The 125,337-nt window shown below is 43.6% G+C and overlaps 8 protein-coding genes and 1 non-coding gene across 16 annotated transcripts; 6 read left to right on the forward strand and 3 right to left on the reverse strand.

Annotated features, from left to right (window-relative positions):
* Window positions 1–2,477: 2,477 nt before the first annotated feature.
* On the reverse strand, window positions 2,478–21,744 carry SNX5 (sorting nexin 5). 3 transcript variants are annotated; one of them, XM_027664593.1, is made up of 13 exons: window positions 21,611–21,744; window positions 13,516–13,620; window positions 12,918–13,028; window positions 12,216–12,337; window positions 11,771–11,894; window positions 8,274–8,369; window positions 7,323–7,428; window positions 7,169–7,244; window positions 6,301–6,340; window positions 6,120–6,206; window positions 4,884–5,043; window positions 4,045–4,130; window positions 2,478–3,040 (listed from the first exon to the last, which is right to left on the reverse strand). In XM_027664593.1, the coding sequence occupies exons 1-13, from the start codon at window positions 21,641–21,643 to the stop codon at window positions 2,993–2,995; spliced, it is 1,194 nt and encodes a 397-aa protein (XP_027520394.1). In that variant the 5' UTR covers window positions 21,644–21,744; the 3' UTR covers window positions 2,478–2,992. The 3 variants fall into 3 exon arrangements, with proteins under 3 accessions (XP_027520394.1, XP_027520396.1, XP_027520395.1); XM_027664595.1 differs by lacking the exon at window positions 21,611–21,744 and adding an exon at window positions 20,729–20,749; XM_027664594.1 differs by lacking the exon at window positions 21,611–21,744 and adding an exon at window positions 19,900–19,999.
* A 258-nt stretch (window positions 21,745–22,002) lies between these two features.
* MGME1 (mitochondrial genome maintenance exonuclease 1) lies at window positions 22,003–31,906 on the forward strand. 3 transcript variants are annotated; one of them, XM_027664596.1, is made up of 8 exons: window positions 22,003–22,082; window positions 22,959–23,010; window positions 23,196–23,359; window positions 24,789–24,835; window positions 26,698–27,298; window positions 28,452–28,674; window positions 29,121–29,253; window positions 30,462–31,906. In XM_027664596.1, the coding sequence occupies exons 5-8, from the start codon at window positions 26,776–26,778 to the stop codon at window positions 30,594–30,596; spliced, it is 1,014 nt and encodes a 337-aa protein (XP_027520397.1). In that variant the 5' UTR covers window positions 22,003–22,082; window positions 22,959–23,010; window positions 23,196–23,359; window positions 24,789–24,835; window positions 26,698–26,775; the 3' UTR covers window positions 30,597–31,906. The 3 variants fall into 3 exon arrangements, with proteins under 3 accessions (XP_027520397.1, XP_027520398.1, XP_027520399.1); XM_027664597.1 differs by lacking the exon at window positions 26,698–27,298 and having other exon boundaries at window positions 22,005–22,082; XM_027664598.1 differs by lacking the exons at window positions 24,789–24,835; window positions 26,698–27,298 and having other exon boundaries at window positions 22,006–22,082.
* A 2,112-nt stretch (window positions 31,907–34,018) lies between these two features.
* OVOL2 (ovo like zinc finger 2) lies at window positions 34,019–42,542 on the reverse strand. Its single transcript, XM_027664623.1, has 4 exons — window positions 42,428–42,542; window positions 41,586–41,776; window positions 39,223–39,412; window positions 34,019–35,535 (listed from the first exon to the last, which is right to left on the reverse strand). The coding sequence occupies exons 1-4, from the start codon at window positions 42,525–42,527 to the stop codon at window positions 35,225–35,227; spliced, it is 792 nt and encodes a 263-aa protein (XP_027520424.1). The 5' UTR covers window positions 42,528–42,542; the 3' UTR covers window positions 34,019–35,224.
* A 12,236-nt stretch (window positions 42,543–54,778) lies between these two features.
* Window positions 54,779–59,324, forward strand: PET117 (PET117 homolog). Its single transcript, XM_027664540.1, has 2 exons — window positions 54,779–54,891; window positions 59,152–59,324. The coding sequence occupies exons 1-2, from the start codon at window positions 54,796–54,798 to the stop codon at window positions 59,299–59,301; spliced, it is 246 nt and encodes an 81-aa protein (XP_027520341.1). The 5' UTR covers window positions 54,779–54,795; the 3' UTR covers window positions 59,302–59,324.
* KAT14 (lysine acetyltransferase 14) lies at window positions 59,272–78,150 on the forward strand. Of its 2 annotated transcripts, none has more exons than XM_027664535.1 (10): window positions 59,272–59,813; window positions 62,161–62,279; window positions 64,332–64,453; window positions 66,167–66,348; window positions 66,901–67,320; window positions 68,219–68,790; window positions 69,330–69,466; window positions 69,988–70,163; window positions 73,513–73,703; window positions 76,338–78,150. In XM_027664535.1, the coding sequence occupies exons 1-10, from the start codon at window positions 59,558–59,560 to the stop codon at window positions 76,509–76,511; spliced, it is 2,349 nt and encodes a 782-aa protein (XP_027520336.1). In that variant the 5' UTR covers window positions 59,272–59,557; the 3' UTR covers window positions 76,512–78,150. The 2 variants fall into 2 exon arrangements, with proteins under 2 accessions (XP_027520336.1, XP_027520337.1); XM_027664536.1 differs by having other exon boundaries at window positions 59,527–59,813; window positions 66,904–67,320.
* On the forward strand, window positions 73,163–73,320 carry LOC113957326. Its single transcript, XR_003531130.1, has one exon. It is a non-coding gene; the product is annotated as a U1 spliceosomal RNA (small nuclear RNA).
* Window positions 78,151–80,061: 1,911 nt separating the features above from the next.
* On the forward strand, window positions 80,062–81,395 carry BIRC5 (baculoviral IAP repeat containing 5). Its single transcript, XM_027664538.1, has 4 exons — window positions 80,062–80,524; window positions 80,609–80,718; window positions 80,896–81,013; window positions 81,298–81,395. The coding sequence occupies exons 1-4, from the start codon at window positions 80,402–80,404 to the stop codon at window positions 81,376–81,378; spliced, it is 432 nt and encodes a 143-aa protein (XP_027520339.1). The 5' UTR covers window positions 80,062–80,401; the 3' UTR covers window positions 81,379–81,395.
* A 985-nt stretch (window positions 81,396–82,380) lies between these two features.
* On the reverse strand, window positions 82,381–110,682 carry DZANK1 (double zinc ribbon and ankyrin repeat domains 1). The gene is made up of 21 exons (XM_027664537.1): window positions 110,635–110,682; window positions 109,841–109,965; window positions 109,033–109,186; window positions 107,882–107,999; window positions 107,455–107,551; window positions 106,593–106,705; window positions 105,965–106,050; window positions 105,157–105,274; window positions 104,112–104,225; window positions 98,404–98,496; window positions 96,410–96,532; window positions 95,253–95,417; window positions 94,411–94,639; window positions 90,912–91,015; window positions 88,756–88,830; window positions 87,744–87,840; window positions 86,472–86,560; window positions 83,975–84,055; window positions 83,288–83,415; window positions 82,839–82,913; window positions 82,381–82,588 (listed from the first exon to the last, which is right to left on the reverse strand). The coding sequence occupies exons 2-21, from the start codon at window positions 109,947–109,949 to the stop codon at window positions 82,468–82,470; spliced, it is 2,289 nt and encodes a 762-aa protein (XP_027520338.1). The 5' UTR covers window positions 109,950–109,965; window positions 110,635–110,682; the 3' UTR covers window positions 82,381–82,467.
* Window positions 110,683–110,721: 39 nt separating this feature from the next.
* POLR3F (RNA polymerase III subunit F) lies at window positions 110,722–121,408 on the forward strand. 3 transcript variants are annotated; one of them, XM_027664543.1, is made up of 9 exons: window positions 110,722–110,772; window positions 111,588–111,705; window positions 113,806–113,873; window positions 115,553–115,620; window positions 116,397–116,509; window positions 118,291–118,434; window positions 119,175–119,282; window positions 120,002–120,193; window positions 120,757–121,408. In XM_027664543.1, exons 2-9 carry the CDS (start codon window positions 111,649–111,651, stop codon window positions 120,832–120,834), a joined length of 828 nt encoding a protein of 275 aa, XP_027520344.1. In that variant the 5' UTR covers window positions 110,722–110,772; window positions 111,588–111,648; the 3' UTR covers window positions 120,835–121,408. The 3 variants fall into 3 exon arrangements, with proteins under 3 accessions (XP_027520344.1, XP_027520342.1, XP_027520343.1); XM_027664541.1 differs by having other exon boundaries at window positions 110,729–110,813; XM_027664542.1 differs by lacking the exon at window positions 110,722–110,772 and adding an exon at window positions 110,788–110,868.
* Window positions 121,409–125,337: the final 3,929 nt, after the last annotated feature.

Genomic DNA, 125,337 nt, shown 5'->3' on the forward strand with positions numbered 1-125,337 from the left:
CACCAACATCACTGATGGATGTCAAACAAACCTTAGTAACCTAGACCAAACAGTAGATTTTCTTCTGACCTCATTCAAACAGAGGAAGAAGAATTGACATCTGTGGTGTGTGGCTCTTCACATCAGTTACCAACAGAGCAGCAAGGCTTATGCCTGTTCTCACAAGCCAATTTGCAACCCATAAATTAGAGCAACAAGCTTGTAAAGGTATGCTGCTTTAGAGATGGGATCAGTAAATGTACACTAGTCAGCCTTTGTTTGGGACATCTATGAAACTCTGCTCTCATCCACCCCAACCAGCCTTTTAAATTAAGTCTCAGCAACATTTCTAAAAAAACTTACTTTCATATTGATGATAATCTGTCTTATCACACTGATCTGCCCATGCTGATTTTTGTTCTGCTAAGGCTTTATTCAAGGCCCTGCTATAAGAAAAGTCAGGTCCAGTGATATTACATTAAAGGAAGATTTCTGTCCTTTCCTATGAGCAGACTGCCCACACAGGCAGCTAATTTCTCTTATGTATCAACATATGTCCATCTACCAGGTAAGAAACACGTATGCAGCACCCTTTCCAGGACTTCCTTACAACTCGGTCTGAGGGTAAATGTCAAGAGTAGGTTACCAGTGACTGTTGCAGCCTGCCACCCACTGGCCTCCAGAAGCGTGATCTGTGCTGACTTATTTTCCAAATCAACACACTGAAGGTCACTGCAATGCACTCTGCTAGCAATAGCTGACACATAACAGCTTCCTTCAGAGCAACAGTAGTATTGTCACAGACTGCTTTATAGCTACCGTTTCTTGCAGTTATTGTAAATTACCTATAACTACAATAACTACAAAATCAGTATAAAGCCATAATTACATCCACTCAAAGTATTTTACATATTTTCAATCTGTTCAGACTAATGCTCTAATTGAGATATGTCAAGAATTTAGAGTGTAAACCACACAAAAACAAACATCTCATGAAAAAGCTCTAAAAGGATATTTGAAAGAGAAAAAGGGTGTCTCAGCTTCAAACACAGTTAATGGCAGTGCATGAAGCCCAACATAACCTGGACTGCTTCTGGAGTAAGGACAAAGTATTGCTTGCCATGTCAAAACCAGCTGCAGCCTTTCTCTGGGAGAAGTAAGAAAAGCCTTTGAACCAAGTTGAAGTAGTTTAGGATAAACTAAGAGCTCAGCTTCTTAAGCTGAAGACAGGTGCATAGGCTACTGACTGATTCACAAAGATCACCCAGCTACTGGAGCTGGTTCAGAAAGACCCAGTATAGACCAATATTTTACTGAAAAACAGCATAAGCAAGGTGCTACTTCTCCCATGTAATAGGCAGTAAATACAAGAGGACATGAAGCAACCATGACTCCAAACAGTTACAGCATGCTAGGAGAAATTTATCCTGGCACAGCTGGAGCATAGGGTGAAGCAGTCAGAAGTGAGAGTGTGAGGCACAGCATGCCTCTTTAGGAAAGCCAAAGTTTTGCCAGCATAAATCATTCAGTTTGGGTCCAGTAATTGCCCCAAGACAAGTGGCTAGGAGCTTATAAGAGATCTGTCAGCTATCAGCTATATAGAGGTCACATATGCACAAGCAATGTGTTTATGGCAAGCAACCACAAGTTGAAACTGTTCCTGCCAAACAAAGGTAAAAGGAGACATTTCAGACATTTTCAGCTAGACCTCTGCAGGATGGTGTGGGTGGTAAGAGCTGCTCAGTTTTCATGGGATACCAAGAAGAAAAAGCAATAGGTCAGAGGAAAGTAAACTATTGAACAAACCTTAGATACTGCCACTGAGGTGCCCATTCTCAGAGCTTCTCTGGTTGAAGCTGCTTCAGGCAGTCTGCCCAGAGCACAAGTACAGAGCCTACTTTCACATGAAACTAAGCAAGGCTGAGACACTCATGTAACTCAAAAAGTTGCCTTTAGAAGGATATGACTCACTGACTTATATCCACATATGCAAATGATAGTAAACTGTCAAAAGACGACCCCGGGGCTTACAGCCTGAGCTGCCTCTGCTATGGCACTGTGCACCCATTTGGCCATGCAACATTTCAAGAGATTTATCTTATGGAGGACTGTCTAAGGCTGTGCTTCCAGAAGCCCTGAAGTTTTAAACAGCCTCCTGGTGCTAGCAGGAGGTGTAAAGACTACTATACGATACTTCATCTTTTGTCAATGTGAAGGAGTTCAAGCTATCTATATGTATCAGTGCTTCTAAAAGGCTTGGTTTCCTCACGTGCAGCATACTGGAAGTAAAAGCTACAGACACCCACTCAAACAGCAACATTACTGGAAGTCCACACATTTCATGTCAACATTCATTCTAAGAACAATCCTATTGTGTCAAATATTTATCTCTAGTTATCTGAAGAGCTCCAATGGATGAGCAATTTCCGGTAGTTCTGTGTCTGAAGCCTGTTTTGTCATTTTAGATCCCACACAAATTCTTGCCATATAACAACAGCTTGTTGTATCAGACGTCTTTATTTGCTGTATTACCCAAGTGTACAAATAGTGAATGCAGTTATAGAAATTCAAAATATATTGTAGTAGAAATCTGTCTGGGAAGTGGAATGTTAAGATATTTACTTTATAAAATTACTACACTTAAGTCACTTCCATTTGCAAGTTTCAAATATATCAGGGCCATGAAGAGGCAGATAATGACCCAAAACAAACAAACAAAAAAGTTCACAGTACACTTTTTCTGCTAGATGAAGTCAGTCAACAGCAAATTAATTTCTTATATTTGACTCATTTTGAGTTATCAGCCAACAGGATGTTAGCTACATCCAGACAATTCATACATAATTCAGCTCTCATTTATAAAGTCAATGTATTGCTATCAACATATTTAAGTATTAGTCAAACAGAATCTCAGTGACAATATTTATTTTAAGCTAATGAAATCAAGTCAATAAGTTGCCCCTGGCCATTGAGTGCAATTGATGCTTTTGTCACATTTTCAGAATAAGGCGCCTTAGCTCTTGAACAAGTCAATACAGCTTTGCAGGAGAGAAACATTATTCTGAAAAGGAAGAGAATTAGTTTCAGATGAGTAAAATTAATAATTTAAATCCTGCCTTTCACAATGAAGATGCTTCCAAAATAGCAGGTCCATCACAGGATTCTGTAGCCTGTGCCAATGCTAAAGATCTTCTACTGCAAAGACAAGTGTTCAAGTAGTAAAAAAATCAAAACCAGATGATAGTTTGCAATCTACCTCTTCCTGCAGGCCTTCAACCATGACTCAGTTTGAGATAAGGAGAGGGGTGAGAGGCAGCAGTAAGCTTTTAAAGTGGGCCAAACTGAGCAGTAACGTCAAGTCGTTGGTGTCACATTCCAGTTCAGCACTGAAGTAGCTACCTGCGGTAAAGTCCAGTACTCTTAGGGAGTGAGACATTAGACTTTCGTTCTTCAAAAGAAGCTGAGGATGCACAGTTACCTCTTCCTGCTTTGTTCCCTACACTAAGTTAACAAACCCCATAACTTGTATATACTTTCCTAGATTAAGCTGTGGTCCCTGCAGCAACCTTCAAGCCTGCTCAGTGAAGCTTAACAGAGACTACTACAAAGCCAGTGTCCTCTTTCAGTGACAAGCCAAAGTGAGAATGATTGACAGCTGGATCACAAGCTACAGGATGTGCTCTCACAGCGCTCAGGAGCACTGGAAGCAGCAGCTGCCTCCAGACACAGTCAAACCCACAGAGGTTGCCTGATGGGAAGTCAGGTGACCTGTTGTGTACTATCAGCAAAACTGAGACTTCTCACTTACTGCGGTAGGCTAGTGTCCTAGGAGTGACAGCTTGAATGCAGACTTTCTGCATGGGACAGATAAAACTGTCAGCGTTTGTTCTTTCTATGCACTTTGTACACACTATGCCTACAGCTTCTCCTCTTAAGATCTCAGCTGAAGAGCCTAGCTGTTCTATTTCACAATTCTTAGCTTTAAAGGGAACCCAGCAAATCGTCCAAGTTATGCAGTACTTACTTCTCTGAACCTATGCCTGTTAAATTCCAAATAGAACACACCTTTGCATGTTTTATTTCCAGTTCTGCCATTTCAATTAAGTTTTTGCGGAATGCTGCTATTCTCTTCTGCTTGAAGCTCATCAGTTCTGTAGAGAAGAACATAGGTAAGACATATACAAAATGTGACAAGTTTCAGTAATGCCCCTTATGTTTCATGAGTTCTGTTATGCAGCTCTAGTTACAGTATTTGACAAAAGAAAAAAGAGGTTCAAGAGTTAGTCCTGCTGTTTTCTAGACAGAGATTCATTCATCACATGACACCAACATCTTGGTGAGGAAACAGGCAGCCTAAGAGAGAAAAGCTTTGCAGGAAGACAACTGGAGTAAAACAGTAATAAGCCACACAAGCTCTGTGAGAACACAGAGCATTTAAAAGCCAAATACACTGAAGGAAGAGTATGTGTGCCATGAAAGCACGCTTCCTCTGCTTTACATTGTCCATATATATATATATTCTTCTGCGAAGAACCAATGTTTGAAACTCTGTATAAGTCAGTTATACTGGAACAGAGCAAAAGCCTGTTTGCACAGTTCTGACTGAGACAATTAGAAGCCTGAGTAGTTACCTTCAGGTGGAGGCCGAGATCAGGAGTTCAACCTAGAAAGCAAATACTAGGGGCTTATAAATAAGGCTGGTCTAGTACTGACACTGCTCTGCTAAAGAGAATGGTTTTAAAAAATGTTTAGCTGTTTTAGTTTTACAGGCATCTATACTGCCCTGCAAGGTACTACTTGTTTCAGGAGAGTGTTCAGAAGCCTGCAGCAGTTGAAGGTCAGATGGAGACCCAGACTGCACTAAGATCTCCTTTTAAGCGTAAATACAGCAACGCCTGTTTTACCTTGTTTTGCAGATTCTGAAATCCTTTCAAACTTCTGACAACAATCCTGTTGATGTGCCTCGGCCAGCCCGACATCCTTGCTCTTTAGTCTGGCTTTATCTAGAGCTTTGTTCGAGTTTTCATAGTCAACAAGAGCCCTTGTTCGTCTGTACAGAAGATCCTGAATGTAGACAGAAATAGCACACCAAAGCCTTAAGAGGAATACTTCCCAAACTAAGGTTACAACTACCTTAGCGGCAAGAGGTTTCATTTCTTTCAGCACGAGATTCTGCTTCCTTCAATAAGTTATTACAGCCTGCCACACTCTTGGCATAGCAATAGGTGCCTTTCACCAGTGTAGTGCTAAATTTTCAGGACAGCCACTTATGCCTTAGTCAAGGAATTCTGATGGCTACTGTAGGCATAGTTTTTTCCCTTAAAGTAGTTTATCTTGCTACAAGGTGAGTTACCCCACTAAGGAGGAACAGCATTTTCTGAATTCCCTCAGTCTACTTCCGGTAGACATTTAATTTGTTGGAGATCTGACAGTTTGACTGAAGCACTATACTAACCTAGACATGAGATGTAGTACAGGTCTGAGTCAATTCCTTTCTAATCTAGCAGCAGTGTAGTCTTGATATCTAAATAACAATACACCACACGGTGGGAGCCTGTAGTGAATGTTCTAGGATTTCTGACATTAAAGGTAAGACACTAGATGAAGAAGCCCAATAAGTTATACCTGGATAACTTTTTTCAGCATAGACACCCCCATGTCAAATGAAGTACTGATTAGAAAAGAGTTGCTGGCAAGGCTTTTGCAGTTAATCAATCTACCAAAGCGCTCTTGGAAGTCCAGGTTCCAACAGCCTTCACATGTTACAGCATATTTGTGCTAAGGTACTTTAAAAATCCTGAAGCACATCCCAAGTACTAATTAGTCATCACTGATTTCATGACAAGACCATGAGTATTCAGGCAGGGGATGGGAAAGAACGCTGCTGCAGACTTAAATTCAGTTTGCTCTAACTTACAGAAATTTAAGAGTTCTTCCACTACAAAAACTGGGCCAAGATCTCCTGTAAGTGGTTGGACTCCAGATAATATATAGTTTCTATATTCTGCTGTGGTTCAAGAGTGTCAGGTTTCTTAGGCAAAACAATGGCTCGTCTTCCTGTCTTCTTAAAGCACATAGAATATCATGCGTGAGTCATGATGCCTATAACAAAACAGCTTCAAAAAGAAAACTGTTCTCACCTTAGCAGCTTCTATATTGAGCATGTAGTATCTCAATAGTTCAGAAAGCTTTAAGTCTTCATCAGATGAAACTCTGCTCTCTACCTTCTGCAGAAGAAATAAAAATAGTTGGTATGGAACAGGTAACAGCAACATACATATTCTTTCCCCCTACCCCACCCCCTGCCAAAGTTTTCCTTACCCTGAGTTTCTCAAAGAGCTCTGCAACTTTCAACAAGTACCTAAGTGGGGGAAGGGAAAAAAAAAAAAGCATAAGTAAGGCTTAGATACTTCTTAGTCTGAAAAATACCAGGATCAATTGTCAGGAGACCAAAAAGCTGAAGGCTGGAGTTTTCTCCTGCATACAGATCCAGACAAGTGTTTGAAAAGAATTTAGGTCTAGGCAAAGACCTGGACAAAAGGTTCAATGTGCTGGATTCCAGCCTAACAGCTGAGCAGCTAGACATCATTTAAAGTAACAATGCTAATCTTCAGAGCATAAAGGTCTTGTGGAGAATTTCCTTGCTGCTATCCTCCAAGAGAGATGAACCAGCTTGTTTCTTCAGCTATACGCTCTGTTTTAAACAAGGTCTTGGTAAATTGACGGCAAAGTTGAAAGGTGGAATTCACCTCAGAAAAGGTAACTAGGTTTCTACAGCTTAAAAATATCCCTACTATGCTGGAACTGCAAAGGTCTAGAAGATAGTACAGACTTAGTGTAAGCTGTGGTTATATTTAACAGCACATCAGAACACACATGCATAAACCCTTTCTCCAATAGTCTCTGGGAGTTTATGACCTGAAAAAATGGAAGGAAATTTCTGCTAAGAAGAAGCTTTGACAACCAGCACAATTCCGCTCCAGGGCACAACTGGCAAGAGATCAACTAGTTAAGTTGCAATTGATAACATTAGGTCTGCCACACCAGGAGTGCTAGAGGAAAGTTTTAATGCTGCTTGCCTGCAATTCAAGAAATTCAAACCAGTTATGACTCAATCCTCTGGATTTTACGGAAGAAACTTGGTATTCCCAGACTCAGGATATGTTTATGAACAGTTTGAATTACTTACTTTTTGATAGCTGTAGGTTCTTCCAATGCCAGGCTGTTCAAGCAAGCTGAAGTATAAATATAATCATCTGCAACATCTGCAAGAACAAGACAAGGTTTTCAGGCTGAAATCAGCAAAACTGCATGATTTCTCAAAGATCTTTGAAAAAATTCACTTTTATGAGATCTTGTCATCTTATCTGCTTTTGCACATGCGTCCTTGATTCTGTTGTAGTAGTTCACAAGAAAAGTCTTCTCTTGCTCAAAAAAATCTTCTACTTCCTGAAAAAGAGTATGACCTGTTAAGTTAGTTCCTGCAGAATACAAACTCTTCCCTATTTTGGGAAGGGCCAAAGAAACAACCATAGCCTGGACCTGAGCATAGGCCCACCAAATGGCTATTGAAAAACTGAGTTCAAGGTAAGATCCTGAGAAAAGGGTTTAACACACCAAGCCATTTGGCAAGTTTCTTTTACACTGTGTGGTGAAAATGAAGTTGACACTCAAGTATTCACTGATGCAGACTGTCTGAAGCAACCAGTAAGTTACTATCAGACAGCCCTCAGGGCTACCAACAGTTGGAATTTTATTTCCTAGGCCTGCTGCAACACAGCAGCTCAGGAGTAAACAGTTTACAAGCTTGCTTCACATCCACATCAAATATGATACATATTGTAACATTTCGTGACATTGTGTTTAGGACAGCAAGCCTATCGGGAAGAGCTACCATGGCAATGTGACAGAATAAGCTGAACCTGGACCAGTTTTTAGTATTTGATCTTGTCTAGTGCAAGCAGAAACCAATTCAGAGCTCCAAAGCAGACAAAAGCCACAAGCATGTTTGCTGAAGGTGTAATTCCTTCCTCCCCACCTGAATCAAGTGTTAAGGCAACTCTTTTGCATCCACCAGAAACCTGAAGTATACACTGAAATTTAACAGCCTGTAGCTCTAATGTCCTATTTTTACAGAAGTCAAAATTAATACAGGCTAGGACAGCAGTAACAGGGCAGGCTGACATTAGTAACTGAGCCTCATGCGCATCAAGCCTGAAGCAGACACGAGTAACTTCCCTGGAGCAGAAAGCACAAAACAATCAAGACTGGAAGAGGTTAACCAACAACCTTACCTTGACTCCAGAGAAAAGGACCTCATCAGCACTCTTTACTACACTTTTTAAAAAGCCACCAAACATCTCTTTAGTGTTTTTCCTCCGAACACTCAGCTGCAACAGAGAGGCAAAAACATCTTTAAAGTCATCCCCAGTGGTGAAAAAGTGACTATTTTGACTCTTGAAATGTAATAACATCATTTACACTTAGTATATATCAGAGCAGATTGATTTCCAAGTCCTCCACAGTAACAGCATAACGAATGTAACAGGTAACAAACAGATTGGCTAGAAGAAGTTCAATTATCCTGTGCCACAGATTTGTTCTCATTCCCAAAAACAGCTCGGTTCCTCCTTACATACTGTGCTGGTTTTAAAAACCAGCTAGAAAATTAAATCCCAGTCAAGTTGCTCCTTTTCTGCCCCCCAATACCTCTCCTGGTGAGAGGGAGATAAAAACCAGAGATTTTTTGAGTTGAGATAGGACAAATTTACTTGAAAAGCAGCAGTGAAATAACAAATAGTAACAGTAACTATATTAATAACAAAAGATACACAAAAAGATTTATATACAAACAAGATGCCCCCTGACTGAGGCTCCGCATGGCCCAAGACAGACAGAAATGGTCACAGACCCTCCACACGGCCCCCTTTTTCTACCAACCCCAAGCCAATGCCCCTTTTTCCACAAAAGTGAGAATCCCTTACTTTCACCCCCCAGCAATGATATGGGTGGTATAGAATACAACCTAGGTGCCCCATGCAGGCCTCCCCCAGCCCAGCCCCTTCCCTGCTCTTCCCCACTGCTACCACAAGAAAATTAACTCTGTCCTAGTGTAAACCAGGACATTATCCACCCCTTATTCTATACATCTATGTCATGCCCAGATCTGACACCTTCCAACTACATACATATATATAAACATAGTCAAGCACAAATATTATTCCCATAGTCAATGGCCATCCCCACAAAATGTCTGTTGAGTTCATTTAGTCCATGACTGTGGGTTCTATCTATCCTATTTGTCTTCCAGGTCAGGAGAGCTGGTGTGTTGTCATCTGGTTGTAAGCTGCATCATGAGCTCCCAACTGGTGTACTGGGGGCAGTCCATCCTCATTGTCCATGGTAGGTAATGGCACACAGTGGCACTGTTATTCAGTAACCAATATAACATATACAATTCAACATTACAGGTGGTTCTTCCACAAAAATCAAATCCCCTTGAGGTACACATAGTGTTTCCCTGTCTCTCCGCATTATCCACCAAGTGCATCCAAGTCCTTGAGCAAATACAAGCCCTTGCTTGAGGCAGGACTAATCCAAGCTGTCTTCCCTAACACATTTCTCATATGCACCACAAGGACTTTATCTCTTGATACAGTACACAGCAGTTCTGATTGGGCAGAGCCAGCTTGACCGGTGGAGCCTCAGGTGCTAACTAACCAGGTGGCCCCTGCTAAATGTAGATCCCAATGTTTGAAGGTTCTACCACCCATCGCTTTCAATGTGGTTTTTAACAGTCCACTGTACCCTTCAACTTTCCCAGAGGCTAGTGTATGATAGGGAATATGATATACCCACTCAATATCATGTTCTCTGTCCCAAGTATCTATGAGGCTGTTTTTGAAATGAGTCCCATTGTCTGACTATATTCTTTCCGGGGTGCCATGCTGCCACAGGACTTGCTTTTCAAGGCTGGAGATGGTGTTACAGGCAGTGGTGTAAGGCACAGGGTCAGTCTCCAACAATCCAGTGGCTGTTTCCACCATTGTAAGAACATAGCACTTGCCTTGGCAGGTTTGCGGGAGAGTAATGTAATTGATCTGCCAGGCCTTCCCATATTTATATTTCAACCATTGTCCCCCATACCACAGGGGCTTGACCCGCTTGATGGCAGCACATGTTTCACAGGTATGGATAACCTAGGAGGTAGCGTCCATGGTTAAGTCCACCCCTCAATCATGAGCACATCTGTATGCTGCATCTCTCCCTTGATGACCTGAGGCAACACAGGTCCACTGCACCAGAAATAATTCACCCTCATGTTGCTAGTCCAGATCTACCTGAGACACTTTAATCTTGGCAGCTTGATCTACCTGACCATTATTGCAATGCTCCTCAGCAACCTGACTCTCAGGTATATGTGCATCTATGTGATGGACTTTCACAGTCAACTTCGCTACCCAGGCAGCAAAGTCTTGTCGCAATTCAGCAGCCCAGATGGATTTACCTCTGTTCTGCCAATTGGTCTTTTTCCATTGGTCTAGCCATTCCCCGAGAGCATTTGCTACCATCCATGAGTCAGTGTAGAGTGTTGGCCATTTCTCTCCTTCAGCGATATCTAAAGCTAGCTGGACGCCTTTCAGCTCTGCAACCTGACTCGATCCACCGTGTCCCTTGATAGCTTCTGCAACTCACTGCATAGGACTCCATATGGTAGCTTTCCATTTTCAATTTGTCCCTACAATACGGCAGGAACCATCAGTGAAGAGAGCATGTCACTTTTCATTTTTGGGTAGCTGATTATATGGTGGGGCCTCCTCAGCAAGTGTCACCTGCTTCTCTTCCTCTTCTGATGACAGTCTGAAATTTTCACCTTCAGGTCAATTTCTGATGATCACCAAGATCATCATTACAATGTTAATAACAAAAGGTATGCAAAAAGAGGGTAATTTACATACAAACAAGATGTTCACTGACCAAGGCCCTGCGAGGCCCAAGACAGATGAAAATGGCCATGGACCCTCCACATGGCCCTTTTTGCTACCAGCCGCAAGCGAATGCCCCCTTTTTTCACAGAAGCGAGAATCCTTTACACTTTCACCCCCCAGTAATGATGTGGGTGGTATGGAATACAACCTAGGTGCCCCACATGGAACCTCCCCCAGCCCAGCCCCTTTCTTGCTCTCCCTCACTGCTACCACAAGAAAATTAGGACTACATTTAGCAGGGGTCACCTGGTTAGTTAGCACCTGAGGCTCTACCGGTCGAGCTGGCTCTGCCCAATCAGAACTGCTATGTACTGTATCAAGAGATAAAGTCCTTGTGGTGCATATGAGAAATGTGTTAGGGAAGACAGCTTGGATTAGTCCTTTTTTGTCCTAGCCAAAACCAGGACATACATCTTGGATCAGCATCCAGCACTCATAATTAGGTGTGATAAAACAGATGTCAGGACTAACTTTAATATACCTCCATTCTTCAGTTTTAGGACTATGCAGCACAGCACAGGTACACCTGAACCTGCTGGTTGTTCCCAAGATAAAGGCATGCAAAGTTGGCTTCCTAACCAATTTGACAAGGATTTATAAACACTGAGATTTATAACAGAAAAAAGTCTAAAGGTCAGGCTTTCATCCTTTCATCTCACAGAAGTAGATATCTTACAATATCTACTTGTTGATGCTGCATATAGTTTCACAAAACATTCTGACCGTGCCCAGAAAAAACCAACAGCACTCCTAACAATTTTTCTCACTTGGAAAGCAGAGAGGAAAAAATAAAGAAGTCTTACATCCTGGTCATACTCCAGGAAAACATGAAAATTGCGATCTTTGCTGAGCACAGGATGAGAAGAAATCCGCTGAAGGAAAATTTCATGTGACGATACAGTCTTCTTGAAGACAGCAAGGTATTCACTGAAAGGAAAGAACAGATTGAGATCCTCTCTTGTACTGCCTTCTTCAATATACAAAGAATTACTTTAAGTTATCCAGTGAAAATATTTGACAGCAGGCTTCTGAAATAGCTAGCTAGTGATAGTGAAGCTATTTTCAATCTCTTTAGCCAGGAAGTTTTCTAGTTTGAAAGAAACTTTTGTCAGGTCCTCAGCTCCAGGATTTTCAAGACACTCTTCAAATCAGTCACACTCAAGATCAGTTATTACCAAATAAAATAAAGTCGCTCTCCTAGGAGGCTTCTCTAAGTGCAGCTTTTGGCAGTAGAGTCATTTTACTTACGCTTCTAGTTCTTGCTTCATTTTGGCAAATTCTTCTTTTGTCATAGACACTTCTCCTTCTCCTAGCTTCTGCATCTTCTCTCTGGGACCATCAAAGTCAGGCTTTGAAGGTGCTGGAGGTATCTAGCCAAGGAAATGGTTAGTGATAGATACTAGCAAATACAGTTTTCCAAAATTACTTCTAGCCTTCTCTGGAAGGAGGTTCTTTTGCCTCATCATGGAAAAGTGTGGTAAAGAGCGCATGAACCAGGAATTCTAGAGCGTGTTGACAGCCTGTTTGCCCCTCCCAGTTCTGTGCTATCCCTGCCCCAGGAGGGAAACCAACCCAGAAGAACAGCCTCTATAATCCACCCCATAGCCATCTTCTGTGGCCCACATGGCCTCCTAAAGAATCATGATAGGAAGGACAGATCATATTTAATAGATTATTTCACTGTCATCTTCAGGCAGATATTAATACCACCATGGAGCCAGGGACTCTTGGAGCATCAAGTCTTTTTTGCTGCTCCAAGCTATATGCAAAGTTAACATAAATGCCACACCACTCAAGTTGTTTGGGAATTAAGGCAACAGGAAGCATAGGGAATACCCAGGCCATGACACACTACTAGCATTGATAAAACATATTTCACACCTTTACTAGTATGCACTTTAGATTGCTATAGTTTTTCAGTTAGAATTACATTTTTTAGGAAGTACTTACAATGAGACCTGCATACTCTTCAGTTTCAGTGAGCGTATCATGCAACCACACAAAGTCTTCATGCTGCCGTGTAACTGAAAACTCAGGGCTTTGAAAAGCTGGCAGTATAGTCTGGAAGAGAAGATAGACAAGCCCCTACTGTTTTGTAAATCAGTGCTTTTAGAAACAGCTCTGTCCATTTCCAAAAGGAAGCTATTCTGCCTAGTAAGAGCCTTGCCCAATTCCTTTTAGCTGAGTTGGCACTCATTCGAGAGCAAAGAGCCGTACCACTAAGCAGACTGTTAGATAAAAGGCACTGTTGTGGAACAGCATTAATGCAGTTTATTTTGTGATATTTCCCAGTAGCTGCTTTCTTATCCACAGCCTTCTGGTGTCTAGCTAGGATTCCTTAGCAAAGCCAACTTAATAATCAGCTAACCTTGTCTCTGTTTAGAGCGTTCAAGTCTTAGGGAATCTGAAGTTTTATATATACACCTTCAAGCCACCTTTAAGTGGAAAATCTCCATCTAATTAGATTTCCTTCATTGCCATCTTTACAGGTAGGTGCACTGCAAATACACATATTACTTGCATAACCTCTTTTTCCCCACGACCTTACCTTAGTATGCACAGTGAACTTCACTCTGTCCTTTTCACTTAGGGCATCAGGGATATCAATTTGGAGAGAAGGATCAATATTCAGGTCTACAGATACAGACCTCAGCTGCAACAGAATTCACAGTATAAGCCTTGGTCAAGCATCAGGTAGGCTTAATGAAGCTAGACTGATCATCAGCTGTCAATGAGAACCACTCTGCACTACACCACTGCCTTCAGAAACAGCACATATGGCCAAGCATGACAGACTTGACACTACCTGCACATCACTGTAACAAGCCTTCCCTTCCAAGCACAGGAAAGAAAAGGGCTTGTTCACCTTAAGTCTGAAGAAATGATTATTGGAGTTCACACTAGAGGTATTTGGGAAGTCTCTTCTTGAAAACAACATCCTCCTTCCAGTACTTCTCCAACTTGTTTACTTGGAGCCCACCAAGCCAAAGCCTATTATGTCATTCAAAAGACAGCAACAACCCTAATAGTTCTCTTCATTATCCTGTGCCTCCACAGGATTGTAGAAAATTAGCTCTTAAGAGTGTAGCCTTATGATCTCTTTCCTCACCCTTAAATCAGAGAGCTATTGAGGTTTCTGAGCCTGCCATGTGAGGCACCATTTACAGGAGACCTCAGAGCCCACCTGGTTCAATAAAGATCTGACTTGCCTTCCCAGTGCTTCGAACAGGCCTTAAACTGAGCCAGCATCTTCCTTTGGGGGTTTATTTCTTCATTCCAACAGCCTAGACCCAGAACATAATTTCAATTATACTGAAACTTCCAGAGCAGTGGAATAGCCTTTTCAGTTGAGGATCCTCTAGCTTACATATGAAGCCTGTCTTCTAAGAGGCCCTCCCTTAAAGGCTGCAGCCTAACAAATCATTCTTGTTTTCTGCATAAGGGAGAAACAACCAGAGATCAAGGTCACAACACAGGAAGCTTGCTGAAGAGTGCCTGTCAGAGTCAGGATAAATCCTGAGGTTATCCTTTGGAGACAATTCTGAGGGCCTTCCCAGAAAAGCAAGCTGGAGAACTGGACCATGACTGATGTTGTTGCACCACTCTGCAGCACACTAGTGCACACAACACCAAAGCCCACAAACAAATGGCAGACAGCATCTGAGCAATCCTGTCATATCACAGATTGCTTGAATGTTGCCTTAAGCCTCTGTAAAGCTGCTAAGAACTGTTGATAGGTTGCCCTTTATAAGGTAAAGCTTTGCTTCCAAAAGGCTCTGGAAACTCCCTCCCCGCCTAGGCTGGCCATCTGCAGCCCAGATCTGGTAGATAACAATTCTCTCTGGCTGCCTGCAGAGGACACAGCTGCTAGGCCAGCATGCATTTGCCTCTATCCAGCCTGCCCCGATGGTTACTGCTACTCTCTATGATCAGACTGCCATGTGTAAATGAGGGATATCCCAGTCACTGTACCCTCATCCGCTCAGCCACATTAGAAAGACTTATCTGTTGCATCCCCACTGTTAGCCAGAATTAGATGAGATAAACCTCTTAAACCTTGTGACTATGGAATGACTTTGTATGCAGCACATTTCCATTCTGACTTCTGTAGGACAGGAGACTTTTAGCCCATCCTGGGTACTGTCTTGGCAAGAAGCATGCTTACAGAACATGCCCTGGAACACAGTTCCTAGCAGTCCCAAGCACTGCTCACATCCAAATGGACATGGTGGGACTCCAAACTCTACAGGGATTCCAACAGTACAGTCACACCGTGTGACGGACTATTATGTTCCCATACAGGCATGCAATTCTAAAACTTTCTAGAAAGGCACAGGCCAAACAGCACACTGGTTTGGGCAGAAGCCACCCCGTTAAAGCACTACAAGAAAGACAGGTAGTCAGGCATTAATTTCACTGGGAGCACAGTTCACTGTGTGTTGCCAAATGAATGAAAGGCAAGCTGGTCAGTGTTTCCCAGCCAGATAACCCCAGCAGGCAAAGCAGCGACATACAGATCTCAGTGTTTTACATTCTGCTTACTTATCTTTAGTGTCCGAATAGGATCAGCAGCGCTAACAATATGAACTGCTGAGTTTGGAAAGTATTATAAGCCAAAGGAAACGGTTTCCTCTCAGTTAAACTAAGGAAAGGATTACATAAATCAGCCAGTCCTGAATTTGCAAGCTTTCTTATTGTCTTGTGGAGAAGGCAACCTGTGATTAGATGCTGTCTGCACACCCTTCCATGCCTAGTAGTTGCCTACACAAGAGATGGACAGGTATGGACACAAGGTGGTACTGCTTTGTCAGATTAAAGCAGCTCACATGTCATGGGCATGTCTCCCCATCATTCTGCACAAGCTGCAGAGACAATGGGCCAAGAACACATAATCTGCAGCTTCAACAATTCCCAGGAATAATACTTCAGGTGAGTTTAAGCTCACAGCAGGGCCTTATTTACACAGAATCAACTGGGAGTCAGCAGCAGTGTTCAGCTATGCACTCCAGAGCAATATGTACTACACATGGGGCCCAAAGTGAGAGACCAGCTCAAATACAGGACAAGGGTCAAGAACACCCCTATATACATTGGTGGGATTCTGCCCCTCAGAACAGCATGAAGCCACTTGCTAAAAAAATCTTGTACTTCTACTGCCTTAAACATCTGCAGTAAATGTACACAACCCAGGCTTAAAGGCCACTGCAGTCTGAAATATATGAAGATGGTACAGGATTATTGACCTCTACCCTTCAGGAGTTGGTCTTCAGTAAATAACCCGGAGCTATGTGAAGTTGAGGATCATAAGACCACTGGTCTACTCTAGTCCTGTGAAGGTCCTGTGAGCTCCTAATTCCAGGCCAGAGACCTTTAGGATTACACAATCACGGCAGAAAGGCTCAGACTACAAAGGAACCGTTCACACTGCCTGACTTCAGGAGGAGTAAGTGCTTGTTTCCCTACAAAAAGTGCTGGAGTAGCACTTCTGCACTGAACAGAAAGCAAGAGGCCACTCTCCTGTCACCACAGCTCTAACTCAGTGAGCACCTAAAGCAGATGTTCCACACCAACCCTTGATCAATGTAAACATCAACTTCTGCAGCATTAACAGCTTTGCATTCAGGACCTTTCCTGCCATCATCTATCCTACACCCATCCTACCAGTAGGAATGAGAACCAATTTGCTTATGGTCACGTGAAGGCTATGCAGAGAATTAAACTGTCATCTACAGGCCCCAGGCTTGTTTTTTTACCACAAGGCCTTTACAGGATATCACTCCACCTTAGCTCTCTAGCCTACCATGTTTGGCAGGTCCTTTGTATCCAGAGGCGTCACTGTAGGACGTCACTGCTTCCTCCCTGCACTCCAGGCAGTGGGCAAGAGAACTGAAGTTTCCTCACCCCAGCTACCAGAAACCAGTCTGTCACTTCACACTCTCTGGGGGCTATAATTATAATCCAAGCTCAGCAACTGGGAAGGGGTTATTCCTTACTTGCAGCACATGACCAAAGAGGTACAGAGAACACACAGAGGGGAAACAGCTGTGCTGGACTGCAAACAAACATTCACCCAAACCCAGCACAGTATTCCCACTTTCATTTCGCTTTCTCAGAAACCACTTCTGGTTTGTAGTGACTACAGAAGTCAACATCTCCCACTACTAGGCTCAGTCTTGTTAGCAACCTGTTTCAGGATCCCTGGGCTTTCTTGAGGATTCAAGAAAAACTTTCCATGTTCAGTACAGATACTGTCCACCACAACTGTCTAACCTGGAAATTAAAACAAGACATCAAGCAGAGCCCTCCAGAAGAACATACAGTCACCATACTGATTATTAACATTTCTAGGTTTCAGGACCAGAAGACTAAATCTAGATATTATGGTACTAATTAGGACATAGGGATCAACATGTGATCTAGAAGTCCAGGAAACAGCAGAGAGCATTACTTGCCCAATCCAGAGAGAGTTTTAAAGCACTTACTTTTTTTCTATTGGTTAGAGATGCTAGGGAGGGGGAAACAAAACAAAACAAAAAAACCCAACGCCCAAACAAATAAAACCACACAAAAACCCAACCAAAAAACAAACAACCCCCCAAAACCAACCAAACAAAAAAGACTTGCATCATTTAAGTACAACTCAGAGAGGATCATCAGCTACCCAGGTTTCTACTTGACAGACATTTAGTTTCTGATCAGGCCTCACCCAAATGCAAACACATCTTGATGCCTGCAGGCATCCCTGGAAGGAAATGCCCTCAGCCACTGAAGCCACTTAGTTCTGTTGAGTGGCCTGAACTGCTGCTTTTCAAATTACACCCTTTGCAGTTTTAGCATGGATGCAGTTTTAGCTCTGGATGACTCGATGTTACTTCTGCATTCTAACAAAAGAATCTGCCGCTGCAAGCAACTGTGTACAACATCTGACTGTTAGTGAAATAAGAATATGTGTTTGTTCTCAAAGACAGGTGAACCCAGGGATTTTCCACATAGCCAGGCTCTTGGAAAGAGCAAGGAACCCTTCCACAAGGGCTCCCACGTCAGAGCTTTCTGCTTGTCAGATAGCTTACAAAAACCCTCTCCCCTTACTGATCACCTCCTGCTATCATTCAAGCAATAGCCCACAAACAAGACTTCAGTAGTAATTACATCTGCCACTACCCAGAATTCATTACTTTTTACAGAACAGTCTTTTTAATTAATCGAGTTTAAGTGCTCTCCAGAGAGCACTAAGAGATCATGATGTTTTCTGGCAGTTTATACAGAGCAATCAGTTCCAGAGGGCCTTTTTCAACACGCAGGAGTTAACCAGCAGACTTGCAGAGTATCTGGCCAGCAGATATTAGCAGCATCAGTTGCTGGAACTACATTTCAGTCATATTCAGCACACGTACCTCAAGTTTCCTTTCAGTCAAGATACTAAAAAGACATCTGCACACATGCAGTGTAAAGAGCCAACACAACACTTCACAGTGTATGTGAAGTTTTGATTTTGCAGCCTTCATGACAGGCTTGCTCTTATCTCTGACATTGAGCTGAACAGTCCTGAAGTAGTCTGGGTTGCAAACAGCCAGGAAAAATTGAACCAGTCTTCATGTTGCTACTTATGCTATAAAAAATGCTTTTCCACATTGTGACTTTGGACTGCAGAACTCCAGTAACAGAAAGGTTTTCATTATTTTGCTTAAAGCACCAATAAATGGGGAACAACAGTTCAATTTAGTCACACTGAAATGGCATTCCTCACCAAGTACAATGCTTGTCAAGTAAGCAGAAGGCAGCCTCTGCAGGCAGAGCACCTGTTGCCTCTGGCTGTGCAATAATCAGGCTGTGCCTGATCACTTAGCTCTTCTGTCAGCAGGATCCCTGCCTCACTCTCTACAGAAACCAAATGGTCATACACCTCCTTACAGAAGGAAGAGCACAAAGGGAGTAATGTTAATAAAACTTCAAGGACCACATATTCCAAGCAAAAGCCTTACTAGCTCACCCTGATCCACCCAGCAGCACGTAGGACACCTCCACCCAACACACTGATTCCTCAGCTTGAGGGTTCAAGCAACAGCTTTGGCCATGCAGGCCAAATCCACCCTGCTGCAGTAGTGTGCCTGTAGAGCATGGCCTGTGGCTGAGCACTCTTAGCCCATATGCCATCTGTAACACAAAGCACACTAGACTAAAATGGAAATGGTGCAAAGGCAGCAAACTCCTAAGCCACAGTCAGCATCCACAAGATTGTTTTGCTGCGCTCCAGCAGTGAGGCCAGAGCTGGCCTTCAGGAGCCTCAGAAATACTGCCTCACCACACTGGCTTCACCTTCCACGGACTTGAACTTGTGTCATTAGCCCAAACCGCTGGGCCAGCTTCACGGAGGCTGTATGTCTTTGACAGTACATTATCCTTATCCAGTAACTTTCACCTTGCTAGCAGTTAATTTCCCTATTTGATTTTGGGCCCAGCAGCATGCAGAAGCAGTTGTTTTGCTAAGCATAGGCAAGACCTAGTATGCCCTTATTCCTTCAGACTATGTAGCAGAATTTGTTCAGCACAGAGAATCACCATTTTTGTGAGTTATAACAGCAAGTCTCAGGCTATGACACAACATTTTGTCTTCACTGACTGCTTTGAGAAGGAGGGCTTACAATACTTGCTCTCAGTATTTTGATCTAGAACATTTTAACTGCAGACCGAAGCCTTAAAATACTATCAAGCCACCAATGTTAGGAAATACCAGGGTATTTACTCAAGCTTATCTTGGCAGTCCCACTACTTGTTTCACATTCTGAAGTGCCTTTTCCTCCCCCATGACAGATTACACCTTCTTTCCCACCGCACTTCCAATCACCCTTATCCTACCCTGCCTTTCTCTTCCTACATATCCTGATCCTCTGCTGCTTTGCCACCTCAGGGTCAGTTTTTAGTTTATACTTACCAGTGGTTCCTATTCAAGGTTAATACCTAACGAAGCTTTCTTTACAGGCACAGGCTTTATCTACTGGCCACATACCAGTTCCCTGTTCCTGTTTCTTTACCTGAACAGGAACAGACAGGACAGGAGTATTTCTATCCTCCCCCGTGCTGCTAGAATCCCAAGACAGCCCTAAAACCTGAAAGAAACTAGTTAATATATGTTCATTGAACATCAGAGTTTAAAGCTACTCCAACCCTCACCATGGGAACATTTTCCCCTCCCCCAATATTCCTGCCTGCTAAGTTAAAAAGGCACATAAACACTCAAAAGTTACCAGTTGCTGCAAGAGAGTTGATATTTGACCTTCCCCTCCACCCCATCACCTGCAGATCTTACAAGACTATAAAGACTCACACTCACTATTCTCAAAGTGCAGACATTTTAATACAAATAGTTTCACATGCAGCAGAAAACAGTTAAAGCACTGGCCAGCTCACAGCAAACTACTAGAAAATACTTGCTCTATAAACTTTTGCCTGTTCTACTGTGTCAGGATTGTTTCAAAGTGAGATTCATATGGAAGGGAAAGACGTGAAAAGAAAGTATCTATAGGAAGTTACTAAACTGATAAACAAGCCTGGTGTATTTCTAACCCTCAAGTCAGCTAATATATATGTTCCAACAAGCTGGAGAAAACACAGACCGAAGAGACTTAAGCACACCTAACAGTCTGAAACAAAGTCATCTTCCTGAAAGTGAATTAAGCTTAATCACAATGCAAAACTACATTAAGATACAACAACATGAAAGGCAAATAGGCAATTCACTGACTGTTACAGGGCTGCCTTACCTTCTATTCAAGGTGTGTTGAGGATAGTTATTAAATCAGGTAGTTTAGGTAGATTAAGCCAGGTAGCTTGTCCAGTAGGAGAAATAATTTCAATCACTGTCTACATTACATACACATTAATTCACAAAGTTTCTGTTTTAGCATTTAACTTGTATTTCCTCTGAGAAGCTGAGAGTCTTAGAACATTAGGTAACACCCCACACTGCTTTAAAGGCTCCTTGGCACTTAAAGGTTCGAACACTACTACACAGAAAGGAAAACTAAGTTGCTGATGTGACAGCCAAGGGAAAGAGGCACCGCAGCTGATGTGACAGCTGACCTAGAGCACATAACCAGGAAGGCTGGTCACAGACACACTAGGTAGCTGACCCATTGAGAAAGAGCAAGTTGAACCCTCGGCAGCACAATTGCCTACAGCACTTCGCCGCTAGTGCCCAGAGACAGGTCCTCATGAGCAGGTCCTGCTCCTGTATTCCTTGCCAGGCCCCGTTCCTGCAGCTCCAGGGCCCTGGCTGTCATCCTGCTCCTGCCACAGCCCAGGAGTGCAGCCCGCACCGCCTCACGGCAGCTGCACAACCCTTCCCTCCATCCTCCTCCTTCCCACTCCGGCTTTAAGCCTGCCCCACCCCCTTATCTCCCCTGGGCCTCTTCCTGCAGGAGCTACACCCCACGTTCACCCGGGGCACCCTGACCACCTGCCCTCAGGAGAGCTTAGTGCGACTAAGGTAACTAATATTTAAAAAACAAACTCTAAACGGAGCAGAAATAAAAACCTGTCACTGTCCCAGCGCTGTCGGGGGCAAAGGGAGCGGGGAGCTCCCTCTCACCCCGCGGGGCCAGCCCGGCTGCGCCCCCGCCGCCTGCCCCAGCCGGGCCGCCTACCTTGTCCTGCGCGTCCCCGCCGTGCAGAGCCATGTCTCCGATCACGAACAAGCACTGCCCGTCCTCCTCCCCGCCGCCGCTTCGTCATATACCCCGAGGCGGAGCCGCCACCGCCTCCCGCCGCCGCCGCCACACCCCCCGCGGGGCGGCCGCCATCTGGGGTGAGGGCAGGGTGCTGCTTGCCTTCATCCAAGATGGCGGCAAAACGCTATATTTTTTCCTTGCATTTAGAGATCTGGGTTGTTTTCCTCAGAGCCTTTCAAATAACACCCAAAGAGAGCGAGACAGAGCAGGCATGCCTCTCTCGCAGTTTTCGAGGTGCTCCAGAGAAAGGGAAGGGGCCGGGGGCGCAGGAGAACTACAATTCCCATGAGGCGGAGGGCGGCGCAGTGCGCCGTGAGCGCGGCGGCGGCGTCGGGCGGAGCGCGCCTGCGTGCTGCTTCCCGCGGCGGTGGCGGGAAGTGTGTCTGAGGTAACGCGGGGCCGTGGGTCGTGAGCGCCTTGGGGCTGGGCCGGGGGGTCATGAGAGCGAGTAAAAGGAAGGCGAGCCGGGCCCACCCTGCACCCCTGGCGGGTGAACCCTGCTCGCCCTGCCTCCGGGTCTGTCACCGAGGGGCCCGCATGGCCGGGCTGCCGTGGCTAGGTGGGTATGCCCGCGTTCAGCGGGAATTCTTGTCCAGAGAGAAGAAGCCCTGCACAAGAGTGGGCTATCCGGCCCTGTCGCGTTTCCGGACGCCTGGTGCCCATGTAGAAACGTTGTCTGTCTACTAGAGAGTACTTGGTGGTCACCGGTGTTAGCCCAGCTCTCACAGATCGCCAAAAACGCTGACGTCGTGTTACAGCCCTGTTTCCCACTAATTCCATTCCCAATGCTGAGCGGGGAATGAAGCTTGAACTTTTTTCAGGGTAGCTCTGTGGGCTTGTGCTTTAAACTGGGTTGCTAAATTTTCTCTCTCCGTGCTTTAAACGTCCCAAAAGAGGGAGGTGTATTTTTAACCTGGATAGGTTCAATAACTTAGTTTACGAACTGCAGGGAACCAAGGAGGAGAGGTTGGGGGCAGGAACTGGGCAAGCGTGTAAGGTTCTAAAAGTGATACAGCTGTCAAAGCCCTGCCTTATTAAGTTGTAGCCAGAAAAAAAGAGAAAGAGAATGTAGGGTACTGCTGCCTTTCTACATGACTTAGTAATACTTCTTCAAGAGAAAAGCCTGCGATGTTAAAGTTATACTTTCATCAGTGCATTTGTTCTCCTGGAGTTAGGGACACAGGGCAACAGATCTGTAGCTGCGTTTAGTGGGGCTCTTTCTTATTATGTCTGAAGTAAGCTAGTACTTTTGTTTGCTGGACAGGTGGCTGTGGAGAAAAAGCCATGGTGGTTATTTTCTGAAACCATAATTAGAGGTAGGTTTTTATAGATGTGAAATTTTTCTTAAGTAATCTTTTTTATTTTCTTCTGTTAAGCCACTCATTCCTATCCGGGAAAAAATTTCCTCAGTTTTGTTAGCTCAGTTATTGTTGGAGCTGCAAACTCAACTTGCTTGGGAAAGTTAAGTCCTGCTTTTTTTTTCCTCTTTTCTTTCCTCCAGTGTGGCTCATCATGCAACACTTGAAGTAATTCTGCCAGGCTTCAACCACAAACCCTTTCAGAGAGAAGGGAGACACTTCCCCAGAGGGAAATATCAATTAAATTCTGTTCTTCAGGGGCGAGAGTAGATCCAAACCACTCCAACTCCATTTCTTTCTTGTAAATGTAAGTTATTTGCACAGAAATGCCACTGTGGTTTATTGAAAAGCACATGATTTTTTATTTAGCTGGACACAAGTGTTCCTTATTTCTTAGCAATCCTAGAACCTCTTTCTTTTTCTAAAACAGGACAGCAGCGGACAGACTCTCCTGGTGGTTCAGTTCATAGAGTGCACAAACACTTCCACAGGTATTACTCCAGTGTAATATATGCTGTTAAATCAAAGTTTGTACTAATCACTGAGGCACTGCAGCAGTGTTGCAGTTAATTAGCTGTAGAGGTCATAATATTCCATATTTCAATAGCCCCATGGTTCAGAACACTGAGCTGGTATAAATTTATTCCTTAAAAAATGTTGAGGGGGCAGCTTACTGCAAATGAACTTTATGCTAAATCAGGTATCATCTTGCTTCCTGCAGCTGACAAAAAGCCAGAATAAAGTTTTTCTTTTGTGCTGTGGCTGATGTAACAAATACACAGTCATTGGCCCAACATGTGTTCTGTTCTGATTAATGCACATACACAATGACCATTAATGCACATGTTAATGGTCTTCAAACAATAGCCCAAGAAACTACAAGCTTGGACACTATTACATTGGAAAAAGAGTATATTTTTCCTGGTTTATTTTAAATCACAGCTTTACTTAGAGGTAAATCTCCGGAGAGGAGAGATTAATTTTTTTGCACTGCTTTTTATGATTAAAAAATACAGTGAAGCAATATTCTTACAGTATTAAAGCCTCACCTTTATGTATCTCTTTGCTGCTTCTACTGTTTTTTGTTACCTCCTACAGCAAACTGACACCTGTTGAAATGTGATACCTTCATTCATTATTTCTTTTTTTAGCAAACGGCACATTCTGCCAGGTAACCAATCCCATTCCAACACTGAAAAATCTATTAAAAATGTGATAGTCTCTGAGAAGAATGAGTTGCTGCAAATCCTGGTGTAGCAGGTTTGCAGAAGAGAGCTGCTTCATGATATTGAAATGACAAAACATGGGGAGCTTCTTATATTTATTGAATCAATTGGCAGTAATAGTGAAGACACACAGAATTCACTGACTGAAAAGCCAGGGTGAACTGAAGAATTGAGACATGTATAATGTAAAAACTACCCCTTTATGCTGTTACAAATTTCTAGCAAGCTGAGCTGTAGAAACAGCTTATGACATCATTTAAGAAATTACAGGAAACATAACATTTGGTTACGTTTCACAAAAATTTGTAAAACTTCCTCACATGTCCATAAAATGAAGCAGGGCAGGACTTCAGTTACAAAACACACAGTCCAATTTCTTGCTGCTATGTAAACTGTCTAAAGCAGGTGGTTCTATTTTTTGGCAGAACTTGCATACTTTTGTGGCAATAAAATGGTTTTGTTTGGTTTGTCCTTTCATAGTGCACCTAACTATGCTTTTCTGTTGTGCAGGCAGGAGAGTAGTTTTTACAGGAATCTGAAGGTCAGAGGATGCTCAGGTGATCATATCCATTCTTGCTGTTGAATATTGAAAAATGAGAGAACAAGTACAACTCCACCCAGCCCAGTTCTGCTGGATAAGGAAAGCAGTTTTAGAATTTCTTTGATATTAAATATAATGTAGTTATTAAAAAAGGGAAGTGACATATTCAAAGTATCTTAACTGGTAAGGTTTCCCTTGTGAGGTGGCTTGCTTTATGCCTAATCAGACTGTAAAAAATCAGTAGCAGAACTAACTAGTTGGTACTTTCATTATTTTCCTCTATTATTCTCTTATGGACCTTGACGCAGTTTTAAAATCATTAACTGTTTTGATTGATATGCATCGTAATTACAGGAAGCCCTTACTAAAGACTGAGTGAGACCGTTTGACAACAGGATGGCAAATTTGGCTGCAGGGCACCTGGTACTGGGTCACAAATGCTAGGGCTACGTGAGACAAAGTTCTTATTGTGTTTTCCTGGTTTGGATTTGCTTTTGAGAGGTTACTTTTGTATCAGGTTGCATGCCATCAGGTTACAGAACAGTTTTGATTTGCCTAGATCATACAAAGTCAGTGTGAAAATGTAAAGCCAGTGAAGAAAAAGAGCAGTGTATCTGCCTACTCCTGATTAAATTTGTACAGCTGGATGGTTTTGTCCTTTACAGATGAACAACAATATTTATGGAACCCAAGTCCAAGGTCTCAGCCTCTTGCTATGAGATGCTTTGATCTAATCAGCTGCAGCCAGTACAAACCCATTTTTGGAAACTGTTCTGTGTGACAGATGCCTGCACCCCCACAGCAGTTGTGCATGAGCATGGGATCTGTCCATACAAAATAACTCCCCATAGTACATTTTTGTTTCCTGTGGCATGCACAGCTCGGGCAGTGTGTGAAGTGCTGTTTAAGGAGTGTGGGGAAGGTAAAGAATAATATGAAAGTATTGTCTGGAACAGAATGCTGATGGTAGCTGGCAGATTCTTTCTTTGCAGTGGGTGGAGGGAACTTTCTAATGGTAAGCAGATAACTTTCAGTAGGAGAGTAGGGCCTCAATTCTGCATATATTTAATGTTGAGTAAAATGCCACTTTGCAGGTGTTATATTTTATCCATGTGCAAAAACTTTCCTAGGACTTAGCACTGCAGTTACCATGCAGTACAGTATTGCTGGTATACTGTTCTTGCCTTTAAATTTCCTAAGTGTCTCAAAACACAACTATGTTTGAAACTCACTTTAGAAAAATACTTTTGTATTTTATTCTGAACTTTGAAAGATTTCTTTGAGTCTGAAGATATTTGAAGTACATATGGTTTCTCTTTTGGCTTTCTTAGTCTCAGGTCTCACAATTGTATGTACTGCTGCTGTCTGCTTTCTCCTACAAAAGAAAAACATGGTTTTATTCTCCATAAGGTACCTTGTCCCCACAGTCCCCTTAAGCTGGGCATTCACTATAAACTTAAAAGTTTTTAAACCTCATAGCAATAGGTTTGCTTCATTCTCTTCTGTGTAGCTTTTTTTTTAATTTCACTCTCCCTCTTTTGAGGGGTTGTTTGTGGCAGATCTGGTTTTTGTATTTACTGTCATGGCAGTTATGATACGGTTCCTGTAGGAATGTACTCTGCTGCAGCTTTTGCTACTTGCAACATCCTTATGTGCTTGCCCCGTTTCAGATTTTGCAGACCAGCACCTGTTCTTTTCAGGACTGTTTCCTCTTTTCATTGCTTATTGGTTCTTTCTCTTATTTATCTGAAGATGTTTTGGTGGCATGAAGTATATGAGGACACTTTGACTGTAGCAATTCTTTGTTTGGCCAAGGGCAAAAATAAGATGGTGGTAAAGTTTTATGATTCTGGAAATCACATATGTCTTTTTCTACAGGAGGAAAATATTGTAACCTCCAGATGTTCCTAACAGAAGAAAGAAAACTCTAACCATTCACAAACACTTCTTGTCAGAATGCAATTCCTACAGATACTGTCCAGGAAACCGGGGAAACTGGAAATGCTTTTTCAAATACCATTTTGTCAAAAGCAATTCCCATATTCATGTCTGTCTACTTCTGCATGTATTTATAGTAAAAAGAAAAAAGCAAACAGTTATGAACAAGTTGATCAAGAAAAGTACAAAAACTTGGTCTACTCTGTTACATCTTACAAAACCAGCACCCAAACACCAGAGACAATATTTGAAGAAGACAATTTGTTATATGGGCCACTGGATAAACACAGACCTCCAGCTAAAGCTGGGACAAAGACTCCCAAGAACTGGGTTCCTTTAATAAACCCCAACAAGAGAATTTCCCCTCTCAACAGTGATTCAAACCTCCCCAGGAAAATCATGTTACAAAAAACGAAAATGCCCAGTGTTACCCATATTCTTCAACAAACTCTCTCTCCACAGCAAGTCTTTTATCTAGAAAGATGGAAGCAGAAAATGATAGTGGAACTTGGAAAAGATGGTTTTGAAAAGTATACCAAAAGTAAGTTTAACCACAGTGCCATTGCAAAGTAGAAGCAGTAGAATTTAACTGGCAGGTATATTCTAACATAGTGGCAGTATCGGGCCCTACAGGTCAAGCATTTTGGAAATTCTTTAAGTTGTTTCCATTTCATGAGAGCATGTTGTGAGTGTACCTGTTATCAATGAGCCTAAGCTCTGATCTTTGTTCTAGAACCATTAAAATGGATTTAGAAATCTGTGGGAAATGCGTATTAGACTGTAGACATCCGTTATTCAATCCTGTCTGCCTCTGTTTCTCTATTTGCCAATACCTATTTACAAGCAGATATTTTCCAGCTGATGTTACTGAGCCTCTTTGCAGATACAAAGCTACTTTGTAACAAGATGGAAATAGGCATTTTGAAATCATATCTTGAGTGTTTAAAAACCAATATATCCTGCTATTTATGGTGAAGTTTTTCAGTACCTGTTTAGTTTATCCAGTGTGTGCAGCCTCTTCCATGAAATTGCCATGCATTTAGAGGTTTTCATTTCATAAGACATAGAAAGGTGATTTCCTCCAAGCTGCAGGACTGAAAGAGATCTGGGAGGACCTAGGGGATAGTAAGTAGCGAGGTCGATAAATACCCAAGCGCTCCTTACATGAATTATTATGCTTTTTGCTTTTTAAACCTAATATCCTGTGATTATGCTTTTTTAATTACTAAGCACGTCAATGGATAAGGTGGCATAACAAACCTTATATAACAGTTGAAAATTTATCTTTCTTGGAATCATTTCTGAGATAAGCCCTTACTCCTAGAACTGTGCCCATTCGTTTCATGCGATCAGTTCCATTCAAATGAACTGATACAGCAGAATAAGTAAGTGCAGCAAAAGCAGCCAAGAATAATGTTTTTAATTCCTAGAAACTCACAAATGCTTTTGTATACAATAAATTAAAACTCGTATTTTGTTTCTGAGTAATTAGTGAGACTAAAAAAGTAAAGTAAAGTAATATTAATATGAGATACTAATTTCACTGTTGACAATTTATTTTCTGTCTTCCTTCTCCCCACATCCTCCAGCTTTCAGTACAAAAAACAGGACTGATTTAAGAGCTACATTGTATAAATATGTAGAATATGAATCTAAAGTAGTGTCTAAAATGTGTTTTTTCCTATTTTTCTCAGATCTTTTCCTCCAAGGAGAGCTCTTTCATTCAGCTTTGGAATCTATATTCCTGTCTGAAGAGATGGCAGTTAAGGAGAAGGGCGAAGATGGTGTTATTTCTGGTTACTTATCAAGTGTGGAACATGTCTTAGAAGATATCAGTGAAGTGAAAGCTCTGGAAAGTGGAGTTCATCACGAGGCCCTTCATTATCTGGGCCTGGTAGACTGCGTGGCGAAGTATCGGTGAGGTTCCTCTACCCTAAGGCACCTGTAATGTCTGTGGTGTATGGGAAGCCATGTCCTGGGCTGCAGCTGGTATGTTGTTGAGTGGCTGGGGGGAAGCTGGGCAGATCTCCAGGACCAGCAAAGCAGATTAACTCCCCTGGATGAACCTGGTGCCAGAAGTGCTGGTTTTTTTCTTATGGAGAGTTCCTTACTGGAGCAGGGTGTGAGTGGGACAGGGTTAATTGTCAGCATTTGCCAGGAACTGCAGCAGGTATTAGTAAGTGTTAGTTTTTGAGATCTAAACTGCCAGTGTGAAGAGAAATATTTAGACATAAGAATGAGCAACATGACATCAGGGTGAAACAGGGTGAGTGTGATAGGTCTTTATGTGCTGTCTCATCCCACATTTCTTACTTGTGACTACTTAAGTTTAAAACATTGTCCTATCTTGTTCTCTTATGCAGAGGCCAATTGTGTGTGATTGACTGGAAAACTTCAGAGAAACCAAAGCCATTTCTGAAGAATACTTATGACAACCCATTACAGGTTGCAGCATATATTGGAGCCATAAATCATGATGCCAACTATGACTTCCAGGTCAGTAGGCCTGATACCTCCCAAGACAAGTAGCAGCACCGACGTCATCTTCATTTCTCCCTGCCTACTGCCTTTAGAACCTGCTGTCCATCATGGAATTGTTGGTAGGATTTGTGACAAAGGAGCCCAGTCTTAGATCAGGTTAAGCTGACATACTGTGAAATAATTCAGCTACTCCTGCTAATCCTGCTGCCTTTGGCTGTTGGCAGTATATTTTCAGTGATTTTAAGGACCTGCTCGGTGGGACCAAGGGAAGCTCAGGGTCTTAAGAGGTCAGATGAACTCACAGTGACTTGGCATGTGGGCAGTCCCCTGTGCTTTGTTCTGTGTGGTTTTTACTTGTGTCAAGAGTAGGAAGGGGCAGAAGTAATAAAGCAAAAGAGCCTGCAAACAGGAAAATTGTGTGGGAGGGCCTTGCTTGCATCATGTGTTGCTATATCACACTAACAAATGAGGGACTAAATGATAGATTTGGTCTTTGGAAGCTGTACTGTGTTTCATCTGGGGAGAGCAGTGTGTTGTGAATCACTTAATCAGAAGACAGTGGAATAATGTTTTTAAAGACTCCAAATGCAATTCTAGCCTGCTTGGCCTGAAGGAATTTTAGTTCAATACAAACATTGAAGGGGGAAAATATGAAGCAGAAGAGAGCAGGTTAATTCATAGGTTGTGCAAAAGACTTTTTAGAATAGTGTAGAGGTCAGTAAACACAAGCAATTAACAGACATCATCCTTACAGAGGGAAATGTGGGTAGTAATTCTGGAATTCTACTATTAGCCTCCTGCCCCCCCACTAGCACTGGCTGTTTGGGATTGATTTGGGATTTTGGATTTGTCAGGTATGAAGAATGTCTGAACAAACCTAAGTACCTGTTTCCATTCAGACTGATGCTGGAGGCTGCATCAGTCTGACTATGAGTGATATTTAAACCTTGTAGATGGTGGTAAAATCCCCAGTGACTGATGAGGTTTTGCCTGGGGCTATATAACCAAAGTTCATGTCCTCTGGTCAGAGCTTTGGTCTCTGGGTTTTTGGAGCATTTGACTGTTAGTCTCCAAGTATTTTATGGTGAATTATTGCCCTTTTTTATTCCCCATTTCTTATTTAAGAAACATATGTATGTGTTGTTATGTTTTGTAGTTAGGTTTAGTTCTTAGAATTTTATCTGAATGTTGAATTTCTGACAGCGCTCTGTTTTTGAATGTAGGTTCACTGTGGACTCATCGTGGTTGCCTATAAGAATGGCTCCCCTGCGCATCCACATTTCATGGATCCTGATCTGTGCTCGCAGTACTGGAATAAGTGGCTTTTGCGCCTTGAAGAGTACATGGACAGAAACTGAGAAGAAATGAAGAAGCAGCAAGTGCTCTGAGCACAGAGACAAAACAAGACTCTTTTGTTTATGTATACCACTTTTATTCTTTTTTTAATAACTTTGGCTAATTTCTTACTATCAGGGGTATTTTTTCCACAGTAAAGAAAACCAAAAACCAAAAAAAATCCACATGTGAATTTTTAATGGAGAATATGTATTTGCTTATATTGTAGGTGACTTCAATGGTCCGTGCAGGACAAAGTCAACTTCTTTAGCCTGTGTTTCCCCCCCCCCCCCCCAGTTTATACAACCTAAGGTTTATAGAAAAGTTTTTATTATCAAGTAAAACTGTTCAATGAAGTCATCCTTCTTTGGTAATTTTTGAGAAAAAAATTGTTGCAGAACTAAGACTTTGAAAAGTGTTGGTGAACTAAAGCAAAAGAACATCTGCATTGTCTGAGCTGAGGGAAATGCAAATGATAAAGAAATTGATATAGTAGACTGGGTTTCAGTCAGTTTAGTTCTTGCTTATGTCAAAGGTCTCTATTAACAGGCTTGTTACTATTTGTGGATTTTCTTACAACAACAACTGGAAGACCTGTGCTAAGAATTATAATGAAAGTTCTCATTAAGTCTTGTTTAAGATACTACAGCAAAGTGATAATTTAACACAAGTGGCTCAGTAAGAGAGGAGCAGAATTGTAAACAATACTCTTAGAAATTTTTCAGCAAGTTTTCTGAAAAGTGGGGAGTTTGGCTACTCATAGTGCCTCCTCCTGCAGGTTTCTTAACGCACAGCCTGTGCAGCCCACAGAAGAGCACTGAGAAATGGGCTCTGTACTTAGGCTTGTGAGCTCTGTGCAGGCCGAGGCTGCAACTGCCTTGAGCTCTCCTGACTTGGTGTGGGTCTGAGCCGACAATGAGCCTACCCACGTGGAAGGATCTCCCGTGTCAAGTGAGTGTGTACGCCAGTGCAGGTGAGTTTTTGTATAAAAGCAGGCTTGTGGCTGTGAAGCCAAGCATTCTGAGGGATAAAGAGCTGCTGGTTGGTTTTGGGGGGGTAGTTTTTTTGTGGGTTTGTGTTTGTTGTTTTGTTGTTTTTTTTTTCAAATAAGTTTCTGAATAAATGTTTTGAAACAGAAGTAAATTTTTAAGCTTATAAAATCAAGTCTGTAAGACATAGAGTAAGCCTTGATGATGTCAGGCAGTATTGCTTTGTGTGTTGCACACCTGGAAAGCTTTTTCCCTCATTCTCATTGTTTTATCCAAATTGTATGTATGAGTTTTCACAATACCACTGCAGATTACAAATAAAAATATGACCAACCCATAAGCTTAAAAAAAAATCAGCCAGAATGATACCTAAAAAAAAAATGGACAGGCTTGCTGCTGAAGAAACTTAAATAGCTATAGCTATCTGGTGCTCCTCCATACTACTGATCCAGGGAAATGTGTCAATGAAACTTAGTTATAGTGGTACTTACTTATTCAAACCTGGTCTAGTGATGTTATGATTACTCTGTGCTTAATTAGATTTCTATCTAAAAAGTCAAACCATGGGGATGGAAAAACTGGGTTCAGAGATGACTAACCAGGAAGACACAGCACAAGCTCTCAGAAGTTCTACCTGTTTTACAAGTGTCTTCCCACATCACAGAATTTTAGCAAGTGGATGGTTCAGTGTCAGTGAACACTGCCAGTTTTCTGTGAAGGATAGCTCCATGGATACAAAGAGGGTGGGTGTAAGCAAGATATAAGATCCCTCGGCAGTAGCAGGAGGTGATAAAATGGGCCGAAATCCCTGTGTTGATTGAGATTTGATAGATCAGGCTAGTAGGGAACAGTTGGGCAATGTTTGGGTGGGATTGCTTTCTCCGTCAGTGCGCCATACAGCCATTAGATGTCTCTGAACCATGTAAATGTTCAAACTCATCCTGCGCCCTAACAAATAAGAACAAGTCTGGAGCCTGGGCAGCGTGGGCACCTGTCGGCTTCGTCTGTGTTTGTTTGTTTAACAAAAGCCTTGTCTGTGGAAGGCTGCCAGCGGTGTTGGTTTGTAAACCTATCAAGTCTTGGCTGAGTCTATACCCTCAGAGAGCCAGGAGAAGGCAGACAGCCTTTAAAGACAGCAGTGGTGGAAGTCACTCGTGTCAGGCACTTCTGAAAGCGTGGCTGCCTCAGGCATCCCTGGGTAAGCTCTGGAGCATTTCTGTAGTGGCACAGGCTAGCACTAGTTTGTCCTGTAACAGAACTGGCAGTGGCCATTGCCAGTGTCACACAAACCCAAACCCACTTTGTGATCAGTTTAAACTGACTTGCCAGAGTGTTAAATTGATGTGCACAGGGCATTATCCTCTGCAGAAAAACTTGCCAGGCAATCAGGGCAGTTACCTCAGCTACAACATGCAGCTTCTCAGAGCTTTGCTCTCCATCCAGAGAGGGTTTTTTCACTTTTTTAACTTCTCCCTTTCTCTGTTACTGTGAGTGCTTTCTGTGACCACCTCAATGTGCATGTGGTTCTTTCCACAGGGATATGCTCTGGCAGTGATACAGGAGGGAGACCAAAACCAGTATGTGCTACAGGAGGGGTTAAAAAACAGCCCATGCACACACGTACACACACAAAATGTGTCTCTAGTTGCAGAGGGAGGGTTTCAGCCCTGGCTTCACTGCACCAGTGTAAGGACTGAGGTTTCAGCAGAGCTGAGCACACAAATCCTGTGCAGTTAGGTGAATACTAGTCTCTTTGCTCAGAGGGACTGTCCTAAACAGTCCCGCCCTGGAGCAGAACTCAGCAGTTTCATGACTGAGGCCTCATTGAGCAGGTTATGGAGGAGTCTCACCAGCACAACTGGCTGAACTAGCTGTTAATGCTTTCCTTAGCCCAGCAGTTTTGTGACTATTTGCCATCAAGCAAGCTTTGTTCAGAGCGAGCAACCTTCTCTTTGTACTGTTCAGTTGTAATGGCATGATATCCAAAGAACTGGGGATCAGTGCATAAGCTTTTTGCAAAGTCAGGATCTTCTACTTTACCTCAGATGCTTTTTTTCCCAGCAACTTCCCATTTATTATTCTGTGAACTTTCCTGCTACATAGAATGACAAGTTTGTTCTTAACACAGTAGCATCACTTTATTATCCTTGCTTTCAAGGTCCCAGGCACCAACAGTTGTGCTGAATAAAGTGTTAATATCATTAGGAATGCTTTAAAACCCTTAGAATCTTTTCCCCACAAAAACCTAAGCAGATGCCTTAGAAAACTGAAGCAAATGGAAAAGCTTTTTAAAATTCTTGCAGAATTGCTAAGAATCTCTCATTTTAGCAGTAATGACTATGAAAGTCCTGGCTATGCTGGACTCTGTATTTTAGGTGGCTTAATTTCAGCTGTTGTTTCAACATATACAGAATACAGCATATCCTCCTCAAATGTACAGCTTTATTTTAAAAAAAAAATCTCTAAATTCACACTCAGTAGTCCCCACAGGCTACCCTCTTAACTGTCCTGGGTCAATAGGAGCTGGAGTGGGACTACAGAAATCCAAAAGCACAGAGAGGTAGTACCAGTCCCTCATCATCATCATATCCTTCCCCGGTAGCATCAGTCTCACTAGGACCCTTCTAAACTGACAGTGGATACAGATGAGCAGCCAGATTCGTGCCTGCAGTTTTGCACTGATCTCGTGAAGCAGAGACAGGCTAAGTTCCCCTTTTCACTGCATTGCACTGCTCTGTTGTATTAGTGAAGAAGCATTTAATTATAAAACAAAAAAAAATCCCCAAACATCCCTCCCACACACACACAAAATACAGACAAAACTATTTCATCATGACAGAAAATACTTATCTTCAAGTTTTCTTTGGGTTTCTGGGTTGATATTGATGTATGTTAAAAGGATGTGGTAATAATCCTCAAAGCATGACAAGTCCAGGAACATCAGAGTTAAGGTTCCACTTGCATCTAAACATAAGAGTAAGTTCATGGCTTAAAATACCTAAATCAAAACCAGAAGTCTGCCCTGGAATAATGTAATTTGCCAGTAGAGAAAGTTTGGGAGGAAAAGTTCTCCATCCTTTCAGAAGAGTTTCAACTCACCTTGGATCACCCTTCCATAAATTGTTAGCTACTGCACAGGGGGCAGAGTTAAGGTTATTTGCACATTTTAACTTATTTACCAATACAATGTACTCCTGTTCTTAAGACACTTTAATTTGCATAGAACAATGTACTAGTAGCTGTTCTTACCTGGCACTTTTCACTCAAATCTCTCAAAAGTAATTGGTACAGGAGGTAACAGAAATTAACTTTACAAAATACACTGGGGAAAGGTGAACTTAGTGGCAGCTGATGTGTGGTAGAGCTGAAACGGAAGACAGATTGCCCAAATGTCAGTTCAGTAAATACTCCATCTGAGAGGTGACAGCCTCTTCCAAGCTTTCCATTTTTATTGGCCAGATAAAAAAATTTTGATATTTCCATCATAAATGGGAATATTTCTTTCCAGTTGAGGTTCTACCAGCAACAAGAGAGTCGCATTAACTAAAGCATCCCTTTAATTGCAGGTACTTTTTTCAAAATTGTTTTTAAAAAAATAATATATATATATATATCATCCTACATGTAAACTTCATTCCTGTAGACCACTGTAATCCACTGCATTACTCATCTTTGTCATCATCCTTGGAGTTCCTCTGCAGGACAGGGCTCAGTTTGTTTTGCAAAACTGCTGCAAGTTTTTTTGAGGTTTTTTTCAGGAAAGCACTTCCAGGATGAACGTTACTAACGTGCAGGTATAGGTCCTCTTGCGTGGGACCTGTGTAGCCGCAGTCTTCGCACACGTAAAGTTTATCTCGCCTCTGTTTGTAGGCATATTGCTGCTGCACACCGTGAATCTTCTTGAGGTGGGACTCCAGGGAACAGCGCTGGGTGAAGGCTTTGTTGCAAACCTCACATTTGTAAGGACGAATTCCTGCGACAGTAAAAGATTGTTCTGATTTACGTTTCTTAAAGCTGGCTTAGGAGCAAGGCTCTGGCAGCTACTGAGCACATATCTAGCAGTGGGGAGCTACTAGCCCAAGGAACTACCTATCTAAATAAAACATCCTACTTTCAGGCTAAGATTTTCAGGAATGGGTTGACATATTTAGGCATAGAAAACCTAGAAATGTTTTGAAAAGGTGTAGGCAGATGCTGATGATAACAGGGGCCCAACTGTGCTTTGGTCCTAAGGACGCCATTACAGCTCTTGCAAAACTTACTCTTAGACCTCTTGACTTTTTGAAGTCCTGTGATTAGGTTAAAATTTCAGCTAACCTGTTATTTTGGGTTTTATAATGAATGAAAACTTCTATCTCGGTAAGATTTTGATTTTTCTCTTTTAGTGAGCAAAACTTACTGAGGCTTCAGTGAATGGCAGCCTAGTGTGAATGCCCAGCTATTCATGCAGTGCTTCAAAGGAGCGAGAGCACTTTTGTACAATAAGTACAATGACTGAGACTACAAGCTCAAATTCTAGAAGAGAAACTCAGTAAGTTGAAAGAAGGGTTGGACTCAATCATCCTTGTGGGTCCCTTCCAACTCAGCATGTTCTGCGAAATAAATCGGTGAAATAAATCTGTGTGTGTCCAGAGGAGGCAGAAGGAGTTGGGTTGTGATTTGAATGCCTGGGCAATTTCGTTCAGTACAAACAACCAACATTACAGAAATACTGAGCAGTAAAGGACATCCATTTTACCACCAATCAACACTGATTTAACAACAACCCTCCAGTACTTAAATAGCTGAGGATTAAGCAACACTTGAAAGAACCTAAACCAGTTGGAATTTTACTTAGTAGACTAGATCAGTAAGTTTTCAAGCAAAGACTAGCCTTAAAACTGATATAAGGAGTTACCTAACCTCCTTTTTTCCCCATGGAAAAATGACAATCTGGAAGATCAGACCTATAGTGAGCCAGGCAGAAATGGGCAAAGCACGTGTGTCCATTCAGACAGATGTAACTTTGTGATTGCACTGTGTTACCGCTCAGTCGCTGATGCTTCTACCAAAAATCCAAGCTAAAGAGAAGTTCCAATAAAAGCACCATCTCAACTGCGTTTTTGCAAGTCTTGTAAAAAGAGGTTATCCCAGTGCACCGGATTTAACTATTAACACTGAAGTTTCCTAATGCCTACTGCTGTGAGACTGCTTCAGTTACATTAAACTGCAATTGGAGAGAAAGCCCAAACCTTCATTAGGATTCACACACAAAAATGTATTTTTTACAAACAGTAGTCTGGGTGCAGTTTTATGCTCCTCTGAAGGCAATTAGGTTTAAATTGCAGGCACCATCCTTGGTGCCTGCTCCAGTGCTCTACAGGCATGCATACAAGCACAAAAAAGATAGTGCCAGGATGCCACAGCCCATCGGGGCAGTGGGAACCTCTTCATCAATTAGGAATAATTTTAAAATTTTCTTTTACTGTGTATCTTAGATGCTTTTTAATGTTTAAGTCTGCTCATACCCTGAAACTAGACTGGGATGCCTTTACTCTCTCTGACACTACTGTTGCAGTTTCATTTCAAACGCTGCATGACAGTTTCCACTGAAACACCCACACCCAGTAAAGCACATGTAGATGATCACCTGTAGCTACGCAATAAAGCCCACACTACCACTTCCAGCCCATTTGCCTTTTTTTTAATATTCAAATATAGCCCAGCTTTCCTGAACAACAACCAACTTTGATATGAAGAAGGTCACTGCTTTCAGAGATGCCGTATCTCAGCCTGGAAAAGATACACATTGGTACCACTACTGCAGCCAGCCCTCACCCCTGCCATCACCCAAGGAACCAAGCAAATACGGTGTATGTGTGCGTTCATCCTAGTTTTAAGATGGAGAGGAGAAATAGTGACAGCAGATTTCTTCTAGTAAATTTGGGGACAATCTAACTATAAGATTCACATTTCCAGGGTTTTCACTCCTGTCCAGTAAAAGGATCTTTCTCCCCTTCCAGTGTTTCACAAAATTGGTTCCAATCCTGCAAAGAGATTTCAACTTTACCTGCCACAGCTTCTGAACAGAGACTGTCTTGGATTAAGTTTCTTAGCCTCAAAGGATGAGGATACAGATCAAAAAATCACTTCTTTTAGAAGCACTGACTCCCCACTTCAGCCATATCCCAGTGGTAGCTCCCTGCTCACACCCAGCAGCTTTACTTTCCAAATGAAAGCTTTGCAAACAAACCAAAACATTCCAAAACATTGGCTTCTAGCCAACGCCTTCCCATTGAAATGGGCATCATTTTTATGAGTTTTATTGTTCTACTGCTAAGAAACAGCTCCTACCTACTAATTATACTTGTGTTCCCTCTAGCAGTTTGCCTGGTTAATGGTGTCTAAGCCAAAGAAAGGGCACTGCAGAGCAAACCCACATAGTCTCCAGCTCCCATTGGGTAACCACACATCTGGAAAGATGGAATGTGCCTGTGAGATGTGGTGGATGCATCTTCTGGGTGCCCAACAGTGCAAAGTAAGCCTGCTGAGCACAGCCAACCTGACCTGCCAGAAAGCATCGCCCTTGGTGAGGATGGGGGTTGACATTTATTTAAGCCATTGCTTCCACCAAGAAAAAGGAAGCAAATCAAAATGGCAGCCTTCTCCCTGCTCCAGGCTGGGATAAGCACTTCTGTAGCAGTGAGCTGGATTTGAGGCAACAGATCTGGTTCAAAGAAACACAACCACCACTATTTGGGATGGACTCGGGAGCTCAATCCACAGCAGAGTGGCCACAGGAAAGCATATCCCTCCAGCCTGAGAGAGCAATACAAGAGCAAGAGCAGGAACCGCTGTCAGGTGATTTTCAACCCACTGCTCCTGATTTTTAATGCATGCTGTGACCCCACATGACAAGTGAATAAAAATGGTTTAGGCCAGTGGTCAATGTGATCTGGACAGCATGACATGCAGAAGGAAACAGCTCCAAAAGGGAGTTGGAGGAGCTGGTAGCCCAAATCAGGAAGGGATGCAGCATGTAGGGTTAGCAGAAGTCAGGTGTGTTGCCTAGTTTCCCTAAAGAAGCTGCAGGCACAGCATGAACAACACTCTGGTTTCTCCAGACAGCGCCAAAAGCAAGCCACAACCCCATCCTGTGGAATAGCCAGTGGGGAAAGTTCTCAACAGCAAAAAAAAAAAACAACAGGAAACTGCTGCTCGCTGCCTCTAGAGGGCAAAGCACTTTCATCCACCTCTTGCCTCTGCTTGTCTTTGTGCACTGGTCTCACAATAATGTGTGGAGATTTGCTATCCCAGGTGGGTTATACCAGGCAGGTTATCCTCAGTGGGTTATCCCAATCTTGCTGACCCAGGCATTGCAGCATGTGGCTGTGTCTGCATTGAGTCTGGATGTCAGGCGTACACCCGCACTACTTCACAAAGATTTCACTAGTTGTTCTCAGATTTCATCATTCCCAGGATTTTTCTCTGTCCACACTCATGTCTTCCCCTTTCCTCCACTGCAACTCCACTATTTTTTGCAAACGTTGTTAACCTGGGCTTTGTATCATGGTCTTGATAGCTTACCCTCACCCTCTCCTTGTCCTTATTCCACCTCACCCCTCCTCCCACCTCCTACTCCTCAGAGCCTCCCGTGAGTCCCCAGGGAATGCATTCTCACCAGTATGGGTCCGGACATGTCTTTTCAGATCAAAGGTGTCATTGAAGCCTTTTCCACAGAAGGTGCACAAGTGTCTCTTCACTTGGCTGTGGCACTTGATGTGACGGTTGAGCATTCGCTGCAAGCGAAAGCCTTTGCCACACAGCTCGCAGCTATGCAGTGCAGCATCATTACAGGTGCCAGTGGTAAACTGAGGAATGGAAGATGACTGGGTGAGTGGGCATCGAGATGAACAACAGAAGACCAGCAGAAGAAAAAAACCAAAATAAGGAGGGATGGCTTGTTGTGGCATTAAAAAAAATCTTGGGATATATTAAAAATGAAAAGCGAAAGCATTCAGGAGATTCCTGCTGGGTGAAACATTCATATTTTACTTGCAATCAAGTGGGGTATTTAATGTGCAGTGGGACTGATGCAACGCTCACCAGCTTGGAATCCGTGATTAAAACAAAGCCTATGTAGTGGGCTTCCAGAAGCAACAACCTTTGTCCAGTCACATCCATAAGCACAAGGGCTTAGGCTACAAGCACCTTCCCGTGGGGCCGCCTGTATGTTTGCTCCTGCACTCAGCTAATATCCTGGATGGAGATGGGAAGTCCTCCAAGGTATGAGAAAGTTGTATTATGCGATGCCTTTGCTAATCATGCTTCCAGCTGCTATGGGTCCCAGCAGTGATAAAAAGAGTGGGTTGGAGATATAAACCTAAGGCACCTTGTGCTAACTCAATAGAGACTGAAACAATGGCACTAATTTCCTTCCATTGGTCTCCCTGGCTCGTTAATTAACAGCAGAGTGACATTAAGGGGTAATCTCATTCCCACTCCTAGCACCAAAAGTATTTTGCCAACACCATGACCTAACTTGACGAAGGGAGACATTGATGATTCAGCTCTGGGGAAGACCTTTCCTCAGAGGGAAAGCTCAATTTCTGGAAGTTGCAAATACTTCACTGCTAGTTTACCCATTCATGGGAGAACATAGAGACATGCTCACTGATAGACACTCGGGATGTGAGAAAGCCAGCAGAGCAGGCAGCACCATGCACACACATCCATCAGCCGTCATGGTGCTTTTGGGGAGTTTCTGTGAAACTCTGAGAAAAACCCAACTCTGCTGAAATGGGTTGAATGCTGTGACAGTTACTAGTAGCCCAAGTTAAATTATACAGAGTAGGTTAAAATCAAACAGCAGCAGGGCAAGCTCTTCACGAAGACAGGAATACATTTTTTTGTTTTTTTTTTCCTGAAGAGCCAATTATTTTTCCTAGTCCTCCTCCTTTGCTTACTACTGAAGCAGCGCTACTTGAAATTGTAAAAAACGCAGCTGTGAAACCATGAGGTGTGAAACTAGAGGAGGAGCCATCTGGGAAGAATCTGTTGGGCAACAGGGGTATAACTCCTCCTCAAGCAGCTGCACATAACCAGGGTGAAAACCTAATGTTAATCATGAGAATATGATGATTGAAAGTCTGTCATCCCACAGAGACAATGGGAATTTTTACAGCTCTGTCCAGTGAAGCAATAGCCAGGGTTTAAGGAGGCGTTAACTACCAGCGGTGAACACATCTCCTTCCTAGGCTGGGTTGGCCTGCCTCCACTACTGCTGAGGGGACCCTGGATGTTCAGTGCTGTTTGGGAGGTCAGTGTTAAGTTCTCGGTACCATGGGAACCTGAGGCACCATGAGTAATTTGCCTTCTCAGCCTTGGGAGGGAAATCACGGCTCTGTTCTCCTGGTTCTGTCTGAGGGACACCCAGAGATCCTGCCCTTGCAGCAGAGGGGCTCTTCAACAAAGTCAGTGGACAAATAATTGCTTCATTTCACCCTAAGCCGCCAGTCGTCCTCAAGGTGGAAACAGCCTTTCACAGCTTCAGAGGAGAACCTTTAACTAGCTGCTATTTTGATAAGTTAAGAGGGTAGGGGAGCAGCATGAAGCTTCACCCCAGCCCCCCTTGGTGAAGGCTTGACTACAACCTAGAAGGCAGTCTTTAAGGAGGCCCCACGTTAAGGAATGAGATCCACCCACGCACCATGGGGCATGACTCCTAGCTGCCAGGGCTGGTCCTTCCTGGCTGGGTTCAGAGCTCCTGCGGGACCCGAGCCAAGCAGGTCAGGGGCAGCATGTCCCAGGCAAGGATAAGAGAAGGCAAAGGGCACTGGAAGATTACAGTATATCGCTTATGAAGCTTGCCCTGCAGCTGCCATCCTATGGCCAGCATGTTCACAGACCTCTTGCTGTCATCTCTTGCAGAGACAGCCCAAGGGACTGCTGGCACCTGGTGTCCCCGATCAGCAGCCAAGCCTTGACCTTGAACCGTGGTCACCCCATCACGGGTGGTAAGATGGTTGGGGTGCGGGAGGTTACCTTGATTTTCGACCTGACCACGGGGCGTTTGACGGCCAGGTCCAGCAGCATCCCTTTGGCCATGCCCAGGTCGCCGCAGGCAGGCTGGGGCGTCGGGGGGTCGCTGGGCTCAGCATCCCGTGTCCCGCTGCTCCCGCTGCTCTCCAGGCTGCAGCTGTCCTCATAGCCCAGCATCACGCAGCCGATTCCCCCTGCAGCGAGGTGAGGACACGATAAAGAGGGGGGACCACGGAGCCAGGGGCAGGGGACGGGACGCAGAAGGCGGGAGCCGCCGGGCCCCGGTGTTTAACCTGCGGGCGGGCCCGCGGGCGGCGGGGGAGGATCCCAGGCTCACGCTGCAATCGGAAACTCAAACACGAACGGTCCCAAAGTTCAAACAAGCCAGCTCCGCCGCCTTCCCGTTATACCCCGGACAAGGGCAGGAGGAGGAGGCCTAGAGTACATCACCCCCGCCGCCCTGGGTCCGTCCTTGTCCTCCCCCCGCCACCTTTCTCATGCAAACGAAGTTTCCCACTTTCCCGGGCACACACACATTCCCCCGCCCCGCCATCCCCGGAGTTGGAGACGGTGCCAGTCATAGGGGCGGCATCTCCCGGCGAGGGCAGGACCCCTGCCGATGGGAGGGGAGTTTTCCCCCAAGTGTTGCCCACTTCCCCCCCTCTCCGCGTTTAGTACAGTTCTCTCCAAGCCACCGCCCGCCCGCTCCTTCGGGACTCCCTCGGCCCAGCAAAGCCCTCTCCCCAACTCTACCCGTCCGCAGCCCGCGGGGGCTGGCGCGACCCCACTCCCTCCGTCCCTCCTGGTGGCGACGGGTGCGGGCAGGCAGCCCGCCGGCGCCGTACCTGGGATGTAGGTGTCGGCTCTCTCCTCGTCGGGCAGCCCATCCCAGCTGCGCACTGCCGGCTGCAGGCTCCGGCGCTTCACCAAGAAGGCTCTGGGCATAGTGAGGGCAAGGGGCACGGCCGGGCACGGAGCGAAGCGGCGGCTTCACCTCGCCGCCCGCCCGCAGCCCGGCAGGGCGCGGGCGCTGCGCTGCCGTCCGAGGGAGCGGGACCGCACGCACCGGGCAGAGCCGCCGAGGCACGGGGAGGGGAAGGGGAGGGGAGGAGAGGGGAGGGGGGGGGAGGAAAGTTTCATAAGGTGGAATAGAAAAATGCACCAGGAAACTTGGGAAGGAGCATGCGTGCTGCAAACATAACGGTGTCAACAAGTCTGCTTACCTGTCCGACCGGTTGGAGCAGCTGAGCTTTGTTCCAGCCCTTCCTAAGGCATGAATGTTTGCAAAAGAATTTAACGTCTGAAAATTAAAAAAAACACAAACACACGAGGAGGGGAGCCCCGCCGCTGCCGCTTGCCCGCCACCCCGCCGGCGGGGACCCCATGGGGTCGGACCCACTGCCCGCCTCCCGCACTGGGATGCCGCGGGCAACCTAGAGTGCTCACCACTATCGGGTGCGGGTCCCGCCGTCCACGGGGGGCTGCGCTGAGAGCCCCCGGGACAGCCCGTCGAGGGGAAGACTCCCGAAGGCGCCGGGGAAGAGGTCCCCGGGGCAGCAGCCGGAAGAGAAAGTTGTTACTATTTTTCTTAATGACAAGCCCTTCTTCTGTTAAAAAAAAGTTTTATTCTTTTTCAGTCATTGATTTAAAATTAAAAATGTCTCACAGCCTTTCCTCTCCCCCCACTCCTTGTTTTTTTATTTGCCTCTTGTCCTCTACCCCTCTTCCCAAATTGGGAATGAAATAAAGATAAGAGGCTGGGGGTTGGGGAAGGAAGCAAAAGAAGCAGAAGAAAACCCACAAAACTGCACTGAAAAGTCTGCAAGTGTAGCAAATCCTATGCCTGGCGTGGCCTTGGGTATTTAACAGGAGTACCTTCTCCTGCCTAATATTCAATCTGCTTTTTAATTAAATGCAGTGGAAACACACTTGGTGCCTTCCTCCCCAAGCACATCTTTGCAGCAAAGCCAGCACAGAGATGGAGCAGTTGAAGCTGGTGGGACTGAGCACCAAGAGCTGTTTCCCCACATGAAGGAAGAGGCCTTTCAAACTTGGTCACTCTTCTCTAAGGTTTCGGCTCTCCTCCCTAAGGGCAAAGCACAGGCCAGGGGGAATTGATGGGAGTTTCACCGTTTGTTTCCTCAAGACAAAAGTTTAACTTCAGGGGCTGGACCTGGAGCCTCTGGAAAGGACACACCTTCAAATGTCGAAGCCAAGTGAAAGACTTCATCTTGATTCAGATCCCCATTACTCTTTTGGGCTCCAGGGGCAAGGAGGTGTGAGCTCCTGTATGGGTCTGAGACATGGGGGTGTGGGACTGGCTGGACCGCTAGAGATGGAGAAGTGCCGGCTCCAGCCCCGAGTGCCGCATCAGCTGACACATTGTCAGAGATCTCCTCCAGCAATTGGTATTTCCAGCCAGGAAATCTCAGCCATGAGCCACAGCAGCCCTACCCACTCTTTTGATAAGGTGTAATTGAGCAACACACAGGCACAGACATCTTTATCCCAGCAGAGGAGTTACCCCACCACTCAGCACTTTGTCCTCTAGAAAGGCTTTTAAGCCCTGACCGCTGACCCACGAGATAGGCCCTGGGAGTGACGGCAAGGACTGGGGGCACTTACTTGCTGCCCCTACTCCTGCAGGAAGTTACAGTCTCTGCAGGTACCAGTAAGAAGCCACCTCAGCATGCCTTCAGGCAGTACCTCAGCAATACCACAAGTAAAACCTTCTCTTTCTTTCTCTTTAAGGCTGTGTAATTTCTCTGTTATGTCTGAGATTTTGCTCCAGGACAAAATGCAGCTATGTGGGGTTTAATTGATTTTTTGCAATGCTTTCAACTTGAAATTTCTTTTATTTTAATGATTCCTTGTCTTTTAAGCCAAAAGAGGTAGTAAATTACATTAATCACAATGCTCCCAAACCAAGAGACAACTTCACTGTCATCTGGGCTTTCTCAAATCCTGCTTTGAGGTTCCTATTTAATGAGGTTCTGGAGGACACGCTTCACTTACAATTCAGATGTGCACTCACAAGCACAGCTGAATCAGGAACTAAATTATTATTATGAGCTCTGGAGCCTTGACATGAGTGGTCAGTGCTGAGGTGTGCCCACCACCACTGTAGACACAGAGTGGAGAAAGTCCTGCAGCCTCTGGCAAGGCAAGAAGAGCTGGATGGAGAGACATCAGCTACGTGAAGTAGAGCATCTCAGTGGTGGTAGGCTGCCTTTCCCCTGAGCTAGCAGGTAGAAATACAGACTGTTGACCAAGCCTTGTTTTTGCTTGGCCAGAGCCCATAAGAAAACCATACTGCCTTTCCTAAAAGTACCATTCCTTGGTATTTTCTAACCTGGAAGAGCCTGGGGAGCATGCTCACAGCACAGCCCCACCAAAACTATTGCAGGAAGCCACATGCAGCAGCATGAAGCGGAATCCTTGGGGCCACACTGTCTTTGGCAAGGCAGCCCACAGACACGTCTGTGTCTGTGGGCTGCTGGTGTCCTTCTCCATACACCCACTGAAGTGATGTTGCACGTAGAGCCCAAGCACTGTAATCACTCAATAAATAATGACACTAATGAGATAATGGTACACAAAGATTTCTATAGGATCTTGTTTAATTTTCAGCATTACTTGGGTATGGGAGAAAATTCAGTACATTAAATTAACATTTTGGGTGTAAATCAAATTAAGCGTACAGAATGCCCTGTAGAGTCAAAGCACAATGGGACCCCCCCCCTTACAGATTTGACTACTAAAATGTATTTCATTTCACTCAACTAATTTGCGAATGAGGAGGGAGAGATGGAGTCAAACAATGAATCAGCCATGTGTTGCAGTCACAATCAAACCCTGCTCCTTCCCAAGCTAACCCTGTGGGGAGATTGAATTGATGGCCATGTGCGAGGAGCAGGGGGACTTGTCCCTTCTGGAGAACCTCATCTCGCTGCCAGCTTCACCCCTATTGATATGGTACCTAGAAAGAAGTGGGGAAAGCACACTTGGGGGCAAGGACCTGGGTGCAGGGAGCAAGGGAAGGAGGCTTGAGAAGAGCAGAGGAGAGATGTTCAGTAAAACAGGTGTAATGAATATTTTACCTGTGGTCCTGAGAAGCCCTGTCCTTTCTTCTTCTTGCCTGGGCTACTTTTCATCATGATCAGCATGATACAGCTGCAGAGGGACATGGCCTGGGCAGGGACGTGGGTTTGATTGCACAGCCCAGCAGAGACAAACACTGTTGAAAGGCACAGTCCCTCAGCAATGCCATGGTGATGTCTTAGAGCATGGAATCCAGCAAAGGGACGTTCACGCTCAACCCCCAGTGGGATCTTGCCCCCAGCCATCACTCCTCCTTCGCAGAAGTGGAGGGACTCCAGCAGGTACACCTGCAGGGGCTGGGGATACTCTGCCCACAAGGCTGACAGTAGTCACCCAGGGCCCTATTTCTGTTGATTTCTCATGATTTTGATCCAAACGAGGTCAGACAGAAATGAGACCCTGGCTGGTGCAGGAGCCTGGCAATGCAACAGTGTAACCTTCGGTTTCTGGCTCCCACCAGAACTCAGGTTGGGGGGTATTTATACAAGTTTACTGACCATGAAAGAAAGGCCACAGCTTCGCGTCCTTGGGAAGATGAACCTTTATTGTCTGTGTTCTGTGATGTTCTTGAAACACCAGGGCTGGGACATCTGGGCTGCTGCAAGTCACTCAAACACCCAGCTGACACCCCCTTGGCTGGTGAACCCTCATGCTGCTCTTAAGAGATAATTTATGAGACATGAAGAGGAGGCTGGGTGTCAAAACTTTGCCCAGTTCTCTGCAGGAAACACCCTGGTGTGACACCCCTTCCTTGAAATGCTCTGCATTTCTCCATCCGAGGTGGGATGCTGAGCATGGAGGTCCTTGCAGCACCCAGGAATGGGCACCACAAGACCACCAGGAGCCCTGGGTTTGCATCCCAGCCACATTACAGAGAGAAAGTTCACAGAAGGAAGTATCTCTTTCCTAGCCTTTCCCAACCTGCTGCCTCCCTGGATTATCCAGTGGAGGTCGAGCATGTCATAGGGTCTTCCAAGAAGGATTGTGGGGACCTCTGAGGACCATATCTTAAAAGCCCACAGAAAAGCACAGAGGAAATGTCCCCCTGCTCTAGAAGAAACCTTCACCTGGGGTACATGCTGTTTCCAGCCCCAGCTTTCCTTCCACCTACATGGCTGCCCTTGGTGCTGCAGCTCAGCATCTGCCTGTGAAGAGGCAACACGCTCCTGGAGACGCTCCTGTCCAGCCCGCCCTGCACCCCATGGCATGCCTGCAGCATCAGCATGACTCATAGGTTTCAGCAGACGCCTGCAAACACACATCATGCCTTGCTGGAGGGGTTGCCGTTGTCTTTGAGAGCAGGTTCCCATCCAAAGCACGGCATCTCCAGGAGGTCTGGGGGATGTGAGCATTGCTGGGGGTGGCACAGACTGACAGAGCAAAGCTACTGCCCCTGGTCATGCCTGCGCAACACCCTCTGTGCTGCCGCCTTGGGGCCAAGCCCGACCACTGGAAAGCTGTGCTTCCAAGCCAGGTTTTGGCAGCTCTCCTGCTTAGATGAGGAACCACTTCACCACAGTGGATGGAGACAGAGTGGCTCCACGCCAGCATTACCTTGGAAGGAGAGAATAGCAGCTCCACAAGCTGCCCCAGTTTGGAGGGTGATCTGCTTTCCTTGACTGAGCAGGGAGAGATGGAGAAGGTGCCAGCTGGGGGAAAATGGCTCCCCAGGCTGCAGCAGAACCTGCCCTGCCTGTGCTTCCCTGCTGAGTTTCAAAGAACCCCACCAGGCTGACTCACCGGGCTCCTGTTTCCCTGCCTCCCACGGACCCTGCCACTCCCGGCGTCTCCCTGTCTTTCTCCACCTATACCTCCGCTTCCTTCCCACTCCCCCCGTCAGCTTGGCGCTGTCTCTCTGGCTGCCCACTCACTGTGGTTCTGCTCTCCTGGGGCACCCAGCATCACCCCAGGTTGCCTGGCTGCTCCCCAATGAGCCTCTGAGTCCCACTCCCTGCGGAAATGGCATCCAGCCAACCTTGTAAAGTCCTTGTGGGGTGTCAGACCCCGGCAACAACCCCTGAGCATCCTCCCCATGGTATCCATAGCCTTGATGAGGCTGCTGGAGGACCATGTGCTGCACATGGTCCAGCAAAACTCTGTGAGGATCATGACCCCCTTGGAGAGATGTCTGCTCTCACAAGGTGGTCAGCAGAGCCCTGAGCTCTCAGACTCTGATATAGAAACCTGATTGAGTGAGCGTCTGTCTCTGGAGGTCTCTGAAGCCCCTTACCAGCTTTAACTGCACTGTCTAACTTTTTTTTGTTGCTTGGATCCCTTCAATCTCACTGCCTGGTGTTTCCTCCCTGGGAACTTCAATGTGTTCCTACCAAGCCTAATAGAGCAGCAAAGGTTGCAAAGGTAGCGAAATTCCAAGAGTTTCCTTCAAATTGGTAGCTAAATAGAGGACAGAAAGCTACTCCCTCTGAATGTTCCTGTTGTACTTAAAAATACACTGTCTTTACTAGACACCAACAAATCCACACAGGCTCTAACTTCCCAAAGCCACATCCATGTAAGTCAGAGCCCTGCCAGGTCTTCAATTAACCAGTTGCTGCTGCTGGTGGCCCTCAAACCCATGGTTTCTCTGATGTTTTCACAAAAGACGTCTCTCTATGCACCAAACCCAACAGCTGTGTGAACAGCGAAGAAATGGGGCAGCAGCTTCTTGCACTTTTTGTCCAATGATTTGGATTTTGGATTCTCTCTGGCAGGTCACAGAAAGATTCAGCCAGGTGGGTTCAGCCAGATAAGCAGCTTCCCCATCTAAGCCCAATTCCATCTCCAGAGGGGGCCACAGCTACGGCCACAGCTACTCCTCAAATGCAGTGGAAAGGCTACCACAGGTTGTCCACTGACATCCACTCCCTGGCTTTATCCTTGAGAGAGATGTTTTCCCTCCTTATGTTCAACTCATCATCACCATATCTCCATGCTACCATTTTGCTGCCCAGCTGGAGTCTGCTTCAGCAGGGTGACCCATGCAGATGGGAGGCATTGCCCCAGAAAAGACACATTTTCCCTGATACTGGCATGCACTGCACATTGGGATGTGCTGTTGTCAGGATGCACTGCTGTCAAGATAGACTTGACACATGTCAGGATGCGCTGCTGTTGGCACGCACTGCCAGGATACGCTGCACCTTGGCATGTGCTGCTGTTGGGATGTCCTGATGCTGATATGCACATCACATCAGGACGCACCGCCATCAGGATGCACTGTTTTTGGGATGCACTGCACACCAGGATGTGCTCTGAGGCTGAGAGTTCAAGCAAGGCATGCAAAGCCTGGCTGCTGGGTCAGCAGCCTGTCTCATTAGCTGACTGGGATTTACCAGGGATTAGGGAGCGGACAGTCACCTGGTTCACTAGGGAAAACTCTTCATGGAAAGGTGGGTGCTGGCTGGTGCTAGTGAAAAAAAAGCTGAATGAGCCACAACTGGGGTCTGACCCAGTCACTCCTTTTCCAGGTTCCTAAAAAATAATGAGTGTGCTTTTGAAATGCCTTTAAAACCCCAGCTTCCCACAGTTGGTATGGGCTGATAAGCTGCCGCAACACCTTGGAGGGCTGTAGGGGGCTGTGCTTTCCCCCTTCCACAAGCTCTGCTAACACTGCCATTCCCCTCCAAGCTCCAGCCTCGGTGGTAGAAAATCCCCTGTCCCCTCCCCAAGGACAAATGGCACCTCTGGGGCCCCCAAGGCTTCCTCATTCCTGCCAGATGATGGCTGCCATAAACCCCATTGTATGCATATGGAGTTGGAGCATTTCTTTACCATTTCAAAAATCTCCAGGAGAGATTTTTGACAGGTGCTTTTGAGGGAGAACAGAAAGATTAACAGAGTGAGGGAGCAGTGACCAGGGCAGAGAGGGTCAGTTATGAGCTGGAGGAAAGAATAACTCTCTCCAGTTGAGTGCTCAGGATGGTCCTATCGCTGCCACCTCTGGCCAAGCAGTGCAACTCCCTGGGGGTTATGGCAACAGTAGAGAGAGAAGATGAGGTTCCTCTGGGCTCCCCTCAGCTCCTCTCCATCAAGGAGAACCACCAGGACAGCCTTGGCTACCGGCAGTGCTGATGCCAGCCTGAGCACAAAAGTGCTCTAGGCAGGGCCAGGGGACAGGACAGGATGTCCCAACTCCTGTTGGGAGAGTCTTTAATACTGCTGTGTTAGAGATGGACCTTTCCTGCTCCTTGTCTTGGTGCCACGTGTGCATGTGGAGGGCTGGCTCCTTGCAAGGATCCAGTGCTGCTGCTGGAGAGTCCTTGCCTGTCCTGCCTATGCTACAGTAGAGCATCTGCTCCAACAAGCCCAGGATGAGTTAAGCACCAGGATATACACCCACTGCCTATGAAATCACCCAGGGAGCTCAGTGATGCTGCTTCCAGCTGGGGTTCTTTCCCTACAGCTGTGGTTTGACAGCTGGAGGGAGATAGTGCTGGCTGCAGCACCTGTGGATGTCTCTTGCCCCCTCCACACCCACCTAGATGAGGTCAAAGCCTTACTTTAGCCCTCCTCTCCCTGCTCCCTGCACAGCAGCACCACTGCAGCCCAAGTAGCCCTCTTTCTCCTGGGGGAGCCCTGGAAGGGTATGAGCTGGGGGGTGCAGCACCCCACAGGACTCACCTTGCTTTGGGGCCAGAGACTCCCACACCTCCCTGCCTCACAGTGGCCCTAGTGCTGAGGCGAGGTTACCTTTGCCATGCAAGCTGAAGGTGACTGCAGAATTACTCTGCCAATGCTTTGGGGTTCTATAAGGGTTTTTATCTCCCAGTGCCTTTTACAATTATTTCCAGGAAAAAAAAACCAACCCCACGCCTGTAATCATCTCTGCCCTCAATTCCCAATGGCACTGCTAAAACACCTGCCTCCCACCATCCATGGGCAAGGGTCTGTGCAATTGCCACCAATATAATTATAAAGTGCTGGGTTTACATCCTCTCTCTGCTGCTGAGCAGACAGACTTTGGCCTCCACCTGTATTTCAACTGCCCCTCCTCTCTCAGGGGAAGCACACGCAGGAGGGAGCCAGGGTGCATTCCCTGAGTTGGGTACCCTCTGCAGTGTCCCAAAACGAAGGGCACACACAAGCCATGTCACGGGGAAAGCGAGGAGAGATGTGGTAGGGAGCCAGCATCCAAACTGCTCTCCCCCTTCCCCTATCCCGGTGGTGCGGGGCGTCTGGGGCCACGGGGGCCTCGCCACCCTGCGGCCAGGGCAATATGAGGTGGCAGCAGTGGCGGCCGAGCCCACACCTTAGTTTATTTACCTGGAGGCAACCCACTGGTGCCCCCAGGGCTGAGCGGCTAACATGTAACTAACATAACTGACTATAAAATCAGCAAGACTCCAGGAGTGGCTGCCCCAGGATTCTGCCCTCACCACTGGAAGGAGGAAATGCACGGGGAATTTAAAATCAAAAGTAACTGTTTTTTGGGCCGCTCTGCAAATGGAAGTAAAGTTTTAATGCTTCCTTCCTTGTAATCTTGCTCGTAATCGTGTAATCCTCCATCATTAAAACCTCAGGACAATCAAACTTGCTTCCCTCCAGCTCCCTGGGAAGAACTATCAGAGCCCTGGGGCTTGTCTGCATGGGAGGAGCAACAAAATTCATCCATATAGCTGGTAAGAACACATCAGAGGCTGGTGAAGCTTCCATACAAGCGCTGAGGGGATGAGTTTGGATGGCTTTCACTTCATTCATGCCCAACAGAAAATAAAACTTGCCCAAGCCAGCCATACCTCCACCTGCCTAGAGAGGAGGCTAACCTGGTCACAATAAGGCATTTTTAATACATACATTTCATAAATTTAAACTATTTTTTTAGTTTCTGTGCACAGAGAAGTCTCTAGCGACCACGCCTCTGAATTACAGAGGAGGGACACAAAAATTACCACATTACAGTTTTTTCCTCTGCATAATTCAGTTTTCAATACCAACAACATGACTCCCCCAGTAAATCCAATAGAAACATTTACTGCAGGGCCAGAGCAGCTGCACCTGGACAACAGATGCCTACACTGTCATAACCAGGTCTGTCACTGTTGTGGGGGGACAGGAATAATTCTTTTTCTCAAAGTGAAAAAGGTATCACGGTGAGATAAAAGTGTCTCTACATCATAGCATGTCTATATTTTTGCTGCTATTATTAGTGCTGCCATAAAGAGAAAATCAATGCTAATAAGAGCAGGCACAGTGTGCTCCTCTCTTTGGTAGACTGTCCTGAGTGCTGAGCTCTGTATCTATCTGGAGACCTTGCAGACTGTTGTGCAGGCACCTGCATGCATACCTGCACTCGTCAATCACACATGGCTTCACAGAGAAAATGAAAACTTGGTTTAGGTTGAATTTGGGTTTAGTTTTTTGTCTTCTTTGCCACTAGGGTAGCTGAGCCACTGTGTCCTGCAGGTGCTTGCAAAGTCTCCTGTGTGAGCACACATGCCTTCATGTACATGCTCACCCAGGAGGGAGGGAGAGCTGCCTCTGCGAAGAGGAAAGCTTTGTGAAAACATACCTTTAGGATTATTTTTGTTTGCAGTTTGATAAGTGAGAGTGGTTCCTCATATTCCATAGGAGAAATGGAGCAGGAGGGGGCTGTGGTTCAGGACATGAACCTGGAAATAGGGTCTGTTCAAACATTGTCCTCCTCCTCTGCAATATCTTGCAGGCTTTTCCTTAGGCTTTTTCCATTTTATTTTTTTTTTTTTTGTCACTAAGGCAAGCCACAATTGAGCAAACTGTTTTCTGGATTCTCTGGTGGTTAATAGGGTTGAGCTGACACTGCTGCCCCTTCCCTTCATGGGATATTACACTGCTCAGCATAATCACCCATTACACAAAGCTCAGCCTGAACTCCTCCACATCATCAAAATGGTTGGAATGGAGAAATAAACATGGAAGTCTTAATGAGATGGGGCCTGCAATGCAGCCTTATCAAGGAGGGTGGCAAATGCCTGTGTAAGAGCATAGAGGCAAGGGAGGGGGTGGATGAGGCACAAAGGCTGCACAAGCTTAATTTCCTTTGAAATCCAGGAAACAATACCCCCTAAGGATGGACTGAAGATATTTTATCCAAGACCACTATATAGATCTGAGCTCTTTGCCCAGAGGAAAAATGGCCTTCAGCTTTTCAGAGTCTCCTTTAGGCTTTGCCAGTCATACACGCCCCATCAGCCCCACGAGACATCTCTGCAACAGGCCAAGGATCACCAAGCTTGTGTTCATTGGGGTAACTGATATCTTCTCTCTTGTCCTTCTCCCAACCACCATCTAAAACAGTTGGTGTCACCACTGGGCACTCCTGCCCTCTCTCTGCTCCACCACCCCCACTTCTGTGCCTCTGCAGTGTGCCTCTGGTGGGCTTACCCAACCCAGCTGGAAAAGTGTCTCAGAAAAAGGAAAATGGGCTTTGCCACCCTGTTGCTACTGCAGGGTTTTGAACCAGACCATCTGGTCCATGGCTGGGCTTGGAAAAGGTTCCCTCCCTGAATGAGCTCACCCTAAGCATGGAAAAAGGGTAACCCCCCAAAACAGAAGAGCAGGGCCATGGCAGGGAAGGCAAGCCCTTCAACAAGGCCCAGCTATTGGGAGGAAGGGAGAAGAGCAGGAACACCTGACCTACCATGGAAAAAACTCAGGCACCTGCTGAGGTTGAGATTCCTTGTGCCCCACCATACTGCCTGGCAGTGAGCTGTGGCAGATGCTTGGAGAGAAAAAAAGCACAGGAAGGAGTCAGGAATAAGCCTACATCTTTCACAACAAACCTCCCACATTCTCGTTCATTTGTGGTTTAAGGAGCTTGTGAGACAAAAACAGCATCCAGACATCAAGGGTACTCCAGGAATTTGTACAATTCCTTTCTGAATTTATAGGTAGGTCCAATTTCTGGAGTACAAGGGCAATGACTTCCACCACTTAGTCCTGCACAGTGCAACCTTCCTCTGCTTTCTTTAAGCTTCTTACTCACTCGCTGTGGGAAAGAGTGAATGGTTGTTCCCTGACTTCTATCAGGGTTTTAGAGACCTCGTGGTACATCCCCCCTCCCCAGCAGACATCCTTTTGTTTGATACATTCCTAAGAGTCACTCTTGTGCGCCTCTGCTATGCTCATTTGAGTGGCAAGGCAGCAGATAGTGAGCGCTGACAGGTTCTCCGATGCATGGCTGAGCATCTGTCTGCTCCACAGAAGCCAGGGAGAAGTTTGCTTTTAAGTGTTATGGGGCAAAAGTGCCCTGAAAGGCTGAAGTCTTCTAGTTGAGGCCTGGATCACCTCTGAACATGGTGGATCAGTATCATTCATGACAGCCATCTGTTGTTCTCACACAGGAGCATTGGAAATATAACTTTTTCTCTGTCTGTGAAGCACTCACACACTCCAGTGAGGAGGTGCCAGGGAAAAGCCCCCAGGGAGAGGAATAATTCTGTCTTCGGAGCATGAAAAAGTGCCAAAGATGGGGCTTTAGAGCCACACACTGAACAATGAAAAGAAATCAAACAACTGAAGAGTGTCTTTCTCCAGATGTTTGTCTTATGCAATTCGGGTTTTCTGGGCCAAGTAAGTGCAGAACTGTTTTACTTCACACAGTAAAACCAAAAATCTTTCTTGTACTCAGAAGAAACCTCCTTTCTTTTGTTTTAGAGCTGCGACCGCACTGGAAATGCAAGCGAACGCCGGCAGGAAGCTCCAGCCAACAGCCCCTCCGGAAAGGCACCGGGAGGCACGGGCACAGCCGGGCACGGCCGAGCACAGTCGGGCACCGTCTCCCCAGTAGAAGCGTTGATGAAACAAAGGCCCGTCTTTAGCACCCCAGGTCAGAGTTTTTAGCCAGAAGGGTGCAAGTGCCCAGCCTTGCACCAGCAGGGTGCAAGTGCCCAGCAGGGCAACAAGCCTCCCGCGGCCCCGAGGAGCCCCGGCTCCGCTCCCCGTGCCGTGCCGACAGCCGGCAGCAGCCGCTCCCGAATCCTCCCTCCTTGTGCTCAGCCCCGCCCCGCATCGGCGCTCGGTTGCTCGGGCCTGGCTCGAGGCGCTCGGCGCTCGGCCGGGGGCGGAGCGCGCCTCCTCGCCGTATCCCGCACCCCTGCCCGCCCGGCGCTGCTCCCGCGCCGCCCGCCCCGCGGCGATGTCGCGGAGCTCCTGGCTGGCGCTGGCCACCTCCGCGCTGCTCTCCGCCGCCATCGTGGTGGCCGTGCACGTCCAGCAGCGCCGGGAGCTGGAGGTGAGTGCGCGTCGCAGGGCGCGGGGGGAGGGGGCGAGCGGGGCCCTGCCCCGCCCCCATGGCGGCCCCGCCCCCCCGCCGGGGCCTGACCTGTCCCCCGACGGGCAAGCCCCGCCCCCGCCCCTCCCCGCCTCACCCTACCCTGCTCGGTGACCGCCGTGGGCCGGCAGCCTCAGTTCCACGTGTCCCTGCTGCGGCGTGCCTCCCTCCCTCCCTCCCTCCCTCCCTTCATCCCTCCCTTCCTTCGTCCATCCATCCATCCATCCATCCCTCCCTCCATCTATCAATCTGTCTCTTCATCTGTCCATCTATGCATTCATCCATCCCTGTAGTGCCCTGCCGCACCCGAGGGCAGCCCAGGCCTCTTGTGCCCGGTGGGGAGCCAATGCCCCAGCGTAGTGCCCCACACGGGGCTGCAGGCACTCGGTGTGGCCAGCCTGGCGCCCAGGGGCCAGAGCTGCACCTGCACTGCAGTGCCCCACCAGAGCTGCCTGTCCTGCGCTGCCCCCTGTGTTTCTCTTTCCATGAACTACCTCTTCTCTATGTTTTCCTGCCTTGGCATCTGCCCTTTCCATGCACCAGCTGCACCAGCTCCCTAATCTCATCCTGTGCATTTCCCTTCAGGGGCTAATAGCAAGGAGCCCCAGTGTGAGGCATGACAGGCTCGGTGGAGGCACTTCCCTCCCTCTCCAGCAGCCAGCATGCAGGAAGGATGTAATCCTGCACCCTCTAGGCCCAAGGCCACCACCCTGGCAGTGTTTCCAGGACACTTCCCTGTCTGGCTGTGCTGTCCCTCTGGTGCTTGTTCCTCTGGCAGTGCGTGTGCTCTGCTTTTCCTCAGCTCCTCAAATGCATCCTGCTAAAGGGCTGTTCTGTGCCATGCAGCCTGGCCTGGCTCCCTTCTTGTTCTGACAGGACAGGCAGAGTGCAAGCTGTCAGAAACACCATGTGGTAATTAAACAGGGAAGTTTTCGGTGCTACATTTACAAAGATCAGGTAATTCCTGACAGGCACCCTGTGTGTGAGAGCCCACAGCCAAAAGTGTCAGGTCCGATGATGGTGAGTCCCAGTACAGAGAAGTCCTGCCCAGGACTAGAAGTTGTACAATTGTGTAATGAATGTATTGCATGTGATAGATGTTTGTTCCTATTCTGTAGAGATAACATAAAAGAATTTACAGGTAAATAAGTAATACACCGTCAGGCCAGGATCTATGTGTCATGCAGTAAGTAACACCTCGGGCAACAGACTGAATTGCTGTGGTTGTTACAATTGTGGTGGCTGCTGCAAGCTTCTACCTGGAGAGATCCTCTGCTTCCCAAACAGGTGGACAGCTTTCTCCCCTTAGGTCTGGTTTAACTTATTTTTCCAGATCTGGAAGCAGCCATTTCTGTGCAGGGTATCAGTGTCGCTTCTTCCAGGCTGCTGGCAGATAGGCAGGTTTGCTGAGTGTCCTAGAGATGGAGGGGCCAAAAGATCGAGTTGGTCAATGACAAAACATTTTGGAGGTTTTGAATGACAGATCCAGTGTCTGTTCTTTGCCATTCTTCCATACACCCAGGCATGGGCAAGCCCATAGACTTCACAACCCTGAACTCTATGTAGAGAACTCATGACTTCAGAAGTGCCTGGCCTGTACATAAGGGGATGGGTTCACAAACAATTTCTCTAAAATTCAAAGTGATGTCTCGAAAAGCTGAATATGGTGCTAAACTGTATATGTTTGCAGGATATTAACATCCCTTATTATGCTGCTGCTGCAGAAGTGAATCCAAAATACTCAATTCTTTTTTTTTTCCACAGCCATCAGTTTAACTTAATTTTAAATCGCTATTCAGAAGCACCAAGACTCAAAGCTTATCTTTTATAATTGAAATCTCAGATTTTCTATTTATAATTCTTTGTGGTCAAGTCAGACAATAAGAGCTTCATGTTTTAGAGATCCAGTTATTTAGATAATATAAAAAAAATAAATAATGTGGATATTTTACAGTCCTGGTGTGGGGATCATTTCAGATTTATCTTTAGGCAGATTAATAAACTTTTGACTTTTATAAATTGATGTGCCAGGCCCAAAGTGATTTGAGCTTGCATGTGCAAGCTGATGCAGAAGACAAGCAGTGCTAACTTCCAAGAATAGAGGAAGGTGAGAAGATTAACTTTTTCACAGCTCTTTGTCACTTGTGGTACTCAAATTATACAGATGTCTTTTGCAAACTGTGCATTTTCAAAGTAAATGCATTTACCATCTCAAAGATTGCAGAATAGCTGTGTTTTGTGAAGGCAAAAAGATTACATTCTTGGTGTAATTGTTCAATTACATTGTATCTCCCCACTTCTTTATTGCTATTAACTAATAGTAATGTGATAATAAGTTGATAAACTTTGTCTTCAGCAATTACTAATTTATAACCTGAGTGTAGCTAATAGAAGCTGATGGGAAGGAACTGGTTTTATTAGATTAATTTCTGGAGTTTTGGTTATTGGCTGATGTATGCGTCTGTGCATTTTCTTAACAAGGTATAATTGCTTCTTAAACAAAGCCTTTCTATTTTGATCTTAACAGGAGAAATAATTGCCTTTGAAATGTGCAGTTATTGGCATGCTAGATGAGGAATAAAACTCTGTGAGAATATGCCAAATAATAATCACAGACATCTAAAGTAACTTCAGGGTCAGCTTTCAAATAAATTATTTGCAGGTGCATTTTGGCATCATTCAAATGGGTTGAATAAATTATTAATCTTTTTTTGCCATTAGGCTAAATAATTTATTCATATCTCTAGTGTCCAGTGGCTAACCTTGATACCTGTGGAAACTTTCTCATTCCTGAGTCCAAACTGCACATGAATTGGTAAATTAGGCAGGTAGATAATGCTTTAAGCTTCAGCTAAAGATTGATTCTTTAATTGTGCTAAGCATGACTGTGATCACACAGCATGATTTAGATGTGAGCCAGGGCTGGCTCTCAACAATCATTTCATGTTTTTACTGATTTATAATATTTCTATCCTTGTGTATCTTATTTTCTGACAAGTTTATAGCTATTGCTTTGAAATCTATTAAGTGTCTGAATATGTGAAACCACGTTGCCTGCCCGAGGAGTTTAAGCCAAACCACCAAAGTAGTCTGGGCAGAGCATTATTTTCTGATGTCTGGCCCTGGGGTGGGACAGCAGTGTTGGGAGCATGGGGCTGGAAGGATGGCAGCAGCAGTGCCTGTGCTCAGCTGAAGTTGCTGGGGAACTGTATCTCAGCTCTATGTCTTCTGCACAACTGGTTAAACACTTCAGGGGTTCCTTGTTTCCTTTCAGAGTTAGTGTCACATATCCCATGTCTGATCTCATCACATTGCTCTGCTGCCTCACCTGTCCCCAGTGGTGCATATCTGGAGTAGTGCAGCCAGTTCCCAGCTAGTCCCTCCGATCCTTTACTCCAATCCATCTCACCAGTTTTGGTTTCACTTATTTAACATTCCCCTGGTGAGATACAAAGTTCAAACATTTCACCTAATTATCAAAGTATTGATGTGAATAAAAATGTCCAGGTAGCAGAGAGAGAGAAGCATATGCAGGAAACAAAGAGCAGCTGGGATTTTCTTAGGGCTTTTTACACCCTTTGGGGGGCTTACATGCCAGTTTGAAAGCTGCTGGTGTGTGTTGCACATGTTATGTATTTATATTTATTTATATATATATGTTATGTATTTATATGATTTATAATGAAAATTTTAGGTAAAGGGGATATTTTTTGATGAAGTGCTTTGCTTTTTCAAGAACTTGCCACAAGGAGGCTGTGGGTATTTTTTAAGATTAAGACATGAGCAGAATGAGGCAGGTGAAGACACACGGCAGTTTTTCTCAAAATAATTTCCAATTTCTCACAAAATTCTCTCCAAGAAGAGAAGTTTTGAGGATATTATTCCAATTTGGTAAAGATTTAGGGCAGAGATAACAGGGTGCTATAGATGACGTCCATCCTGCATGGCATGGGAATTACAGGTGCATAGCATTTACTTGCTCAATAACTTTACCATTTAGTAAAACCACCCATCTGAAGCGAGTGCAAATAAAGCCTTTTTTGGTGTAGTGCTGTTGGCTTATTGATATTGATATCAGCTCCTGAAGATTCAAACCACATTAAGTGGCTGTGGCAAAGGCAGCGTGGTGAACAGCTGTGCAGGAGGGATTGGAGCCTGGGTGGGGGTTAATCACATTCAGCATCACAGAGCTGTGATAAATCCTGAATCTTGTGTTTTCAGAGGCTGCGAAGTGGAGTTTTCAGAGATCTTGAGCGTCAAAATCAGAAAAAGGAGAATATTCGCCTGTTAGAAGAGCAGATTGCTTTGACAAAGCAGCTTATGGAAGAAAGAGACAAGGCGCTAATGCAAAAAGGTTCCCAGAAGTCCTAGGCACAGGCCTGGGTCCTTAGAGGCTTGATTAAAAACGTTTGGAGATCATTCATACCTAACTACTTGCAAGTTTTTTTAACTAACAGAGATAATCTGTGAAAGACTGTTTATTTTGTACAGGTTATAATCTACTCCCTAAAACTATAGGGTGGACAAAAAACATTTCCTCTGTCATACTGTGGAGACTTGGTTGGCACATCCAGTGTGACTGGTCAATGTGGGGAGGAATAGCTCATTATTGCAAACACGATCTAGGATGGCTAATAACGTTCACATGAGTGGGCTGCTCAGTCGCCACGATGATGAAGCCACCAGGACCTCCACCTCAGAGGGCCTGGAGGAGGGTGAGGTAGAAGGGGAGACTCTCCTGATTGTCGAGTCTGAGGACCAGGCTTCAGTGGATTTATCACATGACCAGAGTGGGGACTCTCTAAACAGTGATGAAGGTGAAGCATCCTGGATGGAGGAGATGTCCTATTACTGCGAGAAGTGCCAGAAGTGGATCCCAGCAAGTAAGCCTGCCCGTTGTGTTGTGCCTCACTTGCATTCCTGTGGTTGTTGTTTGCAAGCTGTTTGTGCTGTCCTGCATACCTGTTTTACAGGGCAGCCCTTGTTTAGCTGTATCCTATCATATGTTGGAGAAAGGCTTGGCATTGCATGGAGCCCTGCAGCCCAGTGGCAGTGGTGTGTGTTAGATACTTTGATCCATGAGCTCTATGTATGTCCAAAGCCGGCATTCTCTGTAAGGAAGTCAGACTGTCTTCTTTAATTAGCAGAGAACAAGGGTATGACTTCAAAACCACGCACATCCTCCCAAGTCTTGCAGCTGTTTAGGGAACTTTAGCCAAGCAAATTGGCCTCTCTGCTCTATCAGATAAAAATAATGACCCTTGCTGTAAAGCTCTGTGGAAGAAAAGGACTTTGTGATGGTGTTGCTTTTTTATTTTTTCCTGTTGATTTGTCACATCTGTGGAGTAAATGCCTAAATCTCAACCTTAATGGTTTTCCCATTAATGTGAATTTGAGTTGGTTTTCACAGAAACATGTCCAGCCTGCAGCAGCCAGCTCTGGAAGGTGTTTGGAGCAAGCCGCAGAACTCGATCCCTCTGCTCTGGCGCTTGACTTAAGATATATGCTGTTAGCAGCATAACAGATGACTTTACTAATTAAATTCTGGGTTATCTGATCCATTATTAGATCCAAAAGCCAGATATTGCTAAGCACTGATTGTTTTTGGTTTTGGTGTGAGGTTTTTTGTTTGGTTTGAGTTTTTTGTGGGGTTTTTTTGTTTGTGGAGAGAAACAGTGAACTCTTCAGGTGGCAACTGCCTTCCAGATATGTCAGAGCTGCCCTTTTTGCCTTCTTAGAATTTGCCAAAAGTTACAGCTTAGAAATCTCTCAAGGCATGTTAGTATTGAGATGTTAATGTAATGGAACCAGCACTGTACTATTAAGTTACTGTGCAGTAAAGGGAAATATTAACTTTAAATGTAATAATAAAAGGAGCAGAGTTAAAGGTAGCATGAATTACACTGGAGTGCTTGATTTAACACTCTGTTTGTTTTATTTTACAAAGATGTTCCTCTCTCCAGTTGCTGTGGAACAAATCCAAGAGCAAAAAAAGCCAATTGCAAAGCAACAGTAACTAGATACAAATGTGCAACATAAATGTAAAAGGGAAAAACTGTACTCACCCTAATGGCTCAGTTATATGGAGTTCACTTGTCACTTTTGAAAATTGCCAACATGCTCACACAAATAATCACTTCTTTACATTAAATTGCCATTTAGAAATTCTGTTAATCTACGAAGTGTGGGTAGTTAAATTATGCAATTCACTGTGGAAGTAGAGCATCCATACATTAAAAATGCTTGATCTGGTGTCGTTATACAGTAAAGAGATGACATACTTGCAGTGAAATACCTTTTGTGTGCAAGTTTCCAGAAACACTGTAGTCTTTAATTGTTTCCCTGTCCTGTGATGTCATTTTTCAATTTTTCATACTTTTGTAAATTAACTCTGGGTGAGTTTGGAAACCTTGATTCATGTGTTAAATCTATTCTTTTTTCTCTTCTGAAGAAACATAGAGTTCAAGCCTGTCACTTTGAATGTGTGGGGTTTTACAGGTGGCTCTATTGCTTTTGTTCAGACAAACTTTTATGCGGGGTTAGCTTTAAGGAGCAATGTGTATGCTGAAGTACTTTGCTGATTTGGGATCTGATACATCAACCGCACAAAGAAAAAGTGTTTCTTGATAGTGGTGGGCTGTTCTTTTGGCTCTCAGTCTCAATTTCTCCTGATAGGAGAAATAAACACGTTAAAGCTTCACTCCGTGTCCACTGCAGTGTATCCTGGAGGCTGCTGGAAACAGAGACTGGCAATCTGACTTCAGTATCAGGGAACAGAGAGCTGTAAAAGCACATAGCAGTGAGTGGAAAGATGACATGGAAGAGAACAAATATATATACTGATAGCCTTTGCAGTGGCATACCTTTTTTAACAGGTCAGTTTGGTTTTTTTTCTGAGTAGTGTGGGAAAACAGTTATGTATTGAAGTCTATAGGTTATCTAGGGGAAGCAAGGAGGAATGAGAAATGCTGCAGAATCAAAGAAATCCTTGGCTTTGTACCTACATTCAGATGTTATGTAGAATACCTGTTTTTGATGCCTGTGCTTTTCAGTTGGTCACTACTGGCTGCTGCAACAGTGAAATGAATCTATGCCTTCCATGACAGCATGGTCCGTTGCTTCCTCGGAAAAGTACTTTTCTGCCTGATGTTGGAGAAAATCCAAATTTCCCTTGCAGCACTTTTTTTTTATAAAAGGACAAAGAAATTGATTTTTGCTTTTTCATTTTAGGTCAACTGAGAGAACAGCTCAGCTACCTGAAAGGAGACAACTTTTTCAGATTTACTTGCTCTGATTGCTCAGAAGATGGGAAGGAGCAATTTGAACGTCTGAGATTAACGTGGCAACAGGTAAGTAAAATGTTTGTGCCAGCAGAACAACCGTAGGACTTCTTAAATTGTTTGTTGTGTATGTACTACACAGAAAAGGGGGATCAGTATCAGTAAGAAAGAAGCATACGCATGAACTTCAGAAATTAATTAGCTAAGGATTGCCTGCATATGAGAACTTGAGCATTTGGAAGGTAAATTGAAAGGTAATAATATAAACAGCTCTCCTTACTTTTTCTTTTTTTTTTTTTTTCTCCTTATGTTGCTCATGAATTCATGGCTTCAGGCAGATTTTAGCTGCCAGGCATGAGCAGGTTTTTTGTATATAAGAAAATGTGAAATGACTGAAGTGGCAACATAGAAACAAAAAGTTTGCCAGCTCCCTGAATACAAAGCTCCAGCCTGGCTGCTTATGCACTAACAAGAGTCCTTGGTGTAATTCACTATTACAGTGACTTGCATACCTGAGCAATCAAAATAATCTGCATTATACAGCAATGACCAGGTACTAGACTGATGCACATCATGTGCAGGGCACTTGAGGGACAGGCAGGCAGTGCCGGCTGCCTCTGCTGAAAATGCATTTGATCAGGCAGTAGCTGTTGCTCAGCAGTGAGTGTTTCCACATCGGGCAGTATGTGCAAGACATCTGTTTGCATCCTTTAGGACAGTAGCGGTGTGTTGTCCCATAAAAGATAATTTAAAACATCAGTTATAACTCCTACAGTGCTTTCTCATGGTGGCCAGTGCAGGGGAAAAGATTGGTGTAGCAGTCTGTGGCTGGCAGACCAGCAGAGTTTCAGCAAGCTTCTAATTTGGACAGGAAAGGCTTCTAGCATTATGCTCAAGTCTCTTTAGAGTGGCATGGGGAAGGGGCAGACAAAATCAAAATGGGTGAGGAAGAAAGCTGACTAATGACTACCTCCCTAGGCTTCCAGCAGCCAGACCTGCTGCTTCTTGATAAGCCGAATTGAGGGAAGGGGTCAAATTAACTCATCTGAAACAGGAAAAAATGGGGACAATGATTTCTGTATTTTTTTGTCAGAGTACGTAGCCTCAACAGATCCTTATCTTTAGCCAGTTCAAAAGAGAATTGTTTTTGAAGTCCTGAGACTGTCCCACATGATTTAAAGAACCACAAAATCCTAAATAGTTACCAAACTAAGAGGGATTGTGAGGCAGGGGACATGAAAGCTATCCATATTTCCTCATTTTGATGTGTTCAGCAGTGTATCCCAGAAAGCTAAGGTCCACTGTGAAGAGACCAATCTGCCTAAGAAAAACACATTTCAGACTCCTCTGAGGGTGAAGTATAAGTCCTTGTTGGAAGTAGTACCAAACTTTGTGGTTGTTGAAAGATGATCCCAGCCCAGCTGATTTTAGTTGTATTCAAATGAATTAAGTAAATGTAATTAACAGTTGGTCACCTGGGATTTACTTAAAAGAGGTGCAATAGTTTTCACACCTGCCCTTTAGTTTAGGTATGTAACAGGTCAGAATGAATTTGGTTGTGAAGTGTGTGTAAACAGTTTCTATTTAATGAAGATCACCTGTAGACAAACCTGATTCTTGCATACCTGGAACAATTAGGAGATCTTTAATTTTACAGAGCATTTACAGTCTGTTCAGTTTGGAAAATAGGTGTCTAGAAAGACCACCGTCTGATGGATTAGATTATTATATCTCTGATTGATTAGATAGTAGGATTACTTGTGACCACTTTTTTTTTTGAAAGACTGTTTCCCTACACTACTTTCAGAGCACAGTTGTACTGTAATTTATTTATACAACAGCTGCAAAATTTTTGTGTCTCAGCATAAACCTGCATAAAGAGGCAGCTTGTTATTCCTGTGGGGTGGAGAAATCTGTAGGCAAATGTGCATCTAACAAGAGAAAGACAAAAACAGGCAGCATGAAACCAAGAAGAAGATGGATTGCAGAAGTTGCCTATGAGATGTTGCAAAAATAAGATATTTACGAGGGAGCACAGATCTGCGTGTGTGGCAGCTGTGGGGGATAGTTCAGCAGAGAAAGCTGAAAAGATTCACTTGTATCCAACACCTTCTGTTCCAGGTCGTCATGTTGGCAATGTACAATTTGTCTCTGGAAGGAACGGGCCGTCAGGGGTACTTCAGATGGAAAGAAGATATTTGTGCTTTTATTGAGAAACACTGGACTTTCCTATTAGGGAACAGGTAAAGACGTGATGTTTGCCTGAAGGTCTGGTTGGTGAGCCAAAGGAATTTGTTATACAGATGGACAAGAACCTGGTTAATTTGGCAACATCTCTGTTGAGCTTTACTAGTGAGAAAGTTGGAGCATTTAATATTGAGAATCTGAATATAGGCATGAGGGGGTACTCTTGAGAAAAAATATTTCTTACTGGGGAAAACCAGCCCCAAGAATGTCACACAAAAACAATACAAATGCATGTATTTTGAATTATTTCTTATCTTCCTTTAGGTAGTATGTGAACCTGCAAAGCCTTTGAGTTTTTCTAAATAGTCACAATGGATGGGCCAGTCCTGGTATTACAAGGCTTCAAGGACAAAACTGTGGTCCAGCAAAGTACCACATTACTTGGTTATAAGGCTTGCAAGGACCAAATTCTTCAAGAAGAACTGAGCTTCACCTTTTAGATTGGTTTGGATCTTAATACTTTTGGATCTTGGCTTTTACATAGAAGGTGTTACAAACCAATGAAATGTTTTTGATTGTGTGTAAAGAAGCTGTCAGAGTAGGAACCCCTCTTGTAAAGGACAGCCTTGGCTGTATGGGTGAACGGCACATTTTTTCTGAGCATGCTGAAGCTGTCAAACATAAGTGTCACTGTTAATGCATGTGCTATGAAGCCAGGAAAGGAACTGAGCAAGCCTTCCAAGTTGTAAATTTGATTGACTTCACAGCTTCTTTTCTTAAGCAGAGATTTCTCTGTTGTAAACATCTGGCCTTCCTCCCTAGCAAAATTTACTCTTTAGCTTTGCTTTCATTGCTTGTCTGTGCCTCCTTGCTTTGTTCTCAGAAATATTAGCATTTGTCCTCTCTGGTAATCACAGGGACCCTGACAGGCTGATGGCCCACTGTCCCTCATTAAGGGAGCCATTGCCTCCCAGGGTTTGCTGTTCCCTTTTGAGACTTGCCCTGGGAACTGGGCACTCCTTGCTCTGATTAAAATTCAAACGAGTGATTACTGGCCTCAGACAGTTTCCCCGCTTGCCTGGACAAGGCACTGGTGGAACACAGACAGCTGCATCGGATTTGTAGCAGTTCAAGGCATGCAATGCTTCTCTTCCTTGGCATATTAAAATATAGCTTATCCAGACTTACTGTAACAGTCTAGACTTTGCTCTGGGGCACCTGAGTTTAATCTCCCACCTATGAGGTTGAGTACCCCAAGGTGTGCAAGTGCAACACTTGGAGAGCAGCAAATACCTGCTCAGCCAATCCTTGCCTGAGTATGGAAGTTTTTGCCAGTGGAGGTGTGCAAAGGCAAGAAGGAATCCTGACATCCTGTGCAACTATGAGTTTAGGCTGTGCACCATGAACCAGATTCTCCAGTGTCCAGGAGAGTACTTCAGTTATTGGCTACAGGGGCAATTCTTTAATAATTCTTCTCACTTCTTCCCCAAGTGACATCCTAGTTATCCCTGGTTAACTGGTTAACCAGCTCTTAAAGGAACAAAAAGTACTCATATACCCAGTAGAGTACACTGCCCAGCAGAGTGAAAGGCTTAAATGCAGCTCCCTGCCTCCAAGTGGCCAAAAATGTGCTTCAGAGTAGTTCAGTGTGTGTGCATCAGTGCCAGTGGCAGAAGCACTCTGCCCTTTCTGTCTTGGAGGAGGCTCCAGGATGAAAGCACAGCTGGCGAGTGAGGACTTAACACTTGTTTTCCTCTCTCCCACCATAGGAAAAAGACCTCAACATGGTGGAGCACAGTTGCTGGCTGTCTCTCTGTGGGGAGCCCCTTGTTTTTCCGCTCAGGGGCACAGGAATTTGGAGAACCGGGATGGTGGAAACTGGTTCACAACAAACCCCCAACAATGAAACCTGAAGGAGAGAAGCTGTCTGCATCTGCCCTAAAGGCAAAAGGTAACTCTGTCCCTGATGGTGTGTAGGTTCCTAGCTGGTCTAGAGCTGGAAGCCATGAGAAAAGTCCAGTTAAAACCATGTGTTTGTGTGCAGGGACAGATTCTTAGTTTTGTTCTGATGTAAGGGTTGACTCAAGAGAACTGTAGTGTAGTGTGTAGTGTGAGAAGCCTGTTATATTTTATTACCTTTTTGCATTGTGCTTACTGATTTAAAGGATTTTTAAGTTTGTGCAGAGTGTTTTGTGTTGTTCTCTTTTAGCTGAAATCCCCTGAATTTAGCTGAATTTCTCTACTTCTCTTTACCGTGGGGAATGTCTTTTGACTTTTGTCACTAGATGCAAGTTCTCCTTTGTGTAGAGGAACAAGATTGGGGCTTTAATGAGGATTTAGTTGTGTGTTGGCTTAATGCTACGTGTCCCAGAGTGAATTTCTTGAACATATTGAAAATACATCTTTTAAGGTTTGTATTCAGTGTGTTTTTCTGGACGTGTAGTATGTATCCGGTGACTGCAGGAGCTCAGTGTCTGTTAGAATAAGCAAACTACTTTTTTAGCAGCTTCAAAGCCACCCCTGGATCCCATCATTACTGTGGAAGGACTCCGAAAGCGGGTAAGCCGCAATCCAGTCGAATCAGCCATGGAGCTGAAGGAGAAGAGATCTCGGACTCAGGAAGCCAAGGATATTCGGAGAGCCCAGAAAGAGGCAGCCGGCTTCTTGGACCGGAGTACTTCTTCCACTCCCGTTAAATTCACCAGTCGCTGCCGCCGTCCCGATATCGTCCTTGAGAAAGGAGAGGTGATTGACTTCTCCTCCTTGAGCTCATCAGATCGCACACCTCTGACAAGCCCTTCTCCTTCTCCATCACTGGACTTTTCTGCTCCTGGCACTCCAGCCTCACATTCAGCTACTCCCAGCCTTCTCTCGGAAGCAGATCTCATCCCAGATGTCATGCCACCACAGGCTCTGTTTCACGGTAAGAGGCACCATGTTTTTTGTTTAGTAATGAACCACATGTAGTTTTCTAGGAAGATACTCCCAATGAACTGCAGGATCTTTTCAAGGTAAGATGGAAAGTAACTGGTAATATTGTTTGTCTTAACTGAGTGTGAGAATTGACTAGTTTTCCATCGTTGTATTACCAGCTTTTAAGGCCAGAAGAAACCCCCATTATTGTTTTCTGAGGGATCCTGAATAAATAGTGGGTAGATTTCACATGGCAACTGCTGCACCACTCAGGATAAGCATTTCACTGCAACACAGATTACACTGTTAGATAGCAACTCTAGTTTTCTCTCAAATGTTTTTAATGGGAGAAATTTTATTCTCGTGCCAATGTCCCAGTAGATTTATAAGTTTGAGCATCTTGATTAAAAGATGCTGAATTTGGGTCTGATTGCAAAGCAGTGATGCAGGCTGAATGCTGTTAGTTCCTTAAGGAGCCAGACCAAAGCACTTCTGGATGGCAGGAAAAATAGTGAGGTTCTGTAGAGGAACAGAACTTCTCCAGGATATGCTAGCTGAAGATGCAGCTCTCCAGCTTGACCATTTGATCCCCAGTCTTCAGGAATTTTCAGCAACTTAACATTTGTCAAAGAGCATGAGCTTGCAGCTCAGGACAGGGCTCTGTTTTCAGATGCTGAACTACAAGACACTTTAGGAATAGGATTGATTCTGTGTCCTGAAATTGGACTCTTTACAGCGTCTCCTGTCCAAAATCAGGAGATCCAGAAGTATATAGAAAACAAAGTGTGCTGGGTAAAACCACATTGTTTTTTTCCTTAGCAGAAGAGTCCTGTGACAATCTTTTTTGAAATGGAGTTTTGATGTTTAAATTTTTTTTTCTCCCTGGATTATTTTGATCTGCTTAACAGATGATGAGGAAATGGAAGGAGATGGAGTCATAGATCCAGGAATAGAGTATGTGCCCCCTCCCAGTGGGACAGCCAGTGCTGGCACTCTGATAGCAAGCAGAAAAAAAGTGAAGACAGCTGAGCAGATCAAGCAAGAGGTGGAGAGTGAAGAAGAAAAAACAGAACGGATGGAAGGTGACAGTGAAGATCCTGAAGAGTCAAACACATTGTTGAAGGTGAGGGGACGAGACAAAAGAAAGCCACAGCTGCAGAAGGATGCTAAACCCAGAGCTCCCAAGCATACCTCTGTTAGTATCTATGAGGAAAAGCTGCTGCTGAAGAGACTTGAAGCCTGTCCCAATGCTGTGAGCATGACCCCAGAGGCCCGGAGGCTGAGGCGCAAGCTGTTAGTCAGGCAGGCCAAGAGGGAAAGAGGACTGCCACTCTTTGACTTGGACCAAGTTGTGAATGCTGCACTGCTCTTGGTTGATGGGATTTATGGAGCCAAAGAAGGAGGTGTTTCCAGGTCCCTAGCAGGGCAAACAACATACAGAACTACTAGCCAGGACTTCAGGATCTTGGATAGATACCAGGTGAGTGTTTCCAAATCTAAGTGAGCTTTTGGCACTGGTTATTCTAAAGCTTTTGCTACAGACAGCAGTGTCACATTGAGGTAATCTGATTCCCAAAATAAAAAGGATTATATGAACAAGACTCATTTTGACTTGGGACTGTGTCCTCACCAATGCTATCTTAAGCCCCTTTCTTCTTGAGACATGCTTGTACAGCACAACAGTCTATCAGTGTCAGCACCACAAATGTTGATGTATTTGTACTCCAGCCCTGCTCAAATGCTGATGATGGAGGTCTGGAAGTACCTAAACAGGTGAATGTTCTACAAAATACGTAGGAGGGAGATAACTTGCAGCGCTTTTTTGAGTGATGAGGGCAGCTCATAGGTTTGGGCACTAAATCTGAGTGCACAGCAGAGTTCACAGAGTTGGGACCATCATGGTCCAGTCCATCCTGTCACATTGAAAGGCCCTTATTCTGCATCCATTGATATAATCCCCCATGTGTTAAATCATTGACTAATCTTCCTGAAATGTTCTGCATTTTTCTGTATGTATAGACTATGCTACCCGCCATGAAGGGATATCGACAGCAGACAACAAAGTTTCTGTATCGACTGGTAGGCTCAGAAGACCTGCTGACAGACCACAGTGTTGTTAGCCCTTACACATCCCGTGTCTTGAAACCTTACATCAGGTACAGATGATCAGAGGTTGAGTTTGCTCTTGGCTTGTGTACCAACAGCCCACTGAGAGGACACCTTTCCTGGGCAGTGCACCTGGCCCCTCCTCAAAGAGCAACCCAGTAACCCTATGGTAACTATGGTAACCTTAAAAGGATAGTTTTACTTAGCTGAGTAGTTAAACTGATTGCATTGGGAAGGGTAATCTACAAGAGAGAGCAGGGCAGAGAGAGAATTGCCATAGTCATTCAATCCAAGTTGCATGTGCTCTTGGGTCAGAACCATGATTTCCTTGCTCCTGCTGTAAGGAGAGGCTGGCTGGGCATGCTGTGGATGTGGGAAGTGTCCTGGCCTCTGACACAAGGGTAGGTATTTTTCCTGAGCTGGGTGTTGTTTTCCCACATGAGTGGAAGACTGCTCTTTTTTTTGAAATTGAGCATGTCAGAAAATATTTCATGGTCAGTACCCATTCAGCTACAGTGGCAGTTACTGTTGCTCACTTGCTTTTTGTGTTTGCTTTTCATGTTCCTGACAGGCGTGATTATGAGACAAAGCCCCCAAAACTCAGGCTGCTGGCAGAAATCCAGGCATATCCACGCAGGAATGATCTCAACTGGAAGGCTGAGCCAGAAGCACCCATTGATTACTGCTATGTTCGCCCTAATCACATCCCCACTATAAACTCCATGTGCCATGAATTCTTCTGGCCTGGTAAGATTCCTTCAGTTCTTGGTTTTCTAAGAAGGAAGTGGTTTTGTTCAGAAAAAAAACATTCTTGGGCCAAATTTTTCTTCTGTTAGTGTCTGGCTCGGTTCTTAGAAAACTGTTATCTGATGTCACAGGAATGCATTTGAGATGGAGACATGGGTTTGGTGTCTTTGTGTCTTGAAATCATATAGAACTAGGAAATTAAGCCCCAATTAGCACAACACTTACAGAAATAGATGCCAATAGAAGTAGTCTAATAGTTTGGAAGTTAACTAAATTTAAGCATCCAGTGAAACATTTTTCAGAATCAGGGGCTGAAGTAAACAGTTCTACTGTTCATTAGCTTTGTGAGAAAGTTTCTTCCTAGCAGCCATTAGCTGGATATGTTGGAGTGAAAGTTGGGAAGTCACATGAGGAGCGACTGAGGTCACTTGGTTTGTTCAGCCTGGAGGAGACTGAGGAGAGACCTCATCATGGTCTGCAGCTTTCTCACAAGGGGAAGCCAGAGGGGCAGGCACTGATCTCTTCTCTCTCGTGACCAGTGACAGGACCCAAGGGAATGGCACGAAGCTGAGTCAGGGGAGATTTATGTTGGATATTAGGAAAAGGTTCTTCACCCAGATGGTGGTTGGGTGCTGAACAGGCTCCCCAGGGAAGTGGTCACGGCACCAAGCCTGACAGAGTTCAAGAAGAATTTGGACAATACTCTCAGGCACATGGTGTGACTCTTGGGGTTGTCCTGAGCAGGGACAGGAGTTGGACTTGATGATCCTTGTGGGTCCCTTACAACTCAGGGTATTCTGTGCTTCTGTGAATTGCATTTAAAACTGCAGGCTCCACTGTGATGTCCTTTATTTCTTCAAGCCTCAGTATGTACTGGGTTTGAATTTTTGTGTCATTTCTTGAACTGTAGGCTCTCTGGGGACAGTGGCTGCCCTTTATGGGGGCTGTCATGAGGCTGCAGTCTTTAGTTCTTCTGAAATAATAATAGGGATGTTCATCTACTGCATGGATCAGCTTTTGACAGTGCAGCAGACTAATTTGGAAAGACCCAGTACAAACAGTACAGACCTTTATTCCAAGTAACTGTTCGCTTTATGTTTTGATTTGCAGATAGTGATTCAGCAGGGTTTGTAGTTCAGCAGTGCTCATATACTGCAGTCAGGATCAGAGCTTTCTGTGCTACTCATTGTCCAAATTGTACAATTCAGGGCCTTTCACACCTTTCTTTTCACAAGCTCTTTCAGAGCTCATGAGAAACACTTGCAATCCCAATAGAGGCTGAACCTCTTTGTCATAGTCTCTCCTCTCCTGATAATGCATTTGAAGTTCTGGTCAAGTTGCGTTGCACCTTCATTAAGTTCTTCAGGACTCACCCTGTTTTATTTAACATAAGGAGTGTGGGTGACTGTGAACTGTTCATCATTAAATCAGAAAGCTGACACTCCCATCAGTCTCCAAACAGGAATCAAAATCTCTTCTGTGGTGAAAAATTTCTGAGGCTCAGATATGATCGTTGCACCCTGGTTCTGTTTTAGCAGGAGAGGTAAGTGAGGAGTTGACACTTGAGGAGGTAAAGCCCAGTGTCTTTATGGTTGCAAAGGATTTAGCTTTCCAGTGGGCTGGTACAACCTGGGGGGCAGGTGGGGATATACAGCTGGGTGAACCTCATTAAACTAGCACTGTTATTTAGAGAAACACCTATAATTTGCTTAAGTTTAGGCCTCTGGAGCATGTGGGCTCTGGGGATCATCAGTGAATGACATCTTAGGTGTGCTAATTTGCCTAATAGTGATGCTCTCATTCACCGAATTCATAAAATCTAGGCACTTCACCATGTAGGATGAGCCCAGACCTTAGTTCTACGCCTCCAAATCATTGAAGTCAGAGCTCTTTTTGCTTCTCACAAGGCAGAAACAAGTTTGCAGGTAGTAACCACAAACGAGCTGTTGCGAAACAAGATTCCCCCATGTTGTCTCTCCCAGTATCTTGTGCCTTCATGCCCTAATGGGAAACATCTCTAAGCAGTCAAGTGGTAAACCATTGTGAGCTAAGCATTTTCCTACAGGAATAACTTTGTGCTGAGGGGACAGCACCATTTCATAGACGCCAGTGCTCAAGGCAAGAAAGCGTTCCTGTACAGACACGCTGTAAGGCACTCCACAGGCAATTGCAGCCTTGAGAGAATTAACACAGCTCCCTATTGCCAATCAATTCTTCCCACATCTTGCTCCACCCAGCTTACTATCAAGCAAGACAATAATTCACCCACTTATTTGTGCCTGGTGAAGCCTTGTACCTTATGAAGCCTTGCATCTCATCAAGAGTGATTACTGGAAAACATACTCTGCTATTTTGTTACCCCACATTCCAAGTATGTTTGCAATTGCCAACCTGAGGCTGAAACTATTTTTGGTACATCTCCACTATGTCTTGCGTCTTGTTTAGGGTCTGTCCACTCAAATTACCAAGCAGTCTGTCTTCAGTGTCTTGAACTGCAGTGTTTGACACTAATATGCTGTGTAGATGCTCTAGGACTGCAGCAGCAGGGTGATTAGGCAAGGTAACAAACTCCACTCAGAAGTTACCAGCCTCGGGTGTTTGTGTCCAGCCTCTGAGTCACAGAAGCACCACTGCCTGAGAGGCTGCTTCATGCCCCAGCTTAGAGAATTTGCATGCTAAAAGCAGATGTCTTGATAACCTTGAAAGCTGTGGTCAGGTATCACAGTGCAGCTCCACAAGCAGCTGAGTATGTACAAGAGGAAGCAGTAGGAGCTCAAGGCAAGGTGGAGAAAAGAGATAGGAACCATAGTCAGGTAATGCTACCAGAGTTGAAGCCCAGTTTCATGTGTGCTGCCTCCAAAGAGAGCGAATTTTAAGTTTTAGTTTCATCCTTAAGTCATTTGAAAGGAAATTAGCTTTGTTACTTTCTCCATGCAAGATTCACTGCTAGTAATCAGGTCGTATTTTGTCTCTGTTTTGTTGAATCATCTCCTTTTACCTTACATACCTAGCAGGGGAGACACCAGGCAGCTGGTTTTCCCAAGGCAAGGTTCATCCCCTGCACTCTAGGTGTCCCAACCCCTGTGATTTCCCAAAATGCAGGAAATTTGACTGCATAATTTTTAGTAGTGGAGGACTGTTCTAGCAGGAGCTTTGGACCATATGATCTCTAGAGGTCTCTTCCAATGCCAACCATTCTATGATTCTGTGATCTCTTTATATCAGAGCTTTGAAATAAAGGTAAAAAAGGAAGAGATCAAGTGAGTGTTTCTGAGAATCCTTAAACCCTGGAATTTCCATGCAAGTGGTTTGCAATGTTTTCAGCTGCTGTTTCTCCCTTTCTCCATAGGAATAGATTTGTCAGAATGCCTGCAGTATCCGGACTTCAGTGTTGTTGTCCTTTACAAGAAAGTTATCATTGCCTTCGGCTTTATGGTGCCAGATGTGAAGTACAACGAAGCTTACATCTCTTTTCTGTTAGTTCACCCTGAGTGGAGAAGAGCTGGGATTGCAACCTTCATGATTTACCATCTTATCCAGGTAATCAAACGGTCCCATGACTCTGCCAAAGAACTAGCTCTCCCTTCTTCCTTGTGTGCACACATGCCAATATTAGAGAGTAAGCAGTGTAGTGTTCTTCCCTTCTGGCTCTTTCACCTTTCCCTTTCTCTGCTTACACTCCCACACAGATTGTCAGCAGCCAGTGTGAATATTTATGGGGGGAAATAACTTCCAAAGCAGAAGCTAAAATGTATTTAGAAGAACAACCATACTGGTCAGGTCCTCAGAATTAGCAAGATGCTGTACACTTTGAATGGCTTGGGATTAACTTCACTGGTCAATAGTTCATGTAAAAGTAATACTGTAAATGTGGAGTTTAAAGGAGAAAATGAGATAACAGTGGACAGGTTCAATTAGAATCTATTGTAGATTTCTTGGCTACACTTGGAGGTTTATTCCATGACCAGGGCTGTTGCATTAAATCAATTACTGATCTTAATAATTCACTTTGACTTTTAATACTCTGGTTCAAATACAGCTGAGTTGAAAATAAAGAGTGTGTGCAACCTCATTCACTTTGTTCAAACTAGCTTGTACTGGGCCTTCTTCCACAGGAACACTTGGGATAATTAATCTGAGCTAACTAAATGGGTGGTATTAACGTAGTTAAAACTTCATTAAATCTCTGAATCAGTACTGTTATTCAAGTGGCCTTAATTCCATTTACTTTCTTGAATTAAACTGTAGGAAAGCCAGCTTAATTTTGAGTAAGAATGCAGATATATGTCCTTTTCATAGCCTAAGTGTGCCTCTTCAGGACCCACAGTTTTACCACTCCCTGAACTCTCATGGCAGAGCTGCCGATGGGAAACACTTCTTGTTTTAGTCAAGAGGAGCTGCACTAACAAAACTCATAATTGAAAATGTTTTTTCGCTTATTTATTTGGCTGAAGAAAGGTAGGGAGTGCTGGCAGAGCCTTAAGAACAGTGATCTGTTCTTTGGAAGAGCAGTTTTCACTGAGAGTAGCTCCTCTGGACCATCCTACCTGCACAGCTCTCTGCAGTGTCCACCTCTTTTCTCTATGTGTTGACACAGGCCACTAACCAATATACTTTAAATTCACTCCTTGCATTTCTCAAGCATCTCTGTGTGTTGAAGTAAATTGCCCTCAGCTGTAGTCTCTTGATGTGAGATGTCAACACCCAGTGAGAACACGTGCAAGCAATGTGCCGAGGTTTGCAGGGATCCAGCAGGTGGACTCTGGAAGACTGTCTCTGCAGCAGAGTTGGGATGCATTGGCAAGTCAGCTGTAGAAGATCCTTACACCTTTTTTGTAGTATGTATCACATCAAATTAACCTAATCCTGCTTGCAGGTAGACTAGCATAAAATTACCAAATTCAGGAAAGCCAAACAGATTTGAGGCTGATTAGGCTCACTAGCAATGAGATCAGCACTATGTTTGGCTCACATTAGATTTATTTTTCCATTGCTGACTTTTTGTCAGTGGTAGAAGGCATTTAGCCACGTAGGAGATTAAATGGTGGTTGTGACCTTCTGTTCCCCAAACACTAGATTGTGCTGCTTCGCAGCCTGCTTGGACTTGGGGTTTACTCTCTATAGCTAGAGACACTTTCATATGCTGTTCAGATTAAGAGTAATTCCCTTATTTTTGGATCAATGGGCTGAGGTTGGGGGGGAATTCTTGAGAAAAGCATAACTTAACAGGAAGTGTTTTGATGCAAATAGTAGTGACTGGTTTGCTCTCAGAAGTTACCCTCCTCTAATGCATCTGGCCCAGAGGAGCAAACTGCATTTTCTTAATGATCTCATTCAAACTTCCTTTTCCCCAAAAACCTGCTCTGAATTATTTCTTCTTTTCCTTCCCTCCTTAAATCCCCTGTGAGAGCTTTACCTTTGAATGTTCTGCCTTGGAAATTTTCTAAAGGATTTTACTGTTCCCACTTACAGTTACAATACATTCCATATACATAGAATGCTATTAAAACACTTGATGAAAGCAGAAAAAAAATTACTTCAGTGTCTTTATCAGTGTTGCTAGTTAAAATAATTTGGTATCTTTAAGGTAACTTCAGCCATGCTGTTTGCTGTCTGAACTGGATTCCTGCCTTCTCAGTAGGTGGAGTGCTGTGCCCTGAAGGATGGGAGAGGAGCTGGGTGGAATAGATAGGAATTCTAGTGTGACACCCCAGAGATGCCCTGGGGCTGCTCCAGTGGTCACAGAGAGCTCAGCTCTGTTTGCTGATGGGGAGGAGTGCAGTAGGGTGCCTGATCCTCTGGCATGTTTTGTCTTTTCTTCAGGCCGTTGTTAAGTATCTGAAATCAGTGCTGTACACTGAGATTATTTTTAATTAACAATTACTTTAGTAATTGACAATGGAAAGATGACAAATTATAATCCCAAACCTGCTTTCATTGGCAGAGAGTCCATGTTTCCCAGAAACAAAGTCTTGAAGGAATAGCAGTGTTCCCTTTGCCTTTGCTCTTGCTATGTGTGATGATTTCTGTGTCGGGGCCTCCAGCTTTTCTCACATTTCCTCAGTAACTTGAATACCTGAACTGATGAATCTCATCACCTCCGCATTCCCCCAGAGGCTGTCTCATTCTCTCACTGTGATATCTTCTTTTTTTCTTTCCCCCTTCCCTTGGCAGACCTGTATGGGCAAAGACGTAACTCTTCACGTCTCTGCAAGCAACCCTGCTATGCTGCTCTACCAGAAGTTTGGATTTAAGACTGAGGAATACATTTTGGATTTTTATGATAAATATTACCCCTTGGACAGCAAGGAGTGTAAGCATGCGTTCTTTCTCAGGCTGCGGCGCTAATCTGTCAGAGCTGTCTGGGGATCTTTGAAAAACCCAATCTGTCAAAAAAACTACCACAGCTTTCAGTGCAGGATGTTGGCTGTCACATGAGAGCTGGAACACACCAGTGGATTTCAACAGTGCTATGTTGTGTGCTGAAACTGCAATCCAAGAGGATTGATTCCTGTGCTCCAAGGGCAGAGGTCTGAAAATGCCAGCTGGGATATGCTGAAACCACTGGAAGACTGAAATTGTTTACGGGGAATTTTCCTGGCACTGTTACTTTGAAGAGCCTCATTGACAAACAAGCAAAAAAATACTTGTCACTTCAGAGGAGCCCCATGAATTTCAAATCTTGAAACCTGTCAAAAAAATGCTGCAGGTTTTTAACTTCATTTTTTGTTTATGAACGAAAATGAACCTCTAAACTTAAATCATTCAGTGTTTCTGTAATTTGATTGCTTTACTAGGAACCATGTCTTGAGTCTGTGAAGAGAAATGAGATATTGGTGCATGTAGCTGGGCAGTAACTTTAGGAAAGCTCTACACGTGCCAGAACAATAGTACTGGAACCATGTTTTAGGAATAGTAAAGAGTGTGTGAATTCATGTGATTCCAAATAAAAGGCTCAGAGAAGACACCTTTCTTCTGCTCCTTCTCTGCTGCCTTCCTTTCGCCTTGTTGACCCTGTGCTCAAGTGTGAAGTTCTTGCAGTGCACAGTATTTTGTGTTTAGGAACAAGGTGTCATGTGGGTTTGTATCTAGGCAAGATAGGATACCATACCTGCCAAATCAGCCCTTTGAAATCTTACAACCTCTCTGCCATTGTTGGTGCTGATGCAGTTGTTGGCACACCGCTAACCATAGAGCTGGCCTTGAAGGCTCCAGCATCCACCTCCTCCTGCTACAGGCACTCTGGATAGAAGAAACTCAAAAAAGTGTGTGGTGATGTTTGAAATGCAGGCTGATTTGTAGAAACAATCTGCTTGCAGCTTTGGAGGGAAGAGAAGGTTAGAGGTAGGCCAGATCCAGTTCTTGGAAGCACCAAGCTGTCATTTCGTGGTTCTAAGGATAAGTAAAAAGGAGAGCAAAGAATAAATAGAAATAACCAAGAACGAAAGAAAATACAAACCCCAAATGGTTTCTCTGGTAGTGGGCTCTTCTCCTTTTATGCAGTTTAGTGGCTTCTCTCTCCCTGACTTTCACTGCAGATGAACAGAAAGCAGCACTGACGAAAGGTCAGTCTGTGCATTTTAAATACGGATCACATCCACAGTGATGTTCCTTTCACATCAAGCCCACAAAGAACTACATACCAAATGTGACTTCTTTGTTCTTAATCCACTGTGTGTACCTGTTGGCTATCTGGCCATAGTAGAAGTTGCCTTAACAGTCTTCATTTTGGTAACAGAAAAGAAAGGGACACAAAGTATGTTTTGGTGTAGTCAACGTACATCATCACCAACACAAAAACAGTGGTAGTGGGAGGGAAAAACAGGCCATCCAAGGGTTGTGTGCCCTAACATTCATGCACATTTCTGCCTGCTTTATGACTGTGAAAATTTTTGATGTTACTTATGTTACAAGTTAGCTGTACTTGGAAAGAAAAAAAATACCTGTCTTTATGAATGAATTAAAGCCCTTCCCTTCGAAAAGCCTACCTGTAGTTGTACTGTTTGTTAAGCTATCTCTCCATCATATTTCATTGAAATCTAGCAAACTCAAATATGGCTGACAGAGGATGTGTGGGCAGCTGACCCAGGCAAGAAACTCCTTATTTCCCCACTGGACACCAGCACAGAAGCCACACCCATGCAGGCCTTAGCAGACTGTCCCTTTCCAGTCAGAACTGGGAGATACAGGATAGTCTGAAGAAGATGACCAGTTCTGCATTGCGTTCTCAAAGGTGACCATGAAGATTTTGAGCACCTGCTTGCTCTGTGCCTATATCTCTCTGGCTTTGTCCCTCAGAGGGAGAATGCCAAGTGAAAAGGGTGTTATAACAGACCTGGGATACCTGCTGTGCTGCAGACAGCTTGTCTTATCCAGGTGCTTCATTTACTCCCAGATCCTCAAAGGCAATTAGGTGATAAAATGCCTTTGAGCCTTTGCACCTCAGCTGTTTTCCTTTTTCAGGAAGACTGGTAAGAATGAGCTCAGTAAAGCTTACAGGGAATGGAGATCGGTATCGCTATTTTGCTTGTTTCTTAATAATTTGCCCATATTTCTGGGAAAATTAGTTAGTTAACAGCTATTCTTATTATATCCCACACTCTCAGGACTGGGAGATTAAGTGTTACCTTCTGTGCTTTTATAAACTGCACACCCTGTTCATTCGTGCTGCCTGTGAAAATGTGTGCCTTTGAATTGCTTACTATGAGATCCTTCCCTGATGATCCTAATGAATTGCTTACTATGAGATCCTTCCCTGATGATCCTAATGGCTTTGGTGGGTACAAGTGTGGCTGACTCAAGCATCACTTCACTGATAGGGTAAAGGTGAACAGCCATGACCCAAGAACTTTCTGACTTGCAAAGAGATCCCAGCAAATCAGATCTGAAAAACAGTAGTGAAAACTGCAGTATTCGTGTGTTACCTTCTCTTGGCAACTCAAGCTGTAAGAAACATTTGCTTTTATTCTACTGGCTGTAGGGGTGAGCACGGAGGCACTGTTGGGTGAGCAGGAATTCAACCCCGCTTTCAGCAAGAGTCCCAAGGACAGGAAGGAGGCTGAGGCCAGCGTCCTGACAGGCATCCACCCTGCTTTATGACACGACTACTCCATGCTTCCCTGACCTGTGCAGTGACTGTAGCAGCGATTAGAGTTGCCAAACACAGCTCAGTTTAACAGAACAAAATTTTCCTGGAGGATGAAGGTGGAACCTCACCTGCTCCAAAAAGGGCAGAAAAGCCCATGCACTTCCATGGCCTTGTCTGAGCTTTGATACCTCACAACCAGGAAGCAGCCTGCTGTAGTCACCTTATTGTGCCCATTCATCTGCTGTAGCTGAGCTGGGTAAATACTCAGATCATTCTGCATAGTAGTAATTAATTTTGTAGAAGTAATACTTTGCAGTTTACTTTGAAAGAGAAGTCCTGAGTGTCCTGATGTTGCACACGTGTCAAATGCTTCTTTTCAGACTTCAGATCCAGACTGGGGGCTGAAACAAAAGTCTGCTTGGTCCATTCATTGCCACCTATAGTGTGAGGATGTGCTGCTTTGCAGACCCACCTGCTTGTGATGATAAGCTCTTCGTGAGTGGTTGAGCTAAGCCATCTTTATCACTTGTCTCTGCCAACCTGGTCCGCAGAGTTGCTTCCCTCTAGCCCTTGCGTTATTTCTGGAGGAGACAGTGAGCAAACACTGCCTGCTGCATCACACAGCTCAGGAATCTGAGCTCCCGCTGCTGTGACGGATGAGTAGCCAGGTCGTCCCTGCAAAACCAGCGAGACGAGTGTTTCGTCCTGCTTTCTTCTCCAGACAGGCAGCGTTAGCCAGCCAGGCAGGGACAGTGAGCTCAGCCCGCGGGAGTGGAAAGGCGGCTGCCTGGGGCAGGAACAACCAGCCACTGTCGCGGAGGAGCGGGAGCATCCCTGAGCGGGCTTTGCCTCATCAGGAGGCAAGAGCAATCCCGCTGTGCTTATCTACCAGCTCTGTCAGCACAAAAACCCATGGCACCTTCCTAGGAGTGTAATTAAAAAAAAAAGGTCGATCTGGCAAACTTATCCTTCTTCCCCTTGGATTTGTGCTGGGGGCTTTAAAAACCCCACAGAAAACAAAACATTCTTTTTCCTCCTGGCTCATGCTCTCGGACTCTTCGGAATTTCCAAGGCTGCCGCTGGCGCTGGAGGGCGGCAGAACCGCCCCGCTCCCGCCCTGCTCCGCGCCCGCCGCCGTTTGAACAGGGACATGGCGGCCGGCGCGGGGCCGGCGGTGCTGCCCGAGGAATGGCGGCTGTACCTCGTCTCCTCCCGAGTGGCCACCTTCCGCAACTGGCCCTTTACCGAGGGCTGCGCCTGCACGCCCGAGCGGGTGAGCCGGGAGCGGGAGCGCGGGGCCGAGGGAGCGGGGCGGGCAGGCGCTGACGGGACCTTCCCGCCTTCCTTGTGCCCGCAGATGGCGGCGGCGGGTTTCGTGCACTGTCCCAGCGAGAACAGCCCCGACGTGGCGCAGTGCTTCTTCTGCCTCAAGGAGCTGGAGGGGTGGGAGCCCGACGACGATCCCCTGTGAGTACGGGGTGGTTTCCCTGGCCCCTTCCCCGATCGGCGCCGCTCCCGATGGCGGCGCCGCTCCGGCAGCGGGAAGCGCTGCTGGCAACCGAGGTGCTCGGCAGGGGAGAACAGCTGCGTGTGGCTTGCTGGGAGCTACTGTCTTCTATTTTCTCTTCCCCCTCCCCTTTTCAGGGAGGAACACAAAAAGCACTCTCCGGGCTGTGGTTTTCTTTCCCTTCCGAAAGAGCCTGCTAACCTGACACTACAGGAGTTCCTGAAGCTGGACAAAATGCGAATCATAACGGCAATTGTACGTACACAGAGACCGTAATGTGTCTCTAACCCCCTGTAATGTTGGAAGAGTTACTTAAGTTTCTAGTCTTGGGATTGTTTAGCTGGACTCCTTGTTCCTTATTACTGCGTTGCCAAAGTGCTTTGTTGCTTCCAGACTGGGGCTGGATGAGGTGGTGTGCCCATTCCTGGTCCTCAGTCTCTGCTCTGTGTGAGATGTAGCCTGATTTCCCCTTGAAGCTCGACAATACTAAGTCTTCTACTTAGTAGTAGGCAGTAATATACTATTTTCACTTTCTGCAGAAAAAAGAGATTTCTCAGAAGATGACCGAGGTCGAAGATGCAGCCAAGAGCACACGTTCTAAAATAAAGAATCTGGCCTAGACTGCTGCAGCTTCACACTTGCTAGTGACATCTTTCTTGTAAATGTACTGTGGCACTGCCACTGTGACTGAATGGCCGTGTTTCCCAAGGCTGCTTCCAGACTGGCTGTCTTGAGAAGCAGGCTGAATTCTGCTTCACTCACCTCAGTCTGTCTAGGAAGTACCTGTGGTTTGATATATTGCATACATAATCTTTCTCTGCACGGATTCTCCTAATCTAATCTTCCTGTTGGTTTTATTAAGGATTACTACTTGTAGGTTTACTTGTTCTCTTTTTTCTTTTTTTTTTTTTGAAACCCAGCTGTTTAGAGATATTGCTGTATTGTAGAGATCCTGGTAGCTCTGGTGTTAAAACATATTTCTGGCAAGAATTGACAGGCATTTCCATTTTTGTACTGAATATAGAGTAGGATATTTTGGGACATGAAAAGGGGAAGGATTTTTAAAAATCCTTCAGGGATTTAGGATTGTGGCTAATAACATTGAATTATACCAAAGCTTAGTGTGCCTGGTATCCTTGTAAACTTCTACTTGTAGTTGGCTGCTGCCTCGTGTTGATCTACGTATAGATAAAAGTTGAAGGCAGAACAGCAAAGTAGTTTTACTTGTTTTCTGGAGGAAAGAAATCTGACCTTCAATGCAATGGGCTGCACTGAATGCAGTTTTAACATCAAAAGGGAAAATAAGATCATCAGCCTCAGTGCTGTTGCCCAAGTGTCAAACTTTTTTTAAGCAGCATTCATCAGGCATTAAAGACATTTCAAAGACATTCAAATTTATTTGTGCCTGGGAAGGTTTGGTTTGTCACTTTCCTTGCACAAGTTTGGAAAGGAAAAGAAATTTGCAAAACAGAGTGCAGTCAGTGAGAAGCTGCTCTGAACTGCTGGAAAGGAATGGGGGGAATCTTGGAGAAAATATTTGACTGTTACTGGGCCCAATCTGATCGTACAGGGTTGTGAATTTTGCGACAGAACTGAACACACATGATTACATGCTCCCAAAGTCAAGGAACCTCCAGCTCTATTTTGGGAAAAAGGTTGTTGTAGTAACACGTTGATGACACCAATGCTCCTGAGTTTCATAAGTTCGTTCAGTGTTCTCTGTCCAACCTTACTTGGAACAATGAAATAACCTCATTATTTCCACTTGTAACAGCCAAATCATATGCTGATTGCCCTTCTGCGTTCTTCTTTTGTGTGTTTGCATTGCAGCTGTAAATAAAGAACAAATTGGTTTCAAATACTTAAATTCATTTCAAGTTACTGGACTTTGTGAAGTGGCTTGTAGGTAAATGTTGATGCAGAGTAACTTCAGAATTTCTGTGTGCCTCTTCCTGCAGGGACAGTGATAAGACCACTGAGCCTTGGACAGGCTCTGGCCCTTCAGTAGTGCCAATCAGGTCTGCGCAGGCAGGCTGTGGGTAGCCTGCAGCTGAGCTAGAAGCCCAGCTACAGTACATACCGTAACAGGACTCGGATGCTCTCCTGTCCCTCCAATCCAAGCAGAACTGCCTCATGGAGAGCTGTGTTGTTGTGCCTGCATAGGAGGAAAGAACAATGTACTTATTACCAAAGGAAACTATCCCAGTACATGTCTTAGCATATAAAACTAAGGAAAATGAATAGGATACAGAATACGCTAGAAGTGTGGTAGGCTTTAGTGAGGTTTATCATATTAAATGGATGGGGGAAGGAACTGAATAGAACAGCAGCTTTTGTAACAGCAGTTACGAGAAGTCTTTGAAACTGCCAGCTGAAAGAAGAACTGTGGATACTGTCCTTGAAAGGAGCTCCTCAACTACATATTTGTGTCAAAGGAGGGATGGGAGGTTAGTTCTAAAATTGGAGCATGTGTGCTTTTTTTTGGTAAAACTTCAAAATACCCAAGGCAGAGAATCAGTGCTCACTCACGGTCCTGACTGCTGGTCTATGTCAGCACCTTTCTGCGCAAGGAGGGAGATTGCTTCTGTGTGCTTGTTAAGGACAGCAACTGTGAGAGCAGGTTGATCCTCGTCGCTGATGCAGTTTGGGTCAGCTCCCTAGAATGCACAGCAGAGGGAAGGTGAGCTGTTAAAAACCATACAGATTCTTCAGCTTCCATGTTGCTTTAATATTATGCCAATTCAAGTTGGCAAGTGGGCTTTATGGTCAAGACAGAAAAATGTTAAAATTGTGCTGTTTTGCTTCTTCATGTTTCTTCTGAAAATGTTTGTCATCTCCTAGTTCAAGGCCAGAGTAATGTATATAATAGCAGTCAAATCAGATTCCACAATCAGGATGCACCTTACCCTACCACACAGCAAAAACTTAGAGGTTGTGCTTGCTTTTTTGCTATAGAGAGGACTTGACCCTAAACTATAAAACTTTCTGCTTGGCCTTGACAAACAGAGAAGAATGCCTTATGCACCCTAGAAATTTGGGGAGAACATATATAAATGTAAAATAGATCGCATCTTCTCGAAAATGCTCTTTTAATCTGAAGACTATTACAAGACTGTTGCCTCCTAGGCATAAAGCTAAAGTTGCATACCAGGCTAATATTCTGTCAGTAAATGGTCAAAGAATTGAAAAGGGAAACTTCAGCAAGCAATAACTTACTTCACTGAGCAATTGTTCTATAAAGGTGATTCTTCCTTTTCCGTTTGGACCCAGTTCATCCAGTAGTTGTCTGGATTCTGGCTGTGGAGACAGTAACATTTCACATAGTGAAAACTGGGCCATATCTTGCCTTTGAGTAAAGGTGAAAAATGCACACAGTGGCTTGAATGCAATGTATCTGAGCCTCATTATTGCTAATCCATGACTCTTCTTTGGGAATGTCTTTTTCAATATGAGCAAGTGTTTGGTAACCCAGGCTAATACCTCACTACTGAGGTCTTGATTCAGGAGATGTATCTGAAAAATATTAGGTTTACATCAATGCAGCTCTCCAGGGCTGTATAAAGATCTGCTCAGCCCAGTAAAAGTGCTATATTTAGGATTAAAATTTGAAGCTTCCAGAATTTCTGACAGTATTTTATTTTAAAAAAACTTCCTCACAGAAGTTAGTTTACTAAATCTTAAAACAACAAACAATAAAATGTAAATTCTTCCCAGGCTTCCACCTCGTTCTTCTCCAAGCATTTTTATCTCTGGACTCATACCACAGAGCTATGTATCTTCTCGGACCTGTTGAGATGGCTAACTGTTCCAAGCTTAGATTAATGTACATTTCCCTTTTGAAACTTTCCATGTCATTACTGACAATCGGTTTAGTAGGCTGTTCTTTCAGGAAGTTTGGTCTCTCGTGGAAGTGAATCCTTGCTTCTGGAATTAAACTAGGCCTCAGTTATGCTGACATCTCAGCTTAATGGGAAAATGGAGGTGACTTAAAAGCTTGTTAGGTAGATCATCTTTTCCCACCTAGTTCATAGAAATACTGTGCCAACAGTAGTTCCAGCACAGTACATCAGTGGAGTCAAACATAGTAAAGTCAAGGGAAGATGAGAGTGCCTTCATCTGATACTGCTTCTGAAGAAAACCTATAACAGAATCAGTCTCCAACAGTGTTTAGGCCTAAAGTACATCATCACCATCATGGCTAGGCTTCGCAAATGAAGGTTTGGGAAGGGCTCTACCCACATTTGTTACAAGCGTGCTGATGGCTAAAAAGGCCAATATGAGACAAGCATGTCCGGTTGCAAAAGGCACAGCAGAAAGACTCCTTAGGTGGTATATTCTGCAGGGCATGATTCTTTCTGCGTTGTTTTTTCTCCTCGAGAGTGATCCTGCGTGCTTCCTCAAAGGCATCAGTAGCGTTACAGATAGTGTGTCTCCAGACCTCCCGACTGGAGACCGGAGTAGACCAGTTATGTTGATCAATACGGCCAAGGCTGAGATGTTGTTTCAGGGAGTCCTTTTATCTTCTCTTTGGGGCTCCTCTCATGCGGCAGCCGGTGGCAAGTTCACCATAAAGCAAGATCTTAGGGAGGCGGTGGTCCTTCATCCTTGAGACGTGCCTTGCCCAACTCAGCTGTGTTCTCAGTAACATGGCCTCAATACTTGTGACAGCTGCTTGTTCTAGAACAGATGTATTAGTCACATAATCTGACCAGTGGATGTTTAGGATTGTACGGAGACAGCGTTGATGGAAGCATTCCAGGAGTTGCAGGTGGTGGTGGTAGATGACCCATGATTCAGATCCATATAAGAGAGTAGACAGCACTATGGCTCTGTAAACACTGATCTTTGTACTTTTCTTCAAGTGTTTATTTCGCCAAACTCTTTTATGAAGCTTTCCAAAGGCACTATATGCCTTTGCTAACCTGTTGTCTATCTCTGTCAAGTAATTAAACTGCTGGACTGATTTGAGCTCTGATTGGCCAATGGTGATATGGGGATGATGGAAGACTTTTGAGGTGCCGGTTGATACAGAACTTCTGTCTTCTTTAAACTGACTTCCAGCCCAAAGAGCTCAGCAGCGTCTGCGAAGCAGGATGTTAAATGCTGCAGAGCTGCTTCTGTGTGGGTGACAAGGGCGGCGTCATCAGCATAGAGCAGCTCCCGAACAAGATGGTTTAAGGTCTTGGTGTGGGCCTTCAGTCACCTTAGGTTGAATAGGCTTCCATCAGTACGGTATCGAGTGCAGATACCGTCCTGATCCTCAAGGTCTGCTGTGGCCCTTTGGAGCATCCTGCTGAAAAAGACTGTGAATAGGGTTGGTGCGAGAACGCAGCCTTGTTTCACACCATTAGTTATTAGAAAGGGCTCAGAAAGTGCATTGCCATATCTGACTTGGTCGTGTCGATCCTCATGGAGTGAGATGATCATTTTGAGGAACTTGGGGGGACAACCTAAGGCCTAAAGTACAACAGTACTTTAGTAAAATAGAACGGGTTCAATAATGAGAGAAACAATCTAATTAAGCTATTAGTAGGAAAAAACCAGTTATTTTCAGTTCTGCAATAAATGTCAGTTACCAATGTTCAGGTTTTATATTAAGCTGGACTTTTATGCCCCACCCCAGTCAAGGGGCATATTTTAACCCTTAAAAGCCCTCCTTCATGTTAGTGCTGCTCTATAAATACTTTTTTTTGTATTTGCAGAAGATACTTACAGAGAGCTTATCTTCTTGTCCTGTAAGTGTTCTTGACTTTGTTCTCTTTATTTTGTCTCTTGAATGGAAAAGATTACAATCATCTTTGCCTACCAGAAAGGAAAACAAGTGTTAATTCAAAGCACAGTCAGTATCCTAACTAGAACTTGTGGGAGAGGTCTGGAAATAATTTATCCACAATTAAAGCAATATTAATCAGTTTTCCACATGATAAAGTGATGAAATATTTGTTGCAGATCATAGTGGTTTTAACAAAAGTTTTATACTCAGGCAGTCTGAAAAACTTGCTATTTTGAAATGAAGATTCAATGAAACGTGGAGTTTGGGGTGGTGGTTTCTTTTCTAACTAGCTGCAGCTATTCAACAGTTTTGACTCAGATTCATGAATTGTTTTGTCCAAAAACCTCATAATTTTCCAAAGCAGTCTGATTTCCAAATACTTAAGAACAAGACTAGAGGATCATCAGTAGATATGTATGGCCATTATTTGTAAGAGACATAATCTATCCAATGTGCAGGAGGGTTGAGAAGGAAATTATGCAGCATGTGAGGATCATTTGTGAGGATCCAAGTGCCTGGAATCACAGTCACATTATTAACACTCCAAAAAAACAGCTCCCAGTGCCATGGCCGCCTCTTGCCAAGTCTCAGATTGGAAGCACAAAGTGGATGAAACCTATATGGGAATTGAAGCATGTCAAATGATTCTATAGGAATTTCTGAATTCTAATGCTGACATTACAACTAGTTGATTTAATGAAAATCTAAACCCAATATGAGATGCCTAAAATGCTGAGCTCTTACTGACACCAATGGGAGATGCAACTTAACATCATCTGTGAAAACTAGGTCTAGAATTAATGTATTTAATCATTTCTTATCTTTGCCAAATATGCCCCAGCTGAAGTCCGTGGCACAGCTCACAAGCAGAGATCATACTGATATTTATGGCTCCTATTGTAAAAGAATATGGGAAACATCTAAAGTTTTATCGCTATAATAAAAAAACTGCTATGAGCTATGGCTGCAGTTAACTGGTCTCAGCTGCTCTCTAGGGATGAAGGATTCCTAAGAATTTTTGAGAGAGTCTGTATGTTACTTAAATCTCAACTTGGACACATTTTGAAACTTCAAGATCAAGTTAAGCAGGCACAGAATATCCCAATGTAGTAGTTTACCCACCTCAGTGTCTAAGCTTCCAAGCATTACTTCTTTATTCCTGACTGCTATATTTATGGTCTATTGTAAAGACAGGGGAAAAAAAAATCTCACCCATACTAGTCTGATTCCTATCCTGTCCATCTCTGACTTCTGTTACAGTATTCAGGTAATGACTGCTGAACTTCACTGGTTTATTAGTATGAATATCCTGTAGAATCATCAAATGCAGGCAGTTAATAAGATTATCATGTAATGCTGTTATAAGCTTGCTGTGGCACAAAACAGTGCTGTTTGCATATAGGAAAATACATAGGCTTTTAATATCAGTGTCAAATTACCACAAGACACTATCATATGTAATTGAACTCTGTTTTGAGGCAATATAATGTAGCGATTTTTTCTAAAATTTGTTTTGATTTAGGAAAAAAAAAGGTGATACAACCTGACTTAAAGAAATGAAGATTCTTATCCAAATGAAAGTGTTTCTACCACTTGAGAGATTTGATTAACTCCTCACTTCTGAAATTATGTGATATACCTTTTCAGGCCCCACATCACAAGGTAAGCTTGCTAAGTTTCTACAAAAGAGATACAATGTGAATTTCGGATTTTTGAAACAGTAGATTTTCATCTTTGAAATGCTGGAAATGAGGGTGGATTTTGGAACAAGGTAATTCTGGAGATAGGGATTCCAGATTCTGAATACAGTTAACAGGAGCTCTGACAAACATTATCTCCAAACTACTGAAAATTACTAAGCTTATTTCTTAAGAGCACAGTTTGCAGGCTGAAGAGAAGCAGGATCTAAGATCAAAAGCTCACCATCAAAAGCTAGAATCATCAAACAACATCAGCTGAAAGAAGAATGTTAATAGCAACTAACGAAATGCAAGATGATAGCAACATAACCATGAAGTCTGGCTTAATCAGATAAAGATACCTGTTCATCCAGGTCCAACAGAGAAAGAAAAAGATTTTTTTCTCTAAAGGGATAAGTTAACACCCTCTGAATAAAAGAATTTCTTGTTTAGACCCAAATTTAAAATGTATCAGCGTTACACTTGCTGTCCAGTGACAGCTTTATGCCAGCTGCCTATCAACAGGTCTCATCCCCTGAACTGACCTTGTTAATAGCAAGAACATAATTCAGTGTAATAGTGACTTCATAGTCATCCTCACAGATGGTAGCAGAATTAATCTAGAAGGAAAGAGCAGCCATTAGTACCTCTTACAAAAAAAATACACAGAAAGAGTTTTAGGAATAAGTCTTGATGCTGATGTTTCTTATGCAGCCAATACACAAAATCACACATGGCCTTTGCCTGCTTGTGATACTGTAACCAACACTTCCCACGTAACTGAGAAAGGGGTAGGTGTCTTTTGAGCAATTCAGAGTAACTGAAATGCCAAGTGAATCCAAAAGGTGTAATGAGGCTAAATTTCATGATAGTTCAGTCATTCTCCACCAAGATTTTGCAGCTGCATGGAAGGCTGTGTCATTTTTGGGACTTCCAACTCCAGGAGAATTGGTTACTGCTCTAGAAACGCCAGTTTGTGGAAGCACAGTGTGTATTAAAATGTGAGCAACTTTGTATATCAGTTCATTCAGACAGTACTGCTGGCAACAAGTCTATCAAAGTCATACAAAAATGAGTGCAAGGAGGATTATAAAGAAGAGGAATGAAGCTCACAAACTTATATTGCAGCTGGTTGAAAATTTTGAGATAAGGTTATTTATTATATTTCTAATCCAAATGAAAAACTGAAAAAGTGGCATTAAACCTAGATAGTTAGCATCTGCTTTGAACCATTTCTGTTACTTTTGGGGGCAGTGGTTTCAGGACAATAGAATGACAACAGGCCAAGAAGCAGCAGGAATAGCCTTCTCTAGACAATTTTATATTTTTCAGGCCTATCCTTTTGAATCCTCTAGCAAAGGAAACAAGTTGCAGTGGACCTATACCCCAATTCTGTTAAGTAGATATTCTAGTTATAGTTGTACTACAGTTTCTGAACATACCGGTGGACAGTAGGTCTCAGTGGATCTAGATTCAGGTGCAGAGTATCTACTGCAGTCTAATCCCTCCCCAAAGTCTAACTTGACAAATGACAACTACCTTTCTGACCTCCCAGTATTCATGAGCCTTTCTGTAGTTGCTTCTATGTGCTAAAACTGGGGGAGAGGGGATGTACTGGTATGTCACTTCAGTTAGGACAGGCTAAGAAATACTGAGCTTAAATTGTAACAGGGGAGATTGAGATCAGACAATTCCCAGTAATTATGCCAGTTCAAGGAGTTCCCAAACCCACTTCTGCCTGCATCCCACCTCCAGCTGCTCACTGCCAGCTTACTTTGTACTAACACTGCTGCCCCTTTTTACCTCCAGAGCTGTTTTTAGCCTAGGGCAGTCACTGATCCTGTTCACAGGACTTTGCTTCCAGCAATGTGCTGCCGGCACAACCACTTGTGGCAATGTGAGAGGATGCAGCTACCAAAGAAAGCAATACAGTACTGCAGCTGAATAGCAACAATAGCTGAGTGCAGAAAAGGACTGTGTGGGCCAATTGCAAAATCTCCATTGTTGGTAAGTTTGAAAAGCCTCAAGAGAAATATCAGTCAGGAACAGTTTAGCCAGTTGATCCTCCCTCAAGTCAGAGACCAAATGTTCTCTCACTTATACCAGCCCTATCTTCTAGGACTCTGTGGGAAGAATTTCCAGTTTGCACCTTCTTGTTGTCACCCCTTTAATCATTTTAATGCAGTTTGGTGACATCCTGAAGACTACCTCTCCAGTAAGAAAAGCACTATTCTGTTGCTGTAAAACTGGTATAGTTCACACTAAAAGTAGACTGTATAGCCAGAGAGAATAGCTGCTGTCTGCTACTATCAGCCTGGAGCAGAGGCGAGCACATCACTGAAATCCCATTTCTAGCAGGGCTTATTTAACTGAGCACCTATATAGATGCCATTGATCTCTTCTTTTTCTTGATTGCCTTCTGTGGGGTACTACAAAACAGCTGAGCAAGGGCTTTCTCACTTTCCTTACAGCTGTTAGGTAAAAGAAGAATAGAATTAACAATAGGAAAGAAAGGAGAAAAAAATCTTCAATAAAAGACTGAGCAAAAAAATAGAACAACAAAACAAGACAAATTACATACACAAACAGGTCAACATCTAAAGAAAAGGGAGACATTTATTTTTCCAGAGTTTATCTAGCAGCTACAATAATCTTTTCATGACCCTTCATAGGAAGATATTACTCACAACCTCCTTCCTACCTTTCCCATTCGAGGTTCTCCGATCAGTGCTCTGAATTCAAGGTTGTTCTGAGCATAGCTTCTAAGGTGAGCACAGACGTGATCCAGCTGTTTTCTCCAGTAACCTGATCAGAGAGAGTTAAGCAGGAGAAAAATCCTTAAAATGTGATTAACATTTCTTCTAGTTAAGTGATGGAAGATTTAAAAGATAGCATAGTTTCACCGAGATACAAAAAAAAATTTGAATTTTTTTGGTAGAAAGTTCATCTAATCAAGAAAATGAGATGGAAGGTACACCCTAAAAAAACCCACGTGAAACATTATCTTATTCATAAGTTATAATTCATCCTTAGGGCACCTTTATTCACAACAAAATTATATCTTGGATGTTCCTTGGGAGTCAAAACTAGTCCAGTGTGAAGGTAGAATCTCACACTAATCCAGATCATAAGAAAAGAAAAAAGTAAAATATTACAATTAAGCAACTGTGTATTATTGAACCGGTTTTTAGTTGATTTGGAACAACTGACAGGTAACAATAAGCCAAATCTGAAAACTGCAGACACAGAAACTTAGCATATACAGCATTCTGGTCTGTGTAAGTTATTTTCCAAATAAATTCCTTTCAATTATATATGTGAGAGCTTATTAAAAGCTTAAGCATTCCTGCTCTTTTGCCTGTCAGAATCTCTGGGAGAGAGTCAGCGTTCCTTTATGTGGATAGAAGGCATGAAATTTGAGAGGCTGAATGCGCCTGGATTAAAAAGTCAACTTAAGCCATTTAGAGCTTTTTGCACCTCCTGTCCAAGCATTTTGGGAGCTACATTCTCTTTTCATCAGGGAAAGAAACAAAAGGACTTCTTCTTATTCTTAACTGATTGTTATCAGGATCTGGCTTATTTTTTAGCATACTTATGAAAAGTACACAGCATAATTAATTTCATTGTAAATAAATTGTGTAGGCTTGGTAACCTCATTTAACTTACACAGTGAAGATGTTCTGACCTTATCCTTTCCTTCAAGTTAAGTGAAGCCCCAAACAGTGTAAAGAAACCAAGCCAGAAGGAAAGTGCTGCTCTGACTTTTACAAGAGAAGGCAAGTGCACACAGACTTCTGTGCTTGGAAGACACTTTCAAGATCGAACTGGTGTGTCAAACTAAAACAGCAAGTCTTATTTGTTAAGCAGCTTTAAAGGAATATAAAAAGAAGGATCCACAGAGCAACATAAATTTTTCCCTGCCATGGTCTCACAAACAAAAACTAATACAAATAGGAAGTATTAATTAAAAAATCTAAACTAGACTACTACCTGATGAGCAATCTATCCAGAGAAGCCAGTAATATTTGTAATAAATTGGTTCATAACTAGATCCCCAGATATTATTTTAAAAAATAATCAAGATGATTAGAAACATATTCTTGCATGGTTTTATTATAAGTCAAAGGAGTTTTTGGCAGCACTGATGAAATACTTGAATCCATGCTGCCAATAGTTGATTACACCTACATCACACTGATTTAATGTTCTAAACTTTACTTCTTTGTAAAGTTTACCTGGTAAATGTTTTGGCTCCTGTTCATAACAGACTGAAAGTACAGCAAAAAAAGAAATAGAGTACACACCAGAGGATTAGTGATTTGGTACTGCTGTCGTTTCCCCCTCTCTTAACTGCTCTGTAATTTTTTTAATCTTCACAAAAGGAAAGAAGGTTAGTTAATGGCTGATATGGTCAAGAACTAATAACCCCCACACATCTTATTTAATCACTTGTATTTAAAAGCTTTAATATCAAATGTCTGATAGTATTTTATTTGAAGAAATAATGGTAATATTCGGCATATATAAACAAGATTTTCCTGGGTGATAGTGTACAGTCTTGTTGATACAGATAGTTTCAAGCTATGTACACAGCTCAGCATCAAGGAAAGGAATAGCATGAACTGACTGTAAGAGATGTTTATTGATTTATGGAATGAAATGTGTTCCTCAGTCCTTGGCCGGGTCTAATGGAGAATACATTACACAGTGCAACTTCAACAAAGTTACCTCTCCTAAATGGATTAACAGAATTCAAAAAGCAGTGCAGAATTTCTTCCCAACCTTTCCCAGTGACAGCAGTTCTCACTCACAAGTCAAGAGCTGTACTTCTGATAGAGTTATACAAACGTTAGTGTTAGTCTTCTCTTGGCACTATTATAGGCCAATCCTTTATTATCTCTGATGAAATTATGCTTCCTGACATGCTGAGTCAAGTGTTGTATTTCCTACAGTGATGTCTAAGAGAATATGCCACATTTCAGAACAAGGGAGTAGGAACACAGATTTTCTTAGTGATTATTTTAAAAGTAAGAGTGCATGTGGATACAGATACACAGACTTAAAAGAGGAATTTCTAACATTAATTAGCAACCTTTTCTACCCATTCCAATTAATTAATTAATTCCGATAGCAGCCTGAGAGGTTAAACATCTAATTGTAGAAGAGCTAGAGATGAGAAAGAGGATCTGAAAAAGTAACTGCTTCTCCAAACAATGCTTTGATGCTGTAATGATTTTAAATTAACTTGTCCTGTGGATTGCACAGCTGGACTACCCTGTGAGATTAAAGACAACTTTGTAATTGGGCCATTTGTTAGATGCCTAATTAATACTGATGGACTGTCTTCAAGGGTTTGTGATCAAGAAAGCTGAAGTTGAAGACTTCCCAGCATAGTGAAACTAAAACCTCTAAAAATTATAAGCATTTAATGACAGCAAACAGTCAAGTCATTCCACAAACAACAAACTGACCACAAAACTCACTGTGAAACAAAGTTGTCTGCAGTACTGATACAGCAGTCTGTGAGTGGACAGACTCTTCAATGAGTGATGTAGATGTACTGATACCCTTGAGGGGCTGGAAGAAGGGGTCTACAAGAGCTCTCAAGGTTTCTACCAACCCTATTTTTTGTAATCCTGTTAAGAATCCCTTCATCTAGTTAGGTTTTCTTTGCTTCCAAAACTTCTAAAATTTCCTCCACAATATCACCCCAAACAAGTTCTTCATGTAGACAAGCTTCATCATATTTTCAAGAGCTATGATCCCCTCAGTTTTGTTAATTGATACTCCCTGCAGGTGCCATTACAGGTCTAACTGAAATTCATATCGGAGGATGCTGGGAGATGGGGTAGCTGTTCAGTGGTTTCCAATTGAAATGCAGGTTATCAGCCCCTGTGTGGGATCTGAGGAAATCAAACTACTAATTAGTAAGTAAGTAAGGCTGCACCAAATTAGTAAGGCTGCACAGGGGTCAGTAACCACAATTTTGATACAGCTGACAGCTGTCTTTTAGCTATTGATGGAGATCAGTGATTGAATTGTAAGGCGCTGCATTTACAAGTGACTGTAAATGGTGGGAAGAAAGACTTGTAAAGATCTAAATCAGTGTTGTACTGATGCCACATTCCATAGACTATAATATTTCCAAGAAAGAACAAGGTCATACATTGTTTAGAAAACATAAAATCAGAACTTCTAACCTTTTCCAGGACTAATGGCTGTCAGTAGAGGCTTATGATCACTCATCTTTTCCAGCTTTTCTTTTTGTGAAATCAGCTCAAGCTCCTTCTTTTCCAACTGTTTGCTAGACGGGTAAAAAAGTCCTATGGTTTGGGTTCCTTTATCTTCTCTTTCTGTTAGTTCTGGCCTTGGTTTGGTCATGGAAACAGGATGAGGTTGCCAGGCAAATTGAGCTTGTAATTGTTTAGCCTGGGGGGTTGAAGGGAAAGTCTAAGTAATATAATTAGATATAATTAAATGGCTTACAAGCATAACTTAACTAGAACAGTACACAAAATTGTAAAGGAATGAAAAAGCTAGCAGGAAGAATCACTAACAATTCTTGATTTTAATTACCAGTCTGTAAGAACAATGCAACTTATCACAAATATTCAAGCAAAGTCAAAATTCTTCACAATTGCCAGAAGACTTGTATGCTTTTGTAGGGCAAAAGCTGGTCTTGCTAAATATTGTGGTCTTTCTTAAAACAGAGTTTTAAAAACAGCATTACATTTGTATGAAGGAGTATCTTGTATCAGCACGCCACAAATAATTCAAAACTAATAGAGTAAGCTTAAAGAGCTAAGTGTTTTGAAAAGCTTATTGTTTCTCACTTGCTATTTAGGATGAGGCTGGATTAAGGCCTTGGGCTAACGCTGCTCTTCAGCAGAAAGCAGAACAAACGTATCCTTGGTTTTTCCCTCATGCTCAGAGACCACAACATTGTCTTAAGGAAATGAATGGAGCTGTGCCAATCTATACCCGCAATGGACCAGCCTTTCAGTTGTTTTGAAACCTGGCTTTGTAATACTGTGTGTCTTACTTCAGAAGATCCCAGTGAGTCCCCAGGATCCATAAGACTGCCTTTCGGAGAGCCCCGCCTTGATGGGGGCTCTATGTAAACACCACAGGACACGCAAAAGTGAGCATATGGCTGGTTGCTTGTACCACACTTGAAACAAGCAAAGTAGGATGGAGGAGGTCCAGGCTGGAAAGTTCAGTGCAACACTTGTCACTAGAGAAGCATATGATGCATGGTTCAGGAATGATAAGAGCAGAGGAATGAATTAAAAGGAAGTAAAGTACCACACCCTAAAGCTGTTAGATTAGGAATATTAATCAGGATACCAGATTGCTACTACACAGGCAGTTGCAACACAGTAAATCTTCAGATATTTCAGCACTATACTATGAAGGCAAACATTTTTTCAGACAATCTAGCATTATGGTACGTTCAGTTTTAACATATACTTTCAAAATTACTTATTTTATTTGACAAAGCCCTGTAATTACTAGTCTAGTGCTCTGACACTGAATACTGACTGTAATTCTTTCCAGTTCAGTTCTATCACCACTCCCACCCCCCACGCTCTCTGGTACAGTACAGGAGCAATGGTTATTGGATATAGGATAGTGTTTCAAATTTTATGTGCACTCATCTAACAGAAAATAAATTCTCCTTGAGTGTGTTCTTAGATTTAAACACTATAGAAGGGGAAATTCTTTGCACAAGCTCTATTGAGCAGCAGTTAAGTACTTGTCTTTACCCAAGTTAATGAGGTCTTCAGTCAAAATGATTGCATACATCATCTCATGTCTGTAATTGCCTGTATAGGTGATTATAGCACAGTGTAGTTATGGGAAAACTTGCATTAGGTTAGCCTATACTTAACCTTTGATGGATAAGTTACTTTGGCTGAGTACAGGGCTATTGCATCTCAGCTGATGTAATGAGCGATGCTCTTGACCCATGGTAATTTGTTAAGTTCTAAAACCTTAAGTCACTGACTGATGTGGGGTCAGGATGTCATCTAAGACTTTCATTTTTCCATACATAATCCTATGTGCTCTAAGCAAGTATCTTGATAATAATAATCTGTCTACTAGCTGACAAGAATTTTGCAAAGAGAAGCTTGAAATTGCTGCAGGTCACAGATAAGTGAAATCAGATTTGTACACACAAACATCAAGTGCACATGCCTTGGCTCCGCACCAGTCACAGAAACGGGCATCACACTGGTTAACACGGTGGCATTTTGAGCACAAAAGTGTCTTCCTTTGCTGGCTGTGGTAAGGCAGGGGGGTGTCTCCTCCAAACAGGGGCTAATAAAGCAAAACAAGCATTAGGGAGAAAATGCTGCTTATGAAGAAAAGCTCACAAGCCTAATAAGGGGAAAGATGAAAGCAAGCTACTCTGATATCATAAAGTAATATGCAGCCTAAAAGAATTATTGCAACTAAGAATTACTGCAACTTAAAATGAGCAACAGAGTGGCTTGGACCTAACCTGTAATTTTTTTCATTACAAAACCATGGTAAAATGTGGCATTAACTAATTTAAAAATATTTTTAGCAGAACTAGTACCAAAAAATAAAAACCTTATCAATGGCATTCTTTTACACTATGTATTTATTATTGATCAGCCCCATGTGTAAGTACAGTTGAAATTAAGAGTGAGGGTTCTCTGCTGATAATCTTATATTTTCGAATCCAACACACAACAGATATTTTTCTTCGTACCTTCCTTTTTAGGAGTATGGCAGGAAAAATGTGTTAAGGCAGGGAGTTTTCTCACAGTTTGGAATTTGCAGTATAAATATTCTTTTTGCACTCTTTTACCTTGTATGCAAGTTATATATTACTTTGTTTTTCTACTACAATCAAATTATAAGGGTAAGCAAACAAAACAGGTTTTTCATCTGAAACTGCTAGAGGTTTAGTATAGATCCCAGTTAGGACAAATAGGACTTAAAACTGCTTTGTAAGGTTTGGCTTCAAGGCTTATGCAGTTTATTTTCTCTGCAAGTCAGGAATACGGATAAGGAACACAACCCAAGGAAAATTATTTGTATTACACCACAACAGCAAGCAAGCAAACATGAAATAGCCCTATTTTCATCTGTGGCCTGCATTTCAACTGAAACTAAGTAATTTAAGGGTTTGATTGGAAGACAAAATTTACAAAGGCACAAATCTAAATGTCTTCTAAATCTATATTATTTAATAACCATTAATAATAATAATACCAGAATTACTATTATTAATTATTTAGAAATTACTAATGTTTATCACTAATTAATCTATGTTATTAGTAAAATTTCTGATTACTATTAATAATTCTTAGTAAGCAATTAACTTTCTCTCTTAGCTATTACAAGACATGAATGCTCCATATGCCTAACTACATATGCAGCTACATATTACATACTACATGTCTACATTCAGTGAAGCAGCTAAACATATATTTGTCTTAGTAAGTACAGAATCCTACTGAAATTCACTTTGAAACGACACTTCAGTGGCTACACAAGAGACTTTTGCCTCTAGCAACAGTTTTAGAACTCAGGATGTTAGCCATTATAATCAGATTTTAACTTGCGAATCATTATTTTTCTCTCATTTCTGTATTTATCACAACCTGAAGAAGTGAAATGTACCATAAGTTACCATAAGTAACATTTACTACCGCTTTTTTCACCTCTGTGCAGTCACAGCCAAATACAAGCATACTAGCTGTATGCACATAGAAGAGGCAGCAAGTGGAGATAAGAAAAATAATGTAAAAGTGGAGATAAGAAAAATAATGTAAAAGCATATTTTGTTTTCAGAAAATAATTGAAATCAGTGTGAATGATCTTCCTCATGTATATACTCAACTTTTCTATTTCAATTGAAAATAATCTGAACAAAAACAAGACTTCCTTGGAGTCAAGACTACCCATTTTCTAAGAGCCTTTTGAGCTTTCTCAATGGCATTCATAACCCTGACTTCCATGGGAGAAACTTGAAGGTACATGATACACTTCTGTTTAGCTGGACGTTTGTGATGGAGCATCTGTGGCAGTACTGGGCTTGAATATGACATGGGGGAGGAAATCTCTGTCCTTGTAATATAGGGACACAGGGATACACCTTCAGTTTTCCAAAGATAAAGAATGTTATGCTTTCATTTCATTGATGCAAGAAGCCTTACCGTCTGTATTTCAGGCAGTTTGCTTTCACAAGTTGCACAGTGTTTATGGTGAAGAGGATTTCTTGTGCCACACACCTGACAAATTACTTTACCCTTTTAAACAGACAAAGAATACATTTCACATAGTATTTGAAAACTGTAAACAATGAAAAGAACAAGAGGACTTGATCTTACAAAGTGCTGTAGTTATTCAGCCCTGCAGATAGAAGAGATACTTAAACTCTGTGCTGTAGGTTTCACACTTTAGTTAGGCCATATTGCCTGGTCATCACAAATCTCTGTATCTTGGTGACTAATTTTTTAAAACTATGGCATAGTTTCCTCAGGAGATCCAGTATCAATAGTTCCAGATATTTGTATATACTAGTGTCAGTTTGCTTAGTCACTACACTCACGAAAAACAGACAGTCCAGTACCTGCAAGGAAAATTATTAATAATATAATAACTGTTAATAATACAATACCATCATATCATTAGGTGCCTTAAAAGGTCTTAGCACAGTCACTATTAACAACTGAGTTTCTACCAGGGCTAAGAATAATGACACTGCTATTTTGATTGTTGCCACCAAATAGTTCAAGTCTGCCTTTGCACCTACATCAGGGCTACCATAAAACATTCCATTTGGGCCAACGGCTATAAACTACCTTTGGTGGGTTGACTCTGGCTGGAGGCCAGGTGCCCACCAAAGCCGCTCTACCACTCCCCCCTCCTCAGATGGACAGGGAAGAGAAAATATAATGAAAAGCTCATGAATTGAGATAAGGGCACTGATAACTGATTACTGTTATGGGAAAAAAGAACTCATCTTGGGGAAATTAATTGAATTTATTACCAATCAAATCACAGTAGGATAATGAGAAATAAAACCAAATCTTAACCCCACTGCTCACTCCTTCTGAGGCTTAACTTTTCTCCTGATTCTCTACCTCCTGCCCTCCTCAAGAGCACAGGGAAATGGGGGTTACAGTCAGTAACCTTTCTTCCTTCTCAGGGGGAAGACTCCTCGCAGTCTTCTTCTGCTTCAGCATTGGGTCCTTCCAAGGGAAGAGAGTTCTCTATGGACGTCTCCAACATGAGTCCTTCCACAGACTACAGTTCTTCATTAACTGCTCCAGTATGGGTCCCTTTCCATGGGGTGCAGTCCTTCAGAAACAGGCTTCTCCAGCATGGGTCCCCCATGGAGTCACAAGTCCTGCCAGCAAACTTGCTCCAGCTCTATTCATGGGGCCACAGGTCCTGCCAGGAGCCTGCTCCAATGTGGGCTTCCCATGGGGGCACATCTGCCTTTAGGCATCCATCTGGTCCAGTGTGGGGTCCTCCATGAGCTGCTTCCCCATTAACCTCTCTGGGCTGCAGGGGGACTGCCTGCCTCACCATGGTCTGCAGGGTAATCTCAGCTCCTGTGCCTGGAGCACCTCCTCCCCATCCTTCTTCACTGACCTCGGTGTATGCATAGTTGTTTCTCTCACTTCTCACTTCTCTCATCTCTGGCTGCAATTTGCTTCTGTGCAATAACTTTTCCCCCCCCCTCTTTAAATATGTTATCCCAGAGGCCCTCTCTCTGTTGCTTATTGATTCAGCCTTGGCCAGCAGTGGGTCCCTCTTGGAACCAGCTGACATTGGCTTCATTGGACAAAGGGAAAGCTTCCAGCAGCTTCCCAGAGAAGCCCCCCCTATAGCCCCCCACCTCGCTACCAAAACCTTGCCATGAAAACACAGTATCTCTGTCAATCACATATTTAAGAATTATCATTAAAATCTACATTAAAATCAAAATAGTATCACAATACTGAATGAAAGTGGAAGATTTACACACAATCCACCCCTCTTCCTTTTACCACAATTACAACACGAGAAATTCCCCATGATCACTCCACTCTCTAACACTGTGCAGTTCATATTTTGTCTGTTACCTCTTCCAATTACTATCCTTATCTCAAATTCCTCATGCCCCACATAGGGCACCAAAAAGGACTGTGATGGATTGACCTTGGTTGGATGCCAGGTGCCCACCAGGCCACTCTATCACTCCCCTGAGCAGGACAGGGGAAGAAAATAAGATGGAAAAAACCTCATCAGTCGAGATAAAGGCAGTTTACTAAAGCAAAAGTGAAGGTCACAAGCAAAGTTAAAAACTCAGAGATTTTCTGTTTTCCATCAGCAAGTGATGCCTAGCCACTTCCTGGGAAGCAGGGCTTCAGCACGCATAGAGGTTGATCCGCAAGGCAAATACTGTAAATAATGAATGCCCACCCTACCCTTCCTTCTCCTCTTTCTTAGCTTTTATATCTGAGCTGATGCCATATGGCATGGAATTTCCCTTTGGTCAGTTTGAGTCAGCTGTCCTGACTATGTTGGCTCCCAAGATTTTGCCCACCCCCAGCCTACTGGAGCTGTTGGAGAGATAGTGCTGGTGCTTGCCAGCACTGCTCAGCAGTAGCCAAAACACCAGTGTGTTATGGACACCTTTCTAGTAGTCTGTGCAAAGCACAGCACTGTGAGAGCTGCTGTGCGAAAAATAAACTCCATTTCAGCCAGCCCCAATACAGACATCAAGCTGGTAACTGCCTCAGATTATGAATCTCCTTTGTTATCTGATTAGTCTTCAGATAGTAATTTTCTTTCATCATCCTTCTCCTTCCAAAAATGTTTGCTTGCTATTATCACAGAATCCCACTGAATGGTTGAGGTTGGAAGGGACCTCTGTAGGTCACCTGGTCCAATCCCTCTGCTCTGCCCTCTAGAAGGGCCACCTAGAGCTGCTTACCCAGGGTCATGTTCAGATGGCTTTTGAATATCGCTAAGGATGGAGAATCTACAACCTCTCTGGGCAACCTGTGCAGATGCTCAGTCACTGTGCTGGTTTAAAAGTTAACCAGCAGGGGAAACCAACCCAACTCAAAAGAGAGATTACAAATCAGAATAACAATTTAATAAAATAATACAATAAGTACAACCACATGGACAAGCAACCGGCCCTAACCCACAAAGCCCAAATGTACAACCCAGCACCCCAGGGCACAAACAAAACAGTGCTCCCTGGGCCCCCCCTGAGTCCAAAGCAAAGGGAGAGGGGAAAAACCTGCTGGTGGGAGAGCTGCTGCAGTCCGGTCAAAGTGGTGATTGCGGTTCAGTTGAGGGTGGTGGTCTCAGTCCGGCTGAGAGCGGTGAGCTGCAGTCTGGCTGAGAGCGGTGAGGTGCAGTCCTCCTCTGGATCCCACGAGAGGTGGAAAGGTTCTGAAACTCCAGGTTTATATATTCTCCAGCTCAGGCAGCAATGCTTAGTCCCTCCCTCAGAGCGGGGAATTCCATAAAAGGATGCTCAATCCTTCCCTCAGAGTGGGGAATTCCATAAAAGGGTGTGAGGGTGCTCAGTCAGGGAATTCCACAAAAGGGCATGAGGACAGGAGCATGGGGGGGGCCACCTCGCAGGCCTCTACTGACAACAGTTTCTAGGAAATGGCATGGAGGGCTATAGAATACACAGTTTTGGGCTACACCCATCCAATGATGAATCGGTCCCAGCTGTTCTAACTAGGACAGTCACCATCACAGTAAAAAAGTGTTTCCTGATGTTCAGATGGAACCTTCTGTGTTTCAGTTTGTGCCCATTACCTCTGGTCCTGTTACTGGGCACTACCGAAAAGAGCCTGGGTTTATCTTCCTCCACTTTGGCCACAACAACCTCATGCAGCACTACAGGCTGGGCACAGAGTGGCTGGACAGCAGCCAGGCAGAGAGGGATCTGGGAGTTTGGATTGACAGGAAGCTGAACATGAGCCAGCGGTGTGCCCAGGTGGCCAAGAAGGCCAATGGCATCCTGGCCTGTATCAGGAACACTGTGGCCAACAGGTCCAGGGAAGTGATTCTTCCCCTGTACTCAGCGCTGGTGAGGCTACAGCTCGAGTGCTGTGTCCAGTTCTGGGGCCCTCAGTTCAGGAAGGATATTGAGGTGCTGGAGCAGGTCCAGAGAAGAGCAACAAAGCTGGTGAAGGGACTGCAGCACAAGACCTATGAGGAGAGGCTGAGGAAGCTGGGGTTATTCAGCCTAGAGGAGGCTCAGAGGAGACCTCATCATTCTCTACAACTACCTGAAAGGAGGTGGTAGTCAGGTGGGGGTTGGTCTCTTCTCCCAGGCAGCTATCAGTAAGACAGGAGAGCATGGTCTTAAGCTCTGCCAGGGGAGGTTTAGGTTAGATATTAGGATGAAATTCTTTACAGAGAGGGTAATCAGGCATTGGAATGGGCTGCCCAGGGAAGTGGTGGATTCTCCATCCCTGGAGGTTTTTAAGATGAGACTGGATGTGGCACTTAGTGCCATGGTCTAGTAACCATGGTGGTAGTGGACCACTGGACTTGATGATCTCAGAGGTCCCTTCCAACCCAGCTGATTCTATGATCTTCTTGCACCCTACCTTCAGGTATTTATATACATTGATGAGATCGCCTCTGAGCCTTCTTTGCTATAAGCTAAGCAGTCTTTGCTTTCTCAGTCTTTCCTTTAGACGCTCCAGTCCCTTAATCATCTCTGTGGACCTTCACTGAACTCTCTCCATTATGTCCATGTCTCTCTTGTACTGGGGAGCCCAGAACTGGACACAGTACTCCAGATACAGGCTCACCACAGCTGAGTAGTGGGGAAGGATCACCTCCCTTGACCTGTTGGCAACACAGTTCCTAGGGGCTTTGGCTTTCCTAACAATGCCTCTGCATATTCCTCCCAGGTTACCTGTCCCTGCTTCCACCTTCTGTATATTTCCTTCTTATATATCTGGGTTTTAACAGGAACTCCCTGTTTATCCATGCAAGGCTGCTGGCACTTCTGCCTGTCTTCCAGCTCATAAGGACAGACTCCTCTTGATTTTGGAGGAGGTGATCCTTGAATCACCTTAAATCATCACTACCTTTCTTGGACTCCTCTTTCTGCAAGGCCTTATCCCATGGGACTTTTTCAAGCAGATTCCTGAAGAGGCCAAAGTCCATTCTCCTGAATTCCAGGGCTGTGATCTTGCTTTTGTCCCTGCTCTTTCCTCTCAGGGTCCTGAACTCCTGTTTTGTGGTCACTACAGCCAAGGCTGTCTTCGACCTTCACATCTCCAAGAAGGCCTTCTTTCCTTCTAAGTATAACGTCCAGCAGAGCACCCTTCTTCTCTGGCTTCTCAACCACTTGTGCCAGGGAGTTATCTTTGATATTTTCCAGGAAGTGCTGGATTGCTTATGCTCTACTTTGTTGTTTGTCCAGTAGATATCAGGTGCCTAAAATCTTCCATGAGGACCAGGGCTTGTAAATGTGAACCTACTTCTACCTGTCTCCAGAAGGCCTCATCCACTGTTTTTTCCTGGTGAGGGGGCCTACAGCAGACACCACTACGATGCCACCCATAGAGGCACAGAATCATAGAATCATTTAGGTGGGAGAAGACCTTTAAGATCATCAAGTCCAACTGCTAACCTAACATGCAAGCCATCGCTCCACACTCCACTACTACATCATGCGCTCTTCAGCATGCATTCCTGAGCTTATGTTGTTCACCTTTAATCCTTAGTTCCATTCTAGGTGTTTTTAATCCTACTAACTCTTAAAGCTTTCATAATATAATTATACAAAGCCAAGTTGGATCGAAATATTTGTAATGAAGTCATTTGTTAGAAAAATGCATGCCAGGAGTTAAATCACTTTTATGTTACATTTGTTCTCAATTACCTTTATGCAGGTGTTGTTTTGGGGCTGCACCTGTGGAGCTATTGGTGACTCACATACAATGCAAGTGGGTGTGTTCATTGGCACAGGATGTCTGCATTCAAGACATGGTGCCATCTGAAGAAAAAGCCACAACACAGCATGTTAAGGACCTCAATGAAATCATTAAAGTTATAATGAGATTTCAATATTTTCCTATCTGGAGTCTACATCAGCAGCAAAGTCACTTGAAACAAAGAAACTGACAGCAACTGATGCTGATATTGATCCCTAAAGATCAAAGGCTATTGAGAAAATATGAACACATCTGGAAAGACAATGCTGAAAAGGTACTAAATTAATTTTCAGTAAAATTAAAATGCTACTGTAAAATATGTACAGGTAATTGAAATCCTCCTAATTACGAATCTCCTAAATCTTCGTTCGCGAAGCCTAGCCATGATGATGATGATGAATTATGAATCTAATCTAAACAGGCAGTGAATCTTCTCAGTCATTACTTAAAACTACAGCATTACCCCAGATAAGATATCTTTCTGATGATATAGGAAAGGAGACACACCATTGACTTGTTAGATCAGGTTATTATCTCCTGGGAGGGGCTTAGGGAAGACAGTTACAAGCACCACTGCAAAAACTTTGTGCTCTTACATATGCCCACACATGCCACTGTTTAAGGTTTCAGGAATATTAGATGGATCTCCTAAAGCTATGACATAAGCACTAGTTATTAGCTAACTAACTGCACTAGTTAGCGTTGGAATAAGATACATATTTGACACAGGCAAATAAAACACAATTTACTTTTTCATTGTTTTCCCTATTAAAAAACATGGCAGTTGAAGAAATCTATGGTTAATTTTGCTCATCATTTGAGAGTTTCATCAGCTCTACTGCTAAAGGTATTTAGCAGAACAAAACAATTAGAACAGAACTTCCAAATGAAAGTGCGACTAAATAACAGGTTTGCCAGCACTGAGTGTGTAACTTGCAGAGGATGTTGTTTACTCCAAAGATGATGTGTTGATTGTTACAACATTTTGCTGACCTGCCTTCCTTCAGGGAGTGGGAAGCGATGTACTGGCACAGGTGGGATAGGAGATCCACATTTCTGACAGAAGTGAGCCAACGGATTAGACAGGCGAGGTGCAGAACAGTGTGCACATCTGAAAATAAGACCAAACTAGCTGAGCTTGTTTTAGTATTGCACTGCTGCATAATAATTAATAATCTGCAACTTGTTGTGACAGGACTTAGGCCACTGATTTCTCGGTTGTGGTTTCCAAGCTGTGGTGGTCTACCAGACCATACCCCAGCATTCATGATATGAAGTTCTGAATTCTAAATAGCTTTGCAGAGTAGAAAGCTCTCTGGCTGCTATGGAATTTCATACTTTCTTCCTCACCATGAGGAAGAAACATGTGAGGTAAACAGGTCTCCTGACATGCAGTCTGTATCAGGCCTCACTGCTGCAGCATGGGGAACCACTGACATAGATCACAGAACCCTTCCAATACTGATAAGCATTACTATTCTGTGAGACTACTCCAGTGAGCAGTTTTCACCTGCAGCAGTAAGGCTGTAGTATAATTTGAAAAGATAGTTTATCCTCTGACTCTACAGGTCTTAGAAATTTTTTTTAAGAGATGATAAGGCAGTTGATAACTGTGTATGGTAAAATGTAAATAAAACGACATTTAAGAGAAGGCCTTACCTAGATTATATTATTCAGTTATGAGCCAGTGTCTGTCTTTGCTTTCCTAATGTTTATAGAGGCCCACAGTATTACTAACTTGCTTGCAAAAGGTTCAGACACTTTCCGAAGGACAAATATGTTAAAAGGAGAAGTCACTTACTTAAGGAAATCTGTTTCCCTCTGGATCCTTGACACTTCTGTGCTTGCTAAGCTTTTCTGGTTTGTCACTGCAGAAGAACTTGCAAACTGAAATGAAGTTACTTCTTTAGCCCTTAGAAGCAAATATTTGCAAAATGCATATAAAAGTAGCAAAATCAGCTGAAGATGCTATTTGAAACAACAGGAAACAGTGCACTGAAATGCACTGCTTTAAGGAGCATCAACTATACTTGATTCCCCCATTAGCTGCCTTAAGGACCCAGAGCTTCTTCCAATAAAAATAAATCAATCTCCTGCTATTTACTTTCATGACAGCACTACTGAATATTGAGTTTCGAATATTAACTTGACAACATACAGCAGTAGGTATTTGCTAATTGCACATTCAGTAACATATCAGAAAAGAATTAGTAGGAATGTTAATTTTCTTTGCCTGGTTTTGTCTATACTGATAACTGTAAACTGCTTTGGGCATTCCTATTCTAGTATGTCATTACCATTAAATTTAAATCAGGACTGTAAAATACAGACAAAGGCTGAGAGATCTGAGAAATCACAGATCTTCATTTTTTTAGACCTCTGTCCTGATGACAGTCTTACACAGTTTTCTTCAGCACCCCTTTGCTTACCTGTAATGATTCTGTTGGTGGTGCTGAGACAGATTCTTCTCTGTACTCTGTTGTTCCCAAATGACTGGCAAGGAGCTGTGGTCCTTGCAGGGATCTATGAGAAGTCTTTCTTTCTGTTTCCAAGATTAAAATTACAATTCTGTTATTCCACTGTCATTCACTTCATGCAGCTAATATATATCTTAACACGAATATTACATACTGGAAAGACAATGCTGAAAAGGTACTAAATTAATTTTAGCATATTAAAAAATGTATCCGACATCCAGATTTTGGGTTCAAATAAGCTGCACGGAATTACAGGAAACTGAACTAGAAGAAACATCATGTCTCTCTGAAAAAGCCTACTTTTGTATTTTTCTTTATTTACAGTTTTATTCCTTCCTTCATGCTCAGAAAAACCCCAGCTCCTAAAAGTAAATTAACGAGTAAACAGTAGTACAATTCCCTGCTCTTAAACAGTCCCATTGCCACTGCCATAGAGTAACAGACTTTACCTACTGCGAAAATCTGGTTTAAACTCTAATTTGTGCTTTGTGTATTTATTTTGGAATCTTACTGCAAGCAAACAGAGTAAAGAACTCTGTAAAGGATTTGTAATCCCACCAATTTAACAGCATTTTTTGGCACAAAGAGAAATACAGACTTGGGTCTTGTTATGTTGCTGAGAAATTAATAAGTTTTTAAGAAGTAATATGAAATGTATGGAAGGTAAGTTTTGTTCTCTATTTGCAGTGTTGAGCAGAGGATGTTTTGTCCTCTGAGATGGTTTTAAAATTACCTATCTGATACAAGAGGAAAAGGTTACACTATTTTCTGCTAAAACAGAAGACTATCTCAGTTTTATGAAGTAATACTGTACCTTGAAAGTCTTGGGGTGTTTCACCCCAGGCAGGCTTGATTTCCACATTCAGTCCATTCTTCCTTGATTTTGTAGTAAACATTCCACCTTCCTTATTCTAAAAGGCAATTCGATTTGAATTCCAGACGAAATTTTTGCTTTTGCTCAAATCCTCTCTTGCTACATATTTAAGCTATTTATTTTCAATGCAAGCATTTGAAAAACATCTATTATAAAAGTATTTTTAAAATATTTGATGTGAATTGTTCATAAAATACCACTGGGGAAAAAAAGTGCCCCCTTTAAATTTTAATATTACAAAAAGGACCAAAGCAGCAAAGATGGGCAGACAGAGAAAATAAATATATTAATAGTATAGACAGTTTAATCTCTAACATACATATAATATTTTATAGTCACATAAGGGGTTACAATTGCTAAAACTTACCCGTGCGGCTATATCTTTTAGAAAATTCTTGTCATCATCTTCAACAGAAAAAAGGATGTTTGGTTGCTTGTACTCTACCAGAAACACCTTTGTTACGACTGTACTCTTCCTGCAGTCCCTGAAAATCAATGTTCACAAACCCATGTGCAGCAACGAGCCACTGATGAACATGGCTCATCCGGCTGAACATCTTTTCCAAGGTTGCCAGTTACTACTTCAGTTGATAAGTATAATCCTGGGCAATACTTAGGTAATAAAAAATCTTCAATTTGCTAATACATGTTAAATTACAACAGTAACATTGAAATTGCTGTAAATGTGCAAACCACTCAGGATAAAAACATACTGGAAACAAGTGTTAATCTAGGTAGTGATAAAAAGAAAATACACATAGGCCTAGGTTTTGCATGTCCCTGCACAGGGAATATAATGTTGTTATATTCCAGCGCAGACACAAATGAAGGCTACCTGCAGGTGCTAACAACAGGGAACAGCAAGCACAAATCTCCAAGAGGAGTGGGAGTTTCTGCTCTGTTGGAAATAAAAGATAAAGCAACACAGTCCAGACAGAGAATTTATGTGTCCTCTCTCTGTCTCTAAGTATGAAGTTAGTTTGGACAAAGTCAGTGGCTGTGCAGCAAAATCCAGTTTTCTTTCTATGTATTGTATTTTCACCTTACCCAACACTGTACTTAAGCTGTGAGGTTTGGCATTCTGTACTCCTTTGGGAGAAACTAAGCAAGTTCCTGGAAAGACCAGCTTCTATAAATCCATTGAAACACTGGATGACCCCAGAAAACACCATACTGATTCCTCTGGTGTTTCTGATGACCACACTCAAAAGGATGAGCTCTAAGTACAGTATATTAGCTTCTCGCCCACAGCCTCTATGGATCATTGGCCCACACCCACAGCCCAGGAGATAAAACATCAGAGAGATAATTCAACCGCACAAACACTTGGTGGATAAATAGTATTATGAGAATGCAATGTCAATGCAATTCCTAAAGATTATTTCAATTGCAAACTGGTTGTGGAAAGGGGCATTTCTCATTTGCAAGGTATGGAGTGCCTTAAACAACATGGTTACAAGCTATGACTGAGATATCTGTCCCTTGCCAAAACAGGACTAAAATAAATAAGTTACTTACTTTGTAACTGCTAGTGCCTTGACCACTATTTTCCCAACTGGTAATATGATAGGACCCTTATACTTAAAAGTGTTACACTCTCCATAGCCAGGTTTCCTAATGAGTTCTGGTTTACTTCCATCTAAAGTGTAATAAATAGAGACTTCAGGTGTATCTGAAACAGAGAAAGTAATTATTCAAACTGTATTCAACCTTGGAAAAACAAGCTCTGCACTCCAGAGTACTCACTACTGTGCTTGATTTTTGTCACCTAAACAAAATAGAGCGGTTCCATAAATGACTGAATGTTTGGGACCAAAACTCTTTCTACCATGAAATATCGGTTACTCAATAGACACAATTTCATTATGAGCAACATTTCTTATATCAAAGTAGCTGGGCAATGGTTTTGTATGAAAACATTACAGCAGCTTATCCATTCCAATGACAGAAAAGATATTTTCTGCCATGGTGAAAGGTGACATTTTAAAACACGTAAGGAAAACATTGGGGGTGAGCCTGGCACATGATATTTTCAAGCACTGTTTTTGCAGTCAAAGCAAAATGTAACAGCTTAAAACTTTGACCTTGGAAGCAATTAAGACTGCTAACACATTTAACTTGTATGTTGGTAATATTACTTGAATGCATAAAATTACACGCAAGTATATTTGGTGCATCAAAAGCTGTTGGTTAATTTTGTAAGTTCCTTAATGAAATGCACACTCATAAAAATCATAATCAAACGTGAAGAAAAGTATAGAGGCTAAACAATTCAAATGACCACAGAAATAAAGGTTTGACATGGACTCAAGACTCTTTTTCGTACCTGATTTTATTTCTATGAGAGTATTTGTGTCTATTTCATGTTTAGCCTTCCCTGGAAGAGGGATTCGAAGTGGTATGACCTGAGGAACTGAGACAGAGCCAGCTGTCATTTTTCTCAACAGCAATCTTTAAAATAGAAAAATAAAAAGGCAGATAATAATTTTCCTAAACAGAAGAATGCACTGAGAAATACAGTCTTTTAACATGATCTCTTGTCCTCGTTTTTTTCTCTTAAGAGAGAACATTGGATTCTTTAAACTGTTATTTGTCATTAACATTTGCATGATTTTCACACTGAAAAGGGGCAACATCCTACTTCCAACTCATTCTCCTGTTGCAGAACTGTGAACAAAACTTGAGATGAGTACTGTGAGGGAGACTCCAGTCTCTCCGGGCAATCTGTGCTCGATCACCCGCACGGGCAAAGTTGTTCTTCCTCATGTTCAGGTGGTACACCACCGAGAAGAGCCTGGCTCCATCCTCTTGACATCCACTCACCAACTACGGGCGGATCAGATCTTTACCTGACCTGAGGGAGCTGATAGCTTTTCCCTCAAGGCCCCGCCTGCTCTTGGCACACCTGGACCAAGACACGCTGTGCTCTGTTTCAGCTTCCTGGGACCGCATCCCTGGCGGGAGACACACGGTCCCAGCGGCATCCCCAGCGCGCCCGGCTCCCGCCACAGGGCGGCCATGCCCTGCTTTCCGTCCCCTCCTGGCCAGCCTGGTCCCCCGCCCCGCTCCATCCCTGCTATGCCAGCCCCGCTGCCTCCCCGCCGTGCCGGCCCCGCTCACCCGCCCGGCCCCGCCGCCGTCCCGTTTCCAGGGCCGCCGCGCGCCGGCCTCTCCCGGCTCCCATTGCGCCCCACTCCGTTGCCCGTCTCAAACGTCATCTCGCCGCGCCAGGTCGGCCGCGCCATGGCGGAGGTGAAGGTAAAGCCGGAGGTGCCCGACCCCATGGATATTGAGAGCAGGTGCGGGGCGGGCGGCCCTGGGGGGCTCTCTCGTAGCAGGTGGAGAGGCTTCCGGGCGAGAGGAGAGGCAGGACGCAGTAGGGGTGTGTGAAGGCCCGCAAGGGGTCAGGGAGACTTGTTTTGGCGTGGGGGAGACAGGCGTGGGGCGTGCCGGTGCCTTGAGGGGTGTTTTTCAAGGCCTGGGAGCTGTGTTTCGAGGCCTGAGTGTTGTCAGGAAATAGGTGCTGAAGGAGAGGGTTGCAGTTGTTTGAGGTACTGAGAGTTTCGTGCTGAGAGATGCTTAGGTGGCAGTGGGGGACGGGGTCAGGTCACCTTTGGCTGCTCTGGTGGTTTTTTCTGGTCTTGGAAAAGGGAATTGTGGTTTTTTTAGATGGAGTTGTTTTGGTTTTTTTCTTAAAGGTATTTCATCACTATTTGCCTTCTCTGACTAGTCACCAGTTCCTTTCCATTGGAACCTTTTGTATAATAAAACATACAGGGAGCTTTAAATCCATGTTGTTAATAATGAAAACAACACAAAAGTAAAATAGAGCACCACGCTCAGTGTTGTCAGCAAGAGCAGAGGTAGTTGGTCCAGCAGCTGGGGCAGGTTTGTATTTGTCAGCACAAGGGAGTAGATGCTGGGTTCCCTCGAGAGACATGACCAAGAAACAGTCGCTGGATACTTTTGCCCTGAGTTTTTCTTGTCACTCTCTTCCATCCTGACTCTAATACTTGAATTTGGTTTCAGGTGCAACAGAATATGACTTTAAGCTTGCTTTTCTCCTCCTGTAGGATTATTGAGCTGTGCCACCAATTCCCTCATGGTATCACAGACCAGGTGATCCAGAATGACATGCCTCACATGGAAGCCCAGCAGCGAGCTGTGGCCATCAACAGGCTGCTCTCCATGGTAGGGGGATCTCACCTTCCTCATTCTATCTCAGCCAACCCAGAGCATGTACATACATACTCTGTACGTACAGTTTGCATGTTGGGCAGGGCTAGCAGATTGATCCCATTGGATTTAGCAGCATTTACCATGATATACAGTTGCCATAGTTTACTTTTGGTAGCCATAAGCACTAAAGATTGCTAAAGTTAATTAAGGTGTGCCTCAACTGACTCTTTCCAGTCTGCAATACAAAGTTAACATGGATGTGTATATCGATGTGGATCACTGGGTGAGGAAGCTACCACTGAGAAGTACGACATTTAGGTTTTTTGATGTGTTTAGAGTTTTTTGGTCTTTTCACTATGTGTTACTTTGTAAAGCAAAATGTGTTACAATGGTCTAGAGTAACAGTTGGGTGTAAGTATAGTTGCAGGGGTTCATCAGATGGAAAGATGGCCACGGGTGATAACCACAAGGCCTATTAATGATCAAGAATTAATTAGCTGGAGAGAAAAGGATGGATGTTAGCCCATGCTCTTATATGTCTTCTCTGAACCCCTCACAAAATCCCACGGTTGTGGATTACTCTGATAACATGCAGGTGAAACATGTCAAGGAATTTTTTTGTATTTTCTGTAAATTTCCTGTGCCTCACTGGGCATTTCTCTTTACTGTATCAGGAGTCACCCTAAGATAGGAGCAAGGATCACATTCAGCTACTCCGGCCAAGTGTTCAAGAATAGAGAGTAGCTATTCAGTCTTGTTGGGTCAGTGTAGTGTAAACTTGAGTAGCAGCTAAATGTTCAGGCTCTTTAAAAGATCAAGGTTCCTTTTGGTTCCATACCTAGCTGCTTCCTGAGCATGTTGAGTCAGGAAATAAAACACTCGGAGTGGTGCAGTCCAGAGAGCACTTTGAAAAAGAGGGCAACTTGCTTCTTAGAAAGAAGGATAGTGGAAAGTATCCAAACTGAGCAAGGTGTGGTGGTTGGCTTTTGTTGTTTTGTCTGGGTTTGGTTTTTTTTACTAGCTGAAGAAACTTCTTAACTTTGATCCTATGATCCATACTAGGTATCACTGGAAGTAATCTTTCTCTTTTTTGTCTTTCTGTTATAAATGAGTTCTGTTATAGGTGTTACTAAGTGTGTTCAATAACTTTGAAAGGGCTGTCCAGATTTCCTAATGAGGCTTCAAAGATAGTTAAGTCTTTGGAATTTGTTTAAAATTGATGCTTAGAAGTGGGGAGTATGTGGGAAGATCTAGAAAGTACTTCAGACATGAGGGTAAATGGCAGTGAGAGCTCAGCCTTAATAAGCATCAGGTACTTTGATTTAATCTTCAAGTACCTCATCTGTAGCAGAGCACTGAAGTGTGAGCTTCAATCAGCCAGGTAACGTAAATCTCTAAAAAACAAGATTGTAACTGTAGGAAAGGATCAGCTGGCAATGAAAATGTTAATTAATGCTGTTATACAGGGTTACACTCTTAGGCTTATCTAATTGCTTGCCTCTTGAAAATAGGAAATAAGGATTTTCCTGGCCTAGGCATAAGTGTCCAGAGCAGAAGAATTTTTCTGTGTGTGAGAGATGCCCTTAACTTGCTTCTGAGAGTCACTGCCCATCCTAGTTGGCAGCTTTCCAGTGATGTCCACTTAGTAAAAAGTAGAACTTTGAACAATTCCAAGTTCCAGTAGCAAAGCTTATACAGTAGAACTCCACTGTGATTTTTGGATTGCCATGCAAATGAGTGTTTTGTTGGAAAGTGAGAGTAAAGTACACAAGAACTTGATGTCCCTCCTACCATATGAAAGTTAGGAGAAGTAATAGGAAGTGCATCGATGTTGTGGGAAGGGTCAGGAACTATTCGTTATTTCTGACAGCTGATGATAAGTGGATACATGTCAAGGAAAAAAAAGATCCTCAAGAGTATTATTGTACTTGTAGGGAGAAAATATTCTCAAGGCTATTATTGTTTCCAGTGGTTAGAAATGTTAGTTTTCTTTCTTTATTATTTAGTTGACATTAAATAAGTTTTTTATTTTAGAATTTAAGAATATCCTTTGCCACCTTCTGAAACAAGCTCTTTGAAGAAAAGTAAATGCGTTGTGCCCATCTCTCTTAGGGGCAGCTGGACCTTCTCAGGAGCAACGCAGGTCTCCTGTATAGAATCAAAGATTCTCAAAATGCGAGGTAAGCTTGTGTTTGCTGGATAAATATATTTGGAACACAATTCTGCAACTCATGCAGCATAGCTGAGAAGTCAGTCAGCAGTGTAATGTGGAATCTGTCACATGGATGTCACAGAACATAAGTGCGTGTTTCAGGAGGGTACACTTAACTCCCCTGAGCTCACCCTGAAATCTGTTTTAGGTGTAGTGTTCTCTACTGAGCAGAAGGTGCCATGGGACTATAGCTCTAACTTCCTAGCAGAGTTGCTGGTCTAAATGACAGCAAAGTGATCTCTGCAGACATATGTATGTATATGCTCAGGTGAAACCCAGCTGAAGCCTGACCAAACCTTCTGCTAACTGGGGTTCTGTGAACTTCCTCACTGCTCGTGTTACAGGATCAGCACTGATATTCACAGCTGTCCCAGAAGGCCACTTGAACTCATGCTCTTTGATTTATTAAAATGTACCTCCAAACCATGTCTTGCGATGGCTATGTAAACCTGAGTAAAAGATGCCTAGACATACTTCTGGAAGGAAATATGCTTCAAAATTATCCTTAGTGCAGGTGTATCATCCTTTCTTTCAAATGCTTTAGAAAAGGATTGCTGAGTTCATGCTTTCTTGGACCAGTGAAAAGGCATGTTCTAGAGTTAGGAGCATTCTACTATCCTTCTGAAGATGTTCTGTCTAGAGACAGATTATCTTAAATTCTGTTTCGTGCTGTGTTTGACTTTCTGAAGTTGTGTTAGTTTGTGACCCCAGGTTCCCCATTGTTATGACAAGTTGAGTGATTCCTGCTGTACTGGTTTAAAAGTTAACCAGCAGGGGAAATGAACTCAACTCAAAAGAGAGACTGCAAGTCAGAATAACAATTTAATAAAATAATACAATAAGCACGACTACACAGACAAGCAATTGGTCTCAACCCACAAAACCCAAATGTACAACCTGGCACCCCAGGGCACAAACAAAACAGTGCTCCCTGGGCCCCCCCCTGAGTCCAAAGCAAAGGGAGAGGGGAAAAAAAAACCTGCTGGTGGGAGAGCTGTTGCAGTCCGGCCAAAGTGGTGATTGCAGTCCAGTTGAGGGTGGTGGTCTCAGTCCGGCTGAGAGCGTTGAGCTGCAGTCCTCCTCTGGATCCCACGAGAGGTGGAAAGGTTCTGAAACTCCAGGTTTATATATTCTCCAGCTCAGGCAGCAATGCTTAGTCCCTCCCTCAGAGCGGGGAATTCCATAAAAGGGTGTGAGGGTGCTCAGTCAGGGAATTCCACAAAAGGGCATAAGGACAAGAGCATGGGGGGGGGGGGGGGGCCCCGCGGGCCTCTCCTGACAACACTTTTTGGGGAAAGGCGTGGGGGGGGATATAAAACACACTTTTTTGGGCTACACCCATCCAATGATGAATCGGTCCCAGCTGTTCTAACTAGGACACCTGCTTAGTCACTTTTTTTCTTTCATATTCTTTCATTTTTCTTTCTCTTTTCTCTTTTCTGTGGCTTCTCACTGGCAAGCTTGACTTGATCCAGAGAGGTTTACTGTCATGTATTATATTTGCCAATGGCTGGCTTACTGTGTAGAGGTTTTTTTGTGCATTGTTTTTTGGGTTTTATAGTACTTGTTTGTAGTTTTAAGAAAAATCTCCATTTTCTTTCAAATTTTGGACCTTTCAAAAATCTTGATATCTGTCTTTTTTTACAGTAAAATGAAAGGCTCTGACAATCAAGAGAAGCTGGTTTACCAAATTATAGAAGATGCAGGCAACAAAGGTAGTTTAAATTATGATTGTGAATGGTACTAACTCTGTTTGCTTATGGAACCATTCCTATCCAAATTTGTAAATGCTTGCCATACAATACAAATATAAAACTTTGAGTCCCCATACCAGATCTGTAGCTAATGTTCCATATATCTGCTTTTTTAAAAACGAAAGAGAAGGTGACATGTTTCTCTGTTAAAATAACCTGTCCTGGTTGATTTTTGGGAGGGGCTCTTTTAGAAGACTTGGAATAAGAATTGCAAGTTATCTGTGGGACTGTCAAGCCAAAGTATCTGCAGAACACTCCCTACTTAAAAGAAAATGCAGAACCAGGATTTAACAGGTGTCCTGCTGGCAGAAACCACTGCTAATGACAGAGCTTTCTTAGCGTTCATTGCACACTGTGGTTGAGAGTCAGAAGGTAGAACCAGTTGTCGTATTTTTGTTGAAGCAAACACTACTTAGTTACAAAGAAGTACTAGTCAGTAAGAGCGTTTCTGTGGTGCATTCATGTTGGCAGTGAATGAAGTCCGCTTGTAAGAGCTCTGGGAGGAGAGGTAAAGGGCAAGAGGACAGTATGGTGGTTGTGATATGTATGTCTTGCTTTTTTCACTTGTTTGTTTTGTCCAAATCCCCTCTGTCAGTTCCCTCCCTTCTGCTAGGAGTGTTAGGGATCAAGGATACATCCTGTGGTAGGCAAGTGTTGTGGCTTTTGGTTTGTGAGTATGTACAGAAACAAATGGTTCTGTCTATTTATTTTCTGTTCATTTCTCTGTTTTTAAACAGGTATTTGGAGCAGGGACATTAGATACAAAAGTAATTTGCCTTTAACGGAGATCAACAAGATACTGAAAAATTTGGAAAGCAAGAAACTAATTAAAGCAGTAAAATCTGTGGCAGTGAGTATTTTGTGACTTTTTAAAAACAATTTCAAACACTTGCTGCATTCTTTTGTATGCTTTTAAGAGAGGACTGGGAGCAGAGAAACCTCATCCTACCTGCAGCTCTTTCACTGTGCACCAGTGTTTGACTCTGCCTTTAGTGTGCAGGTTTGAGGTGCAACAGATATGAGAGGCTATAATTTTTATTAAATAACCAATATACTATTAATAAACATCACTATTAATATACAATTCTGTCACTCTTCCCCCACTATTAATTATATACCATTACAATCAAATTGGAGTTTTAGTTCTCTCAGTTCTTTGTTGCACACAACTGTTATTACAGTTCTGCTACCCTTCACAAACCTCCTTGCACTGCTTGTTGCTAATCTGCAGTTCTGTCACTGTTTTCCCCTGCACTCCCATATCTGGTCTTTAGGACATAAACCTAGGGCAGAGCCTGCTGGGTTTCCCCCAGCATCCCAGTGGGCTTGGGTCCACAGGTCAGCTTCTTTGCTGTCTGTATGCATCCACAGTCCTGCTGTCTGCTTATCCTGCCCTCTCTTGTTCTGACTTTTACACCTTATTCTCTTCTTGTGTTTGTTAACTCTCTTTTCTACCACTCTTTCCTCCTTTCTCCACTCAGTCTCCACCCAAATAAGCAACCTGTCCATAATTACTCTTTCTCAATTGGTCCCAATGTTGCTGTTGCACAATCAGGTATTGCTGATATTGAAGCAAACTCAGCCACACTAGTGATATAGTTACCTAGCTGCAAGTGGCTTTGCAAGGTTCCTCTGGATCTCCTGAAACTTCCTGCAGTTATCTGGTTCATACTGGATTTGTATTGTTTACTTCAAACAATTTCCAAGACATTTGATTCTGTTTCAGTCTTGGTTCCTCTACTTTGTTGCAGTTATTCAAGTTCCAGCTACTTTCCTATTGCAAACAGTCCACGTACCAGAGTAGGGCTTATCCTTTTCTGTGTTTATCACACTGTTACAATACTTATGCAGTATCCTGTTCTCCCTTACCTGCCTATTTACAAATCGTTTGTGTTAGCCTGTTCTTTGGACATTCTTCTAGTTTTCAGCAGAGATTCTGTTTTGTTGTGGGGTCTGGTAAACCAGATTGAAATAGAGAAGTTGGACATAGAAAAGCAGTAGCTTTTTCATGTTCTTTTGAGGGATGCTGGCTTTATCTAATCATTCAGGGGATGTGACACTGCTGAAACTGCTTCAGTTGTTGAGTAATTCTTTGGACAACTTTTGGATAACCATTGTCCTTTAACTGACTGCTACTCTCAGGACTGAAGCAGCATTCATTCCCATTCCCCTCGTCTAGGTGTGGCAGGAAAGAGTGGGCTTGCAAGGGCTAACATTAGCTGCAGGGTTTAACCACATAAATCCTTGTCATCCGTGCATGGGTTCAATCCTGCAGAAACAGTCAAAAGCTTCTCCATTACATTTGTCTTTGCTGTCTTTTAAGGACACTTTCCTGCTCTCCTTTGACTGCAGAGAGGGATTAGAGTCAATAGAGTAAAATTAAACTCAGATCTTCTGTGAGGTTTGTATTGTGTCCGTATTGTTAGCAGGGTTCTCTCCTCTAACACTATGTTATAAAATGATTAGGAATCTCTTTATCTCTCTTTTACCAGAGGGTCAAACATGTTAAGGGTAGCTTGAGTCAGCTGAATTGCTGTGCGTGACGTATAGGAGTAATGAATTATCTGCTCAGATTTTCCTTTGTCAAGGAATACTTTCACCTGTTGAGAGCTGTACCCTTTTCTCTAACAGGCATCCAAGAAGAAGGTCTATATGCTGTATAATCTGCAACCTGACCGGTCAGTGACTGGTGGCGCTTGGTACAGCGACCAAGACTTTGAGTCTGAATTTGTGGAGGTGTTAAATCAGCAGTGTTTTAAATTTCTGCAGAGTAAGGTGAGTGTCAATATTCAAGCCACCTTCCATTTGTGTTGTGCAAGTAATTATTTTCTTTATAAAACTGGTACCAAACAAGGCTTAAATTTTCCATAGGTGTTAGCCATTATTGCAGCTAGATTGGCAATCTGTACTGGACTATTATTTTTGTCACAGCACATGTGATGGTGTTGCATTTTAATGATGGATATTCTTATAACCTGTCCAAGGAGTGATGCCTTTTATCGCCGACGTCCAATGACAAACTAGGCACCAAAGTACACAGGACCAAAAAATCTAGCAAAAGTCACTGTGTTTCCTGCAGAGCTCCTCATTTCTGAGAGGGTAGAAGACAAATCAGCTAGCTCTGCTTAGAAGACAATTGTCCCTAGTCTAACTGCAGGAGAAGCCTGCTGTTCATTAAATATGTCTGCAGTTTGCAGCATTTGTCTATTCCATTAAAATATGTTTTAACTGGCACTAGGTACAGCAGAATTTTTTTTTTTTGTCAACAAAATGCCAAATGCTGATATTCCTTCATATTAATCAAATTGCAGTGTACATTTTGTGTCATTTAGTATAAAATTATATTTGGTTGTGCACTGCATTGTCTCATATACATCAGTCTTAAGGATATGGCTTTAAATGCTAAACATGTCCCAGAAATCAACTTTTATACTTTAGTCTGCCTGAAACTGAACCATGAAGGAGGCTCTTGGCAGTGAGTACTGACTATAACTAATCTTCGCTTTTTTTCTCAGGCAGAGGCAGCTCGAGAAAGCAAACAGAACCCCATGATACAGCGAAACAGTTCATTCGCCTCGTCGCATGAGGTGTGGAAATACATCTGTGAACTGGGAATCAGTAAGGTCAGAACAGATTAATCTTATTACAGTTCAAATTGTCAGTGCATGACTTGCTATGGGAGTTGGGTACTGCAGATTATGTGAAGGTCTTGTAAGTGCCTTAGAACCCTACAGTTTAGTGGAGGTGAGCTTTGAAGCTTTATTGCTTTTTGGGGAGGATCACTGATGACCAGGATTCCAGGATAGCTTGTACATCTGGGTTTTCAAAGATATATAAAAGAATTAGCATTCATGTCCTTGTTAATCGTCTCAGCTTGTTTATATTTTATCATTTCTCTGAAGTTTACCTGTGCATTTCAAGGAGTTTTAGGGGAGAGAAAAAGAAAAGGAGGGGGAAAAAAACCTTCACAATTATTGGTCACCATCAATAAGTGTATCTTCAGCAGTCTTGTCTATTTCTTCTTTCACAATTATTTTCCTGCAAAACTGGAACTGTATCATGCTAGGATGATGTAGTCACTTCAGATGCATAGTGAAGTTCTTTTTGGTAAACCAAGGCTAGTGCAATTCATAAGTGCTTGGTAGTTAGGAGGTAGTATTAGTATTTGCTTTTATTTTTGCATCTGCACAATCCCATAAAGTTCCCAAGTAAGAATGGTGCCTTTTTCTGAGCTCGGTTAGAATTCTAAGGATTTGTTACTCATGGTGTTTGCTTATTTTCTCCTTGCAGGACTTACTGGCATCCATCTTTCCTAATATTTCTTTTACATATTGTTTCTTAGGTAGAGTTGTCAATGGAAGACATTGAAACTATATTAAATACTCTGATATACGATGGAAAAGTGGAGATGACGATTATTGCTGCAAAAGAAGGGACAGTAGGCAGTGTGGATGGACAGATGAAGTTGTACAGAGCCGTTAGTTCTCTCATACAACCCACTGGATTAGTCAGGACACCCTGTGGACTCTGCCCTGTGAGTAGCTAATTCTGTGTATGGTTAGATGTGTGCATGCAGATCTTGAATATAGTCCTGCAAATGGCCATTGCAAGGTTCTGCCCATGAGCGAGCCTCATGGTTTTCTAAGCCAGCTGTGCTTAAGAGTTGCCCGTGATGCCTTAGCTATGGTGTAAGAGGAAGGTTCTTTAGTTGGTCTAAAGCACCTGGTCTACCAGGGTATTTCCTACTTACGTCCAGTCTCTTTACTGAACAGTATGTGAAAGAATGCTGTCAAATGTAGCCTGTTCCAAATTATATTTCTGATCCCAAGTGTGCCAATGTTTTTAACAAGCTAGCTTATTTCTGTCCAGCTTTTGGTCTCTCTGCCCTGGACTGTAAACTGGTAGGTAGGTAAAACTTGCCAGCGTGTCTGTTTGCAGCATTTACTATGGGGGGATCTGTTTTGCTCTTCTTCCTCAGAGCTGGCTAGATTTTGGCCTGTGTTAGACTAATGCTTTCCTACTGGGGAAGAAGCAGAAAACATGTGAGCACTATCTAACAAAGTAATTACTCTGCTGACACAGGGCTTTCCTTTGCAGGTTTTTGATGATTGTCATGAAGGTGGTGAGATTTCTCCATCAAACTGTATTTATATGACAGAGTGGTTGGAGTTTTAAAGTGAAAGAAAACTGTAAACTTGATTCACAGCCAAAGTGACAAAGCAGCTTGCTTTTTTTGAAAGTGGACTTGTAAATTTGTAAGGAATGTCAGGACATGGGCAACTTTGTTTTAATGATATATAAACCAGTAATGTATCTGTTGTGTGAGCTGTCCTGTGAGTGGACTGAAGATCAAAGCTGAAGTGGAAATGTAAAGCCATTCTCATACAAAAAGTTGGTTGTGTGGCTTGAAAAGTGCCACAGAACATCTGAGTGGTGATACATCACTTCTGAAGATTGTGTTGGGTGCTCCACAGATGCTTATTCTGAATGAGAGAAAAGAAGCCATTAGCTGATCAGAAAAACTTGCTAACAAGTGGTACCAAGAATGAGATCCCAAACTTTGCTTTCAGACTGATACTGCTGGTGGATGCTAAAGTGCTAAAGCTCACACTTTTTTCCCATGATAGCTTCCATCTAACTGAAGACTAAGAATCTGATGTGGAAAAGATATGTCAAACAGAACTCATGGATTCTTTATTATCTTTCTTACCTGTTAATTTATCATTAAAACTCTGACTTTTCTGATGTATATCTTTGCTTTATTTCCTGTATTGATGCCTGGTGCTGCATCTGTTGCATTTATTCCTAATCAAATTTCTAGTAGTGTGTTCTGCAGCTGCATCACATACATGGATACTGTCGTAGTTTAACAAGATTACAGCTTGGAAATCAAGAAACTTCAGGTGGAAGTGTGGAAAAGGAGAAGAACAGCTTTTTATTAACAAAAGCTGAATAAACAACAAATGGTGCAATCAAAAACTTTCAGAAGAAACAATACAAAGTCCCAGTTCCCCAGGTGGGGGGAGAGAAACCCGTGGCAACCCGGTGGGGGGGAGGAAAGGTGGGGGAAGGAAAGACCGGTCCCGGCAGTTCAACAGCTGCTCGTAGCCTTGTGTGCCCACGGCAGCCAGCAGCCGATGGCTTCACAGCCAGCAGTGGAGTCCTTTTTCCCACAGGCAGTCCCGAAGGCAGAATACCTCGCTTTAGATAAGTCGGTCTCTCTCTCAGTCGTTTTCTGCGAGGTGTCCCGTGGGATAAAAAATTTCCTCTCAGGAAAAGAGGAGTCAGCCGAAACCGGGCTCCCCGCTCTGTCCGGTCGGCTATCCAAAACCAAAAAAAACCTCCAAACAAAGAGCCTCTCGAGGCGTGCTCCCCCAGCAACCGCGCTTCCCTGGGGAACCTCCCCCTTCCGCTGCTCCTGCGCTGCCAAGCGCGTGCAGCTTCGCTCCGTCCCCCACTCCCTCCCGGACTCCCCCCATCCCGGAAGAAACAGATGGGGAGCGCGGGGGGGAACGGGAAAAACGGGACACTAGGGAAAAAAATTCCAACATCTCTTTTCAAACCTATGACAGATACCTCTGCTGAAAGTTTGATTAGAGGTATTCTGGGAAGATATGTTTTTCACAAGAGAAAGAGTTCTGGCCTGATGATACAGGGAGAAATTTTATAGATTGTCTGAATACTATCAGGGTTGAAAAAGATGCTAATGACAGATCCATAAATACAACCTCTAACCTTGGTTTGTGATCTGAAAAAGGCACAATACTGGCTTGTCATGGAAAGAGCACAATCTTCTTTTCCTGTGATATGGAGCAAACTTGTGTTTCTCTTGAATGTGACCTCTGGCTCCTCTATGTGACTCTAGAGTGTTGTCATAAGTCTTATGCCCAGGTTAAGCCTGGCCATGGCCTTCTTGAGAGAGAGAGCTGAGTCTGGTTTTCTCTGGTAGGGATGTCCATCTGGCAGTATTACAAAGGTAATTGTCTTTGGAAAATGTAGGTTCAAATCCCAATGAGGAAGTAAACAGATTTTTGTGCCAACTATGTTGTTGGCTAATTAGTTACTCCACCTCTTTCTTAACGTATAATCAAACAAACCATTAGGGAAAATAGGTCAGTTCCTTTTTCATAAATATGAATATTGTGCATGTGTGGTACAGGCAGCTCTTTCACCATCCAGAGTAACAGAGGGCTGCAATGACATGTTAGCAGGCACGGCAGTGTGCACGTGAACTGTCAGGTCCCTATACAGCTTCCTGCCCATGGCTTCATCTGGCTGTGTCCAGCCTGTATCTCTACACAATTACTCAGTATCTTAATGATAGTCTCCCAGCACAGGGAAACAATCAGGGAGTCAAGCACCAGGCCTGTTGCATCTAGTTAATTTCAAATTTGCCTGTCTGAATATAAGCCCTCCTAGACACTGTCGAGAGGGCAATGGACAAGCACCTCTACAGCTGAGTTAGCAGCGTGCCAGGTAATCTCAAAGTGGATTATCATAGGTTTTGTAAGACAGTTTGCCAAATAAGGGTAGCATTTTCAATACTGTCCAGGAGTTTGCAGTCTCTAAAAGCAGTCTGGATGACACATACCCTCCAGGGTACATCTAGCTGAGAAGAATGCACCATATGGGAAGTATACCAAGAGAGAAAGCTTTTGGTGACCTACCCCTTCTAATTCCAAACTTCTATGCACTCACAATGGAGTGGCAGCCCCTTTCCGCTTGCAGCCTTTCAACTGTACAGACACCAACCTGCACTGCACCATCTTCTCAGCTAGCTGTTCCCTGAAGCACTTTAAGGCTGGCAGAGTCCAGAGTGTCCTCTACAGCTCCCTCCCAGTAAAGCGGGCCAGGACAAAACCAGGTGCTGGATTCGCCCTTCTCCTTGCAGCCTTTCAAATCCACACTACACCCTGGGGCTAGGCACTTTCCTTCTCACATATATGCATTCTCCTCTTCCACTCTTACAGATCTGTCTTGGGAACCATAAAGAGTCCAGCAGCTCAGCCCATGCAAAATGTCCTAACCTGCTGGAGAATCCTATAAACTTCAGATAAGAGACAGAGTTTTTAAGCTTGAAAGTATTAACCAATCAGCATCCAACATTCAAGGCTGTGAAACTACTCATTGGAAGAGAAAAGATACAACAGTAATTTATGGACTAAGATCAAGAGATGTGTGCTAAGACCACGAAAAGGACTGTAAGTGCAAAAAAAGGACGCCAGATGACAGTAAAGACCGTGTAAGAATTCCAGCTTTTCTCTGCAAATTTCCGTGGGAGAAATGGAGCTGAAAATTTTTCGCCAGACAAGAACACTGCAAGAGAGACAGAACGAGATAGCTGGGAAAGCTGAGAAGGGAAGTGCCAAGCACCAGCCTTAAACTGCACACCCCCAAGATTGTGCTGCACGTTTTCCTCAGCTCCATGTAACCTGAAGCACTTTTGGGCTGGCAGAGTTCAGAGTGTCCACTACAGCTCCCGCACAGTGAAACCAGCCAGGCCCAAACCCGTTGCTGGATTAGCCCTTCTCCTTGCAGCTGAGTAGAACATGCAGCGCTGTGTGGGGTGTTACAGTTGAAAGGATGCAAGGGGAAACTGCCTGCCACTCAACTGGGAGTGTCTAGAATTTTGCAATTAGAAAGGGTAGGTCACCCAAAGCCTCTCTTGGCACACTTCTCTTTTTGAGCTGTAGTCTGAAACTGCTTGCTTTCCATCTAGGCTATGAGATTGAGAGTTTTGCTGGTAGGAAGAGGTGAGAAGTGCAATGCAGTCATGAGCTTGGTGTAGTTCTTAGGTTTCAGGGGAAGTGTAAAATCAGCTGTGAATCTCCTTCTAGGCTATTTCGCATGGGCTCAGCTGCTGGAATCTTTTCGGTTAGCAAGTGAGATCTGTGAGAGTGGAAGAGAAGGTGAGAGTCCATCTATGTGAGAAGGAAAGTGCCTAGTCCCAGGGTGTAGTGCAGATTTGAAAGGCTGCAAGGAGAAGGGCGAATTCAGCAACGACTTTTGGCCTTGCTGGTTTTATTGTGCGGGAGCTTGTAGTGGACACTCTGAACTCTGCCAGCCCAAAAGTGCTTCAGGTTACATGGAGCTGAGGAAAACATGCAGTGCCGTCCTTGGGGGTGTGCAGTTTAAGGCTGGTGCCTTCCACTTCCCTTCTCAGCTTTCCCAGCTATCTCGTTCTGTCTCTCTTGCAGTGTTCTTGTCTGGTGAAAATTTTTCAGCTCCACTTCTCTCACGGAAATTTGCAGAGAAAAGCTGGAACTCTTTACTGCCATCTAGCATCCCTTTTTTGCACTTACAGTCCTTTTCCTGGTTTTAGCACATATCTCTTGATCCTAGTCCCTAAATTATTGTTGTATCTTCTTGCTTCTAATGAGTTGTTTCACAGCCTTGAATGTTGGAGGCCCCTCTTAAGCTTACAAATTAACTCTGCCCCTTATCTAAACTTAATAGGATGGTCAGGCAGGTTAGGACATTTTACAGGGGCTCAGCTGCTGGGCTCTTTATGGTTAGCAACTCAGATGTGCGAGAGTGGAAGAGGGTTTTGGGTTAGGATTAGGGTTACAGTTAGGGTTACGGTTAGGCTTAGGATTTAGGGTTAGAGTTAGGGTTAGGATTGGGGTTAGGATTAGGATTTAGGGTTAGGTTTAGGATTTAGGGTTAGGGTTGGGGTAG

Source organism: Corapipo altera, unplaced genomic scaffold, assembly GCF_003945725.1.
Source record: "Corapipo altera isolate COAL_440 unplaced genomic scaffold, ASM394572v1 76, whole genome shotgun sequence".
In the NCBI taxonomy this organism is placed as follows: domain Eukaryota; kingdom Metazoa; phylum Chordata; class Aves; order Passeriformes; family Pipridae; genus Corapipo; species Corapipo altera.

Excerpts from the sequence above, each read along its gene's own strand:
- KAT14 (XM_027664535.1), top strand. The coding sequence starts at position 59,558 with ATGGCTAATAACGTTCACATGAGTGGGCTGCTCAGTCGCCACGATGAT. Across the intron at positions 67,321-68,218 it reads ACCACAGGCTCTGTTTCACG|ATGATGAGGAAATGGAAGGA; the intron begins GTAAGAGGCACC and ends TCTGCTTAACAG. Across the intron at positions 68,791-69,329 it reads GGATCTTGGATAGATACCAG|ACTATGCTACCCGCCATGAA; the intron begins GTGAGTGTTTCC and ends CTGTATGTATAG.
- MGME1 (XM_027664596.1), top strand. The coding sequence starts at position 26,776 with ATGCAATTCCTACAGATACTGTCCAGGAAACCGGGGAAACTGGAAATG. Across the intron at positions 27,299-28,451 it reads TTTTGAAAAGTATACCAAAA|ATCTTTTCCTCCAAGGAGAG; the intron begins GTAAGTTTAACC and ends TATTTTTCTCAG. Across the intron at positions 28,675-29,120 it reads GACTGCGTGGCGAAGTATCG|AGGCCAATTGTGTGTGATTG; the intron begins GTGAGGTTCCTC and ends TCTCTTATGCAG.
- DZANK1 (XM_027664537.1), bottom strand. The coding sequence starts at position 109,949 with ATGACAGCTGGCTCTGTCTCAGTTCCTCAGGTCATACCACTTCGAATC. Across the intron at positions 107,552-107,881 it reads TAAAAGATATAGCCGCACGG|AATAAGGAAGGTGGAATGTT; the intron begins GTAAGTTTTAGC and ends ATTGCCTTTTAG. Across the intron at positions 95,418-96,409 it reads GTGACTGGTGCGGAGCCAAG|CCTGGACCTCCTCCATCCTA; the intron begins GCATGTGCACTT and ends TGAACTTTCCAG.
- PET117 (XM_027664540.1), top strand. The coding sequence starts at position 54,796 with ATGTCGCGGAGCTCCTGGCTGGCGCTGGCCACCTCCGCGCTGCTCTCC. Across the intron at positions 54,892-59,151 it reads AGCAGCGCCGGGAGCTGGAG|AGGCTGCGAAGTGGAGTTTT; the intron begins GTGAGTGCGCGT and ends TTGTGTTTTCAG.
- SNX5 (XM_027664593.1), bottom strand. The coding sequence starts at position 21,643 with ATGGCTCTGCACGGCGGGGACGCGCAGGACAAG. Across the intron at positions 8,370-11,770 it reads TCCTGGAGTATGACCAGGAT|CTGAGTGTTCGGAGGAAAAA; the intron begins GTAAGACTTCTT and ends TCTCTGTTGCAG. Across the intron at positions 3,041-4,044 it reads TGGAAATAAAACATGCAAAG|AATAATGTTTCTCTCCTGCA; the intron begins GTGTGTTCTATT and ends CTTCCTTTTCAG.
- POLR3F (XM_027664541.1), top strand. The coding sequence starts at position 110,758 with ATGGCGGAGGTGAAGGTAAAGCCGGAGGTGCCCGACCCCATGGATATT. Across the intron at positions 116,510-118,290 it reads AAGCAGTAAAATCTGTGGCA|GCATCCAAGAAGAAGGTCTA; the intron begins GTGAGTATTTTG and ends TTTCTCTAACAG. Across the intron at positions 120,194-120,756 it reads CACCCTGTGGACTCTGCCCT|GTTTTTGATGATTGTCATGA; the intron begins GTGAGTAGCTAA and ends TTTCCTTTGCAG.
- BIRC5 (XM_027664538.1), top strand. The coding sequence starts at position 80,402 with ATGGCGGCCGGCGCGGGGCCGGCGGTGCTGCCCGAGGAATGGCGGCTG. Across the intron at positions 80,719-80,895 it reads GAGCCCGACGACGATCCCCT|GGAGGAACACAAAAAGCACT; the intron begins GTGAGTACGGGG and ends TCCCCTTTTCAG. Across the intron at positions 81,014-81,297 it reads TGCGAATCATAACGGCAATT|AAAAAAGAGATTTCTCAGAA; the intron begins GTACGTACACAG and ends CACTTTCTGCAG.
- OVOL2 (XM_027664623.1), bottom strand. The coding sequence starts at position 42,527 with ATGCCCAGAGCCTTCTTGGTGAAGCGCCGGAGCCTGCAGCCGGCAGTG. Across the intron at positions 41,777-42,427 it reads AGCCGACACCTACATCCCAG|GGGGAATCGGCTGCGTGATG; the intron begins GTACGGCGCCGG and ends ACCTCGCTGCAG. Across the intron at positions 39,413-41,585 it reads TGGTCAGGTCGAAAATCAAG|TTTACCACTGGCACCTGTAA; the intron begins GTAACCTCCCGC and ends TCCATTCCTCAG.